Below are 126,751 nucleotides of genomic sequence, written 5' to 3' on the forward strand. Positions count from 1 at the left end.
TAATGTAACAAGAAGCGAAATTTAACTTGCGAAAGGTTTCTATTGGACACATGAGCCAAGGAATGTTATTCTCTTGAATGTTATTCCTCTTCCTTAAAGAAATCATCTCCTCCATTTCTATAACAATGAGAAATCCTCTTACAAAAAGAGAAAGTGCTAAGAAGAAGATGTTTCCTCTTGATTAATCATGCTCTAAGATCATTCCAAATGAAAATTTCCCCTACAAAGACAACCCAATTAACATTACCCACTTCATTATGTTCCAATTAAACAAACATTACATAAAAGGTCCAAAAAAAAAAAAAAAAAACCAAAAAAAAAGAAAATCACAAACCTCAATGCCACCTCATCATCATCATCATCCCCCCGGCAAAAGTTTTCCTTTTCTTTCTTCTCATTTTCCACTGTCTTTTCACTTTCTCTCTCCTCCCACCGCCCTAATTTAATTTTAACTTTCCAAATTATCTCCCCCTCATTTTTCTTCTTTCCATAAACCCTAATCCAAATTCCCCCCATCTTTTCAGGTTCTTTTTGATGATCAGAATTCTTTCCTCCTGATCATCATCACCTCCATTTATCTTGCTCTCTTTGCTTTAATCGATCGCAAAGCATCTCTCTCTTTTGCGCTGAATTGTAGCTGTTAGGAGAGAGAAAGCTAAGAAACTGAAGCGAGTTAGGGTTTAGAAATGGACTCTGATTATGAGATTGTGGATGCTTATGATGGAGATTCTGCTGAAGATTATTTCAGTGGCGGTGATACTGATATGGATGAGGGTGATTCTATTGGCGGCTTCGAAGAGGATGAAGATGATGGTGATAATGCCGGTTATGAGTATGGTTATGCAAGTGATGAAGGCTCCGAGGTTTGATTTTCTTTATGATTCTTGTTTGCTTTTTAAAGGTTTTAGTTTTTAGTACTTTTCGTGTAATGGATTACTTTAAAAGTAGTTGAATTACGATTTTATTGATGTTTATGAATTAGTTTTGAATTAAGATTGTAGTTCGTCATTTGGTTGGAGTGTGTTTTAAGTGAGTTGTTGTCTGGTTATTGGCATTGAGAATTTAGTCTTTGAAATGGATTGGTGTGTGATTCCCGACGTGCTCTTTGATGGTATTAATCGATATATGTTACAGTGGAGGTTTGTATGGCGTGATTTTGCTGCAAATACCATGATTCTTTCGATTGTTTAAGTTTCGTTCTGTAGGTTCTGTTTGTAGAGTGAAATGGGCAGTTTGTGCAGTTTTGCACTTGAATTTTGTGGAGTGATAAATGCAATCTGTGCTCATGATGTGGGGAATCATGTCGTGGATGGTATTTAAAGTGATCGTCAATCTATTACATAAATGCAACTTGCTGAAGATTACTTTCTCTTAATGACTGTCTTTCAATTATCTTAAAGAGGAGCAAGTTAATTGATGACCGTTGCACGTGTGAGCCATATTAATGAATTATTGAGGACATTATAAGTTAATCTGCCAAATTTGGGATGATTGATAGTCGTTGAAAGAAAGAAAAGTACTTGAGTGGATAATGTGACTGGCAGCCTTATGAGGCATTAGCAGCTGGGTGGAAATAAACACATTTCTAACAATATTCATGGAGATATAACCTGAGAAGAAATTTTTAAAAAGACTCCGGACAGGGTGAATTGAGTCTGCTGTTTGCGTGTTTCACTGTAGGCAGACTAGGCACTTGGGTTACCTTTTGATCTCTATGAATCTCAGTCTCTGATGTATGGAATGACGAAAGGGGTTTCATGCTTGGTTATAAGTGCAGCACCCAATGTAACTGTTGTCTTATGGTGATCTGGTGAAGGATTAGCTGTTGCTGTCTTTATCCACAACATAAATCCACAATATTGGATTAGGATTGAAGAGCAACTTGTGCAGGGTCGAGGCATGGATTGAGTTGTTGCCTAAGGGAACACGATTTGCGTAACCATCTAACTAGAGAATTACGTTGATCTGGTACTATGTGTAATTTATGAGTTCTTGCATCTTAACTGGGACAGACATATCACGGTAAAGGGATGTAACATGGTTACTGACCCAACCCTTGCATCAACCACTATCGTTGCTCTCTGTTTTTTTTTTCATTGTACACAAGCTTTTACTACTATTGTATACAAAATCTCATTGGCTTTTTAGCTAGTATTTAGGTCATGCTTATGATGTGGAGTTTCTATGCATAATGTTGGCTATTATTGGTGTATTGCAAAGGTATTTCCTTGACAAGCTGTGTGGATACTACATAATAGTTGTATCCTTGATAGAGAAGGGAAGTAAAGCATATGGAAATCTAATATTTGAGTATTGTGGTCTCTCCCTCCTTGGGACAATAAAGTCGCTCGTTGGATCCTTGTGTGCTATTTAGAAGTTAGTTTAAGAAGAGAAAGGGGATATATAGCTTGTCATTTTAAAACAAAGAATTGACGTGGTTCATAACTTCACCGAATGTTTACTAGTACACTTTTTGTAGATTTTTTTTGTTCCTATAGAAAGATCACGCTTCCTGTGTGGCAGTGTCCCATTATAATCTTTACTTTCACACTTGGTAGGGTACAAAGATTTTAAATAAACGTGTTTATGCTCTAAAACTTGGAAAGTGGGTGGAATAATGGATAGAGGAAAGGAAGAGAAAAAGTTTGGATGGAGAAATATATTGAATTGCTGGGATGGAAAGAGAAAGGGAGAAGTAATATTTAAATTATTGACTTTAATTTAAAAGGATTGAACTATATTTTTGAGACATCCAAAATCTGAAGTCTGTTTATTTCAGGAAGGAGTTCATATTTTGTAGGGTGTCAGGCTGTCAGTTATTTGAGTTCTCATTGTGACAAATTAGTTTCGTGTCTACTCTGTTTGTAGGGATGATGATAAGACGAGTCCAGCTGAAAATCTCAACTCTACAACTCACCCAATCTTTAGCGATCATGGTGATAATTGGTTCTAGGAATGACTTGAAGCTTAAGTTATTCTAATTGGTGTTTGTGTGGTTTTGGCAGATTGGAGGGGGTGGGGTGGAGGTCCCATTTATTGTGTAGAAGTAAGTTGAAAGAAATAAAAAGACTAGAGTTGCTTCCAATAAAAAATAGAAATTGTAAGGTACACAAATCATTTTGGGAATGAAATCATCATTTTAACGGCAGCAAAATCTGAATTCATACAATAGTCAACCTGAATCCCATGTACAATATTCCTTGCATGGCTTTCTCCACAACCACTTACGAAACTATACAAATTGTTTGTCAATATTTGTTAAACTCCTCAAGAAATATTGACAAGAAAATCTGATACTCCCTCCGTCCCAGATTAGTTGTTACACTTACCTTTGCACAAAGTTTTAGGTGATAAGTGGTTGTTTGGTTATCAATTGTTATTTTATTGAAAAAGTAGATGTGATAGGAGTTAGTGGGGTATTTTTTTAATTGAATGTGAGAGGGTGTGGGTCAAAAAAGAATTAGTGGGAAGAGAGAGACAATATAATAATTGTGGGGTCATTCCTAATTTAGAAGTGTAACAACTAATCTGGGACGGACGAAAAAGGAAAGTGTAACAACTAATCTGGGACGGAGGGAGTATCTTGAGGCTTTAAAATCAAATCTACTTGATATCTTTTATGTAGGAAGAGGTTCAAAAGAAAATTAAATAATGTCATTATGTAAAATAGCGTGCAAAGCCGTGGTGGAGTATATAGTTCTGATGAACTGATGAAGTCATAGATATAATAATTTGACCTCTAGTTTTCAGAGGAGTAAACTATTTACCTCAAATAAATATTGGGATGATATGAGCACCTCTATAATTGTAAATAAATTCGCGCGAACCGAGAAACATCTAATTTATTTATAATATTATTAGTATAAATGTGAGTTGAGCATAGAGGGATTGAATGTCAACTATTAGATTCCCGCGATTATCATCAAGAAACACTATTTTATAAACTAAATCAATCAAACATCATGTCTTAAATAATATCATCTATGGAGTACCACTTTGAAGATTCCTAAATATGCTTCATCAAAGTAAGCAAATAAACCTTTTGAAAATGTAGCATTCAGAAACGATAAGGAGAAAATGATTCATAGGATGTCAATAGAAAGGGGAAAAAATTGACATAATAAAATATGTTTTCTAGAAAATTGAATGATCTATATTTTATACAATAACGTCTAGGATATGATTAATTTGTTCTTTTGGCCGTGAGATGTAATGGACCAAATCAAAATGGCTCTTAAAACCTCTTCGCTTCCCTTTCCATGAAATAGAAGATGGTCGTCCCATTGTTGTCCCGTTATCGTTTCCAGGTCAATTGGAAACAACCTCTTCGCTTCCCTTTCCATGAAATAGAAGATGGTCGTCCCATTGTCGTTTCCAGGTCAATTGGAAACAACCTCCCTGCAATTGCAGGGGTAAGGTTGCGTACGTCTGACCCCCCCCCCCCTACCCCGCTTCTTGTGGGAGCCTCTTTGAGGCAATGGGGTAATGATAATGAACATCTAGGATATGTATAGAAAGGAAATAAGGAAAATGAAAGCATTCCCTCCCTTTCTTTTTGTTTTCCCCATATTTGTTAATGGAAATTTCAGAAAGTTTTCCCATTTAGAAGCCAGGTGTAATAAGATTGTTACTGCCAATCCTGTATTGCCCGAGGGCATTTAACACTGCTAGAAATCGGATGTATATGGTAATTGAGGATCTGAGCTTGACAAATTACTGCTTTTTTTGCGCATACAGAGTATTGAGATGATAAACTTATGTACTTTAGATTCTTAGGTAGTAGCAACTAGCAAAAGAATTTAATTGCTACGTCGGTCTGTATAGGTTACTCTTCAATAACTTAGATTATGTTAGTGGTGCCAAATAGCGGTCACCTCTTTTCTGTATTAGCGAAAAGGAAAAAGCTACAGAGTACATGTTAGGTGGTTGTGGGCCCACTTTCAGATAACTTGCTTCCTTGTTAGGCCCGAGTTCGTACAAAAGACTCTTTAGAAAAAAAAATTGTCGTTTATGTTTGTTTTTTGGCGGTTCCTTACAATTTAATCCTCCTTATAAAGCTTTTTTATGAATCTTATTTTGAGCTACATTCCAGAAAACTTATACCGTCTTGAGGGAGTCTGACATCAGACAACGCCAAGAAGAGAGTATTTCACATGTATCCTCTGTGCTATCCATTTCCAGAGTCGCCGCAAGCGTATTGCTTTGTCATTATAAATGGTACAGACTTCTTTGTTCTAGCTTTTTCTTATTTGCTGTTTCTTATCGTGTGAGCTTCTATATTTCTGTGTTTTGCGAATCACATTTCTGTTATGTATGTCCGTGTAATATATTGTTGAGAACTACCTTATGTTGATCTACTGCGATAACTGTATTTCTCTTTTTAGGAATGTTAGTCAGTTGCACGATGAATGGTTTGCCGATGAAGAAAGGGTTCGAAGGTCGGTTGGCCTGCTTAGCAAATCAGTAATTTTGTTCCCAAATGACAGTGAAGTGAGTTCTTCACCTGAAACACTGTGTCATAAATTTTGCATGTGTTTGCTTGTGATGTTCTCTTATCAATTGCGTCCTTTCCGGAATGTGTGATATCTTGGCAGATGACTTGTGGAATCTGTTTCGACTCCTATCCTCGTGACCAGATACATTCAGCTGCTTGTGGTCACCCTTATTGTACAACTTGCTGGAAAGGTTGGCCCCAATTTGGTTTATCCTCATCGATCTTTCTCCAAATAGAAAATAAAATGTTCCCCATAGTATGTTTTGTATTTTTTGTTAATCTTCGGATATGTTGCCTTATTAAGGTGACATGGTAGTTTTCTAATGCATGTTCATTTCCATTGGAGTTAATTACTCACTTTCTTTTTGCGTTAAAACAATAATGGATTAACTATTACAGCCTAATTAATTCTGCATTTTTAGTTAATATCAATTGATTCAAATCTAGGGTCAACAGAGAACAACACCTCTCTGTTATTTCAGGGATAAGGTTGTATTTTTCCGCCCATTGCACCCTGGCCCAGGAGAATCTCTTTGGAGGCATTGGGGTTATCTTTTTTGGTGATTTATCTAATGCTGAGACTTCATTGACTGATCTTTGAAAACTTTGCACTCAGATAACTCTTTCCATTTTGTAGAGTTTGTCAAACTTCTAAGAATTTTAGAAATTGTGGTTTACTGTTCTACTCTAATTAATGGTAAGAATAGATCAACTTCCTGATTTACTGCTGAGCTTACTGTAACGTAACTCAGTGCATAAGCGGTTGCTATACAGAAGTAGCGGTAAATAACTGCAAAGTAGAAAATTGAATTATTGGACTCCTTTGGCAAATTGAAACACCCTGAACTGAAAGTTGGACAATGTGAAACTGATGGAGTTATATTGTATATGTGACAAATCAGCTCCTCTCTCTCGTACGCATGCGTGTGCATGCAAAAATTACTTTTTTTTTGGGTTTCATTTAACATCTGTCGTACATCTAAGCAACATAATTGCTTGTCTGCATGCATCTCTGTTTTTTCCGCTGAAAGTATTGGTATTTAATTGGATCTACATTGCAGGTTATATTACTACAGCTATCAATGATGGTCCAGGATGCTTGTTACTGAGATGTCCCGATCCAGCTTGCTGTGCTGCAGTTGGTCAGGACATGATCCTCAAACTAGCATCAGACGAAGATAGAGAGAAATATTCTCGCTATTTTGTTAGATCTTACATCGTGGACAAGAAAAAGGTGGATTTTCTATATTATATTGAATTGCTGAATTTTTTTCTACGATTCAATCTACTTTAGTGTGGAGACTGAAGTGTTGAGTATTAGGGTTCTGTAATATTTGACCTGTGCCATGCATTATGGTCAAGTATGTTGTTGATGGATGCATTTTTTGAATCTGGTAATATTTTGTGATTTGTTGATATGTTTGCAATTGACTCGTGACTTGACGTGTGACACTTTACAGAAAAAATTGCGGAAGTGGATAAGTTTTGTCCTTGTCTAGTGCGGGTGATCTCTGTTTCCAGTGATTAGGATTATTCAATTTTGTTGACTCTTTTTTCAGCTGTGTTTGCTGCTTCTCCTTGCTGTAAAATTTATTGATTTCCTGTACGGGATACTAATGATTCTCTTGTTACTTGAAGTCATTGCTGTTTGTTTTGAACCGCAATTTTGCTCAGCTTTTGAGCATGGTCATGTCATGTCTGGTGGTGTACATGGTTATATGGTGTTTTATAGTACTCATCCAGGCATGGGCTTGCGATCAATTGGGAAAATGTTCAAAATTTTGACTGGCCTGCTTTTATTCTATGCTTGAAACTTATGTTTAGAAGGAACAGAATATTGCCATCACTTTTGACCTATTTCCAATACATTATACGTAGGGCTGTCAAAAACTGACCCGATCCAACCGATTTCTAACAAAAACCGAAGTGACCCGAGAAAGAAAATTCACACATTCAATCCGCATAAGCATAATGGCCTCGTACAACTACATTATATGATTATACCCGAACCGATTATACCCGACCCGTAACCAACCGATGACCTGATTTGACACCCCTAATTATACGTCTAAGCAGATTTTTTCATTTTTTATTTTAAGTTTCTTTTTATGTTAGTTGTTTTGCAGATATTTGACCTCACCTGAGAATTTTATAGCTGATTTTTAGCCTTACAGTAACCTGAAAACGAGTTAGATCAAATTTTATATATCATGGTATAGCTGTCACAAATATTAGAAGCGTACTATATGTTTATGTTTATGTTTATATATATATATATATATACATATATATATATATATATATATATATATATATATATATATATATATTGGCCATTCAGGCGGCATCAAGTATCATTGATTTTGGTCGTTTACAACTTGCTGAATATCTGTTGCTGCAAGTTTGAAAACCGATGCATCTACTTATGCATAGCGTATTAGCCAATATTTCAAAATTTCGGTGTTCTTTGACTGAACGGCTTCCATTTACCTTTCCTGGAATGTTACGCTTAGTTATTTTCCATTTTATTTTTTGTGGAGATTTTTCTAGTTGTTGGGTCCAGTCTGTCCAGAGCTTATTGATATATGGAGCGTTTGGAGTTAAACAGTTTTTAGGTGACAATCTTTGGGGGCAGGAAACATTTCTGTGGGCTTCTACAAGAGAACGTAAATGATACGATGATGTTTCAAATGTTTTGATGTTCTTTTAAATGCTTTTATCTCCTTTTGCAGATCTCAATGTTTGCATCTGCTCACCACTTCACTGTCTTCATCTAAGTTCATAGTCCAGTAAACCTAGCCGCATTCTGTTGTGGAATACTTTGTGTAGAGAACTACTTGTTGCTTTGAACTTGTAATTTAATTGATTTATGGTGGTGGATTTTGAGCCTTGGATGTATGAATATGATGATTTATCAGTTCCTTGCTTTGTTCTTTCTATCTAATCTCTTATAATTTCTTTTCATTGCCTCCAGACCAAGTGGTGTCCAGCACCAGATTGTGAAAATGCAGTAGAATTTGAACTTGGAAGCAACGTTTATGATGTTACATGCTTATGTTCACATCCATTTTGCTGGAATGTAAGCTTTCAGGATTGATTTATGGCTCTTTTACCTTGTTCCCTCCCTTTTCAAAAGGAAAAATGACCTGTTTATATGGCAAAAAGTTAGTTGTTAATAGCTGTTAAAAATTTGATCTGTCACGGGCAGATAACTGAATGGAAGTACAACCTTCCTGGTACCACCATGCTGGGTTGTTTATTTCATTTTAGATTGAATACGTTCTGTTTCTGTTCAGGCAACTGGTTATGCTTTGAAGCCGGGGGGTGGGGGGATAAGAGGAAAACATCCATTTGTTTGTGTTTGTTACTTACGAAGTATAATTGTGAAATATCTTATTTTAGTATGAGTACGTTGCATCTTTTAAGTATCAATCATATTTGTGATTCATTAATTTTCTTAATTTTTGAAGTATTTCATGATGGAAATTGAGTCGTGTGGCTGTACTGTTTGCAGTGTACAGAAGAAGCTCATCGTCCTGTGGACTGCAGCACTGTGGCTAAGTGGATTTTGAAGAATAGTGCAGAATCTGAAAATATGAACTGGTATGATTCTTTTTTGATGTCACTGGTGTTTGCGGTTCTGACAATGTTCCGGAGTTTTACTTTTTCCCTACATACTTCATTTTTCTTTATTTATTGAAAATGGAGTTCTCAATGGATGACTTTGACCAATGTTAGTAAAAATTATAAAAAGGTGATATTTTGAAAGTATACAACAAAGCCAATCTGTCAGGATCCCACATGAGTATATTTTTTCTTACGTAGTAATCGCAATATATGGTCAAATGTAGTGCGTGTACAGTGTACAAACCCAATTGTTAAAGACCGACCCAAATAGTTTAATTTTATCTTAGCTGACTAATAATGAACAAGATTTAAGGAAAGGGAGGAAAGGTCATACTTATATTCCATCTCCTTCATGTATTAATTTGGTGCTAATCTGCTTCATACTTTCAGGATTCTGGCTAATTCAAAGCCTTGTCCGAAGTGCAAGCGTCCAATAGAGAAGAACCAGGGATGCATGCATATGTCTTGCACCCCACCATGCAAGTTTGAGTTTTGCTGGTAAAGAATAATTTAGTGTTGATATTGTAAACAAAATGCTGAAATGTATCTGTTTTTATATGTTTCTGTATTAAATGTCCTTTTTGTTGTTGAGGATTACCAAACATCAAATTTTTTTTTCTTCTTTTTCTTTCTCTCTCCTTTTCTCATTCTGCAAGGTTTACACTCTGGTTTAAGTGGTTGTTTTCAGTATTTGTTGATTGAACCACATTTCCTTCCAGGCTGTGCCTTGGTGCTTGGTCTGATCACGGTGAAAGGACGGGTGGTTTTTATGCATGTAACCGTTACGAAGCTGGAAAACAAGAGGGATTGGTAACAGAGACCTCTGATATTTGACTGGTATAAGATCATATGTTTATCTTTATGGTACAGATAATAATATTTCCATGTGTCCTTGTTCATTTCTTTAGTATGATGAAGCTGAAAAGAGGAGGGAAATGGCAAAGAATTCTCTTGAGAGATATACACATTATTATGAACGATGGGCAAGCAACCAAACAGTAAGGAAAACTAGCTTCTTTTGGCCGTTTATTTTCTCTGATTCAGTGAATGCTGTAGAATGTCTTCATGTAAAATAAATATCCTCCTGCTGTTTACGTTGTTGGTACTCTAATTTTAGTACTAAATAAGTTCTTTAGCTGAAGTTGTTAGTACTCTAATTTTTGGTGTGTAAAGCATTTATGTTTCTATTTTTTGTTATACTTACTCCGTTTTTTTAAAAAGTGCGACATTTGGACTTTCTCGCATGCCGATACACAAGTATGACCAATATCTTCAATTGTAGTTTAGTAAAAAATTTATAAAAAAATGATACTCTGAAAGTATAAACTGATATGTATCTAACAAGACCCCACATGACCATATTTTTCCCTAGTTGAAAATCACAAAATATCGTCAAACACTGATGTGAATGTAAACATCAAAATGTTGCACTTATAGAAAAACCGAGAAAGTAGTTATGTTTATCAAAACTAAACTTGCTTTTCCTTTGGACCTATTGCATTATGAGTTTTTCATCTTTTGAATACAAAGCAATGGATCTATTGATTTTCTGATCTTGTTATTTCATGTGTTAGATATGATTCCGAGCATATCATTTAATTGGTAGCTGAGGGATAGTTTTGCCCCTTGTGTACCTTGTCACTTTGATTGGTGGGTAAATGGTGAATTTTTGTTTCTCTTTGCAGTCGAGGCAAAAATCTATTGCAGATTTGCACCAAATGCAGACCGTCCATGTAAGTAAGATTCAGTTTTACATTAAAAGTTAATATTGATTATTTTTCACCATATTGTTTTTGGTCTCATCTTAATACATCTTCTTTTAATGTTTCCTTGTCTTGCTGAACTCTTGTAAATTGTAATAGCTAAATGTGATTTTCCTAAAACGGCTCAATATGTATAGCCGAAGTTTAGAATTGCTAGATGTTTCGTACATTGAGCATTATATGGCTGTTGTCATGGTTTGGCATTTGTTGACTTGATATTGTGCCGGAACTGCTTATCTATTCCTGTATTAGTTCAACATCCGACAAATAATCTTACATCTTACCTGCCATGCCTAGTTGCAATTATTGTAAGTATATTTTTATTCATATTCGTGATCTCATTTTCTTATTGATAAGTTTGATTTCTTATTAGAGCTGTATATGGCCGGTTAGAAATTCCCTTGGTAAATGTAATTAATTGTTTTCTTATTTGACTGGTAATAACTCAACATTGAAACTCCTATGCACTTCTGTGTAGCTGTCTCTCTGAATTTATCTTGAGAGGCTTGTTTGTATTGAAGCCAAGAAAATTGTATATCTTTTCTTTCTGTTTGTTGTGTCCTGAGCAAGTGTACGTAATACAGAGGTTTGTGGTATCAGTGTTTTGTTCCCTCGAATCAATGTGCCTTTCCTGTTGTCCGACTTGTCCACCCCTCTATCCTCGCATTCCTTTCTTTTAGATGATCTTCAGCTAGTCATGATAACAAATCGTCTGTATCTGGCACATTGTCTTTGCAAATTGTAGTGAAATGACATCTGTTTTCTGTAATTATTTGCAGTTAGAGAAGTTAAGTGACAAGCTGAAGGAACCTGAGTCACAACTCAAATTTATCATAGAGGCTTGGCAACAGGTGAAATGTGGAATTATTTTCCATTTGATGTGAGATGTTTAATTCGTTAAGAACTCCTGATGGTTTTAGATTTTATGCCATATGGTATTGCTTGTTATGAACTTTGACATCCTTCTGTAAAGAGGGCAGTGTGAAGGGAATGGAGAGCGAAAAGTCACACCTTTATGTAGAGAAAAAATGGAGGAGTATCGGTTATATCACTCCAAACAAATTCTTGGTCGAAGTCTAAGAGGGCCTGTGACATTTTCTTGTTCAAGCCCCATGTCTGTTCCCTCTTCATTTCTTTCTCCCCATTTATCCAGTCTATATGTTTGTCCCATTTGCATATTGTCACATATCCTAGTGAGTAGTGCATGTCTTGCATATTGCTACTTTGGTGAACCCTATCCGCTAGTGCTGTAGTATTGATACATTTCCTTCTCAACGCAAGAATTTGGATTAGTTTGTTTCTTATACTTTGAAGATTCGAAGTTCCATTCCTAGAGGGCGATCCATTTTGCATTCCACTATATTATCTATAATTGGTTAGTTAGGAGTTTATAAATTGGTTTGGTAGCGGGATTTTGTTGCGACACGAAAACCTCCATTAGGAATTCAGGTGTGCACCATGTCTATAAGTTGGCTGTGACTATTGCGGTGCATCTGATATGGAAAGAAAGGAACAACATGATTGATGCATTTGAGCAACTTTTTTCCTATTTTTCTTAAAAATACAATTTTGATTATGCAGATAATTGAGTGTAGGCGAGTGCTGAAATGGACGTATGCATATGGTTATTATTTACCTGAGCATGAAACTGCAAAGAAACAGCTCTTTGAGTATTCTCAAGGTAAAAATCATACCTATAACAATGTGGAGCTGGCTTGACTGCTCCGTCTAATTTCCAACTGTTTGTAGGTGAGGCCGAGGCTGCTCTTGAAAGGCTACACCAATGTGCCGAGAAGGAACTATTAGTTTTCCTTGACGACGGTGTTTTTGATATAAACGTTACACCAGATTTTGGAACATTTCGGCCAAAGTTGGCTCAATTGACCAGGTAACCATCTCGCAGCAGACTCTGGTGTTTTTGGTCTGGAAGGGTTGTCTGATGTGTGATTTATATGAATTGACCAAGTAATAAGTGTCTGTAACTTTGTTAATTTCTTGCCAGATATGATGTTATTAGTTTGAGAACAGAGGAAGAGAGACATTGACGTTTAAGTCTTTTGTGGCAGATAATTTGTCTGTACAGACATTCTTAATGAATCAAACTAGTGAGGTATATAGTGTATACGAGAGATGTATGATGTGGTCACTATTCTAGACTACTATTTTTACCAAAGGGTAGGGTTATCTGGGTTACTTACTTCACCCGGACTCTTATTTCTTGCTATATTGCATGAAACTTTCCCACCATCAAAGAAAGGAAAAGGAAAAAGTAAGAGTGGTTCTGGTTAGTTCCTGAGCCGTAGTTGTGCTTTAAGTTCCTGCATCTGTATTATATGTTTTACCTAATAGCTATTGCCATGCAATTATCTCGGAAATGGAAATTTCTACCGATTAATCTCCAATTTATACAGGGTCACATGTTCATACTTCGAGAATTTGGTGAGAGCATTAGAAAATGGTTTATCAGAAGTTGATTCTCAAGCAGCCTCCAGCACTTCAGTAAAGAATGGAGGAGCGAAAGGAAAAGGGGGGAAAGGGAAAGGTTCTTCACGAACTGGTCGTGCTGTTGCCAGAAATATAGATGATAGTGACCGTTGGAACTGTGATCGGTGTACTTATGCAAATCCCGATTCATCCAGTTTATGTCAGATGTGCCACCATCAACGGTGAAGACTTCTCTCACTGAAGCAATCCTTTGGACTATCATGTTGAAGTTGTTAAGAGAGTTTTGAGAAGGCAGCCCATGTCCCATGGATGTGTAAAGTAGCACTCCCCTTGATTTGTGCATGTATTAAAGAGGCTTGTAAATAATATCTTCTTATTGATAACGCCCATCAGATTATAATGCATCATTGCTATATCTATATCTACATCTATATCTATGTCATATAATCATATGTGTGATGTTAACCGACAAGAGGGGCGTTTCTCTTTCACAGGAAACCTTGCACAATCTTAGGTGAATTCGTGGACTTGTGTCGCATTGATTGGCGTTTTGTTTATGGTTAACGGTATAGGAACTTTTTGTTACGTTTTAACATTTGGTTAGTATGGTTTGCATAATTTTACAGGGCCTTGGATAATGAAATCAACCTAGCATTTCTGTTAGGAGAAATATCAGAACTACCTTCCTTATAACCGTTGGATTTTGTTGAAGTTTTTTAAACATGTGGTTAGTGATTATGATTAGTTTCTTTTGCATGAAATCACCTGTGTACTATGAAATTGTGTTTCTTTCTATTGCTTGTTTATCATCTCTGGGTGAGGTTGTGGTCTACGACAGTATCATGGTCGGCACTCGGCAGAAGGGGTTGTTATGGTTGTTTTTTTGTAAAGAAAATTGGTGGAACAAACTAAATAGAACGACTGAAGTATATTACATGCTTATATGAAGAGTTTTATTTATGTACTTTTGAAAGTAGTGTTCGCCCTAATTAGCATCAATCATGCTTGAAATGAGCCACCCTATAGTTTATCTTGTTTATCTTGGGGCTACCATCAACTTATCGGTCGGTGGTAAGTCTACTTTTTCTTGTTTGTCCTTGTTTTTAACTAGTTTTAGATTGTTGCTTTTGCTTACAATAGATCTCCAGTTTTATTCGTATTTTGATTTATATTTCGGGTTTTTTCGTTCTCTCTTCTTTAATGTTTAAAGTTTTTGTTTCTTTGTTTTGTTTTGGATCGTTGATGGAAATGCAATGTGGTATTGCTGGAGAGGTTTGGTCAAGTTTGATCTTCGTCTACAATCAATTGACTTAAATCGAAAGCCACCCCTAAATTACGATATAAGGTTGAATCGAATAACAATATGGAAGAGCGCATGCAGAACTGTGAAATCTCGTCGAGAACAATCATAGTTTTGCCAATATTAGAGTTCAACATGATGATTTTATATTTTTATATGTAGTTATTTTGTCAATTAGATGTTTTATGACTTTTGAATGTTTTGACCGATCACTAATTTTTTAAGAAAGCATTTTTCTTAAAAATTATACTATGTATATATATATTTTTATTTTAGTTTATTTTTATAACGTTTTGTCTCTTTTTTATTCTTCCTAAATTCTTTCGTGGGGAGAACAAAGATAGAGTGTGTAGTGGTTTTGAGAATCCTTCACTTTCTTGTTGTATACTCCCTCCGTCCCTTAATACTCGCACCGTTTTGACTTTTTGCACTATTCACATAATTTATTTTGATTCTATTTTATTTTTAGTATGTGAAAACAAATGTTAGTATATAATATATTATTGGCTTCATCTTAATATATATTTTCAAAATATTAATATTTTTATAAGTTTTATATTAGTGGTTAAAGTTATGCATTGGCAAGCGTTTTCAGTCAAAACGGTGCGAGTATTAAGGGAAAGAGGGAGTACGACTCTACGAGTACCATACAAAAAGTCAACGCCCATTCTTGAAGAGTTGTAGTAATGCCGTCCTACACTAAACCCAAGGATGTCCCGCCAATTGACATCCAAGAAAGTCGCCGTGATAGGCGCCGGCGCTTCCGGGCTGGTAGCAGCGCGTGATCTTAGAAAGGAAGGACACAATGTAGTGGTGTTCGAGCTGGTGGTCAGTTGGGCGGTGTTTGGGTTTACTCACCGGAGACTGAGTCAGACCCGCTTGGACTCGATCGTTCATTGTAGTCTCTACAGCTCTCTCCGCACTAATCTTCCTAGAGAAGTTATGGGGTTTCGTGATTTCCCCTTTGTCCGTTCTGGTAATTTCTTCATGCTCTTTGTCTTTTTATTTGTTTTCTCATTTAATTTTGAGATTTAAAATGGGGATTTTGATGCTAAACTTTGTTTGCTATGAATGGTAATTCACCTAATGAGTGATTGAGTGCTTATCTAGCTGGCTTTTCCACCTTAATTCTACAATGTTGCAATGATTGATGTTGGCAATGATTGATATTGGCGATGATATTGGTGGAGTAAGATACACCACCTTTGACCTTCCCCTATTGAGTAGAGTTAGTTTTGTTGTTAATCATGTGACTTAGGCTTCCTTTGGTCGATTGGAAAAGAAATTTCAACTTGAGCTCCATTTGGTTTGACGGAAAACACTTGCATTGAAAAATGATGTTCTATTGAAAACATTGTTCAAGGAGCAAAGCAATTGTATACTTCGTATTAGTTTTCTACAAGAAAGATAGAAAAGGAAAATGGAAGTGAAAGGGATAGGATGGATATATGGGAGGAGTGAAAAAGGAAGGTAAGGAGTGGGCGAGGGCGAGTGAGATGTGGCTTCCATTCCTTACAAAAGAAATGGTTTTCCACTCTTGGGAGAACTATTTCCCACCCCTTTACAACTAAACAAAAGAAAATGGGAAAATGTTTCTCGGAAAAAGGTTTTTCACTTAACCAAACACTCTCCATGGGTCTTCCATGGGAAATGCAATTGAAGATTGGAAATAACTAGACAGCAAAAAATATTGGAAATGGAAGAAAGGAGAGTAAGTGGGGAAGGTAAGGAACGGAGAAGAAAATGTGACATTCCTTCCTTACAAAAAGATATGTTTTCTACCCTTAGGAAAACTATTTCTCATCCCTTTACAAACCAAGCGGAGGAAAATGGAATGATTTCATCCCAACTAACAATATGAGCATGTGTGTTGGTGACCAGTTGACCATAAATACAGACCAGATCTATATTTCACTAGGGCTAGTATGTTACCATGACCAAGATCATCGATGGAGTGCATAATATTTCAAGGATATCAGGGCCAACACGGAAGTGTAGTGCTCCTCATGGAGTCAGATTTATAGGTCTCTCTTAACTTTGTTACTACACTCAGTACTCATTAGTAAAGTAGTAACAGGGTGGAACAAATCTGATATTGCAGCTCATCATGCTTTATTGTAGAGCACTTTTCCTTTGGAGGGGATTTACAAGTTGGTGGACATACAGTGAGAAATAAATCAATGAGTGAACAAGCTGTCCTATATGGCACACACACTCACAATAAGGAGTACAGACTTCAGGTCTTCAGCCTAGTCTCATCTATTTAGAGTAATTTTCATTCCGATACAATCACGTGTAGATTTTTTGAAAAATATACCAATGAAATTATCTCAAACTACCTCACATGTACATTTTGTTCAAATTACTATCTGTAATATTCCTTTTAATAACTACCTTAAAATTTCAGAAATTTAAGATTTTGCTGTCTCTGAATTAACCAGATACTTTTTGTACAACTGGCTGGCGAGACTTTGTTTTTATTTAAATGGTTACCTTAGAAGTCCAAAAGCTTAAGTTTGCTACACTTTATTGGTGCAGTTGACAGATTCTGTTAAGTTGTAGCAAAAATTATGTTTGTGATATACAAAGACGCTTCATAATAATGTTTTTTGTCAAAAGTTGTTATTTATTTGAGAAATGGGAAGGTGATTTTGTTTCTGTTGACATATTGTGAAGACTATAATACATGCATATTGTCATTGATTTCTGGGATTGGTCATCTTACTGGTGGAGGTGCTTGCTTTTTCCCTTACAGGCAAAGCTGACAGAGATTCACGAAGGTTTCCAGTTCACCAGGAGGTGCTGAGATATTTTGAGGATTTTTCTTGTGAGTTTGGACTTGATGAATTAATTCGTTACGAGACAGAGGTTAGCTCTGTCAGGTTGGAGACAGATGGAAAGTGGATGGTGAAACGTAGGAGAATTGGTGGAGATGAGGGCAGTGAAGTGGATGAAATTTATGATGCTGTGGTTATCTGCACTGGACGTTACACTGAACCACAACTTGCTGATAATATTCCAGGTAATTTAGACTAGTTGCTATAATTGGTGCCTTTCAAATCTTTGAAATCTTGCTGATAGTGAATTACAGAGTAAAAGTTTAGGCTTTTATTGTTGTGTACTTGCGTTGTCTCTATGGGGTGAAAGATGATAATCATTTAACCCTAAAGCTCGTAACGCTACTTGAGAAGATGTGTCACACACTCACACTACAGTTAACAATCGGACATGAATGTGAAGAAAATAGGCTGAAGAATCATGAAGCAAGAGTGTTGAATATCTGTAATAAAATTGGTTCTGAAAGTTTTTTTCTAAGTCATTAAAATCACGCAGTTATTGTTGCTAGATATCTCATCTTTACAAATTTATCTTTTGTATGATTGATAATATCTTGCAGGCATTGACCTCTGGCCAGGGAGGCAAATTCATAGCCACAATTATCGTATTCCAGAACCCTATCGAGACCAAGTATGGTACTGATTCATTTTTTTGGTTATTCTGTACATTTTTATAGTTTTAGTTGCCTATACGCGTGAAGTGCAGTGTTTATGCATGTGATTTTTCATTTTGGAGTAGTTGTACATTGGAGTTGATTGCTACATTTGTTGATACTGCTATAAACTCCCTTATGTCTATCCTCAGTTTGACTTATGGTGACAAAATATTCAATCAGGGCTTGGTGGTAGAAAGTATTGGTGGTTTCTGCTGTTATTCTGATCAATGAATATCAACTAACCTTGTTAAGTTATACATCAAAAAGAGAAATGCATATCAATTTTTGTTGCTAAATATAAGTGATAAATCAGTGGACAGTCAATACTTTTCTTTAGGGTTACTGATAGTTTTTCAGTGTGGCGGATAATGATTAAATTCTGATAAGAGAATCTTCCAAGTGCGTGACTGTTGATATGAAGTTATTATTGGCTTTTTTGAGTTGTATAATCTTCTTCCTTCTTTTTCCTGTTTCTGTTAGTCTTGGAATAACTAACCTGCTATCTTGAATGCCTTACTGCTTCGTCAGGTTGTAGTTCTGATAGGGGTTGGATCTAGTGCTGTCGATATCAGTAGGGACATTGCTGGATTGGCCAAAGAAGTCCACGTAACAACTAGATCTGTAACAGCAGGAAGAATGACTAGATTTGGAAACCATCCTGTATATGATAACTTGTGGCTCCATCCAATGGTAAACCAACTCAACTCACTTAGAGGAAGGCCAGCTTCTAATGTGAATACTTCTTTGAAAAGTTCTTTGATTGTCCCAGATGCTATGATAAATTGATAAAACCACCTTCTAATGTGAATATTGCAGATAGAAGAAGCCTATCAAGATGGTCGAGTATTGTTTCAAGATGGGAGTGTGGTCCTTCCAGATGTCATTCTCCATTGCACCGGGTATTTCTTAAATTCCTTCACTAACTTTTACTCTTCATACCCATGTCAGACACTTGACACCCTAACAAGGGTATGAAATCTATACTCGACACTTCAACTTTGAACCAGATACCAATTATGTTGAGCCACATTCAATAGAGGGAAAGAGGAGAAAATATTGTGATATTCGCCAGTTTGAATGTGCTTATAAGTTCTTTGAGATCAGGATTTTCACAAAACTAGCAAAGAAAACCTGAAGTGTGTGTAATCTATGTTACTCGGACTCAGATGAAAGAAAACATGATTTTAGTCCAAAATGAAGTGTCCGGTGTCCTTACCCATGTCCGAGGGTTGAGGATCCGACACGGGTACTTGAGGTAAAATGAAGAGTGCAACTGTGCAAGTAACATAGTGTCTAATTATTACATGAAAACCGCATGCAAAAAGTCTGTCAAACTTTGTTAATTGTTAGAATTGTGACAACATGCTTGTGTCTGAATTTTGAAATCTGATGTGTCTGGCAATTGGATATTTAATTACCCGAACCCAAAACTTGTGTCCGTATTTGACTATCCTAGTAACATAGTAGAGGACAGTCCACAAATTTACAATCTAGAGAATCAATCTCTTAAGTCTTGTTAGAATTGAGGAAATAGGAAGAAGAAAGGAAGAAGAAAGCATGGAAGCCATTGTTAGAGCTTGGTAGCTCGTGAGCTTTGAGAGAGAAAACTAAAGACTACATTTTATTAATTGTGTAACTAATTGAGATAGTACAAAGCTAGAGTATTTATACTAAGTAACAAACTAATTACAAGCTAATGTTCTATACTATGTTATATACTCCAATACCCCCCCTCAAACTGGAGATGGTGTAAACATCTTCAGTTTGAAAGCTTCAAATCAGATTCTTTCATTAACTTTGCACCAAGAACTCCTCATGAACAAGCATAGATGTTGGCCACTGCTGTTGCTGTTGTACCAACTGCTCATATCAAACTGCAACGTCCAATATTGCCTTGAAGAAATGAGCCTCAATGGGTCTCATCAAAAGAATGATCACAATGGATCAATGAAAACTGACATCTTTGGGTCACAAAACTGACCTCTTTGGGTCTCAAAACTGACCTCTTTGGGTCTCAAAATTGACCTCTTTGGGTCTCAAAATTGACCTCTTTGGGTCTCAAAATTGATCTGTTGCTGGAAAAATGAACAAATTTGACCTGATTATACAGGTACTGAACTCCAGATCTGTTGCTGGAAAGAAATGTTGAATCGTGCCAACATTCAAAAAAAAAAAAAAAAACCTCAAACCAAATATGGCAACCAAACATGCCAACAGTCAACACAATCAACCTTCATTATCTGCAGAACAACCATTTCGGAGCAAAGTATCCTCCTCCTTTATTTATCCAGTGCACAGCTAAACTATGCTAAACCAGAGTACCCATGCAAGCGACAAGACCTGTAGTCTTAAACCACACACAACACCAAAAAAATGCTTAGAAAGCCTGCAAGCTGAATTTAGGTGTGACACCTTTGATCGTCCCATGACTGCAAAGAAAGACTTTAGCGCCATGATCAGACAAGTTTTAATAGTGGGGACAGCAGCACGAATCCTCGTATCATCAGTAATGTTAGAATTATCAACCAATGGAACATTCAAAACCACACGAACATATACTCCATTCCCCCTTCAAATCTGCCTCTTTTAGTGTTGATACACTTCTATTTACCTTCACCAGTGTCATCATTCTCACTTACATTTCCAGAAAAGAATCCCATTATTCCTGTAACTCTATTTGGTTTAAAATGGTCACCACATCAAGATGTAATGGGTTTGAGAAACCTGAATCCTATTAGCAAGGTGAATCAAACCTTCTCTAGCCACATTCATCAAAGAAGATGAACTCAATTCTCTCGAATCCATCCAAAGATCGAAATGATTTCAACCAAAAATTATTCCGATTCTCACACAAGAACCAGTAACAAGAAAATGCAATTTGAACAAATGAAATCGGGAATTAAACCCTGGCTTTTCCCTAAAACCTTCAAGAAACTTCTTCGGACCAGAGATTATCTCTACAAGGAGTTGGCTAAAAGAACAGGCCAACCAGTAGAAAATGTTCACCAAGAATCATTTCCAGTATGATACCAAGACACTTATAAGCCTGAGTTAACCTATGGCCTAAGAACTACCCAGATCAAACACTAGAATCGCAAATTACAACCACATCTTAGAACAACACCCATGAATTACTCACACCAAGACTTCAATTAGAACATGTAATATAAAACCCAGAAATTCGGCAACATACATCAATCAAACAAATGCAAGAAAAAAAAAAAAAAAAACTCCAATATCAACACTCTGATATTCTCAACATTGCACAGAATTATCAAGAACTTGCCAAACTCACTGATTCAAGATCATCCGAGTCAACACCAATCAGAAACGACCAAACAATCAACCCAAAGCTATCAACCCATAAATCGAAAAATAATTTGGAGTTTTCAAACCTTGAAGAAGACGACGACGGAAGAGCATTTGCAACCAAATAACGAATTAACCTCCGTTCAGACACGCCGAGGAACACGGAAACGCAAATTTCTTCAAGAATCTATCAGCAATACCAGATTCTTGCAAATAATCGAAAATCTTCAAGAACCCTAGAATTGGGGAAAACTCAAGAATCAAAAAATTGTTTAATTCAAGGTTCTAGAGAAGATTTGTGTGCGAATTTAGAAGATATTAGGGCGAATTAAGACCCTAATTCGTCGAATTTTGACCCAATTCGAGCAAAAATTTCGAAGCAGAAAATTTGGAGAAATTTTGACGAATTAGTAATTTGATTCGAACAGAAGTTTAATGCGGACTTGAAGAGCTGCGATCGTTCCCGCTCTGATACCATGTTAGAATTGAGGAAATAGGAAGAAGAAAGGAAGAAGGAAGCATGGAAGCCATTGTTAGAGCTTGGTAGCTCGTGAGCTTTGAGAGAGAAAACTAAAGACTACATTTTATTAATTGTGTAACTAATTGAGATAGTACAAAGCTAGAGTATTTATACTAAGTAACAAACTAATTACAAGCTAATGTTCTATACTATGTTATATACTCCAATAAGTCTTAACTTCTGATGGACTGATACATCATTCGTCAGGTACAAGCGTCATTTCCCTTTTCTTCATACCGGTAATGTCGTGAATGTTGATGATAATCGTGTGGGGCCGCTGTACAAGCATGTGTTTCCTCCTGCATTAGCCCCAGGGATCTCCTTTGTTGGTGTTCCATCTGTTGTAAGAACTTTTCTGGCGTTAATAGTTTCTACCATTTAGGGGAGATTTGATTTTCAATACTAGATAAAACTGTCTTCTCGAATTTCATGTTAGGATGCCACTTTTTTCCTTTCCGAACTTCAAAGTAAGTGGATAGCAGGCGTTTTATCTGGGCGGATATCACTTCCATCTGAAGAACAGATGATGGAAGATGTTGAAGCCTTCTACTCAGAATTAGAAGCTGAGGGAGTTCCAAAGCGCTACACACATAAGATCGATTATTCTAAGGTACTCCCTCCGTATTTTTTTAAGAGATACACTTGCCTTTTCCGGCCGTATTTATTTAAGAGATACACTTGCCATTTTTAGTAACTTATCAACCCCACCATCTAATTAAATAATACATCTAATATACCCTATCACCCACCATCCTATTAAACAAATATTTTCATAAACCCACCCCACCCTCCACCCACCAAAATGACATGGTCCCCACATATTTAATTATTAAAATATCTATCCAACCCCACTTGCTTTATTATTTTATTTCATTCAATTATTCTTCTTAATACCCGTGCCCGACCAAGTGTGTCTCTTAAAAAAATACGGAGGGAGTAAATTTTACTCAATAAGAATAGTTTTCCTTCAATACTTACATTCACGTACAAACTAGCTAAGAAACATTGACAGAAAAATTAATAAAAATAGAAAAGGACTTGTTATACTCTGAAGTTTATACTTAATTAGTTGAGAGCTATGCAAGCAGTAGTGTATCAGCAATTATGAATTATAATGTCTTTCTGAGTGTTCTAAGTTCTAACCTTGTTTTGAATTAGTAAGTACAGAACACTTGACAATGATTTGATTAATGGTTTTGCTTCAAAAGAGCTGTGTCTTGTTTCATAAAAATGTAAATCCCGTTTTGTAATATAATATAAATAAAATAAACAATACATATTAAGAAGATGAATGTAGCTGAGATGCGTATGTTAAGTGGACAATTTGAGTTGAATGTTGGATTTCTACACAGCGAGTATGTGGGCCATATGAATACGAGGATTGGGTTGCTGGAGAATCGGGCTACCCTCTCACAGAAGAATGGAGGAAGAATATGTATAGAAGGACAGGAGTCCGCATGTTTAAACAAACAGAGACTTATCGTGATGAATGGGATGACCAACACTTGGTCTTGGAAGCGCATCAACATTTTATGCAACAAAAGGTCTTGTGTGCAACAGGTGCACATTAATATTAATGTGCACCAAGTTGTCACACGTGTGAACGGAGTAAACAAAACGCGCAGGAAAAAAAGAAAGAAAGAAATAATCACGCAAAGAAAGAAAGAGGAGAGAGAAAACGCTCACAAAAAAAATCGCAGAAAAATCGAAATCGAGAAGGAAGGAAGGAAGAAGGAAGAAGGAAGAAGGAAGGAAGAAGAACGCAATCGAAATCGATCAAAATAGGAGAGAGAAACAACAAAAACGATCGAAAACGAGAAGGAAGAAGGAAGAAGGACATTGAAATCCAAACTGAAGAGAAGGAAGAAGAACGCAATCGAAATCGAGATCGAAATTGTGAAATCAATATCTAATGGAAAACCTAATTAGGAGTGTGATTCAATCCACTCAAAGAATTCAAGTTCCTGTTGAACCAGATATTCAAGATGCAACAATGGAGGACGTTCTCAACAATTGCATCGAAAACAATGCTTTGGCACAGGAACGTGAAGAAGGGGAGACAATGGAAGCTGAAGAACAACATACTATTTCTGATTTTGAAGGTATGAATAATTAATTATATGTTTGAAGTTAAAGTTATGGTTATAAATGTAAAAGTTAGGGATATTCCTGTTAAAGTTAGGTAAATCCGTAAATGTGTTGATTTGGCTGAAGTATTGGTGTTTGAAAAACTTACAGATATCAAAGTTAAAGTTTAGGTATTCAGAGTAAAAGTTAAGTAAGTAAAATGTAAAGTTATAGTTATGCATAAAAGTTATAGTTTATACGTTCAAAGTTAAAGTTATAGTTATGAATGAAAAAGTTAGAGATATTCCTGTAAAAGTTATGTAAATGTGTTGGTTTGGCTGAAAAATAGGTGTTTGAAAAAGTTACAGATATCAAAGTTAAAGTTGAGGTTTTTAGAGTAAAAGTTAAGTATTGAAATGTAAAGTTTAGAATATTTGCTTAGATTTTAAACATGATTTTAATAAAGAATTTACATGGTTTTATGCATAAAAGTTATAGTTTGATGCATAAAAGTTAGCCTTGTTTAAATAGATATAAGGCTTGTTTTAGTAAAAGTTATAGTGTTATCCATAAAAGTTAGACTTATTGTTGTAAAAGTTACAGTTTTATGCGTAAAAATTAGGCTTGTTTTAGTAAAAGTTAGCCTTGTTTTAGTAAAAGTTAAAGTTCTATGCATAGAAGTAAAACTTGTTTTAGTAAATGTTGGCCTTGTTTTAATAAAAGTTATAGTATTATGCGTAAAAGTTAGGGTTTAATAATAAAAATTTTTGCTGATTTTTGGTAATTGCAATAACAGAACCGGATCAAGATATTGTTGGAACACTGATGGGATACACTGCTGAAACAGTGGAGGAACTTCTAGGTTTCTACGAAAAACATGCTAGTGAGGTTGGGTTTTCCATAAGGAAAGGAAACACGAGATTCAAAGTTGGGACAAGAATCGTGCTTGAAAAGACATATGTTTGTTCAGCAGCAGGAGTAACAAACAAAGGAAAGAACAAAAAGAAAAAAGTGCAAACAGTTGTTCCTGTGGTTCCTGTGGTGCCCAAAAAAGAGAGAAAACCAAGGCAAGTTTCGATCACGAGAACTCAATGTAGGGCTTGCTTGAGAGTGAAAATGAATTCTGAAGGCAGATATGAGGTTGTTAATCATGTGATAATGCACAACCATGATTTAACTAGAAGTCAATGGCACTACTTGCATAGATCTGAAAGGCAAATAACGGAAGAGAAGAGGGAGGCAATTGAAACTATGCAAAAATCTGGTAATAGTTACATTTTGATAGTTAAACTTTTATGTTCTGTGTAAAAGTTATTGTTTTGATACTCATCCTTTTGTTACTGCAATCACCTTCTAAGATGAAAAAAGTTGGAAATATAAAAGTCACACTCATCTCAGTTAAAATTAAGCTTTTTAAAGTAAAAGTTAGGTTAGGGTAGAATGAGAACTGTCTTTAACTTTGACAACAATTTCCTTAACTTTAACCTACATAACCACAACTTTAACACAAAAATTAACTATAAGGTGTTAAAGTTAAGTTAATGACAATTAAAGTTTTAGAAGTTAAAGTTAAGCTTTTTAAAGTAAAAGTTAGGTTAGAGTAGAATGAAGACTGTTTTTGACTTTGACAACGATTTCCTTAACTTTAACCTAAATAACAACAACTTTAACAAAGAAAATTAACTATAAGGTGTTAAAGTTAAGTTATTGACAATTAAAGTTTTAAAAGTTAAAGTTAGCCTTTTTGTACTAAAAGTCAGGTCTGAAGAAGTAAAAGTTAAACATTTTGCCGAAACTATTATTTTATTTACATTCTTTTATGCTCAATTGACAGGTCTGTCATCCACGGCTTCCTTTAACTACATGGCAATTGAAGCTGGAGGTGAAGAAAATTTGGGACACTCGAAGAAAGACCATCTAAATTACTGCACGAGGTTAAAAATGAAGCAAATAGAAGGAGGTGATGCACAAGCAGTAACTGACATAATGTATTTAGAGCTTGAAGGTGACCCAAACTTCTTTTTTAGATTTAGATTGGATGAAAAAGGTAAATTGAGGAGTTTGTTTTGGAGGGACTCTATGATGATGGAAGACTATGGAATTTTTGGAGATATAGTGGTTTTTGACACAACGTATAGAACAAACAGGTATAACCTAATTTGTGCTCCAATAGTTGGAATAAACAACCACTGGAACAATTGCATGTTTGGTTGTGCATTCATAGGAGATGAAAAGATTGAGTCGTTTGTGTGGCTTCTACAAACTTTCAAAAAGTCAATGGGGGGAAAAAGTCCAATATCAATCTTTACAGATCAAGATGCAGCAATGAACAATGGCATCAATCAGGTAAAAATCCAAGATTTATCCTTTTCAGAGTCCTTAACTTTAACTTCATATTCCTCAACTTTAAGTTCATAGTCCTTAACTTTAACTTCCAAATCTTTAACTTTAAGTTCAGAATCCTTAACCTTAAATTTAGAAATCTTAACTTTAATTTTAGAATCCTAAAGTTTAAATTTAGAATACTTAACCTTAACTTTAGGATCCTTAACTTTAACTTTAACTTTAAAATTCTTAACTTTAATTTCAATATTCTTAACTTTAACTTCAAAAATCTCAACTTTTAACATTGAGTTGTATATGCAGGTCTTTCCAGATTCAAGACACAGATTATGTGTATGGCATTTGCATCAGAATGCTATTACCAGATTTGGGGCATTGAAACGAGATCCAACTTTTAAGAAGACATTCAACTATTGCTTGTATAAGTGTGTCACAGTAGTTGAATTTGAAACCAATTGGAGATCAATGCTGCAACAATATGAGCTGATAGGGGAAGAGTGGTTTACAAATGTATACGATTTGAGAGAAAAATGGTGCCCTGCGCTAAGCAAAGACTTCTTTTCAGCTGGGATTTTGTCTTCACAACGAAGTGAAAGCACTAATCACGCCATCGGATTTAGAGCAAACAGAACAACCAGTTTAACTGATTTCTATAGATTGTTCAAAGGTACAATACAACGTTGGAGAAGTACAGAAAAGCAAGCTGAATTCTCTTGTAGTAAATCGGTTCCATCCTCGGCTTTACCACTATCTGGATTGTTGAAACATGCATCAGAAGTTTACACGTTGTCACTATTCAGAGACTTTGAGGAGGAATTTGGATATTCAATTGCAACAACAGCAAAATTAATTTGGAAACAAGGTAAATATCAGAATTTAAAGTTAGTCTTTTTACTGTAAAAGTTATGCCTTTTTTTAATAAAAGTTGATAAACTGAAATATAAAGTTTATTAACTTTTAATTCACCAGGGCTAACTTTTATACATATTTTCATAACTTTAAGTAAAAAGTTTAGGTTTTTTGTTTTAAAAGTTAAGATTTTGAAAAAGTTTAGGCATCTGAAGTTAAAGTTTAGAATTCTGAAGTTAAAGTTAGGTTTTTTGTTTTTAAAGTTATGTAACCTGAAAAATTAAGTTTCATAACTTTAAGTACACCAGGCTAACTTTTATATTGATTTTCCTAACTTTAAAACATGGTACTACTAATGCAGAAAATACTGAGTTCTATGTTGTGTCCATTGATGAAGAACCTTGGTCTGCACAGAGAGTAACATACATCCACGAGAGCCAAATAGTATCATGTACGTGTAAAAACTTTGAAGCTTCAGGATGGTTGTGCTACCACTGCATTAGGATATTGCACCTTCATTCGGTTAACCGGATTCCAGAACAGTACATCAAAAAGAGGTGGACAAAATCTGCCAAGTCATCAGTTTGGAACAAATTAGAAAATGAAAAACCAGAAGAGGTGCAGTACACACCTTGGCGCCAAACCATGGCTAGGAAATACTACAACCTTATCTTGAAAAGCCAATCAAATGAGGAGACAAGAACCCTTATGGAGGATGGTTATGCCGCTAGTGTGTCTCTGGTTGATGAACTTCTAGCGTCATTAAATGTTTCAAACACCGACGACGCTTCAACCACAGAAACAAGTGCAACAGCAGCACCTGAAACAAGTGCAACAGCAGCACCTGAAACAAATGCAACAGCAGCATATGAAACAAACTCAGCACCAGCAGGTAAAAGTTAATTGTTTTTTGGTTAAAGTTAAGATATTCCCTGTTAAAGTTAAGTTAGAGATGATGAAAGTCTGTCTTAACTTTAGAATAAATTTCATAACTTTAACATACAGAACTACAACTTTAAACCAAAAAAACTATAATGTGTGAAATAAAAACAGATTGGAACTCACATTTTCTTAAAAAGGAAAATATGTAAAAGTTACAATTTTATAAGTAAAAGTTAGGGTTTTATATGTTAAAGTTTGGGTTTTATAAGTAAAAGTTATGATACAGTATGTTAAATGTTTGTAGGTACTCATGCAACAACAAGTGATACAAGTGTACAACAAGCAACAAGTTCTGAACCTGCAACAAACACAGCAACTGAACCTCCTATGGTGTTGGATCCTGAACGTTGCACAACAAAAGGAAGGAACAAAAGACCACGAGGACCATTTGTCAAAAAGAAGAAGGGAAAAACTGCAGCGCCTCCAACAGCAGACTTTGGAACAATAACTCCAAATTTGAGATTATTTTTATTCTTTTAATGTTTTATATCAAAAATAGAATTTAATTTTTTCTTAAAGTTAAAGTTAAGGTTTATGAAGTTAAAGTTTAACATTCTGAAGTTAAAGTTTACTAGACTTGAGAACTTAGTAAAAGTTTCTTTACATTGAAAGTTTGAATATATACATTAAAATTTAGTGAAGTATAATATTTCTCTGAAGTGTATATATCTTTTAATCTGTCTTTTGTTCAAAAATGTAAAAGTTGGATTTATATATTAAAAGTCAGGCTAGATATAGTAAAAGTTGAGGTATATTTGCTTAACTTTTAGCATTAAATTAACAACTTCTAATATGTTACGTAACTTTTTCTAAACATCGCCAAAACCCATGTTACTTGGACTGACTTGGATACGTGTCCAAGTGTCTAAGATAAATTGTGAATTTTTTTTTCGGATTTAAGTTGAAAATAAAGTTTCAAAGTGCATGGATACTTAACGTACAATGAAGAATTGAAGTTATATACCAAAAACCAATATTATACTTAAAGTTGAGAGTTTTGTACTTAAAGTTACCCTTTTTGTAATAAAAGTTAGATAAACTAATATTAAATTTTCTTAACTATTTCAATAACAGGGCTAACTTTAATTGTGATAATCTTAACTTTAAGCATAGAATCAACAACTTTAAATACATGTTTCAGAATCCTAAACTTTAACTTTAGAACCCTCAACTTTAACTCAATTATCCTAAACTTTAACTTTAGAACCCTCAACTTTAACTCAATTATCCAAAACTTTAACTACAGAATCCTAAACTTTAACTTTAGAACCCTCAACTTTAACTCAATTATCCTAAACTTTAAGCCTAAACTTTAACTTTAGATCCCTCAACTTTAACTCTAAAACCCTAACTTTAACTCTATAATCCTCAACTTTAACTTAATTATCCTAAACTTTAACAGCAGAATCCTAAACTTTAATTTTAGAACCTTCAACTTTAACTCTAAAACCCTAACTTTAACTCTATAATCCTCAACTTTAACTCAATTATCCTCAACTTTAACTCAGAATCCTAAATTTAACTTTGGATTCCTTAACTTTAACTTCAAATGCCTAAACTTTAACTTTAAAATCTAAAACTTTAAGTTCAAAAACATTAATTATAACTTCAGACTCCAAAACTTCAACTTCAGATGCTTAAACTTTAACAACAGAATCCTAAACTTTAACTTAAGAACCCTCAACTTTAACTAAATTATCCTAAACTTTTACAGAAACTGAACATTACCAAAAACCAATATTATTCTTAAAGTTGATCTTAACTATAACAATAACAGGGCTAACTTTAATTATAATATTCTTAACTTTAACCATAGAATCAACAACTTTAAAAATACATGTTTCTATGTTCTACTGAACATCACCAAAAACCAAAATTATATGCCATATATACACAAAAATGGCATTATACTCTAGAGAAATATTTTTGTGAAAATGTAAAAGTTAAGATTATTGTACTTAAAGTTTTGATGAACTTTAAAACTAATATTAAAATTTCATGCTGCAGGTTTCTTTGCCGTCCGTTTGGTAGGAGCTTGCTTCTTCTCTGGTGGTCCTACATTTTCGGGGGCAGATGCATCTGCTACATTCCTTTTAAGACGTTTTCTTGAAGTAAAAGTCTTCAACGGTTGTTTGTTGCCCTCTGCCGCATTATCATTCACATCTGCCACATTGTTATTCATCTCTGCCATATTACCCTCTGGTTTCTCGTTCTCATTGGCATTCTCCTGTGCAATTTTACCCTCTGGTTTCTTGTTCTCATTGGCATTCTCCTCTGCTTTCTTTTCAACTTTCTTCTCCTTTTTGGCAGCTTCTTTCTTCAACTTCCTATCGTCTGCCAATTTTTGCTTCCTCCTGGTTACCACATGTGGATAGACATCTACTCGTTTGGAATTGAAATCAGCAAGTTTATTGAGAACTTCTGCCCGTTTGTCATTCATGTCAGATAACACAAGTGTGGCACATATTTCGGCACGCAGAACAATCCTTTTACTGGGCTGTATTGTTTGAAAAAAAAAAGAATAACATTATCAACATCATTTTAAATTCCAAAATAAATAAGGCTAATAAAAGTTAAGCAAATTGCTGTAAAAGTTAGGAATTTTGACTTAAAAGTTATGATTCGAAAAAATTCTAACCTCTTTCAAATCAGGACAGCTACATTTGATTCCTTCAAATGTCAACATACTAATCATTGTATAAATTCCACAGTCAAGGTCAGAACCTTTTGCAGTCTTCCAATCAAACTCAACCTCCTCCATGGGGTACGTTCCAATATCACCTTCATGATTATTGCCTCTATCATCAAGGAAAGTACCCAGGAGATCACACTGAAAACAATATTAAACACATTTATTGGTTTGTAATAGAAAAAAGAAAGTTGAACCGGTAATTCAACATTCTTAAATTGACTAGAGGTAATTACCAGAACTGTTGAAAAATTTTCCAACTCAATGATTTGAGCTTCATCATACACAAGATTGTCCACGTGTTGCATCGTTTTGGTTTTCAAATACAACACAAATAGGAAAAAGTGGTGTTCTCGAAAAAGTGGTGTTCTCGAAAAAAAGGAACAAAAACCTACAAAAACAAAACATATTGTGATGTTAATAGATACACAAAAACTTAAACTAGTGAAAGTAAACTTTAACTTCAGAATCCTAAACTTTAACTTTGGATACCTTAACTTTAACTTCAAATGCCTAAACTTTAACTTTAAAATCTTAAACTTTAAGTTCAGATACCTTAATTATACCTTCAGACTCCAAAACTTTAATTTCAGGTCTAAACTTTAACAACAGAATGCTAAACTTTAACTTTAGAACCCTCAACTTTAACTCTAAAATCCTCAAATTTAACTCAATTATCATAAACTTTAACTTCAGAAACCTTAACTTTAAATTTAGAATCCTTAACTTTAACTTCAGAAAAATTTAATGTTAGAAGTTGAATTTTAGGATTCTAAACTTAAAGTTAAGGTTTCTGAAGTTAAAGTTAAGGATAATTAAGTTAAAGTTGAGAATTTTAGAACCCTCAACTTTAACTCTAAAATTCTCAACTTTAACTCAATTATGGTAAACTCTAACTTCAGAAACCTTAACTTTAACTTTAGATCCTAAACTTTAACTTCATAAAACTTGACTTTAAATTTAGAATCCTTAATTTAATTTTGAGGTGATGCCAAGTAATAACTGACCAGATCAACACAGGTGATGTCAAAGCCATTGTTGTGAATATCAATCCACTCTTTCCAACAAATTAGAAGTTGATCCATAGCAGCCTCGTTAGTTGAATCTTGCCAAAGAAGTTCCAAAATTTCCTACAAGGGAAAACAAACAAATTAGTACAACACAAACATTTCCTAAAAATACGTTAACTTTTACTAAACTACTACACAATTTAAGAAACTCACACTTTGGCGGACACCAAAACAGAATTTTGAAGGCGGTGAGGCATGCTGCATTTCATTTGCATTTATCATTAATGCCCAACACTCAATAATAGACAAATAGATCTCTTGATCTTCAGCAAGTGACAACATATCCTCTCTTTCAATCATATGTACGGTATCAAACCAGACCAAAGTTTCCCTAAAAAAAAAAAAAGTTAAGATTTATTAAGTTAAAGTTAAACCTTTTGTACTTAAAGTTAGGACAATTAAAACACTTACTCAACCTTCACTACGACAGGATCATCCAGAAGGCAATAATCAGCAACTTCTTGATACAACTCGGGCAAACGTTTCATGTTCCTCTTGTAGAAACGCATGAAATGTCCGACAAGGAATGGTTCAGTGTTAACCTTTCCACATGGAATTCCAATTTTAGGCTTGCCATCAGTGAAAGAAGAGTGTATAATGGAATGATAACCGACAGTAGGCTCGTAAACTTTTAATTCTTTTGGAGCAGTTTCAGCACTTGCAAGAGGTTCAACACTTGGAAGAGGTTCAACAATTGGAAGAGGTACAACCAGCTGCTCAGATAAGCTTGGCTGTACATCAACCTCCAAAGTTGCGCCTGTAGTAGAATAAATGATTCCTTATCATTTAATGTGAAAAGGTTAAAGTTTTTTTAGATATTTCTAAGTTTTGAACATATAGTAAACTGAAATAGAGTAAAGTTGCACCTTGATTGGTCTGCTGAGCTGGATCAGTGGTAGCATCAACAATACGAGGTTCTTCACACTGTACAGCAGTCTTGTTAGCAGTTTCATTGACATTAATTTCATCAAGAACTCCTTGGATCTTTTTATTTGGACTATCATCTTGAGGTATAGCATTAGGTTTTCCATCACAATATATGTTCTCCAAACCTCCTGGCATAGACTGAACTGAAACTACCATCTCAGCCAATTCTTGCATCATGGCATAATACCTTGGATCCAAATCATCATCCGGCAGCGATGGAGATGAACGTCGCCTCAGTGCTGCTACAGCTTCAAGTTGTTTCAAATGAAAATTTGAAACAATTTCCAAGTTCCTCTTCATTCTCAAAAACTCCGCATGCATTTCCTTCAAGATTCGGGAAAAGTTAGACTTTTTGAATTAAAAGTTAGACTTTTGAACTTAAAAGTTAGACTACTGAAACCTAAACTTTAACTTCAGAAACCATAACTTTAAATTTCGAATCCTTAACTTTAACTTTAAAATCCTAAACTTTCAAGTTCAGAATCCTTAACTTTAACTTTAATATCCTAAACTTTAAGTTCAGAATCCTTGAAACAATTTTAGAATTCTAAACTTGAACTTTAGGATCCTTAACATTAACTTCAAAATCCTCAACTTTAACATTAAAGTCCTTAACTTTAAATACATAATCCTTAACTTTAACTTTAGAATCCCTAACTTTAACTTCAAAATCCTCAACTTTAACATCAAAGTCCTTAACTTTAAATACATAATCCATAACTTTAACTTTAGAATCTTTACCTTTAACTTTAGAATCAAATCTCAAAACTAGAATAAAAAATTTAATAAAAGAGAAATAACTATAAAAATGTTGAGAAGAAACTTACATCAGTTGAAATTGATTGAATTGCTGAATTTGACAATTGCCCATCAGGAATGACGAACCGTATATGGTTCTCATCATCGTTCACAGCATCATGCCTACCACAAATCTTGGCAAAACCTTCTTCAAAACCCAACTTTTGACAAACAGGGTAGGTCACTGTATTTAATAAACCACTGCCAAAGCAAGCTGAATCCTTTTCCAAAACAAGCCTTTCATGAATTTTAGTACCAGACCAATGCTTCATCAACGGAAGACTACAACTCTCTGCAATGCCTCTAAATTGAAGGCGATGAAAATAGACAACTTGTAAAACCCATAAACAACCACCAACGTTACCCTGGCAGCCTGAAGTTTTATGCTTCCTAATAGCCCGACAAAGTCTCTCATGGACATATCCATACCAATCAAGATTCTTTATTTCATCTACATCCTCAAGAACTTTAACTAAACCCAAATCAGCAGTCCTATTAGCTATAGGAGCTAAGAAAACAGAGAATGCAAACATCACAAATATTCGCTTGAACATTTCTCCACCTTCCACTAATTCACCCATCTTAATCTCCAACAGACGCAATGGAATGGTTGCATTTTTTTTAACTTTAAAGTAGTCTCTCCACTGATTTTTCAAACCTACATCCTTAGTCCTAGTGCTGCTATCTACAATAGGATTGTCAGAATGTAATGGGAGAAGAAACACATCATGCACATCACATGGACTAAATATGAATTCCTTTCCAGCTTCAATTTTAAACAACCAACTAACAGGATCAAAATGATCAATCAACCAGGGAAATAATGTTGTATCTAACTTAGAAGTTTGCGTAGGTAAAGATAACAACCAACCGAATCCAATTTCTGAAACAGACTTAATTTGATTTGAATTGAATGTTTCTATGACAGCTAACAAAGCAGTTGGTCTACACTGGGTAGTCAAGTTTGAAGTACTGCAACCCCCATCCAAGCTGAAAAAAAGTTAAACAGGTAAAAGTTAGACTTTTAGCAGTTAAAGTTTGGTTATTAACAGTAAAAGTTATGTTTCTGATGATGGAAGAATTTCTTAATATTTACAACAAATACCATAACTTTAACCTACATAAGTACAACTGTAATATTTAAAAGGAAAAAGTTGACTTTTAGCAGGTAAAGTTAGGAGAAAAAAGTCAAAATCCTTAACTTTATACTTAGAAATCTTGTTTGTAAGATTTGACTTTAACATCAAAATCCTCAACTTTAACTTCAAAATCCTTAACTTTAACTTCAAAATCCTCAACTTTAAGTTCAGAATCCTTAAACTTTAAATTTAGAAATCTTAACTTTAACTTTAGAATCCTAAACTTTTAATTTAGAATCCTTAACTTTAATTTCAAAATCATAAACTTTAACTTTAGGTTCCTTAACTTTAACTTTAAAATTTTTAAGTTTAACTTCAAAATTCTCAACTTTGAACTTCAAAAATCTTAACATTAACTACAAAATCCTTAACTTTAACGTCAAAATCCTCAACTTGAAGTCCAGAGTCCTTAAAACTTTAATTTCAAAATCATAAACTTTAACTTTAGGATTCTTAACTTTAACTTTAACTACAAAATTCTTAACTTTAACTACAAAAATCTCAACTTTAACTTCAGAGTCCTTAACTTTATAAAACAACTTTAACACAGAAAAGTTCAAATTGAGAAATAAAACAAATTGTAAAACTCACATCTGGACATCATTTTCAGCATCAACAGGAACATTAGCATCAACCTCAGCCTTAATCCTTGCCTTCTTCCCTTTGATTTTTATTTCAACCAACTCACTCTTAACCATTACTTTCTTCTCCATGACTCCCGGCTTCTTCTTCCCTTTGCCTGTCGGTTTAACCAAGCCAGCATTAACATCCTCGTCCTCGTCCTCGTCCCCGTTCTCATCCTGTTCCCAGTTCTCGTCCTGGTCCTCATCAGTATTAACATCCTCATCATCTTCATAAACAACATCGTCATCATCGTCATCATATTCAATATTTTCTGAATCTGGATATTGAATGTCATCATCTTCTTGTAAAATCTCCTTCACATTAACAGTTTTACTTCTCGGCATGATTCAATGATGTCAAAAATCACTGCAAAAGTTAAACTCCCATTAGATGAAAAATTTGTAAATATAAAAGTAATAGATTTAACTGTTAAAGTTAAGATATTAATAGAAAAGTTAAGTCTTAAATGATTGAAAACTGTCTTAACTTTTATGCCAATTTCCATAACTTTAATATATAAAACTATAACTTTAACACAACAAAGTACAACAGTGAAATAAAACAGACTGAAAGACTCAATTTAGTTGTAGAAAGGTAAAAACGTGAAAGTTAGACTACTACCAATTAAAGTTAAGTTATTCACAGTTAAAGTTAACTCAATTATCCTAAACTTTAAGTCAATTATCCTAAACTTTAACTACAAAACCTCAAATTTAACATTAGAACCCTCAACTTTAACATTAGAACCCTCAACTTTAACTCTAAACCCTCAACTTTAACTCAATTATCCTAAACTTTAACTACAGAATCCTAAACTTTAATTTTAGAACCCTCAACTTTAACTCTAACACCCTAACTTTATCTCTATAATCCTCAACTTTAACATCAGAAATCTTGCAACTTTGATACAGATTCAATGATTCACGTGCTTGCAACTTTGAATACAAAAGTTCTTCACTATTAGGTGAATAACCTTAACTTATTAACAGATTTATAAACTTTGACATTTATATAACATAAATTAAAGCACAAAATTGAAATCGCAGCAAAGGAACAAAATCGCAGCAAAGAAGTTATCTGTGCAAAGGAACAAAATCGCAGCAAAAACAAACGATCGTGAAGAAAAACCTAAATCAAAACACACAAATACAAATTCGAAACAACACAAACAAAACGCGACATAATTGGAAAAATAATTCAAGTAGAACAACTAAAATAATTAAACTTAATTATCAAAATACGAAAAATCAAAGAAAATAGGTAGAAAACTAACCTGGATGAACTGTCGAGGTAAATGTAGCAAAATCGCGAAGAAATTGCAGAAGAAATTGCAAGAAGTTGCGGTTGAAATGCAGAAGAGAGAAATCGCGGTTGAAATCGCGAAGAAATCGCGCTTGAAATCGCAGCAGAAATCGCAGAAGAGGGAGAGAGGAGAGAGAAAAGAGAGAACTGGGAAGATGAATGAAGATCAACTGACTTTCCCAGAAATTGCGTTTCACTTGTTTCACTTCACACGTGGGAATTATTTTGAGTTGCCTAATATGGGCTTGGTGTACATTAATTTATTGTACACCCATTTTAAACAAGATTTTGTGTTTATGCAATATGCTTGTCTGCTCAAGCCAGGCCCGTAATAACAACAAAACTTGCTGTTTGTTTCTTTCATGTAAAAAAAATGCTCCGTACTTCGTTTTAATCTTTTAATTCACAATTGTGTTCTTACTATGGGCCCAAATTGTCGTGAGTACCTTTCTCCTACTATTCCACCACGTCAAAACGGTCTTTTATGCTTTTTATTAAAATAAAATAACATTAGTTTTGTAAAAAATAACATGGAAGATAAAATGACATATTTATAGAAAAATAACATAGGTTTAAAAGTGTTTGTCTCTAAATTTTAAACATTTTATGTTCAACTTTGCGTCAAATTTGGATATTAATGGACTGAAAATCTGATATGTGGTTTAAAAGAGAAAAAAGTTAAAGGTTGAAGAAAAAGAAAATGGACAAAGTAGGGTACTCTCGGATAAAACAAAAATAACGTAAGGTTTATAAAATATACTCCGTAACATAAATCTAAGGAAAATAACATCATGCTATGTTTGGATACCAGAATTTCAAAATCGGGTAACGAATTTTATCAAGTCGGGTTGATTGCGGTTGTTATTGAGTAAATTGGTTTTGGATTGCTATTGGATTTGATGTACGTTCGGTGCAGCTAAAAGTTATCAGATGCCAATCGAGTTACGGGTCTTCTTGGGTTGCTCGATGGTTCGGATCCGGGACTTTAATTCACCAGTTAAATCGAATTTCAAGTCAACAATGTATCGATTTGGGTTGATTTTGGCCTGCCTATTTCTCGGGTATACTCGGTTCGGATGTCAGTCAATTTTTCTGATTGCTTCACTTTTTGACAATCCAGTAATTGCTACCGTTTGAAAATTAAAACACTAATCGTAACGGGTCAGAAATCTCAAAATAAGGTTGAATCTAACGAGTCTGCTTGTCTGGTGGGTCTTAGTTGGGTCGGGTTCACTGATCATGACTATTCATGAGTGATCAGTGGGTCACCAGATCATTGAAAAGGTCAATGCTCCCTCCATTTGTGATTTTGTGTAATAATGTCTTTCCACAAACTATGTTCTCTGTGCACTATTCCTCAAAATGCCCCACCAATCAACAGCCAAGAAAGTCGCCGTGGTAGGTGCCGGCGCAGCCGGATTGGTGGCTGCGCGTGAGCTCAGAAAGGAAGGTCACGATGTAATGGTGTTCGAGCGCGGAACCCAGTTGGGCGGGAGCTGGGTTTACTCGTCTGAGGTCGAGTCTGACCCGCTCGGACTCGACCCAACTCGGAAAATCGTTGAGTCAAGCCTTTATGCTTCTCTCCGAACTAATCTTCCTAGAGAAGTCATGGGTTTTCGTGATTTTCCCTTTGTTCCTTCTGGTAATAATCTTCCCTTTCTTTTAATTTTTTGATACTGATTAGAATTGCTATCTAATTTGATTTGGGTGAAATTTCAATATCATTTTTAGGTTTTTAGTTAAGTATTCTATGTGATTTTGAAATTGGGAATGTGGGTTTTGATGGTAAACTTTGCTTTGTTTTAATTTGGAAGTGTATAACTGTAAATATTAGCTGGGAAAGTTCCCTGTATTTTACAATGGTAGTATTATGATTGTTGAAATTAGAAACTAATTTGGCTGATTCATGTAACTAAAGTCACGTTTGTTGGTGACCATAATAAATATGGAGGGCTGATAGTTCTATGTGCAAAAGTTGATTGGGTTGTTCTAATTAAGGTATAATAATGGTAATTTTGACGGCGAATGAAGGCAAAAAGTATGTATGATTAAGTAAAACGGAGTTGTATGCAATAGCTCTATTCATTTCTTTAATTGGAGACTGTTAACCCAATTCTGAAAGTCGGCAGGAAGAGAAAGGAAATGAATGGAATAGCATTTCTTTTGTTTTGTTTGATAGGGGGTTTAGCTAGAGGAATTGGTTGGAAATCGAAAAGTAATACAGTACTGAGTTATTAGCTTTGTTTTCATCCAAATTTTGGAAAGGAAAGTGAGGGGTTAGTATGTCCAGTCACTTCCTTTTCGTTATTTCCAATTCTTGTACAATAAAATGAAATTATTTGAAGGAATATTACTTTCCTTTCTTTTCCATCTGATTTATCCATGAGGTTGTTAATGTTGTTGTTGCGACTCTAGTCGTCCCTATTATCTTCTCTTTTAATTTCTATCTTAGTACCACTGTTATTCTTAGTACGACTGTTAATTATCGTATTAACAAGATGAAAAAGAATATGAAACTCACCATAGGGATAAGTGGGACTTAAGGTCGTAGAGGGAGTGTATAGCAATACAGTAAGCTACTCGTAGTAATGGGTGAGTACTACATTTAAGCTTCTCTCGTGCTTGATTGAAGGGCACTTTTGTTGTTGGAGAGAAATTACGAATTAGATCATATCTTATATTCTTATCAGAATTAAATCAACTACTCCCTCCGTTTTTTTATGTATCCACTTTCCAAAAAGAAGTGCTTTTTTTATATGTATCCACTTCTATTTTATTCTATTTTTTGCTATCATTTTTTACCATCTTACCCCCTTTCCCCATAACAATTACACCTTTTCATCACCTCTCTCCTACTTTACCCACCATTACCATTAATTTATTACACCTCTCTTACTTTTTCCACCTTTTTCTTACACCCAATTATCACTCATCGAAACAAGAGTGTACACAGAGGGAGTATATCGCAAGGGCTCCAGTCTCAGCCTGAACAATTCAGACCAATTTTCATCCTAGCACCGTCACAGGCTCACAGCTTCACATTTATTGTGTTTCTGTCCAGCTGAAGTTTGATGATATTCATTCCAGCCCTTGCCGATTTTCATATCTGCTGTTTACTTAATAGAGACATTTGGTACCGTTAACTAATATCCCATTTAACTATGGCTAAGTTTATTAACTTTTATGGGAAAAATTGGCACCTTTTATACTCCACAGTTTATCAATGAGATTTTTAGACGTGTGACGTAATGACGTGTGAAACTTGCGTTGCATACATTTGTACGTGCCCTCCAAAATGAGCCTTAGGCGACAGCGCTTTTTGTTACTGTTGACTTATTGTCGAAACTCAGGTGAATTCTGAAAGGATGATAATGTATTGCATGATGGAAAGTAAGAAGACACCATTCTTTCCGGTATATTGTTATCATAAGGTTCTGGGATTGGTTTGGTCGACTAGACTTACTGGTGGGTGCTTAACTGCTTATTTTTTTTCTTTGCAGGAAAACCCGACAGAGATTCACGAAGGTTTCCAGCTCATCAGGAGGTGCTGAGATATTTAGAGGATTTTGCTTGTGAGTTTGGACTGAATGAATTAATCTGTTGCCAGACAGAGGTGACATATGTTGGGTTGGAGACGGATGGAAAGTGGATGGTGAAATCTAGGAGGATTGGTGGAGCTGAGGGCTGCCAAGTGACCGGAACTTATGATGCTGTGGTAGTCTGCAGTGGACATTACACTGAACCACGAGTTGCTGATAATATTCCTGGTAATTTATATGTATTGCATAAGTGGTTCCTTCTAAATTTTTGTTTTGGCTCTAAAACTTCATGGATGGAGGATAGTGCATTACAAATTCAGCCTTTTTATAATTGTGCTGTCTCTTTGGGGTGGGAGGAGATAATCACTTTATTATTTATAATGCTACGAAGTATACAACTTGATGCGCCATACTGTGACCAACTTGAATGTGAATACTGAATAGCATATACGAAATATACTTATCAAACAAACAGTGCTGAAAACCTCTAGAAAACAGAATGGTATGTGAAAGCTTTTTTCTGTACAATAATATCACTAAGTGCCCCATCTTTTTATAATTTGTTGCTTCCATTCTAAACATGGGCGCAACGTCTTGGTTTTCTGTAGAAGCCTGCCATTTGCACATACTCGATCTGCATTGTTTCCCAGGTGTTAGTCTGTGAAATTGTTAATGTGAGGAAATGTCGTATCTTCATATGAAACATGTTGAAGAGAAGTAAATGGTGGCTTTAATCCCATGGGAAACGTAAATGTCCTAATACTATTTGATATCTATTAGTGCGGCTGAGAAAACTCCTTTATGATTATCAATTATTTCATCAGGCACTGGTAGAGTGATAGAAAACACCTTTAAAAGTGATAGAAAACACCTTTAAAATAAGTAATAGTTATTATTAGCTAGCAATAAGCATGTGATAATTGGCCATTAATACTTTCTTATGCTGATAAATGTGTGACTAGCATACAAGCTAGGTCATGTTTTTTATTTATTACTCCGTATTATTATGCCATATAGAACCAAATTGTTATACTAGTATACACGGCTTTTAAAGATTTTTTTTTTTTGTCATGCTCATATGTTGGGGGATGATTCTTGTTAGTTCTTAATAGGTTTTTCATCGTAACCTTTTACAGGCATTGACCTTTGGCCAGGGAGGCAAATTCATAGCCACAATTATCGTACTCCAGGACCCTATCAAGATCAAGTGTGTTTCTGATTCTAACTTTTGGTTCTGTGTTTTAGATTGATTTGTTCATATTCTGAGTTTTAGATTGCATAAAGTGCAGTGTTTATGTGTAAGAGTTCTGAGCAGTTGCATATTGGAGATGCTTGCTGCATCCATTTTATGAACTCCCCCATGTTCTATCCATCAGTTGATTTATGCTGGAAAATGATTAATCTGGTGTGGAAATCTGGTTTGGTGATAAATTGTGTTGGTGGTATGTACTGTTCATTCTGATCGATGAATATCAGCAAAGATTGTTATGTTAGAAATTGAAAAGAAAAATATGCATCGCCAGTTTTATTTCCTAAAACAGATCAAGTCAATATATCGGACTATGAATTTAGAATTAGAAATTGGAGATCTAAAGCGCCTCCCTCAACTTCCAATTTTGAGTACATTGACTTACTCGCCTTGTCCTTTACGATAACTTCCTTGGGTATGACCAAGTTCGAGATCTGAAATTTGTTTCTTCTTTGCTTAATGCCACCAAATTTAACTGGTTTGATATCCAAAGAAAAACAGGAACTTTTTGCTCTCCTTGCGATGAATTTTGTTTTATTTTTTAATTTTATAATCTCCTTTCTGTCGTCTTCCTGCTCCTGTCTGATCTTGCTTTCTTCAATGCTTTCCTGCTTCCATCAGGTTGTAGTTTTGATAGGGCTTTCTGTTAGTGCTCTTGATATCTCTAGGGACATTGCTGTATCAGCCAAAGAAGTCCACATAACAACTAGGTCTGAAGCAGCAGGAAAATTGGGCAAATTTGGAAAGCATCCTATTTATGATAACTTGTGGCTCCATTCAATGGTAAAAATACTCCCCTAGAGGAAGAAGCCGATAGCCATCATGATAAGTTCATTAAAAGCATCATTCATTTGTTTGTCCTTGGTGCTAGGAGAAGTTGACAAGATATTCTTTTACCACGAATAATGCAGATAGAAAAAGCCCATGAAGATGGTAGAGTATCGTTTCAAGATGGGAGTGAAGTCCTTGCAAATGTCATTCTCCATTGCACCGGGTATTTTGAAAATTTCTTCCCTAGAACTTTTTCATTAAGCTACTGAGACTGTAGTAGAGTCGGTGGTAGATAGATGCAGATGAACCTGAACCCATGTACCCTCTATAGGATGTATTAGCAACTGCACGACTTCATCTTATTGAACAAAAGCTGTAGAAAATCAATACCAGAACTTCTTATGGACTGATTTGTCATTTGTCAGGTACAAGCAACATTACCCTTTTCTTCATACCAGTGGTGCTGTGAGCGTTGATGATAATCGTGTGGGGCCGCTGTTCAAGCATGTGTTTCCTCCTGCATTAGCACCAGGTCTCTCCTTCGTTGGTGTCCCTTCATTTGTAAGATATCTCTTGGTGTTATAATTTCTACTTCTATCTAGGGGAGATATGATCTTCAGCACTAGTTATTTGGAGGAATTGACCAAAGTCTCTTCAAATCTCGTGCTAGGTTGTCCCTTTCTTCCTTTTTGAACTTCAAAGTAAGTGGATAACAGGCATATTATCCGGGCGGATATCACTTCCATCTGAAGAAAAGATGATGGAAGACATAGAAGCCTTCTACTCAAAATTGGAAGTTGAGGGAGTTCCAAAGCGCTACACACATCAGATCCATGATATAAAGGTACTTTTTTACATTATAACAAATGATTTCTTGCAATACTTCCGTAATGTACACACGGATGACGGCTTAACTCACAGGCTAAAGTCGTTTCATCTAAAAAATAACCCGAGGTCCACTAACAAGGTAGTCAAGGAAGTTATGATCGAATCCACTGGGAAACAATGTTCTCTAGTCTTTACTACTATCAATCAACGACACTAGATCAATGGTAACCAAAATCGGGGTTCTGTAATTGAACTATGACAAAAATAAACAAGGGAATTATCAATATTAAAAGGTCTAGGGTATCAGTTCAGCACAAATGCAATCCAAGATTGGAACATGAAACAAACAATAATTAATCAGACAATAGTATCTAGGTCGACAAGCTCTCTCGAATTGAAGTTTTCGTTAAAACAACAAAGTAACAACCACTTGCAATTTACTATAATACGTTCTACCTATTTTGTAAGCCTAAACGTTAGATTTATTCCTCTTGATGCATAATCCAACATTGTATAACTCAATCAATCAAGTCTGGCCAAACTAAACTGACATGCAATAGGAATTAGCAAAATCCAACAGTCAACGAATAATCATAAACAACCCCTTGCATTCATGGATCCCTATAGCCCCAAAATTAAACTACTCACGATTAAATAAAACAAAGCAATAACAATTATTTAAAGCATATTGAATAAATAAAGGAATTGAAAAGACAAGAAATTATACCAACGATGTGAAGCACAAATTGAAACGGAAATATTTCTTGAATTAATTAACCAAAGTGACTTAACAAGTTGAGGGAAAATAAAAGTGTTCGGGAAATTAATAACTAGAAAATAAGATAGGTTTTTCTCGTGCCTCTACCTAAAGTACTTATAGGCAAAAGATAAAAGGATAAACTAAAATAAAGAAAATCCGGAAAACGACATAAAATAGTGATCAGGCGATTCTGCCCGAACGGATGTGTGTATGATCTGAATGTTTGTGGAAAAAACTCTGCCTTCAACATCAGGTCCCGCTCTCGCCCGGTCGGTTGGGCTGTGAGCAAACAACAAAAACTGCTCATCTTCAAAACATGATAGCATCTTCGTTTCTTGTCAAAATTTGGCAAGTGATCAGTCGTTGGAAAATTCTTAAGGCTCTATTTGGTTCAAAATTAGTAAAGGAAAGGAAGAAATGAAGGAAAGAGAAAAGAAAAGAAAAGAAGGGAAAGGGAAGAGATTTTATTTCATATGTTTGGTGTAATGGAAGGAAATGAGAGGAAGAGAAAGGAAATAGAATTGACAAATTTTAATTTTCTCTTTCCTCTCAAATTCCTCCAATTCTGGTAGGAAAGGATACTGATTTTTTATTATAAAGGAGGTTTCCTCTCATTTCCCTTCCTTTCTCATCAAATCGTATGTCATTATCTAAACAAACACTGGAACATAATAAAAATCATTTTCTTTCTTTTATTTTCCTCTCAAATCCCCTCAATCAAACAATGTGTAAGTCTAAATTCCAACCCAATTGGAATCACTGCATTTTGGATCAGTAGAAGTTGATTTATGATAAAAAAATAGTGGATTAGAGTCATTTTTCTAATTCTTTCACTATTTGCTTTGCTTCAAAACTCTTCTAGTTCTAACTTAATGTTCAAGTTCTCAAAAGTCCATCATCTCTCATAGTGGTCTAAATGACCAATTACGTCAATGCTACAAATTCAAGGAGCACATTAGTACTAAAAGTTTCCCCGAAGAGTGCAATTAAGACCATTAACTAAGGAGGGATGGGGTAAAACTCTATATAAAACAGACACATCGCTAACAAACTGAGAAATAGGAATAAAAAGGAAAAAAAAACCAAAAATTAAACTAGAAAAGGATTTCAGATCCTCCTAACTATGTGCATCAGCATTAGCAAACAATTGTGCATCAGCATTAGCAAACAATTGTGCATCATAAGCATTATGCTTGAAGCATTTTTTCAGTGGCCAGAATAGGAATAATATGGTAATAGGTAATATTGGTATTGACAATACTAGTTGGACAAGCTATTAGGATAAGCTTGAAGGGGAAGGAAAAGAGTTCATTAGAGATGCGAGTGTGAAGTAAGTCGAAAAAATACCTATGTAAGAGGAGATCAGTGAGACAACAAGGGAAGCAGAAAATTGTTGTGAGAATTATCAAGTTTATTTTGCTTAGTTTTAGCTTGTAGTATGAGAGTGTCCATCCACTCGGAGGTCTGGGATTGTAGCAACCATTTGATGATTAATTGCATCAAATTACAATCAATTAAAACCTTTTCCTCAAATTCTTCTTCCTGATTTCCATATTCCTGATTTTCCAGTCTATAACAAAAATGAGTATCTTAATGACTGGTTCGGCAGTGTATGTGAAATTTGAATTCAGAGAATTGTAATTTTGTGTTGATATTGGAGTAGTTTTAGTCTTGTTACAGCATACTAAAAAAGAGAGTTTACCCCTTGTTTGAGCTTCAAAAATTTAGAAGCTTTCAGTTTGCTTCTAGCTAAAAATGCCATTAAGTGGTCATTTTTCGTATAACTGTTGTTAAGCTCTCTTTTCTCTCTTTCTATGTTCTTCGATGCCAATGTGGATTTTATAAGACACAGAGGTATTGGAGAAGCTGGTGACCTTTTTATGCCCTATTGCAAAAAAGATGATGACATTTTCTGATCTTTTTTCTGATGAGTATGGTTTAACAGTTTAACTGTAAGGAAACAAATTAAGAATTTAGTGGTTGATTTAGAAGTGATAAACAACCACAAATATACTTGGAAGTAGCTAAAGAACTTGGTTGAAATTGACTTCAAAGTTTGATTTTTACACAGAAACTCTTTGTGCCATTTGAGTATGAGGATTGGCTTGCTGCAGAATCAGGCTGCCCTCCCCCTGAGGAGTGGAGGAAGAATATGTTTTATGGCACAATCGTCCGCACACTTAATCAACCAGCGACTTGTCTTGATGAATGGGTCGATGAAGACTTGGTTCTGCAAGCGCATCAAGATTTTATGCAATACTTGTCTGCTGCAGTTGCTGCTTCAGCACTATGATTGTAAACATTGATTCATTGTGAAAAATTATATCTGCCTAGAAGCGAAAAGCACAGAAAAGAGAATTACTGCTGTCACAGACACAGTTGTGTATTGCTGATTTGCTGCAATTGGGGTTGTATTAATAAAATATTATTCACTTTCTTTAACACTGAGATTTTAAACTTAGTTCATTCCTTGAAATGCTGTGTATGTTGCATGATTAGAGTAGAGGCTAGAAAAGAAGTTTCTGGAAAGCATATCAGACAAGGGGAGTCTGTATGGTTGCATAAGATTCAACTTATATGTTGATAGGAATTGAATCTCACCTCTCCGACCGGCGACCGGGCCTAGTTAATTTCTAGTACGTTCCATTTTAGTCAAACTATCGAAAATTGAACTGGTCAATTGCGGTATTGACTTTTACAGAAACAGAAACAGAAACGGACACCTCCAACCGGCTGACGCTTTGAGATGGTGTGTTAGCTTTTACGGAATACTTTTTTGAGTAGCTGTTAGCCAGTTTGTTAAAAATTAATTCCAATTGGTTCAAATGCTGCTGTCTTTGAAAATTGCGACGCTAATTTGTGACGGGTCAGAAATCTCAGAATAAGGTTGAATTTAACGAGCTGAACAGCAGGTGGGTCTTAGACTTAGTTGGGTCGGGTTAACAATTGAATACTCCGTAGTGAACTAGTGATCAGTATCACTGATCAGTGGGTCACCAGATCATTGGAAAAGTCAACAATCCCTCCATTTGTGGTAGTACTCCACTCCATAATGCCTTTCCACAAACGACGTTCTCTGTAGTCTGTACACTATCCCAAAATGTCACACCAATCAACAACCAAGAAAGTCGCCGTGGTAGGAGCCGGCGCAGCCGGTTTGGTGGCGGCGTGTGAGCTTAGAAAGGAAGGTCACCATGTTGTGGTGTTCGAGCGCGGGACCCAATTGGGCGGGAGCTGGGTTTACTCGTCCGAGGTTGAGTCTGACCCGCTCGGACTCGACCCAACTCGGAAAATCGTTGAGTCAAGCCTTTATGCTTCTCTCCGAACTAATCTTCCTAGAGAAGTCATGGGTTTTCGTGATTTTCCATTTGTCCCTTCTGGTAATAATCTTCCCTTTCTTTTCATTTTTAGATACTGTATTAAATTGTCGTCTAATTTGATTTGGTAGAATTGAATTTGGATTTTCAAGATCATTTTTAGGTTTTCGATTAAATACTCTGTGTAATTTTGAAATTGGGAAAGTGGATTTTGATTGGTATACTTTGCTTGGTTTCAAATTGGAAGTGTTAATATTAGATGGGAAAATTCCACTGTATTTTACAATGTTATCTGCTCCTATGATTGTTGAAAGTAGCAACTAATTTGGTTGATTTATTGGCGACCATAATAGATATGGAGGGCTGATAATTCAATATGCAAGTGCTGATTTGGTTGTTCTAATGATTAAGGATTGATGATTTTGACTGTGAATGAAGGCAAGATGTATGTAAAATTATGTAATATGAGCACTTACAATAGCTCTGTTCATATCCAATATTGAAAACCAGGAAGGGGAGAGAAGTTAAGCTGTTAAGTGAAGAGATAGGAAATGAATGGAGTAGCATTTCTTTTGTTTTGCTTGAAACGGGATCTGTAAGCTAGTTATAGAGGGACTAGAAGGAAATGGAAAAAAGTTATGACAAGCTGTTAGTTAGTGAGATCGAGTTAAGCATGTCCAACCACTTCCTTTTCGCTACTATAAGTTTTCGTACAATTAGTGAAACTATGTGAGGGAGTATAACTTCCCTTTCTTTTCCATCTGATTCCTCCATGGGGTGGGGCTGTTAATATTCTTATTGTGACTCTAGTCATCCCTCGATTTTCTCTTTTAATACTATCTTAGTACCACTATTAAGTACTCCGTATTAACAAGGTGAAAAAAAATGAAGCTTGACATTGGAATAAGTAGACTTGTTCTGTATTTCACCAGGCGCAATGTTACCACGATCAATGTCAATAATGGAGAGCATTGTACAGTAAAGTAGTTATGTGTCGGTATTACCGTATTGCACACTTTTTCCTTTGGAGGAGCACTACAAGTTAGGTCATATCTTCTGGTAAATAAGTTGACTGTAGTGCATGCATTCCAGTCTCGCCTTAATAATTTTAGAGCAATGTTCATCCTGGCACCTTAACAGCTTTGCAGTTTGTGTATATGAATCCTGCTGAAGTTTGAGGATTTTAATTCCATTCTGTGACATTTTTCCATTCCCGTTGTTTACCCCTATCCTTAAAAGAAATTTAAGTAAATATTAGTTTGTCAACCTTTATGGGAAAAATTGACACCTTGTATAGTTTATCAATGGAACTATCGGATATGTGACATTTGAAACTTGCATTATGTGCATTTGTACGTGCCCTGCAACCCGAGCCTTAGTGACGGAGCTTTTTGTTTCCGTTGACTTATTGTCGTATCAATTCTGCAGGAACTTAGAATTCTGAAATGAAAATTATGTATTACATGATGAAAAGCAAGAGAACCTTTATTACTTGCATAATGTTATTCATGAGGTTCTGGGACTGGTTATTTGGACTAGACTTATTGGTGGCCTGGTGGGTATTTTTTTCTTTGCAGGAAAAGCCGACAGAGATTCACGAAGGTTTCCAGCTCATCAGGAGGTGCTGAGATATTTGGAGATTTTTCTTGTGAATTTGGACTGAATGAATTAATCTGCTTTCAGACAGAGGTGAGGCATGTTGGGTTGGAGACAGATGGAAAGTGGATGGTGAAATCTAGGAGGATTGGTGGAGCTGAGGGCGGTGATGTGACTGAAACTTACGATGCTGTGGTAGTCTGCAATGGACATTTTACTGAACCACGAGTTGCTGACAGTATTCCTGGTAATGTATATGTACTGCATGGTCTGCATTAATGGTTCATTCTAAATCTTTGTTTCTTATAGTAAATGGGTTTTAGAGCTTCTTGAAAGGAGGAAAATGCTTTACAAATACAGCCTTTATTCTTGGTGTGTTGTTTCTGTGTGGTGGAAGGTAAAATAATCACATAACTATATTGTTTATTATGCTATACGACTTGATATGCCACACTGTGATCCAACTTCGATGTTAAAAACATAGACTGAATAATTATCAAGCAAGCAGTGTTGAATACCTCTAGAAAACAGAATAGGATGATCATATGAAAGCTTTTTTCTAGGGAATAAAATCAATAAGTGTCCCATTTTTTTTAAAGTTGTTGATATCTTTTTTTGTCCATTTCCGATGGAGCCAAAGATTCATTTGTTCTTTTGGTTGTGGGATGTAATGGACTAAATCAAAATGGCTCTTAAATCCTCTTTGCTTCCTTTCCATGAAGTAGAAGATGGTCATCCCATTGTCTTTCCGTTATCGCTTTTGGGTCAATTGGAAACAACCTCTCTGCAATTGCAGGGGTAAGGTTGCGTACACCCGACCCCCCCTTACCCCGCTTCTTGCGGGAGCCTCTTTGAGGCAACGGGGTAATGATAATGATGAATGATGTTGATATCTTTTTGAGAATGGAAGGATCTTCTTGGTTTCCTTTAGGACCCTGCTATTTGAACATATGTACAGATATTTGAAGTACATTGTTTCCCAGGTGTCAATCTGTGAAGTTACTAATATGTGAGCAAAAATATTGCATCTTCAATCTTCATATGAAACGCATTGAAGAGAGGCAGATCGTAGCTTCAATTCAATGGTAAACATTATACTAATGTTCAATAATGCTATTTGATAACTGTGAGAGCTGCTTAGCAAAATCCGTTATGAATATCAATTATTCCACCAGTCACTGGTAGAGTGATAGGCGTCACCTGTGAAATCTGGTAGTTACTGTTAGAGAGCATGTAATAATCGGCCATTAATACTTTCTTATGCTGACAAATTTTTGACTTGCATACAAGCCAAGTCTATTTTTATTTTATTATTATGCCAAATAGAACCAATTGTAAAACTAGTATACACGTCTTTGAAAATTTAATTTTGTGTCATGCTCATGTGTTGGGTAATGATGCTTGTTAGATCTTAGCTTGATAGGTTTCTCATCATAACCTTCTACAGGCATTGACCTTTGGCCAGGGAGGCAAATTCATAGTCACAGTTATCGTATTCCAGGACCCTACAAAAACCAAGTGTGTTTCTGATTCTATATTTGGTTATTCTGTGTTTTAGATTGGTTTGTTCATATTCGGAGTTTTATATTGCTTAGAGTGCAGTGTTTATACGTAGTTTTAAATGGTTGTATATTAGAGATGCTTGCTGCGTTCATTTATATGAAGTCCCCCATGTTCTATCCTTCAGTTCGATTATGCTGGCAAATGATTCATCTTGTGTGGAAATCAGGGTTTGTGATAAAGTTTGTAGGTGGTGTTTGTGTTGCTCATTCTGATAATCTGATCAATGAATATCAACAAAGGTTGTTTTAGAAATTTAAAGAAAAATATGTATCGCCTTCTTTTTCCTAAAAAAGATTAAATCAATCAGTGGACAATCAACAAGTTCCTGTAGGGGAAAATCATGACTGTGCCTAATTCCCCACCCCAAGAAAAAAAAAATAAGAAAGAAAAAAGAAAAGAAAATTTCGCTCTGCTTGTAAGTTTTTTTTTAGAACTTTTCTTTTAATTTATAATGTTCTTTCTTTTTCCTGCTCCTGTTTGTCTAGGAATAACTATCTTGCTTTCTTCAATGCTTTCCTGCTTCCATCAGGTTGTAGTTTTGATAGGGCTTTCTGCTAGTGCTCTTGATATCTCTAAGGACATTGCTGTATCAGCCAAAGAAGTCCACATAACAACTAGGTCTGAAGCAGCAGGGAAATTGTGGAAACTTGGAAAGCATCCTATTTATGATAACTTGTGGCTCCATCCAATGGTAAAAATACTCACCTGGAGGAAGAAACCAATAGCCAGCATAATAGGTTCTCTAAAAGCAGTTATCGTTTTTTGTCCTTGATGCTAAGATAAGCTGACAAAAAATTCTTCTACCATGAATAATGCAGATCGAAAAAGCCCATGAAGATGGTAGAGTATCGTTTCAAGATGGGAGGGAAGTCCTTGCAGATGTCATACTCCATTGCACCGGGTATTTTGAAAATTCCTCCCATATAACCTTTTCGTAAAGCTACAGTGACTGTAGGAGAGTTGGTGGTGGACAGATGCAGATGAATTCAAACCCATGTAACCCCTATGGAATGTACTAGGCTACTAGGATCTGCACAACTTCAGTTCATTGAACAAAAGCTGTAGAAAAGTTATACCAGAACTTCTTATGGACTGATATGTCATTTGTCAGGTACAAGCAACATTTCCCTTTTCTTCATACCAGTGGTGCCGTGAGCGTTGACGATAATCGTGTGGGGCCTCTGTACAAGCATGTGTTTCCTCCTGCATTAGCACCAGGTCTCTCCTTCGTTGGTGTCCCATCGCTTGTAAGATTTCTCCTGGTGTTATTATTTCTATTTCTAGGGGAGTTGATCTTTAGGGTTTAGTTAGCTGGAGGAATTGACCAAAGTCGTTTTAAATCTCGTTCTAGGTTGTCCCTTTCTTCCTTTTTGAAGTTCAAAGTAAGTGGATAGCAGGCGTATTATCTGGGAGGATATCACTTCCATCTGAAGAAAAGATGATGGAAGACACAGAAGCCTTCTACTCAGAATTGGAACTTAAGGGAGTTCCAAAGCGCTATACACATAAGATCCATGATTTTAAGGTGAATTTTACGCTGGATGAATGATTTCATTCAATACTTACATTCACGTACACATAGGCTAACAAATAGAGAAAGGGAAATAAAAAGGAAAGAACAAAAAACAAGAAAATAAAAGTAAAAAGGGATTTCAGATTCTCTACTCTGTGCATCAGCATTCGCAAACAGTTGTGTGTCAGTATTATGTTTGAAACAACTTTTCAGGGGCTGAAGTGGGAATAAATTTAGGTAGACTAGCCCAGGGGGAGGGACACTATTGGTATTCCAACATTAGTGTGTTAGGATTAGCTTGTAGAGGGACGGAAGACAGTTGGTTAGAGGTGAGAGTGGGAAGGAAGTCAGAAAATACCTGTACTGGAGGAGATCAGTTAGTGAGAGAGAAAAGGAAGCTGAAAATTCTTGAGAGAATTGAGAAGTCCTATTTTTCTTTGTTTTAGCTTGTAGTATGGGAGTGTCCAGCCACTCGAAGGTCAGGGAGTAGGTACCATTTGATGATTTTAATTGATTCAAATCACAGAGTATCAATTTTCCGCCAAATTCTCTTGTTCTTCCTCATTTCTTTATTTCTGATTTTCCAGTCTATAATAATTAACAAATATCTTTATAATGACTTGGTCGGCAGTGATTGTGAAATTTGAATTCAGAGGATTCTTGCTGGTTAATATTAGTTGTCAGTCTTGTAAAAGGATACTAAAAAAAGATTTTGCTCTTGTTTGTGCTTCAAAAGTTCAGAAGCTTTCAGTGAGCTTCTAGCTAAGATTTCTGTTTTTCTCTTTTTATATGCTCTAATGCCAATGTGGACATTGTAAGACAGAAAGATGTTTGATTTAATCTTGTGACCTTTTTATGCCGTAATGCAAAACGACGATGGCACTTTTTGATCTGTTTCTGATTAGTAGGGGTTAATGTAAGGAAACAAATTAAGAATTTAGTGCTTGATTTAGGAGAATTGATAGTCAACCATAAATATACCATTGACCAGATAGTTTCTCATGTCTATTTTGTATTATTATCCTTGGGATTTTGGTTAAAATAATAGTTCAAAAACGAGTTAAAAAGCAGCTTTTTAACCAACAATTTTTACCAAAATACAGTTAAGAGTGAAACATTTTGTTCACTTTCAAAGATTGGTCGTTAGTCCCTCACTGAAATGTACTCGACTTGCCGTCATCTTGTAAAAATTCTTATGTGCACCCGTGTGCACCGTGCACCCAAGGGTATTTGTGCCCATTGGCGATTTCTCTCACATTTTCTCCTCACATGATGTGCAGCTTGCACCTTAGATGTGTTGCTCATCCTGTAGTCCGGGGAAGGATAGGAGAATAAGGAATAACTTTGTTTGGAGTAAGGGATTTTGGGAGGGAAAGGAATAGGAAGGATCCATGTTTTCCCTCTATAAGTGATGAACCAAATCCTTCAAGACTAGGAAAAACGAGGAAGTAATATCTCCCCTTGCTTTCCCTCCCTCCCCGTGTTTTGAAACAGACATTGAGTGAAGTACCTACAGAACTTGGTTGAAATTGACTTCAATGTTGGATTTCTACACAGCGGCTCTTTGCTCCATTTGAGTACGAGGATTGGCTTGCTGCAGAATCAGGCTGCCCTCCTACTGAGGAATGGAGGAAGAATATGTTCTATGGGACTGCAGTCCGCTTGTTTAAACAAATAGAAACTTATCGTGATGAATGGGACGATGAAGACTTGATCCTGCAAGCGCATGAAGATTTTATGAAATACTTGTCCGCTGAAGGCAGGGCCGTAGTTTCTGCTGCTTCAGCAGTGTGATAATAAACTTTGTTTCATGGTGAAAAATTATATCCATTGTCTAATACCACTGTTTGAAATAAGCCAAAGCACATAAGAAATAATTACTACTATGACAGTTGTGTTATGCTGCATTGGAGATTGTTCTAGGAGGGTTCATTTTTTGTAATATTATATTATTGTCCATCACTATAAAAATACTGTAAACAATTGCATGGTATTTCATGCCGTTCATCACCAAATAAAATCAAAAGTCAACGCTCCCCGGTCCCTCCATCTTGTTTGTTCACTAACCCAAGGATGTCCCTTCTATTGGCATCCAAGAAAGTAGCCGTGATAGGCGCTGGTGCAGCCGGGTTGTCCGCGGCGCGCGAGCTTAAAAGGGAAGGTCATGGTGTAGTTGTGTTTGAGCGTGGTGGGCAGCTGGGTGGGGTCTGGGTTTACTCGCCGGAGAGTGAGTCAGACCCTCTTGGACTCGACCCAACTCGGAAAATTGTTCATTCCAGCCTTTACGCTTCGCTCCGCATTAATTTTCCTAGAGAGGCTATGGGCTTTCGTGAGTTCCCCTTTGCCCCTTCTGGTAATAATCTTTCCTTTGTTGTCTTTTACTCCATTGTTCAATTACTCTCTCTGTTTCCATTATGTTCCATTCGCTATTGCCCGTTTAACTATATAATTAGTTTAACTGTTTAAATGTGGGAAGAACTGGCATCTTTTAATGTTCTCAATGGGAATCTTGGTTATGTGACATATGAAACTTGTACTGTGTACATTTGTACTTTCCCTACAGACCAGAGCTCTAGGTGGTAGCCTCTTTTGTTGCCGGACTTATTACATGGTGGAAAGTATAGGAAGACAGACTATTATTACAATTTACAAGCATATTGGTATTCACATGGTTTCGAACTAGTTACTTGACGAGATTTATTGGTGATGGTGCAATTGTTCTTTTATTTGCAGGAAAACCCGATAGAGATCCTCGAAGATTTCCAGCTCACCAGGAAGTCCTAAGATATTTGGAGGATTTTGCTGATGAGTTTGGACTGAATGAACTAATCCGTTACCAGACAGAGGTTAGTTATGTTGGGTTGGAGAAAGACGGGAAGTGGATGGTGAAATATAGGAGGATTGATGGAGATGAGGACAGTGAAGTGGATGAAACTTACGATGCTGTGGTTGTCTGCAGCGGGCATTTTACTGAACCGCGACTTGCTGAAGATATTCCTGGTAATTTGTTCCTTTTAAATATTTGGTTTTATATAGGACATGTACGTATGTCTCATGAAAGAAGAATATTGCATAACAAGTTAAGCCTTTCTATTGTAGTGTTTGTCTCTGTGGGGTGGGAGATGATAATCGGCATAGCTCTGTTGTTAATGTTAATAATCATGTAAGCCTGTATGCATGACTTGGTTTTCCAAACTACAATCCATCTTTTATGTGAAAAAGAACTGAAGAATTATCAGACAGGGATGTTGAATAATGAATACCTCTAGAAAACACAACAGTTTCTGAAAGCAATTATCATGTTGCCGTTAAGATGTCTATCTGTCGAGTTACCAATGCGAGAAATACTGCATTTTCATCAAGAAACGCATTGAACAGAGACATACCATGGCCTGAGGCTGTATTCCATGGGCTACATAATACAAATGTTTACACTACTTTAATTAAAGCTAATAGCTATTAGAGTCGTTGAGGAAATTCCTTGATGAATATAAATGGCCAAATAATAACACCTCATTTTGAAACCGAATTGTTGTATTCAGAGATAGATCACCTGATAATCAGTTATGCCTATTTCTTCTGCTGACGATTTTTACCAGCATACAAGCTATTAATAGTTTTATTATGCCAAGATAGAACCAATAGTATATATGCAATGTCTGCAGATATTGATATTGGCCTTATTAGTTGCTAGATGTTTGTATTAGCTGGTTTGACTAGTTGTTTGTGTAAGAGTGTTTGATAAATTAGCTGTTTAATATGTATTACATACTTTGTTGTTGGATAGTTTGTTTCTTAATTTTTTTTTTTTTTTTGGTAAAATAGAATTATATTGAACAAACTCAAGCCTTACCGTTCAACAGAAACAAAGGCGACACAAAATCAAAACAACAAACCTATATGGCACAAAGCCTACTAGTTTGTTTCTTATTAATATTAGACAAATAGTTTATTATGTTAATTATTTTCTCTTTATGTTTTGAATAAACATTGAATAAATAAAACAAAAATATTTAAAAGAAATATTCTTAATTTAAAATTTATAACACTCGTATTTAAATTCTTGATTTGCAAATAGAAAAATATTACTAATTTTACAAGCATGATTGCAATAGTTTTCTAGTGCTTAAAAGTATTAATATACGAAGTAAAGTTTATTACAACAAGAAACGAGTGTAGTAAATGGGGTGAAATGAAGGAGACCGAGTAATGTTTTTAAGAGGGAAATAATACAGGGTGACAAGGTCGGTAGGGGTTGTAATTTTAGGCAATATAAGACAAAGTAGTCATTTTACATTCACTTTCTCAAACCTCTAATTGCAAAAGGCTCTTATGTTAAGCTTTTTCATCAAAAACTCTCTTCCAAACCTCTCATAACTAAACACTTCCAATAAACTTTTTCAAAAGGTCAAACTTGTAATTTACCTCAAAAAGCTCATTTTCCCTCAAACCTCTCGTAACCAAACACCCCTATTATCATGATTAAATGTCCGTTAAATATCTCATTGATCATTACCTTTTATGTGATTTGATTATATCTTGCAGGCATTGACGTTTGGCCAGGGAAGCAAATTCATAGCCACAATTATCGTATTCCAGAACTCTATCAAGATCAAGTATGTCACTGATACTAATTTGGTTATTTTGTATTTTTATGTTGACTAGTGCATATTTCTTCTCCTTATGATGATTTGTTTTTTTGGTTTTCTTGAATTGTTATCCCCTCCTTCTTTCTGATGCTTCTGTTTGTCTAGGAATCCTGCTTTCTTTAATGCTTTACTGCTTCCTCAGGTTGTAGTTTTGATAGGGCTTTCTGCTAGTTCTATCGATATCAGTAGGGACATTGCTGGATTTGCCAAAGAAGTTCACATTGCAACTAGATCTGAAGCAGCCAAATTTGGAAAGCATCCTGGGTATGGTAACTTGTGGCTTCATCCAATGGTAAAACAAACTCACCTAGAAGAAGCAACTGATACCACCATGAAAGTTCATTGATAGAATTGTTTGTCGCCATGCTAGGGTAATTTGATAAGACAATCTTCTAATTGAATAATGCAGATTGAAAAAACACATGAAGATGGTAGAGTATCATTTCAAGATGGGAGTGTGGTTCTTGCTCATGTCATTCTCCATTGTACCGGGTATTTTGAAATTTCTTTCACCAATTTAATTATTCCTGGTGTGTCTGAATATTGAATATCCTAATCCAAGACTCGTACCCTGTGTCTGAGTACATCATAGGAGAGTCAACATTAGATAGATGCCAGTGGGTTTACAACTACATTTTATTGAACTAGACGCCGTAGAAAATTAATACCATTAGTACTTCTGATGAACTGATAAGTCATTGGTCAGGTACAAGCAACAGTTCCCTTTTCTTCATACCAATGGTGCTGTAAGCGTTGATGATAATCGTGTGGGGCCGCTGTACAAGCATGTATTTCCTCCAGCTTTAGCACCAGGACTCTCCTTCGTTGGTGTCCCTGCATTTGTAAGATTACTCCTGGTGTCACAATTTCTACTTGTATCTAGGGGAGATATGATCTTCAGCAGTAGATGGCTTAACCAAGTTTTCTCAAACTTTATGCATGCTAGGTTATCGCGTTCTTCCTTTTCGAACTTCAAAGTAAGTGGATAGCAGGTGTTTTATCTGGTAGGATATCACTTCCATCTGAAGAAAAGATGACGGAAGATGTTGAAGCCTTCTACTCAGAATTAGAAGCTGAGGGAGTTCCAAAGCGCTACACACATAGGATCCATGATATTAAGGTAAATTTTAGTCGATCAAGAAGAACAATGCTGCCCTATTTCCAAACAGACTGTTTAAACATAATTTGGTTGAAACTGACTTCAAACACAGCGGCTTTTTGGACCGTTTGAACACGAGGATTGGCTTGCTGCAGAAACGGGGTGTCCTCCAGCCGAGGAATGGAGGAAGGGTATGTTTTATGGGACAATCCTCCGCGCTTTTAAATCAGAGACTTATCGCGATGTATTGGATGATGATGACCTTGTCCTGCAAGCGCATCAAGATTTTGTGCAATACTTGTCTGCTCAAGGCAGGGACATAATACTCCGTACTACATAAGGTTCGGATTGCATGCTGCTGTCTATAAGCCAAAGCATGGATAAAGAATTGCTACTATGACAATTGTGTATCATTGGAGCTGTATAAACAAAAACTTCTCCGTTTTCTTTAACACACTGCGGTGAGATTCTACTGGGAGAGTTTGATTTGGTATAAAACATTTTCATTCATTGTATGTTATTTGGTACGACAAGTGATGTAAAACAATTTTCTATGAACTCTTTCGATGGTGTAAAACATTTTCCGTTTGAAGGAAAGGAAAATCACTTTTCCTCTTGCCTCCTTCTCTCTACCTATCAATCCTCATTCATCTGCTTCTATTTCCTTTTTTTCCTATGAATTCTTGTGCAAAGAACAAAATAAAGGAAAATTGTTCGAATCAGATCCTTGTTAAGTCATCTAATTTCTGATATGGTTAGATCTATTTCGGTTCAACCCAGTTTCATGTCGGATACGAATCGAGTTTGGATCGGGCCATTCGTACCCATCCAAATTTGCCAGCTAATACATTTACCCCAAAACACAATATATAATCATTCTTAATTTGAAGAGGCAATTTACCAGATACAAGTCCCAACAACCGAATCATTCATTTGAATCATATACTCCACCTATAAATTCCTAAAATTAATCATTCATCTGAATCTATGTAACCAAAACATGTGTGCGGTCCAATTTAGTATAAAACCACATGATTAAACATAAATAATTGACGTGCACACGAATACAGTATTTGCATCCCCACTTGGTCCACCACCCTCACATGTGCTTTTCCCTATCCTCTAATTTAACAAATCCATTGAACTTGATTACACGCACAAAAACAAATTAATAAAACATACATTAATCACGGGATAAATTATTAATAAAATATATATTTGGAGATGTCTGCAGGACAATGGTTCTCCCAAAAATATTCTACTCTAAACGATATAAGCTTTAACAAGGTGATGGGCAACAAAATTACATCATCGATCCCTTTTAACATGCGACAAAGCCACATAATTATAAAACTATTGAATTTTCAAGGTTCATTGAATTTGTTCTTTTTCTTCAATTTGTAATACAATCATGCATTTTCAAAGTTCATTGAATTCACCTTTCTCTCATTTCCATCACTATAAAACTTGTCTTTTTTCTAGTCACAATTTCTCAAACTCAAATACACATATATCTTCCTCTTTTAATTTCTCTCTCTAGAAAATATAGAAAGAAGAAAACTAGAAAATAAATATAATATAAATAATGGCATTAGAAGAAGAAGTATGGTTGTGTATTGCAATCTCAATAATGGTGTTTTGTTATTTGATGTTACAAATGTTGGAGTGTCAATGGAGTTACTCTGTTGCTTTCTTGCTTCATGACTCTTGTAGTTTCCCTCCTTTGTTTTGTCCACCAAAATGGCTTCATTTCTTCTTGCCAGTCGATTTCGCAACAATTGATCGTGACACAAAAGATGTTACCGTGTTATATCGTTGTGATGATAAACGACCAGGGCAGCAGCAGCAGCAACAACAACAACAACATCATGTTGTGAATTTCGCTACGATATAGGGTTTGAGAAGAATTTGACTACAATATAGGTTATTCTTAATTATTTAATTTCCCTTAGAGAAGAAGGGTCATGTTGATATCTAGAATTAGATGTTCCCTTTATTTTATGTTTTTGGATCTGAATTGGAAATTATTTCGATCCCAACTTTCACCTAATGAACCTTAATGAGTATTTTAAACCCGTTACATGTATATTATACTTTAATGTTTCTAAGACTTATTCTCACCTACTTCGGTCAAATTATGCACATTTAAGGCTCATTTGATAATTATAGATCATATTTTGACAAAAATGGGTTATTTCAACTTTCAACTAATGAACAAAATAAGTATTTTAAACTCGTTACATGTTTAATATACTTAAATTTATGTTTCTAATACTCATACTCACCTATTTTGGTCAAGTTATGCACATTTAAGTCTCGTTTGATCATTATAGGTCATATTTTGACTAAAATGACTTATTTCGATCTCAACTTTCAACTAATGAACCAAAATATTACATTTTTATTAGATTTAGTCTTCTAAAACTCATTTTCACCTACTTTGGTCAAATGATAAACATTTAAGGCTTGTTTGTTCATTATACTCCGTAAGTAATTAAGTCATATTTTGACTACAATAGCTTCTTTCGGTCTCAACTTTCAACTAATGAACCTAGATAAGTTATTTGAACCTTTACATGTTTATTAGACTTAGTTTAATGTTTCTAAGACTCATTCTCACCAACTTTGGTCAAGTTAAAAACAGTTAAGGCTCGTTAGATCATTATATGATTTTGACTAAAATGACTTATTTCGTCTCAACTTTCAACTAATGAACCTAAATAAGTACTCCCTCCGTCTCTTTTTGTTTTTTACGTTTGGTATTTTGCACGCGTTTTAACGACTAATTAATGTGCATTGAGATTCTTCTAAGTTTTTCATGTAAACGAGGAAAATTACGTTTATTTATAATGTTTTCACTCTTATCAAAATTCTGATATGGGGAAAATGAGAAAAAGTTAATGTCTTTATGGAAAAGTGTGAGGGATTAAATGACTCAATTGATTTAATTGGTTAATATAATAATTGGGTACAAATTTTGATAGAATATTAAATCATTTATGTGATAATATAAAAGGAAATGTAAAGAACATTTTAAAACACCAAAAAAGGAAACGTAAAAAACAAAAAGAGACGGAGGGAGTAATTTGAACCTTTACATGTTTATTAGACTTAGTTTAATATTTCTAAGACTCATTCTCGCCTACTTTAGTCAAGTTATGGTTATTTAAGGCTCGTTTGATCCAGGACAAGACAGGACAGGAAAACATAAAGTTATCAGGATATTGAATAAATGATGTGCTTTTCTATTTAGAATCCAGTTGAAACAACCTATGTGCCAACGGAAATGAAACCAGCACAGATCTAATCTCTGCTTCCCCCTTCCATAGTAGCCTTGCTAGAGGCCAATACATTGTTGAAGAATTTGAACCCACCTGTATTTTTTTAGTTTACTCAACATGTAAAATACCTGATATAGCAACCAAAAAAACTGCCAGACTGCTCCACAATGCACGGGCAAGTTTAGCAAGACTGACTTGATTAAGAAGGCAATAAACTATAGCAACCTTTGATTTATGTTTGCATGACTTACATCACTATTTATGCCATCATCTAAAACTCATTTAGTACCCTAAACAACCTAGTTATATCTTAAACTTAGCATCTATGAGGAAGTTATCCACATTAACCAGGTAGTAATTTGCCATGCTTATACTATGAAGTAAGTGATGTCTCTAGTGAGGGACCCATAGTTCAAGCCACTCAATAATTTTCTCTTTCTATATAGAAACCTCAAGCTACACAAATTTTGAACCTAAAAAAAGAAGAGGTAAAACGAACTATATACGCAAATGGGGTTACAAGCAGTATACTCTTCACATGCATTTCTAATAGACTGGCCCCGGAGTAAAAAGCATTTCACAATACACATATTATTGTTCTTCTGCTAAAGAAAAAAAATGGACTGTAAGGATATTTTCTCAATCAAGATGATACTCACAGATGCACGTTCCAAGGTAGAGCAGTGTAGATTATTTCCAACTTTCCATGTTTCACAACCTGCTTCTAAAAGTCACAGAAAAGGTAGCTGTGTACAATCACAATATAAAGTCAAAAGCTTCAATGCAGAACCTGAATGAACATGCTAGGAAGCTTTCCATGAACATCTTTCTGAAGGGATGCTGAAGTAAAACCCTTGTCTGTTGTTGAAAAGAAGTTTTAGGTTTGGCAGACTAAAACCTTCACGATACGTGTTTGTGAACTTATGTATTGCTGAAAGGACATGGGCAGATTTAAATGGTCAAAACATGGAAGAAATTCCTCGAGTCACATAAATAAGGTTTTCCATTCAAATAAGGCAGGTAATACCTTCACTAGTATCACAAAATGTCCTCCTTGCAACATCAAGCAGCCCATCAATTCCAGCTTTGACTGCAAAACGTTGTTGTTTTCGAGCAATAAAAGGAACCCTTGCATGGACTACATCCTCATCTATCACTTCTTCTGAAAGAGAATTTTATTTTCAGAAATGGATTATCCAAATAAAATCAAGGGGAGTTCTCTCAGTGTCGGGCAAACATACTATATTGCTGAAAATGCATCAGTAGCTTATGGAAAAATTTATGTCATCTATTTCTAATCAAGGCTTGATTTCTTCTAGAATTGGTTGTTTACAAATAGTTGCAAAAGGTGGATAGGATGTTACAATGAAGTAAACAAGAATACAATATAGAGCATAAAAGAAGTAGATAATCAAAATGATGCTAAGAAGATAGCAGTATAGCACCTCAGATACAAGTAAATAGCAAACTGCATAACACCATTTTCGGTCTTACTTGTCAATGGTAACCCGTGTACTTCAATATCAATGCACATTTGACTCGAAGTTTTTCATTTTATGAGGGGCAATGTATACATAAATTCCATTTTAACATAAAAGAATTTGCAATACCTTTGTTTGACGAGTGCATATTTTTCATTTTCACTTATAGACTTGTAGATGTTTCCAAGAAGAAAGCTTTTTGCATCTTTTAGTACCTGAAGCAGTGAATGATTAACAGAAGTTCAAGTGCACAAGTTACACTATTAATTATTAAAGCATTACAATTTACCGTTCTTCAAGTCTAGATGCTGAAAAAACAACCACAGGTTCTATCTTAAGTATCTCTGAGAAAAGTTTCAACATTTATGATGTTGGTGGCATGTTTAAAATGGATGGTCAGCCAAAAAGTTTGACGTAGTGGGTTGTATGCAAACTGAGGTTCTAATTCAAGGATCCATATCCAAAAAAGAAAAGGCTGACCTCCGGAAGAAATCCTTTGTGGAATACGGGTTAGGTTCAATAGCTGATCAGAAAAACCCTCATGGACTTAAGCAATAATATCTTAACAACTTTTGCTTGACAGAAACGCTGAAAATGTGCAGTCTCAGCAAATTTGAGGAACTATAATCAAAAGATTATAGTAAACGATTACATACACCGTCTTCCCCAGATAACACAACCCGAATTAATAGCCACTTTTCAATCAGGCACTCCACCATTTAATTCTTCACTTCTTCTTTGAGTAAGTCAATGTCAAAAGTGGCTTGCGTAAAAAATGGACGCAAGACCGCAAGTGTTGCTCATTACTGATTAATTTGGTATTAATGTTTGGTTAATATCTCACCCTCTCGGCAATGCTATGAGGATGGGTGGCACAACCCCGTTTCGCCCGAACCCTACAAAGTACTGAATCCTCCAACAGCTTCTCCATTCCATCTCAACCAAGCTACTTGATGTACTCAATTGCCCGCCGTGATCCCCTCTCTGCAATTCTCAAACAAAAACAATCCAATTGTCAAATTTCAACAACTTCAATAACCAATCAGGAATTACCATGAAAAGAACACGAAAAATCCTCAAATGAAAAGCTCGATCTATGAACTGTAAATTATAAACCATCAGAATTTTTTTATGATGACAAAAATGGCTTATTCCGCTCCCAACTTTCAATTAATGAATAAAATAAGTATTTTAAACCCGTTACATGTTTAATATAATTAGTTTTACGTTTCTAAGACTCATACTCACCTACTTTGGTCAAATTATGCAAATTTAAAGCTCGTTTGATCATTATAGGTCATATATTGACTAAAATGACTTATTTCGATCCCAACATTAAACTAATGAACCTAAATAAATATTTTAAACCCTTTTCCATGTTTATTAGACTTATTTTGATGTTTCTAAGACTCATACTCACCTACTTTGGTCAAGTTATGCACATTTAAGGCCCGCTTGATCATTATAGGTTATATTTTAACTAAAATGGCTTATTTCGCTTCCAACTTTTAACTAATGAACCTAAATAAGTATTTTAAACCCTTACATGTTATTATATTTATTTTAATGTTTTTAAAACTCATACTCACCTACTTTGGTCAAGTTATAGACATTTAAGGCTCGTTTGATCATTACAGGTCATCTTTTGACTAAAATAGCTTATTTCGGTCCTAACTTTCAACTAATGAACCAAAATAAGTATTTTAAACCCTTACATCATTACATGTTTATTAGATTTAGTTTAATGTTTCTAAGAATCATTCTCACCTACTTTGGTCAAGTTATGCACATTTAAGACTCGTTTGTTCATTATAGGTCATATTTTGACTAAAATGGCTTGTTTCGTTCCCAACTTTCAACTAATGACCCTAAGTAAGTATTTTAACTCCGTATTTGTTTATTAGACATATTTTTACGTTTCTAAGACTCATTCTCATCTCCATTGGTAAAGTTATACACGTTTAAGACTACGTTTAAGGCTTGTTTGTTCATTATAGGTCATATTTTGACTAAAATGACTTATTTCGCTCCCAACTTTCAACTAATGAACCTAAATAAGTAATTTTCACCCTTACATGTATATTAGACTTAGCTGAATGTATCTAAGACTTGTTCTCACCTACTTTGGTCAAGTTATGCATATTTAAGACTCGTTTGATCATTATAGGTCATATTTTGACTAAAATGACTTATTTTGCTCCCAGTTTTAATAATGAACTTAAATAATAAATCTATTTATGTTTAATATTCTAAGTTTTATGATTTTTAGACTCAATCTCACCTGATTTGGTCTAGTTCTGCACATTTAAGGCTTGTTTGATGATTAAAGGTCATATTTTGACTAAAATGACTTATTTTTGCTCCCAACTTTTAATAATGAACCTAAACAATGAACCTATTTATGTTTAATATTCTTAGTTTTATGATTTTAAGACTCAATCTCACCTAGTTTGGTATAGTTATGCACATTTAAGGCTCATTGGACCGATAATGGTCATATCTTATCTGTAAATGGCAAAAGGATAACAAAACAAGATCAGCAACAAAAGTCGCAAATATGACTCACATCATAAAGTGGTTCTGGTTACCCAAAATCTGTAACCCATAGGCATGTTGAACATAAACAATGACCTCAATATGTTCCTACTAAAGCAAAGATGAAAGATAATGGACAATCTATTAGCACAATACCCTAAAAAGCTAAAACAATAAAAACGTTGAAAAGAATTTGATATTACCTTCACAAAATAACACATCCGACACACAAGTGATAAAAAAAGTGAAGCTGATGCTGAGAACTGAGAAGAGATATGGGGATCAATACGTATTCAACATTTCAATTTGCTCCATAGCAAGTACTTATGTAATGCGGGGCAGCCAAGTGCTTGGCCTTTTTGGCAGGACTAATAGCAATTAGTAGTGTATTTAAAGACAACTATGCACTTACGTCCTACACATTTCCACACAAAACTACTCTGTCTAAGCCTGCTTGTCGACAGAATGCAAAGTACACAACCTTCAAAAACATGTTTTCAACTAGTTCCTGGCTTCCTCAGCATTATGTTTCTGTTCAAAAATTCTACTCCCACAGTCCCTCGCCAACCAACCGTAATCTAAAAGAAAACGTCAATGTGCATCTATCCCATCCAACAGAACAATCATATACCTTATTAGATTCTAGAAGTTCAAGTTTCCACTACCGGTGGAACAATACCCATTGGAACAAATAGATGGTTACTAAACCACCAACAGAAATGAACTCTATGAACCCAACCAATAAACCAGAATTCCTTGGGCAAAGGCACACACCATATCATGGATTAAAGAATAATATAGTTCATTAGTTCTACTACCTTATGGATGCTTCTGCATTTTATCACTCGTAATTTCACATTCAGAGATCGGTATTTTTGACTAAACTACTAATAAATCCAAGGGATTCAAAACTGACAGCGATACAGGACTTTACTAAGATCGCCATTGGACGCATTGATGAATCCAATTTTCCAGAACCAGCATATCAAAAGCAATTTATTGGATATCACTTGATATGCCACGTATGTTGCACAAACACGGAACCAAGGAACTCAAACCATAAACGCAGGGAAACGTGAAATTATGATTTCCAAATAACGAGAAAACTAAACAGTGCAAACTACGTAGTAAAACAATAAATTTACCTAGACATCTTAGTTATTGTCTGTTATTAGCAAAAATACATATGTAACGAAGCCAAGGTATTGGAGTTGGTTTTTGTTTAGTGAAGACTATTAGGAAGAAACAATTATTATCGGACTTAAAATTTTTTGTGAAGGGAGCGACTTGAAATTTATTTTGAGAAAGGATATCCCGACAATTTCTTCAAGTTTCCAATCCAATCAAAAAGTCATGGGAGTTTCCATGCATCAGAGGATTCCACTATATACAAGTTGAGACTAGCTCCATCATTTTTTGCAGCCAATCTACTAATCTGGAATATTGGTGCAATATCAAGCGAATTAAGATGCTGCTTCCATAAATGTTTAGAGTTTTACACTAATTGTGTCACTTATCCTTTACTCTTTGCCATCCATTGTTACACTCCAATATTCCATTCTATCAGGTTCTTCCTCCAACCCAAACTATATTCTTCCACATCAACCAAAAAACCATAATAATATTACACTGATCCGTTCGATTCCCATCCCAATAACTTTACTCCCCCATCCTTCCTCGGGTCTACCATAAAAATCTCCATAAGCTCCATATTTCAGTGATCCTGTATATTCCAACCATTACTAATCGTTTGCTGTCTCATCATGAGGGCAAATGGTGTGTTCTTTTCACCTACAATACACTTATCTCAACTGACTTTAGCTCAGTCTAATCAAATGAGATCAAAATTACAAGAAAAAGAAGAACTAAGGCAAGCAACATGAATGTCATGATGAATTCAAGGTGAAATATAACCAATATGAACTAGAAAGCACAACCACCCACATCGAATTTCCCAAAAAAATCAGTTAAAACCTAACCCAAAATCACCAGATTATCACTAATTGACACATTTTAATCGAATAAACCAGAACTGAGAAACCTTAAAAATGAAATCTACACAAAATAACCAAAAATAAAAGAAAACCTCAATCAGCACTTCAAATTCTCCTAAGAAAATAAAAATTAAAAACTAACCTAATTGCCCACATTACAAAACAAGATTAAACAATATCCCAAATCCGCAAAATTCCAACAATCTAAAACCAAATCAAATTCCAAAAATCCAACAATAGATTTATACGATCGGAAACTGAAATTGAAAAAATCAAATTGAAGATAGATGAGAAGAGATGAACAGGATCACAAACATCGACCCCATACGACCGGAAATTTGTAATTGATTTTGGCTACAAGCCCATAAGATAGCATCAACATCAAATTGGAACAAGTAAATACCTCTGCTAAATCCTCTATTGCTGTTCAACCTTCAGTTCTCTGACTCTACCGTGCCGATTTGAAGCCAAGCCAACAAGATTCACACATCCGCCCTAAATGCCTCCATCCCCGGCGACTGAGAAGTCGAAGCGACACCGTCCTGACCTAGCATTCCGGCTCCGAAACAAGATCCCATAATCTTTATAAATGAAATCAAGCATCGAGGACAATTGGTGGTGTGGCTCGACGGTGAGCTTGTGAGGGAACAAATTTAGGGTTTAGAGTTCTTCCCCTTTTCCCAAATTCTCAAGGCGGCAAAAGAATTCGTGAAATAGCAGCGCCAAACTTCCCGCCTGACAAAATGTCGCGCTGTAAGTGGAGGTGTATGTGGGAACCCACATACACGCTGTGTATGTGTATCATCTTTCTTTATTGAGTGATTATTTTCTTGAAAGTTTACATTAAGTTTCAACCAAATGTTAAAAACATCAGCACTAACAATTCAAAATTGTGACAAGTTTTGTAGAAGAACAAGTAAAGAGGCAGAAACCACAAAGTAACATCAGTGCTAGATACTTCTATATTGAAAAAAAAGTAATTCTCATAAAATAAAAGGACAAAACTAACAAAGGATATGAGAGTTATTTTACCATAATAAGTGGACGAAGGCATCAACTAAACAAATGAGACTTTCTAAGAACATTATATTAAGACTAACTAGAGGAAGTACTGCAAGTGTTTACCCCATCTTTGCAATCACTAGTAAGGTCATTGAAGGTCTCGAGCTGCTTTTTCCCTCTCAAAAACACTTCTGTGTCAACTGATATCCTCATGTACCCATCGAATTCAACAGGAGCCCCATTGTTGAGCTTCGTTGTCTCAGAAGACCACTCACTGTTTTCTTCCCATAGATCCTTGTATTCATCTAGAAAATGGGTTGTGTACTTGTCTTTCAAGGGGTCAAAGAATGACTTGTCAGGCTCGTTTGTACCAATATAGAGGTTTCTTCCTTCTTCAATCTTGTCCTTTAGTGTTGTAAGAAGAGAATCAGGTGAGGTATCCCTGTCAAGATTAGGCCAGAGTTCTTTGTTCAGTGTTTTCTCCCCTCTTACAATATGAACAGAATCATAGTCCCAGTTTAACCTCGATGCAATTGCAGAGACTATGTCCATCAACCTTCTTGACTTCCATAACATGTGCCACGGTCTCTGGATAACAGATTCTGCCTCTCCTTCACACACACGATACCAGTAATTATCCGGCTCAACGGTTCCAAACTTTCTGATGACTAGAGTATCTTTCAGATCCTTGAGTTTCACTGGTGAAACCTTAAAATCTTCCACAAGATGAAGACTCAGTCTATCATTCCTCTGCCACTTATTCCAATCTGTCCAAAATTGGAGTTGGTCCAATACTGAGGCTTCCTCTTTCAAATGCTCAAAATCAAAATAAAATCGAAAATCCTTTCCTTCCTCATTTTGACCCGTCTTTGTGTACATAGATGATAGACAAATGCTCAAGTCCATGATCAATGTACGGTTCAAATACTGAGCTTCACCAAGTGCACACAAGAAACTCCAGAGGTAGTGATTCATGCTCTTACACCGATCTCCACCCCCAGCATAGTACAAGTATTTCCCATTCTTAAATGCGGCTTCTGATTCAACAACAGGAAGACTATCATTAACCATCTCCCCAACAACCGGCAAGGAAGCCACTTCACCTTGTTGGCCTTCTTTCTCAAACACAGCTTGCTTCTTTGGCTTCCTCTTCCTCGCATTAACACCACTGTGGTACTCACCTACATCAGTCACACTCAAAGAACAATTCTCTGCCTTGGAGATCACAAATCTCCGATAATCTTTATAAAGTGAGGCAGTCTTCCCTTCTTTAGGTCTAAACCGCCACGCCATATCACAAGTATTATCATCCAAACCACGGACCGGCTTCCCAAATCGGTAAAAATGGATGTCCTTAAACTTCTCAATAGCAGCTCTCATCATAGTATGGAAAACTTCCGGGTCCTTACAGTCAATAGGTTTACCAACCTCATCCCCACAATCAGAACCCGTACTAGCCGCAATCTCAGCATTATCAGCTACATCAGTGATGTTTATAAAAGTGTTAAAAGCAGTCTGATTCGCCGCCATGAAATCTTCCCCAGTCTTTATGACTGTATTATCTGACTCAAACGTAGCATTCGAGTTCGAGGTAAGGAAGGTGGATATCTTATCAGACGGGTGGAAAAGGGGATCCTCGGGTTCATAAGTCGCAGCAATAATGGTGAAAATCAAAACCCCAACAACAAAGATACTGAAACACACATTTCCAATCATAGCTAGAGCATGTTGGCCCAAGTTTTCCGGCCGCAAACTCCCAGCCCTCAAAAGGGGAGAACGACCCAACATGTTTCCAATCACAACTTCAACTAAAAATCCTAAATTTCACTGATAACTAGAAAACCAAATTCACAGAAAAATCAGCTAGAAAATCTGCCACTAGAAAATTCTTCTTGATGTGGCTGGATGACTTGGAATCCCTCTTGTCGTGGTGTCTGCCACTAGAAAATCTTGTTTCCTTCCAGGTACAGGAGTTGAAAAAAATTTATCTGTGAAAATAGCCATATTAGAAAAACAGAATAAGAATTTAATTGTATGTCCCAAAATCCAAAGATATAAATGAGCCTCAATAACAAACAGCATTTTCAGCATAACAAATTAACAACACCATTGTGGTCGTCAAACCAAAGCCATATTCAGAGACTCAATCCCTTTGCGACAAAATGGCTACGGGTTATAAAAATGTTTATATACCCCACTTGATAATAACAGATTTTGGTATGATTTAAATAGTAATAGTTGCATCATGCATTGACAGGTTACTAGTCTTACTACCACTTCATATAAATGTTCTTTTTTTTAAAAGAGAAAAGTATTATAGTAACACCTTTGAAAAGGATTACAAATATAAGAGAACAAGTTCTCCTTTAAAGACAAATTACAGATTAAACCATTTCCTTTGAACCTCCCAAACTGAGTAATCCTTGAAAGTCCCACCCGCACATAATGCCACCAAAAAGGGCGACACTGTCCCACATCAAATCAGAAGACAAAGAACCATCTGAAAGGACTCCACAGTAAAAATCTGATTTTTCAGCTAAGCTATTAAGCAACAAATCTGATTTTTCAGTAAGCTATGACCATAGATAAAAAATGCGGTATCAGTCATGGTCACGGAGTCTCGGTAACGGAAATGATGCGTTAGTCGCGGACCGTGTCACAGTTGTCGCGTAGGAATTTGAAATTTGAAAAAACAGCCCCATGTCAGCCCCACTCACTACCTACCCTAGTCCCCCTCCCTAAACCGTATACGTGACATAATTAAATGAATTCCTTTGTCTACCTTCTCTCTCCTCTCTTGTTTTAAATCTGAAACTGGAGTTCTCTACTCTATTTCAATGGAGTTTCTCCATTTCCTTCCTTTTTCTCTATCTTTTTGTCGAAAACATGGGGAATTCGGCTGAAAACCGAGTAGATGTGAGGTTAATAACGTTTAATGCGGACAACATTCGTTCAGATCGGTTGAACCGGCCGAGATCTCGCAGTCTTTAAAAACACCTTTACAACTCGGGATACTCGTATCGCCAGCCTCCAAAACCTAGTTAACTCGGGCGATACGACTTAACTGGGGCGAGTTTTTACACCATGGCTATGACGCAATCCCACTTGTTTTTTGCTAATTAGATCTGGAAAGTTGATTTCTAGTTGGCTGAAGGTAAGAGTTGTAAGCTACTTCCTCTGTTCTTATTTACATGACACAATTGGGTTTTTGACACTATTCACACAAGCTCGTTTGACTTCATTTTGTGATTTATGCATAAGAAAAAATATAGTCATGTGGGGTCTTATTAGATTCGTCTCAATAAATATTTTTTAAATATCAACTTTTTATAATTTTTTCTTATCCGTAATGGAAGATATTAATGTTTGAAATTGTGCATTGACAAACGCGCCTAAATAATTGTGTCATTAAAAAAGAACAGAAGAAGTATATTGATAGCTGCATTTACCCATTGGATCACTTAAAATAGGACAATATGGAATTTAAATGTCCGATGAGTATAGTGTCATTGTTTGCACATACGGACATACCAAAGTAGTCATTGATGAAGTGTCACATATTATGTAGCTACTTATACACGTATCGTAGTTTGAGTTATATCGTATTTTTATCTTTATACCGACATAGGGATAAAGAAAGGACGCAGAGGTTACACCATATGCCACTATCTTAAAAATCCATCTTTGTTATGATCACTGACAGAAGATCCTAGTGAATGATGTCAGGTGTAATTAGTTTCCAATGGCTAATATATGTTGTCACTGTTCCACTTATACTTTCTTTAGCATGTAATTTTGTTTTGGTGGTGTTAAGGAAAACTCAAATTCATTTAAAAAATTTACTCCATTTAAAAGAACATGTACTTTGAATCAAACTATCAATAAACTCAAATATAAGAGGGATTACTTGTCTAGAGTGCTTTTAAAAAGTAACAAAACTAGTCCTCTCATTTTGTTGAAAACCAAACTAGTTAAACCCAAGCAATCTATGGTTCATATGATGTTCACAGTTTTCCATATTGTTTCAGAAAGCAATTTTGGAGTGTATTCATGAGTTGTATACGAATTACACCTTTTGGTTCATGTTGTTTGTAGATTTAGAGTATGTAGTTTGTGTTTTTTGTGTGAACTGTCAAGATGATATGTCCACCAAGAATAAATAAGGACATCTCTCATAGCAAACAATTGCTGCAGATACATTATCTGCTCACTAATGAACATAATGATATAACAATTATTCTCATTTCCTTTGGACAACAGGAGTATGTCCACAAAGCGGATAGACTCTCAATGAAAGATTGGATTATTCACTGGATACTGAAAACCGCATACTCCCGAAACTTCTAAATTCCCAACTACAACAAAAAGTTGACCTCAGTTATGGTCAACATGCCATCATAAACTGGCCACTTAGCTCAAGCACAATACCCCCAACCCCCAACCCCACACCACACCCCACCCAAATGGCGGAGAAGGACACCAAAAGTAGTTGGAAGAAGTCTTTGTAATAAAAACTGTCCATTTCATAAATTATGCTACCCAGTCTTTGATAACATCTAACCTACATTTAGACCTACAGGTTCAATGGTCAAAGTCCCTGAATACTAATCTCCAACATCACGACTTACAAAAAATGAGGTCTTCAGCAGCTTCTAAAATTGTTCACTACAAATAATATCTATGTTACTTCGACACTTTGGTTGACAGAGGCAGGGCCGGTTTTGGGGCGGCGCAGGGTGAGCGACGAAACAGGGCCCCCAAATTTTAAAATCGTACATAGTGTAAATAGTATGTTTATTGTACACAAAAACTGAGTTGGAGCATTGGTTAAGGCAATCTGACTATACACTAGAGGTCCCGGGTTCGATTCCAACCCAGCGAAATTATCTTTTGTCTCACTTTGTCAAGTGACAGCTGTACTTTCTTTTTTTAATTAATTTTTTTTCGGGAAAGTTCAGTGCATCTTATTTCGGAGATTACAATGCAACAAATTAATTCCTTCCGTTGTCGTTCCTGGTTCCCAAACAAAATCCTTCAAATCTTGTTAATCAAATCCTTCAAAATCCTTCTTCAGTTCTTCCCCAAATTGAAATCTCTTTTTTTTTCGGAAATTACCATCCTTCAATTACGGGAACGAGAAATTGACTGTGTCTCTGGGAAACAAAAATTCATCCATTCCTCCCCAAATTTCGTTCATATCCTTCAACTGACTCTCATCTTTATCAAATCTCAACGGAAAAATCAATAAATCATGTTGAAATTGATAATCAACCCGTTATTTCTCACCCTAATTTTCCTATATATGCACTGCTACGGAGTACAAAATCATTCACATCAACATCATCCTTTAATTTCTGGTAAGTTTTGATACTCTCATTCATTGTATTTTCAATTTAATTTTTCCAATTATTTTAATCAAATTATTCGATTTTGATTTGCGAAATCATTGGATTTTGATTTGCGATAATAAAATTTTAATTAACTGTTCGATTGTTTAAATTTTTGATTTTTTTGGTATAGAGGTAGATAAATGGATTATGCTTAGAGATCCCGGAAATCAACGAGTCGATCAACAATCAAACATATAGTCATACCTCAGACGATTAATCTGATTGTTGCACATCAACCCTTGCCTTTCTGAGTTTCTGGTGATATTTTTCCTTTCTCCCATCTTATTTATTTAATGTTTATATTTTTATTTTGTATTTAAGATGGTTCGAAATTATCCATCCGGACATGAAAAACGCACTAAAAAAAGGAAAGAAGAACAATTAGAAATTTCTCAAAGAGGTGCTTTAGATAAGTATTTTTTAAAGAAGCCCCAATCAAGTGAACACGTTGTTAATTCTGATTTGCTAGACTCAAATAATGTTAATAGTGAGAATGCTGAAAATGTTGTTAATGAGAATGGTGTTAATGACAATGTTGATAATGAGAATGTTGAACAAGAAGCTGTGAATGATGACACTAATAGGGTGAATTCGAATAATTTAGATGATTCTGCACAAGACGTAGAACAAAATTCAGAAAATATTAATCAAAATGTTGAAGAAAATGAGTCTGTTTTTGTTGATATATATGATCCAAGGATATGGGAAGCTCTTGATCATAAATCAATTGACATTTTGGCAGTCAATGGTCCTAAAAGAGACTTAACCATAATGAAAGGCCCTAAAGACAAATTGTCTAGGAGATTCTCTTCTATTTTATATACTAGATATTTGCCCAATGGTGAAACTTGTGATAGAGATTGGCTTGTTTATTCAAAAGAACTTGACAAAGTATTTTGTTTTTGTTGTAAAATTTTCAAAAAGGGTATCGGAAAAGGTAATTTAGTTAATGAAGGCTATAATGATTGGTCACATGTTTGTGTTAGACTTAAAGAACATGAAACAAGTGTTGATCATGTTTTGAATATGACAATTTGGTGTGAACTAAGACATAGATTGCAAAATAATGAAACAATTGACAAAGTTGCTCAAGAGCAATTTGGGAAAGAAAAGGAGCATTGGAAAAATTTAATCGTTAGAATTATTGCCATTGTGAAGTATCTTGGTAAAAATAACCTCGCATTTCGTGGAACAAACGAAAGGTTATATGAAAGTAGCAATGGGAATTTTTTAGGTTTGATTGAAATGTTGGCTGAGTTTGATCCTGTGATTATTGAGCATGTTCATCGTATCAATAGTGGAAAGATTCATCATCATTATCTTAGTCATGATATCCAAAATGAGTTGATACTCCTACTTGCTTCTAAAATCAGAAATGCTATTATCAAGAAAGTAAAAGAAGCAAAATATTTTTCTGTGATGTTGGACTGTACACCTGATGCTAGCCATCAAGAGCAAATGACTTTAATTTTGAGGTGTGTTGATGAATGTTCAAATTCTTATAAAGTTCAAGAATTTTTTATTGAGTTCTTACAAGTTAATGATACAACTGGTCTAGGACTTTTTCAAGTGTTAGAAAATGTGTTGAAAGCTCACGATCTTGAAATAGATAATGTTAGGGGTCAAGGATATGATAATGGGTCTAACATGAAAGGTAAACATCAAGGTGTACAAAAGAGACTCTTGGATATAAATCCTAGAGCTTTCTATAGTCCATGTGGTTGTCATAGTCTTAACTTAGTTTTGTGTGACATTGCAAATGCTTCATCAAAAGCAAGAGACTTTTTCGGAATAGTCCAACGCATTTATACCATATTTGCTAATTCTACAAAGAGATGGCATATTTTAAAAGAAAATGTGAAAGGTTTAACTCTTAAATCATTATCTGCCACTCGATGGGAAAGTCGTGTTGAAAGTATTAAAGCAATAAGATTTCAAGTTGCTGATATATGTGAAGCATTATATGAAGTAGCTGATGTAGGTGATGCTGAAAATGACCACAAACTACAAAGTGAAGCTAGATCTTTAGCAAAAAATGAGCTTAGTAGTTTTGAATTTTTGCTTGCTACAATCATTTGGTATGAAATTTTGTGTGCTGTGAACTTTGTAAGCAAACATTTACAGTCACAAGACATTTTAATTGATACTGCCATAAGTGAGATAAAAGGGTTGATTTCCTTTTTCAAAAAATACAGAGATAATGGTTTTTCAAATGCCATGGATACTGCAAAAAAGTTAGCTATTGAACTTGGAATTGACCCAGTATTTCCTCAAAGGCGTATAATACGTAGAAAACGACAATTTGATGAAATTGATGGTGAAGAAACATCATTATCTCCTGAGGAATCATTTAGAATTGAGTACTTTATATACATTGTGGATCAAGCTATTGCATCCTTGGAAAAAAGGTTTGAACAATATGAATCGTATGAGAATATCTTTGGTTTTTTGTTCAATTCTGATAAGTTGCAGTCAATGGATGACATTAAACTCAAATCTTGTTGTTATCATTTTGAAGGTGCTCTTAAGAAAGGTGAGGTATCTGATATTAGTGGAAATGATTTATTTGTTGAGTTAAAATTATTTAGAGAGCTTATACCCAAAGAGAAAATGGGAGCGATCGATTTATTAAATTTTTTAAAACGATTTAATTGCTTCCCAAATGTGTCTATTGCATACAGGATCCTATTAACTATTCCCGTTACTGTTGCTTCTGCAGAACGAAGCTTTTCGAAGTTGAAGTTGTTGAAGTCGTATTTAAGGACAACTATGTCGCAAGAAAGACTAAATGGGCTCGCTTTAATGGCTATTGAATCTGATCTTTTGGACGAAGTCAATGTCGAGTCTGTTATTGATGATTTTGCTACAAAACATGCAAGGAGGGCTACACTTTTTAAGTGATTTCATTAATGTTTTTTGGGTTATTTTTATCATTTCAACAAATTTATGTAAGGATGGTTTTTCGTTTGATAAAAATCGAATTTTTTTAATTAAAGTAATGAATTAAGGGCCCCATTTTGAGAAATTGCACAGGGCCCCATTGTTATACCGTAATTATAGCCCCGGCACTGGACAGAGGGTGTCAGTGTCGGAGGATCCGACACTTCGACACGACATGACACCCAAATATATAGTGGCCTTGTATGAAATTTATTACATTTAGAGTGTCGGATCCTCCGATCCCTTGTCGGACACGACACCCCAATATCTGAGCAACATAGAATAATATGTATGAGATGATTGAAGATTTGAAGTGCTTTCAGAAATAACTTTTGTTCATACAAATGCAAATCATAAATGAAGCACTTATGATGATTTCTGTCCTACGGTCCTACCCATCTAACAATATCAGCTAGGTGTTTCTACTACTTCGTAACTTCATCAAATTACACAACAAAATTGATTGCGATAATATTCATAGATTATCAAGCAGAAGAAAAAGACCTGGTTCCTAAAGCCAATCAAGAATTCATCCTGCTGTTAACATCTAGGGCGGATCCAGGAATTATAAAATGGGGTCCAAAATTTAATACAACTTCATTAGACAAAATATTTAAAAGCTACCTACTAATTTCAATAAACAAAATCATAAATTTGTTCATAAGATACAATTTCACAAGTTAAAATTTTTATTGGGCCAATTTCACAAGTTAATTTTTTTTTATCACCATTAGTCCACTCAAATCATCAGGCAACAAAATTATCACCACTAAAATATATTAATCAAGGTTCTTTAATATTTCCAACAAATATATTACAAATAAAATCAACTAATCAAGCATTCAATTAAGTTCAACCATTCAATAATCCATACACTACAAATTAATTATATTCTATGATTGAAATTACAATCACCCAAAATTTAATTTACAAAAAAAAAAAAAAAAAAAACCTAATTAAGATAAACAATATAAATTGATTAATTGAAAATTAAGAGCTAAGAGAATAAGAGAATAGGAAGACAATACCTTACTCGACGGAGACCGGACTACCGGAGGCGGAGCGGCGACCGGTGGCAGAGCGAGTAGACAGGCAGCAGCAGCACTGCGCGGCTGCGCCACTGCAGCAGTACGAGCAGGCGGAGAGTGGAGACGCGGAGTACGGAGACCGGGAGCAGCCGTCTAGCCGAGTCAAGTGACGAGTAGGCCACTAGGCCGGCAGTAGGCAATCAGAAGCAGACAAGCAGGACATTAGAGAAACTGAGAATGAGATCAAAGACGTTGCATTCTTGGAATTGTGATTTGTGAGGGTGAGAGATGGAGGAAGTCACATAGCCTTCCCGAGTTAATCTCATTGGTTAGAAAAAATTTCCAATCAAATGACATTTTTCGTAAATAATTGCTGATTTTATTATGAAAATGCCATTAAATGTGGGGTTAAAGTACTGTGACATATCATCAAATGTGGACCACATGTATGGTCATTATTGTATTTTCATAACACGTAAACAACTATATAATATACCGTTAACAACTCACAATATACAATAAGCTTCTACTAATTAACAATCTACAACTATAAACAGCAACTTTTCGGTAGGACCGCCTTACAGGCGCGTGTAGGAAAGACCGCCTGTAAAACCACGCGCGCGTGGCTTCACGCGCGATATAAATCGAAATTTTTTCTCTCTCCTCTCATTTTCTGCAAACTCGCTTCTTCACCTTCTCTCCTCTCAAAACTCTCTCTGTAACCCTAAACCCTAACTGCAGATCACGAATCTCATCTCCTCCTCCGCCACCGAATCTACAGACCCTAACCCTAGTTTTTCTCCTCCGTCGATTTCCATGGAGTCCTCACCGTCGTTTTCGCATGATAACTTTAACAACTCCGCCGCACCGTCCACCAATTTAGGGAGTTTTTCAACCTTCTACGGCGGAGACAACCTCCATGAATACCATCCTCCTCCAGAATTTCTTCCTCCACCTCGATTTTGTACAGTTCAACGACTTCGTTCTCCAAGATTTCTTCCTCCACCTCGATTTTCTACAGTAAGGATTTCGATCTCAACGATTTCCGCCTCCACCTGCAACGCCTAGATTTGCTACTGATAATCGATATTTTCCTCCTCCTACATTTGCTGCTCCTTCTAGATTTGGGGCTCCTTCTAGATTTGCTGCTCCTGATGGATTTAATTCCACTGTTAACTTTCAATCACCTGCTCCTCCTAGATTTGAAGCTCCGGAACCAATGAATTTGTTACTTGAATATCAAACAGGAAATACTGCAACAACAGAAACAACGTCAGACACAACTTCTGGAAAAACATCAGAAACGATGTCAGACACAACGTCTGGAAGCAACACATCAAGTAATAAACTAAACACAATGGGCAAATAAACTAAATACTTTCATATGTTAACTAATTTTAGTTTTCTTTAACTAATTTTATGAATTTTGTAACTAATTGTGTAACACCCCGACAATTCTCTCTTTTCTAAAATAATCTTTTAATATAAAACGTAGAGAATTATCAAGGCATTATCGCCCGTGTGAAAACGTAACGGCTTATTCAGAATTTTGCAGCGGAAAACATAAAACTAACTTTAGGTTTATAAATAATCGATTACAGATTTAGTCCCCAAAAATCATCCAACGAAAATAAGGAAATATAAATAGTACGACAAGTTTAAAGTCCCAATTAACAAACCCAAGTTAACTTAGCAAATCAAAACTAAATACAAGCTCTCTATTCCCGATCCCAATGATGCAACATCTTCAAACCTGCGGATGGACAATGCTTATTGATCCTTAGAGACTGCTCACCAAAGATTGGGTCATCACAGGATCAATAAGGCATAGCCATGATCAACATGCACAAGCAAAAGCACGTAATCAGCAAAGCTGAGTACTACATACTAAAACAATAATAATCCTAACATGATACTGTTGAACGAACACACCTAACATGGTACTAATAAAACACGAGTAAGGGTAGAGAAAACATGTTAATTTGACGACAACACTTTACTAGGCTAGGCTACACTGGACTAGACTTTTACAACAATAACATTATTTTAATTGAAATAGTCAATGGACCGAGTTGCTACTAGAAACTTCTTCTTCATCACTAAGGAAGACGAGGTACGGGCGCGACTCCGTAAACCCCAATGACCTGCGATATCGAGGGACTTTTAAATAAAAATAGAACCGGTGATCAATCCGGCCCCAGAAAAAGTCATAGGCTACCCATGACCCCAACTCCTGATTGTCCGTCACTTTAGACGTGCACAGTCTAAAGCTATTGCTACTCATTTTCACTTTACATGACTTAACTTTTAATACTTGGTTATGACTCATCAAACATAAATATTATATTCAACAAGTAAACGCAACTTCATTTATCTTTGAATTAAACAAGTGATCACAGAATGTCACACAAGACTTATTCCAATTAATTCAACCTTTCCTTTAATACTGATCAACCCCTCTATATGGGTATAAGGTTTCAACTTACTAAACAAGGTCCTCGGCCCTTATAAAGTAGTGAAAAGCTAAAAGGGAACAATGAACAATCGATCTAAATCAATATATATAATAATCTAATGTTCCCAACCAACATGTTCGCATCAATCATCCATACCAACATGATATAATTTTCATAACGAAATATATATGCTTAACATGTCCATCCAACAATATTAACACATGCACTTTCAACATAACCTAGTTTATCAACAATTTCAACATAACCAAGTTCCTCAATCGTTTCAACATAATGAAGTTCATCAATCATTTCAATATGGTTTCAACAAATCACACACATTCCAAGCACACAGGTATGTACGTACCTTGTGTAAACAACTAATAGGCCACTTTAACACTTTCAAAAGTCGCCAAAAGAGAATTCTCCGCCTAAAACAACCAACAAATATTCCCAATCAACTTCTAATCACTCACAACAATAACAAAGCATTCTAAATACATCCTAAACATATTTAGAACATTCCCTAACATTAAAACTTGAACATTTGATTTCCTAGCATCATAATTATTGAAATAATTATTGAAATTCGTTGAAAACTCTTTGCAAACATTATACTTTAAAATTTTCAGCAATAAAACTTGTTTACAAACTTCACCAAGACCAATTAACGTTCTTAGAACGTTGAAACAATCAATTTCAAAATCCCTAATCATCCCACTATGATTTCCAACCATTAAAGACTTAAAATTCGAGCTTCAAAATAATTAAAATCGTTATTTCAATGCATTTATATAATCTGAAAATTAAATTTATTACTTAAACAAAATATATAAATCCGAAAATTCTAATTTAATTATAAAAAATTCTAAATTCAATACAATTAAAACATAACTTAAATTGGTAACAAAAAAAATTAGAATATTTAATTAAATTACTTAGAGTATAAGAAACAACCAAAAGGAGAGGAAAGAAGAAGGCAGGGCGGCGACGCACGGCGCGGCAGCGACGGACTGAGCACGGAGCACGGCTGGCCGGTGGCGCAGCGGTGGTTACTTGCGGCTGCGAATGACTTGTGCGTGCAGAATAGGGCAAACGAAGAGGAGGGCTTCGAGAGAGTGAGGGGAAACAAGAGGAGCGTTGGCTGGTGTCGGTTGGTCGGCGGCGGCGACGCGGTAGTGCAGCACTGGTGGTCGTCGCGGCCGGTTTTGCTGGTGGTTATGGCTGCGCTAATCAAGAGTGAAGGGGAGAGATAACACGAAAAGATAAAGGAAGAACAAGAGGAGGAGAAGGTTACCGGCGGTACAGAAACAGAGAGGGACGACGGAGGAGAGGAGTGCCGACGGTGGTGGCGGCTGGGCAGCCGCAGCAATGGAGGTAGGGTATGGGTTCTTGTGTTTACGTGAAAGTGAAGGAGGAGGGGAGGTTTGCTTTTTCTCTTTTTTTTTTTGGTTTCACGTGAATTAGGAAAAGGGGGGAGTATTGTGTTGGGTTTATTGGTTTGGGCTTTGCCCAATTGGGCTAGGAGTAGGATTTAGGTTGATGAATCCAACATGGTTGGGATTGTTTTCTAATTTCAATCGAACGTGATTTCAAAATCCGAATTCCGTTTTAACGTAAAATTCAAAATTAAATTTTGATTTCAGAAATCATTAAAATATTCAAAATGTAATAAAATCATTATATTTTAATTACATTTGCATTTCTAAAATCCGCAAATTATATTTAAATATATTAATATACGTTAAAATATATAAACAAAATGTATAAAATTACGGGGGATTACAATCTACCCCTCTTAAAAGAAGTTTCGTCCCGAAACTTGACACGAAAATTCACATATCTTTCCAAACTTTTCAACTTATTCTTATTGTAGAAGTACTTTGTGCCACTCTTGTGCACTCTTTTGCCAACTAAGAGTTACTTGTAATACCCAAGAACACATTTTCTTATGCGGAGAATCTTTTTACTTGCATCAACTTGTAAAGGTTGCTAAAAATAAGAATAAAATGCATAAAAATACCATAAAATAGGTAAAAAGCGCGAATCTCTATCGCATTCTACCCCCTTAAAGAAAACGAGTTACGCCCTCGTAACTCACCTCAGGGAATAACTTTGGATATTTCTATTTCAGTGAGTCATGTCCCCAATGCTATATTTCCACAAAGACCGTAGCAAGTGGGATTTCTACACTTCTTTCCACACAATGCCTCAATAGGTGCTAACTTAAAGCTCACATAGTAGCTATTGTTGCAAGAAATTCAATCGAATCTAGATTGTCTTCCCAGTTACACTTAAAGTCAATAACACAGGCTCTCAACATATTTTCCGTTAGTAATCTCAGTTTGTCCATCGCTCGCAGGGTGGAAAGCAGTACTCATTTTCAATGTCGTCCCCAAGATTCACTAGACCTTTTTGCCATAGTTTCAGACTTTTATGGTAAGGATCTCAAATGTTGCCCCATAAAGATAATGTCTCCAAATCATTCAAAGTGAACACAATAACAGCTAACTCTAGGTCATGGGTAGGGTAATTGATTTCATAAGGTTTCAATTGTCGCGACGACAGGTGCGGAGGTCAAACGCTCTTTTAAAATCTAGAAAGCTTTCTCACATTTCTCACTCCACTTGAATTTCTATTCCTCTTTCAAAAAGTTGGTCAATGGTTTTGCTCTCTTCGAAAAGTCTTTATCAACCTCCTATAATAGTCATCTAGGCTTAGAAAACTTCAAATATCGGGCACGTTCTTTGGAGTAGGTCACTCACTCACAGCTTGAATCTTAGCAGGATCTACAGAAACTCCTTCTGTTCAACTTTTCCTTGTTACCGAACCTCATTACGCTTTTCATGGGTGTATAACTTTTGGGCTTAACTCTTAGCTCTTGCACCAATTCATGCATTCCCATCTTTTCAAGACAACAATTGATTTCAAACGATCCTGGACCACCCAAATCTTCTCTTAAATTTATTCCCTTTCGTAACGTAGTTTTCAAACAATTCAATCCTTCACTTTTCCGTCGGTGTCACTTATACACACATAACTTCAAGATTTGTATACTTCATTTAATAAAACTAGATTCTTTCTTAGCGTCTCCAAATAATCCTCAAGTGTTTGTCATGCTCTTTCTCATTCCTTGAATAAATCAGGATATCATCAATAACATAATAACGAACTTAATTTGGAATTCGTAGAAAATCTTATTCCACAAATCCATACTATGGCAGGTGCATTGGTTAACCCAAAAGGCATTTCTCTAAACCCATAATGACAATACGAATCTTAATGAGGTCTTAGGCCCTTATCATCTATTCTCAATTGGTGGTACTTCAAACACAAATCAGTCTTCGAGAACACACTCGCCCAATTCAATTAATCCAACATGTCATCTATCCTAGGCGAATGGTACTTGTTCTTGATGGTGTTTAGTTCCCTAAATTCGATGCATAATTCCATACTCTTATCTTTCTCCTTAATAAACAACACAGGAGCTCCCCACGGTGATGCACTAGGCCTAATATATTCCTTGACCAAACAACTCTTGCAATTGTGTCCTAATTAGCTCATTTCAGGAGGTGTCATGCTGTACGGTGTTTCAGATATAGATGTCGTTTCAGGATTTAACTCTATAGTGAACTCAAATGCTTTAGCTGGTGACATACTCGCAATTCCACTCGGAAACACATCAATGAATTCATTGACACTGGGAACATCCTCGATCTTCACTCCAACTTATTTACTCCCAACTAGCACACTACAGAGAAATAGCTCACACTTCCTATTCATCAATTTCCTCACTTGCATTACAGAAATCACTAAAGGTTCTTGGACTTCTCAAAACATCCACATGAGGTCAACCTTCCCATAGGGTTCCTTCAACTTACTTTCGGAATTTCACAATCTACCTTAGCCTTGTAAAAACTTAGCCAATCCATTCCCAGAATTACATCTAGGTTTCCCATTAAACTCTATCAAGTCAGAAAGAAAACGCAATTTTTTTTTTCTTCAAAGGAAAGATCTTAAATAACTTGGTACACCTTAAGGTTACACCAGTAGGTATACTAACAGGTAAATCAATCACCTCAAAATCTACTAACTTCAGACTCTTAATACGAGATGACGAAACAAAAGAATAAGTCACCACGAATTTAAATAATGCTTGACTTGCGCGGAGTTAATAGAAAAGTACCAGAATCCATATCGGCAGATCGTTCATCCTCATTCTGATTCATCATGTACAACTTTCCTGGAGCCTTATTCGGGTTGTTGTTATCGTTTGCAGGCTTATTATAGTTCTCTTGATTGTTTTGTGCCCCTCCAGGCTTTGAATTTTGACCTCCAGACTGGTTAAACCTCACTTGGTTTCCACCTCCATTATTATTTTGTTCCTTTCTGTGCTTAGTGAAGCACTCATACTCCCTATGCCCCCTTCTCTGACAATAGTTGCAGGTCACTAATTCTCCTTTGCAGTTCTTACCAGGGTGATTGTTACTGCACATTTTGCAATGATGCACTCTCTTAGATTGGTTCGAGTTGTTGTGGTTCCCCTGATTGTTTCCTCCTTGGAAATTTCCATTTCCATTCCCATTTCCGTTTCTATTCCTTTTAAAGTTTTCTTGGTTACCCCCAGTATTAAAATCTTTTCTCTTTTCCCCAATTACCACAGTTTTCTTGTCCCTTCTAGACTGCAGACCATAAATATGAGCAGCTCTCCCATACACTATGTCCAAGGATGTAAAGGTTTCTCCACCTAATCCCAATTGAATTTCATCAGTCAGCCATTGCTCAAACCTTTGAGCCTTTAGCTCCTCAGTAGCTACCACCTCAGGTGCAAACCTCGATAAAGCTATAAACTTGCTATAGTATTCAGCAATAGTCATATTCCCCATCCTAAGGTTGATAAACTCCTGCGCTTTCTGCTTTCTCATAAAAGGAGGATAAAACTTCCCCCTTAAGGCAACTATGAATGAATCCCAATTGAATCCCTCAACAGCACTTAGTCTATTTCCATTTTCTTTCCACCACAAATCGGCTTCATCTTTTAGATATAGGACAGCTTGACTTACTCTCATACTCCTAGGACAACTCACTGCTTCAAACAGTTTCTCAAACTCCCCAATCCAATTTTCTAAGAAGGTAGGGTCTGATTGCCCCTTGAAGTATGGTGGTTTAACCCTAGCAAGTCTTTCAAACATTTCCCCTGCAGAATTGGGGCGCTCGGTTCTTTCCCGAGTCAGCTTTTCCGCCAAGAGGCGAATAGCAAGGGCTAGATCATTGTTGTAGGTCATTCTAGAACGAGACCCGAAATTAATATACTTTATCTTAGGTTCTAAACACCACTTACACGTCATTCTATATCAAACAATATTTGATTTGACCATAGAGATCGCCTCAATAAACAATAGGAATGAGAAAACTCGTAGAGGGATGTTGATTCGAGCATCACGTAAAATATAAAATCATTTACGAAGAGACAATAATCGTTTACGAAGGTGCAACAAACATTGCAAAATAATCCTCCTTGATCATTCATGAACGAGATCCACATAAAGGATATTCAATTGAGAAGAGATGTATAAAATTCAATAACCACGAATAATATACAAAAACAATTAATTAATCCCCTTCGCGTTCCCAAACTAAATCATTGACCACTTGGATAATTAACTACTTAACTTTAATTCTTCAAAAGAAACATTTATTCCTCAAAATAAACTTCTATTCCTCGAAATAAACTTCTATTCCTCAAAATAAACTTTTATTCCTCAAAAGAATGTTAATAACAATTTCCAAACCACAATGACGTACTTGTCCCCAAAATGAAATAAAAGCGCTATGCAATAAATTTAAACTACCGTTTGGCGACTTATCCCACATTATTCCCAACATGAATAAATAATGAAACAATCTTAGAGGGAACATTATGGGTCTTGTACTTTGATTCCTTATAGCTTCCTAGAGTACAGATCTCGTATTAAATTCATCATCTTCCTCAATATTAAAATAATAAGATTGTTTTCTTGTCCTTGTGGATTTTCGCAGTCTTTAAAACCGAGGGTCATCCTCCTTTGGCTCAGTATCACTATCAGGCCTTAACACAACATTATAAGTATCAACTCTGGTATGCCCTCTAGCACGGTTCAAACTCACGAAGGGTTTCCTCATCACTATCAGGCTCTCCTGTTCTTAATATATGACGCGTAGTGCGTTCAAAGCTGGTGTAACTATTAATGTCAGACTCATAATCCATTTCGTTCCCATAATCACTTAGTACAATTGGGTTCCTCTTGAATCCTAGAAACATAGTCGCATCCAAACACTACTTCCTTCACAAAAATATAAGTGGTCTCTACATCGATCTTCTTGAGGGATCCTATGTTGGTGTACTTGGAAAGAAACATTTTATACATGAAATAAACAATTTCAGGTCTCACTAACGATTTTTTTTTTTTAACAAATCATAAACAAGGTCCAATAACACAATAAGTTCGGTGGAAGCAAACAATTCTTTACGCACATTTAAATATAACATTTAAACAATTAGCACACGCACATACATAACAATTAATTTCTTATGCTAGCATTGACTAGCTACTAATGCACATATAATTCTATCTTATATGCCCTTCTTATACTACCCATCTCTCATATACTAAAGCATTAGAATCATTTATATAACGAAATAAAAGAGCGAAAATATAATAAAATTATAACGTAGGGTAATAACATAAATAAAAATATAACATAAATAAAATGAAATAAGTTAAGAAAATGCGTAGCGAATAAATTCGAGAATAAAGTTATTAATTCGGAAAGATTTATATTTCCTAATTAACGAATTCTAACCCTTGAAACAACTTAAAAATATTTGAACTCCTTTTTTTTAAAAAAATGTATTCATATTATTTTTATTTATTTGTTTGAATAATAATTAATAAGAAAAATAAAAATGTCGAAAGTATCACTTTAACTTGGAAAAATAATTTGATTTCGAACGTAAATAAGGAATATCGTATACTTTCAAACAAGGTAAAAGGAAATCGGCCCCCCAAAAAAAAGTACCAATTTTTGAACACTATAATACGTAGAATCTCGATTTTTTTAAGAAATTTATTTTAAATAACTAGATAGTTAGGCGCCTAAAAATTTATTAAAGTAAAACCTTAGCTTCTAGATACCACTTTGTAACACCCCGACAATTCTCTCTTTTCTAAAATAATCTTTTAATATAAAACGTAGAGAATTATCAAGGCATTATCGCCCGTGTGAAAACGTAACGGCTTATTCAGAATTTTGCAGCGGAAAACATAAAACTAACTTTAGGTTTATAAATAATCGATTACAGATTTAGTCCCCAAAAATCATCCAACGAAAATAAGGAAATATAAATAGTACGACAAGTTTAAAGTCCCAATTAACAAACCCAAGTTAACTTAGCAAATCAAAACTAAATACAAGCTCTCTATTCCCGATCCCAATGATGCAACATCTTCAAACCTACGGATGGACAATGCTTATTGATCCTTAGAGACTGCTCACCAAAGATTGGGTCATCACAGGATCAATAAGGCATAGCCATGATCAACATGCACAAGCAAAAGCACGTAATCAGCAAAGCTGAGTACTACATACTAAAACAATAATAATCCTAACATGATACTGTTGAACGAACACACCTAACATGGTACTAATAAAACACGAGTAAGGGTAGAGAAAACATGTTAATTTGACGACAACACTTTACTAGGCTAGGCTACACTGGACTAGACTTTTACAACAATAACATTATTTTAATTGAAATAGTCAATGGACCGAGTTGCTACTAGAAACTTCTTCTTCATCACTAAGGAAGACGAGGTACGGGCGCGACTCCGTAAACCCCAATGACCTGCGATATCGAGGGACTTTTAAATAAAAATAGAACCGGTGATCAATCCGGCCCCAGAAAAAGTCATAGGCTACCCATGACCCCAACTCCTGATTGTCCGTCACTTTAGACGTGCACAGTCTAAAGCTATTGCTACTCATTTTCACTTTACATGACTTAACTTTTAATACTTGGTTATGACTCATCAAACATAAATATTATATTCAACAAGTAAACGCAACTTCATTTATCTTTGAATTAAACAAGTGATCACAGAATGTCACACAAGACTTATTCCAATTAATTCAACCTTTCCTTTAATACTGATCAACCCCTCTATATGGGTATAAGGTTTCAACTTACTAAACAAGGTCCTCGGCCCTTATAAAGTAGTGAAAAGCTAAAAGGGAACAATGAACAATCGATCTAAATCAATATATATAATAATCTAATGTTCCCAACCAACATGTTCGCATCAATCATCCATACCAACATGATATAATTTTCATAACGAAATATATATGCTTAACATGTCCATCCAACAATATTAAACATGCACTTTCAACATAACCTAGTTTATCAACAATTTCAACATAACCAAGTTCCTCAATCGTTTCAACATAATGAAGTTCATCAATCATTTCAATATGGTTTCAACAAATCACACACATTCCAAGCACACAGGTATGTACGTACCTTGTGTAAACAACTAATAGGCCACTTTAACACTTTCAAAAGTCGCCAAAAGAGAATTCTCCGCCTAAAACAACCAACAAATATTCCCAATCAACTTCTAATCACTCACAACAATAACAAAGCATTCTAAATACATCCTAAACATATTTAGAACATTCCCTAACATTAAAACTTGAACATTTGATTTCCTAGCATCATAATTATTGAAATAATTATTGAAATTCGTTGAAAACTCTTTGCAAACATTATACTTTAAAATTTTCAGCAATAAAACTTGTTTACAAACTTCACCAAGACCAATTAACGTTCTTAGAACGTTGAAACAATCAATTTCAAAATCCCTAATCATCCCACTATGATTTCCAACCATTAAAGACTTAAAATTCGAGCTTCAAAATAATTAAAATCGTTATTTCAATGCATTTATATAATCTGAAAATTAAATTTATTACTTAAACAAAATATATAAATCCGAAAATTCTAATTTAATTATAAAAAATTCTAAATTCAATACAATTAAAACATAACTTAAATTGGTAACAAAAAAAATTAGAATATTTAATTAAATTACTTAGAGTATAAGAAACAACCAAAAGGAGAGGAAAGAAGAAGGCAGGGCGGCGACGCACGGCGCGGCAGCGACGGACTGAGCACGGAGCACGGCTGGCCGGTGGCGCAGCGGTGGTTACTTGCGGCTGCGAATGACTTGTGCGTGCAGAATAGGGCAAACGAAGAGGAGGGCTTCGAGAGAGTGAGGGGAAACAAGAGGAGCGTTGGCTGGTGTCGGTTGGTCGGCGGCGGCGACGCGGTAGTGCAGCACTGGTGGTCGTCGCGGCCGGTTTTGCTGGTGGTTATGGCTGCGCTAATCAAGAGTGAAGGGGAGAGATAACACGAAAAGATAAAGGAAGAACAAGAGGAGGAGAAGGTTACCGGCGGTACAGAAACAGAGAGGGACGACGGAGGAGAGGAGTGTCGACGGTGGTGGCGGCTGGGCAGCCGCAGCAATGGAGGTAGGGTATGGGTTCTTGTGTTTACGTGAAAGTGAAGGAGGAGGGGAGGTTTGCTTTTTCTCTTTTTTTTTTTGGTTTCACGTGAATTAGGAAAAGGGGGGAGTATTGTGTTGGGTTTATTGGTTTGGGCTTTGCCCAATTGGGCTAGGAGTAGGATTTAGGTTGATGAATCCAACATGGTTGGGATTGTTTTCTAATTTCAATCGAACGTGATTTCAAAATCCGAATTCCGTTTTAACGTAAAATTCAAAATTAAATTTTGATTTCAGAAATCATTAAAATATTCAAAATGTAATAAAATCATTATATTTTAATTACATTTGCATTTCTAAAATCCGCAAATTATATTTAAATATATTAATATACGTTAAAATATATAAACAAAATGTATAAAATTACGGGGGATTACAAATTGCTCCTAAACTGATTAAACAATTTAAAAAATTTGTAACTAATTTTAATGAAAACTTTAACTAAACATTTGAATTTTGTAACTAATTATGTTTTTTCTTTAACTAAATAACTGAAATTTTTAACTAGTTAACCGGTTAAAACTAATTGCATTTTTTTGGTAACTAATGTCTTTAATATTTTAACTAATTACATTAACTGTTTAACTTTTTAAGTAAGTATACCACTTAACTTGGGCAAATTAAAATAATTTTAACTATCTCATTTCAGTTGTTAACTAATTCTAATGAAAACTTTAACTAAACATTTGAATTTTGTAACTAATTATGTTTTTTCTTTAACTAAATAAGTGAAATTTTAAACTAGTTAACTGATTAAAAGTTTTTGCGTTATTTTTTTAACTAATTTCTTTAAGATTTTAACTAATTTCTATTGATTCTTAACTAATTTGTTTTTTATTTTACAGGTTTAAAAACTAAATTTGATAACTTAACAGAGGATGAAATAAGAGGATCATTGACTGGATATGAAGCACAAACCCTTGATGAAATATTTTCTCTTTATCAAAGACATTCAGTGTTGATCGGATTTTCAGTGAGGAAAACTACAACAAGGAGAGTTCCAAAAACTGGAGAGCTCAAGGAACAATACTTTTGTTGTTCAAAGCAAGGAAAAAGAAGAGAAGAAAAATCAAAGAACAACGAGGAATTACCTTTACCATGTGAAAGCAAACCAAAAAAAGAGTCAAAACAAACAAGAAAACAAGATATTACTAGAACGGGATGCAATGCGCAGATAAGAGTGAAGTTGAACTGTAGTGGAATGTTTGAAATTAAGCATCATGTTATTGAACACAATCATGATTTAGCAAGATTGTCACTGCAACACTTTCATAGGTACAAATAATTAAACCAAACACTTTCACTAATTCGTTTAATTTCCTAACTAATCTGTTTAAAACGTGAACTATTTATATATTTTCATTAACTATTTGCTCTACAGGTCAGAAAGAAAAATTGATGAAGATAAGGCACAAGTAATTGAAGGGCTTGCTTTATCAGGAATACAACCAGCAGATTCATACAGATATATGTGTAATGAATCCGGTGACCCGAAAGTGCTTGGCCACACATTAATTGACCACATGAATTTTTCAAGTAGATTGAAGATGAAAACAATAGAAGGAAAAGATTCACAAGCAGTGGTGAATATGTTAATTCGCAGAGGAGAAGAAGAACCGGATTTTTTTTATCGTGTTAAGTTGAATGAGAAAAATCAAGTTATAGGCATATATTTGAGAGATGGAATGATGAAAGAAGATTATGATATATATGGAGACGTGTGTGTGTTTGACACGACCTTCAGAACAAACAAATACAACTTAGTTTGTGCACCGTTTGTAGGCGTCAACAACCACTGGAGTAATGTGATGTTTGGATGTGCCTTTATTGCTGATGAAAAAACAGACACTTTTGTGTGGCTATTGGAAGTATTTCTAGAGTCTATGGGAGAAAAAGCACCATTAACTATCTTCACTGATCAAGATCAGGCAATGGCAAATGCTATTGAACAAGTAAGAATACCTTAACTAATTTGTTAATATTGTTAACTAATTGCTTCTTTTTGTTCACTAATCACTTACAAATCTTCACTAATTAATAGACACTCTTCTCTGATGTCTTCAGTAGTTTACTAAAAAGTTAAAATCATTAACTAATTCATATTAATACTTAACTAATACTATTCTGTGAATATAATAGGTATTTCCTCATACTAGACATAGATTATGCTTATGGCACCTACAAAAAATTGTTGTGTCAAGGTTTGGAGATTTAAAGGCTGACACGACATTCAAGGACACTTTTAAAAAGTGTTTATATGGCTGCTTCAATGAAGAACAATTTGAAACAACATGGTTTGAAATGATTCAAACGTATGGGCTTCAAAATCACGAATGGTTTACAAATTTGTACACCATAAAGGAAAAGTGGTGTACAGCTTTAAACAAAGATTTTTTTTCAGCTGGTATTTTGTCTTCACAAAGGTTAGTTACCAACTGAAATAATTGATATAAATATTTAACTAATTGGTATAAATATTTAACTAAGTATTTCGATTTTTTAACTAATGTCTTGCAATGCTTAACTAATTGGTGGAGTTGTTTATCTAATTGTGTTTTGTTTAACTATTTGATTGGTTTATTTAACTATTTGGTTTTAAAATGTAACTATTTCAGCATATTTATTAACTAATTGAATATTTTTCTTTTAAAAAGGAGTGAGAGCACAAACAATGCCATTGGATTTAAAGGGAACAAATCAACTACCCTAACAGAATTCTTCCATATATTTGGGGCAACAGTAGATCGGTGGAGGTATCAAGAAGATCAGAATGAGTTTAAATGCGGAAATTCAATGCCTAAATCAGATTTTCCAATGGTTGGAATGATTAAACACGCGGCAAGTGTTTATACGCTCACCTTGTTTCGAGATTTTGAAAAAGAATTCAAGTATGCAATGGGTTGCATATCAACTATTCATCACATGGAGGACAGTTTCATTGGTTATAAAGTACAACACGAATCATGGCCAGACCACACTGCAAAACATGTAGCATTTGATCCATCAACCAATTCAATTGCTTGCAATTGTAGAAATTTTGAAGAATCAGGTTAGCTAATTCTGTTGACTAAATCTTTTAAAAAGTTAACTAATCGTATTCAATTCTTAACTAATTGATTCCTGTACTTAACTAAATAGTGTCAGTTTTTAACTAATTGATTTCAGTTCTTAACTAATTGTTTGAAAAACTTAACTAATTGTATTCATTTTTTAACTAATTCATTTCAGAAAGTTCTTAGATTTCAGTTTAATTTTCTTGCATTATGATCAAATATTGCTCCTATTACAACATGCAGGATGGCTATGTTTTCATGCAATTCGAGTTCTACATGTACATTCTATAATCAATATCCCAGAGAAATATATTTGCAAAAGATGGACAAAGTTTGCAAAAAGTGAAGTATGGAAGAGAGTGGAACAAAGAGAAGATAATGGTATTGAAAAAAGAAAAATCACTCCATGGCGTTACGAGATGGCAAGAAATTTTTACAATTTGGTTCTTAAATGTCAGGACAGTGACGAGGCAAAAAAGGTTTTTAACTAAATGAAGGTTAACTATTACATACAAATTTAATACTAATTTCTATTAGAGTTTAACTATTTTTTTTAATTTTTTACTATTAGGTTCTGAGAGCTGCTTATGCAAGTGCTAGTGACAACATAAATAAAGTGCTAGAAGCAGAAAAGGCAGCAAAAAAAGATGCAGCTCAAAAAGAAGCAGAGGATGTGGCACCTACTTCATCATCATCATCATCATCAAATGCACTTCTAGAATATCCTGGTCAATTTCCACAAATAACAGTTCAGAATCCACCACAAATAAAGACAAAAGGAAGAAGTAAAAGAAAAAAGGGACACTTTGAGGTCAGAGAATCATCAACAGCAGCTAAAGAATTCGGAACATTTCCAACAAAACCACAACTATTTTAAAGATTTGTGTAATTAATTGAATATGAACAGGAATTAGTCAAAGAAAGTGATTGTGTAGTGAAACTATCAGACAAAATATTCAAAGAGAAAACACAAATATTTATACTTGATTTTTAATACTACTTCAATTTTTACTTCACATTATTTATTTATCTTGCAATTGTTTAACTAATTGCTTTGATTATTTAACTAAGCAGCTCAATTTATGAACTAAAGGCTTCCATTTCTTAACTAATTGGATTGCAATACTTGATTTAACCAAGTGTTCCATTTTTTTAACTAATGTCTTGCATTGTTTAACTAATTGGTTGAGTTGTTTGACTAATTGGTTCATTAGTGTAACTAAGTGGTTGGTTTGCTTAACTATTTTGTTCTAATGAACTGCACTAACTAGTTGGATTACTTAACTATTTGTATCAGAGACTTTACTAACTAGTTGGATTACTTAACTAATTGGATTACATTGTTTAACTAGATTACATTGATTAACTAATTGTTTCAATGACATCACGAACTAGTTGGATTACTTAACTAATTGTTTCAGAGATTTAACTAAATGTGCAACTAACAGTACCACATGTTAATTTGTTAGAAAAAAGAACCACTATCAACTAAAACCACTATCACCTAAAATGTTTGGCAAATTTCACAACTAGACCAACTCCTAAGTTGATTCACTCGTCAACTTTATGTCTTTTCATGCTCGGTTCTTCAGTTCCTGATGTGGGGGCTGTTGTTGCAGTCTTGGCTCCACGCCTTGTCATGGCATATGTTTTAAGTGGTTCAGAAACATCTTCTTTGGCATTCTCTGCTGCTGCTGCCTTCTGTGCCTTCTTCAAAGCAATAGTTTGTAGTCTCTTCTGCACAGCAGCAGCCTTCTTCTGTTTCAGTTGTTCTTGCAACTGGGCAGTAGCCTCTTCTTCTTGTTTACGCCTCTTTTCGTCTTCTTCTTTCTTCTTCTTCTGTTCTTCAATCTTCTTCAGTTGACGATCATGGATAGCGGGGGCAATACCAGCTTTCACGGAGTTGAATCCTTCAATTTCCTTGAGCACATCTTGTTGAATTTGGTTCAAATCAGACAGAACTAAGGCACTACAAACCTTAGCTCTGCATTGAATTCTGCTTGAACGCTGAAAAAAAAAAGAAAAACAGACTAATTAGTAATTGAGTTTCACAGTTAACTAATTTCTATAATATTTAACTAATTGTATTTCACAGTTAACTAATTGCCATATATACTTAACTAATTGTATTTCACAGTTAACTAATTGTCATGTGTACTTAACTAACTAACCAGTCTAACTAATTGCTTAACTAATTGAATTTCACAGTTAACTAATTGGTATAAATATTTAACTAATTGTATTTCACAGTTAACTAATTTCCATATCTACTTAACTAATTGGATTTCACAGTTAACTTATTGCCATGTATACTTAACTAATTGCCATTTATACTTAACTAATTTCCATATGTACTTAACTAATTCCCATATGTACTTAACTAATTGATTTCAGTTCTTAACTAATTGGTTGAATACTAAAATAAAATAAAATAATGTTTAACCAATAAATCTAAACAATTAACTAATTCTTTTAAAAACACTTAAAAATATTGAAAACACTTAACTAAAAGAGAATTACCTTGGAGAGATCACAAGTCATCTCCTCTCCGTCAAAAAAGTGCATTGCCATCAACAGAAAAACCCCACAATCTACATGATTAGGGGTTTTTGATCTTCCAGGGAAATCAAGATATGTCATTTCGAAATCTAAAAGCTCGGAAGCTGATGGATGATCAATTTCCATCAAGTAATTGTAGAACGCTTCAATCATAAAGGACATTATTGTCCTGTATATAGACAACACCTTCTTCGTAGAAATGACGTTGTCAACATATACAAGAGTTTTACTGTTGAAGTTGACAATTAGAAGAGAAAAGTGCTCCCCATAATGAATAGGCAAGTAAAACTGCAAAAAAATGAAGAAAAACAGAATCAGAAAAACCATAACTAAAAGACATAAAATTTTAACTAATTAATACAATGTCTTAACTATAACCTATAAATTCATAACTATTAAGAATACAAACTTACCATGGAAACAGTTTTAAGATCCCATCGGTGGTCATTGATGTCCTCCACCCAATGTTTCCAACTACTTAAAAGCTCTTCAGAAATTTGTTGTTCAGAGTCCATTGACTTCTCATTCGAAACAAGATCTTTTAGCTTGATCTAAAAAATAATAAAATAAATTTATTTAATAAATAGAGAAAAAACATAGTAACAAATTTTGGTGTAATGAATAATAACAAAGAAATAATCGTACCGTATACTCAGTTCCGAAATAGAAGTTACACCCTTGATAATTCAGCTCAAATTGCTTTCTATTTAATAGAATGGCCCAAGACTCGACAATATTGGATAAGATTTTCCTATCAGGGAGCAAACTTTGCATCTCTTCTCTTGTTATCTTATGAACCAAACCATAAACAAAAAGTTCAGCCCTGTTACACAATCATTAATTTATGTTAGTGTTTAAATAATTGATGTAATTTTTAACTAATAGGTTCTTGTGCTTCACAATTTAGTTAAGTTGCATATTTTTTAAGGCTTAACTAAATGACATGATTAGTTAACTAATACATGATATTCTCTAACTAATTGGTAAAAATTCTAAACTAATGACTATAAAATCCTAATTGATAACTAAAAATTCATAACTAATTTATGTTAACTATTTACTAAAAACTCATTACTAATTGATACACATTCTTAACTAAAACTATAAAATGAATAACTAATTCAGAAACACAACTTACTTTTGATCAATAAAATCATCTTCATGAAAACAGAAGTCCATTTTTAAGGCTTAACTAAATGATATGATTTGTTAACTAGTATATGATATTGTCTAACTATTTTGTGAAAATTCTAAACTAATGACTATAAAATCCTAATTAATTACTAAAAAATTCATAACTAATTTATTTTAACTATTTACTAAAAACTAATTACTAATTGATACAAATTCTTAACTAAAACTATGAAATGAATAAGTAAATACAGAAACACAACTTACTTTGGATCAACACACTCATCTTCAAGAAAACAGAAGTCCAGAACCTCTTTTTCAAGCTTTGCCTCTTGGGAGAGAGTCTTAGGGTACCTAAGCATGAATGCAGATACACAGAAAACTTCTTCATCAGGTGAACCAAGTGCTATGCTGCAACAAAGATTATCATTTTCTGGTTGACGACCACCAGATGTATCACTCGTTGAAGGAACAGAACCAGAAGCAGCATCATTCTTTTTATCTGCACCGCTACCATCACCAACAGAACCAAAAGCAGGAGCGTTCTTTTCACCTGCACCACTACCAACACCGGCAGCACCAGAAGCAGCACCATTCTTTTCAGCCTCATCATTACCGGCACCGACAGAACCAGAAGCAACACCAACACCATTCTTTTCACCTGCATCATTACCAGCACCGGCAAGACCAGAAGCAACACCATTCTTTTCAGATGCATCATTACCAGCACCGGCAGCACAACTGTTATTTTTCTTCAGATCTTCAGCATATGCAACAATGGAGTCTATAATCTCCAAAAATATCGGATCTCCATAACCAGGACTATCTGACAATTGTTGTCTTCCCTTCTTTAACGTACTGATATGCTGCTGATGAAAATTTTAAACAATGTATAAATCCCGGCAATACTTTTTCAATGCTACTTCCAACTCCTTCACAAAAAATGAAAAAAATTAGCTAAAACTAATAATAGTATCAAACAATGTATAACTATTTAATTTAATAACTTAACTAATACAAGACACCATGTAACTAATTTCTTGAATTACTTAACTAATATGTGTGACTGAGAAATAATAAAATTGTTAACTAATTGCCTTAGTAGATTAACTAATTGGTATCAGTTCATCACTAATAAGTAGGATTCCTTAACTAAACCAAATAAAAATAAAATTGAAAAAAATAAACTGACTTACATCATCGCAGCTCTTTTCAATATCATCATTTGTCTGAAAACCTTCAGGAATAGCAAACTCAATCATCTTACTTCCCGATGCAGAATGAGGTATCCCCGACAAATCACCAAGAGACTTTGACAAAGGATAGCTCGTTAAATCAACAGCAGCTAGCCCAAAACCCATTTTCACCTCAGCAGCTACACGTTCAGATACTTCATCAGGAGACCAATGTTGCACAAGCGGAATCTCCTTGGGCGGACTTACACCACGGAATAAAGCTCTTTGAAGATATATAATCTCCAAAAATTGTAAACAACCGCCAACTCTAGTATTAGTAATTTTTTCGTTCCACCTACATACAGCCAACCCCAAATGGTCAAGCACGTACTTGCACCAATTTTGTTTCGCAATTTTTGAAACATCCTCTACTGCCTTAAGAAGCTTAATGTCTACCAAACGGTTAGACGTGGGAGCCAAGAAAACACCTGTCAAACCAATCAGTTCATCACAAAAACAAATCAGTGAAGCAATTGAATAAATTAGTTAAGCATGCAGTTCAATTAGTCACACTGAGACAGTAAGTAGTTGAACAATCAGTTCACTTAGTTAAAAACAGGAATTAGTGAAGCATTTCAAGCATTTAGTTAAAAAAATCAAATAATTAGTTAAATTTTCATTACAATTAGTTAAGATGTGAAATAAAAATACTGAAAATTTTTCGAAACAATAAATCACTGAGAATATAAGTAGTTAAGTATTAAAAGAAACTAGTTAAAGAATAGAAGGAATTAGTGAAGCATTTTAACCAATTAGTTAAGGTAGAATAAATAATTAATTACAAAAATGGATTACCTAAAGCGTAAATCACAAACGCACGCTTGAATTCATCTCCGTACTCGTTAGTATTTGCAAGATAAATCTCCACCTCAGACAAAGCAGCAGATTGCACATTGTCTTTTTTGTTATATTTTCTAAACCACCTCTGGATCATTTCAAACGTTCCATCTCCCTCAACCCTCTTCCTGGGTGTTTCTTCAACATCAACACCTTTCACCAAGGGCAGCCTAAACACGTCATACACATCATAATCATATAGCTGCACACCATATTTCCGGCCTTCCCCAAACTGCAGCATATGACCAACACTGTTAAATTTCTCAAGAATCCAGCAAATAAGCTTCTTGTTAATATCAGGAAGACGAATAGACAGCAGGCCACCAAATCCAATTTCAGTTATGGCCTTGACTTGTTTGTCTTTCTCCTTGATGATAGATAGCATATTAATGAGAGCTTCTGGTCTACAGATGGGTGTAAAATCCCTAGAAAAGAACAAAAGAACTTAAAACAAAGAACCAATAATGTAATAATTGGAACATAAGAGATATGACTAAATTAATAGGAAAACTACACTATTAGTTTCAGTCCATAACTAAATACATTGGATGTTTAACTAATTACTTGTACAATGACACTAATTGATGTCAAATCTTAACTAATTGGTTTCACAACTTAAAAAATTCAAATGAAAGTTTAGCTAGTTGAATTTACTGTTGAACTAATAGGTTTCAATCAATGACTAATTAAACTAAATGTATAACTAATAGGTCTCAGTCAATGAATAAAAAGAGGATAAAATTTATACCTATCCAACTCAATTGTTTTACCATCAGGCTCTACATACTCCAACTTCACTTTTTGTGTTTTCTTTGTCCCTTTTCTGGACGGAACAGCCTCATACCCTACATCAGCAGCAACTTCTTGTTCTGTTTCACTAAATCAGGATCTGCATTCTTAATATGAGGATCATCCTCAGATGTCTTCGCTGCATTTTTTGTTCTAGCCATTTTGATACCTGAAAAAAATACACAACGTAAGTCAACAAATCAAAATTCAAAAAACAAATCACTGAAAACTAGAAAGTTTGTAACTATTTAGTGTGTATAGATAACTAATGTATGTAAATGTGTAACTAATATGGTAAAATATGAAACTAATTCGTCTGTATAGATAACTAATTGGTTATAACTAATTTATGAAAACACATAACTATTTGAGTTGAATAGTTAACTAATAGGTTAAAATATGTAACTAACATGTTAAAATACATAACTGAAACATACATGTTGTTAAGATATTCTTAATTGTGATTATTAATAAAAAAAAAAACTAAAACTACTGATACCTTAACTAAACAACCAAAATTCTAAACTAAAACAACAAAAATTCAAAAGCATAGCAAAAAATAAATGGGAAAAAGCATTTTCAAGCAGTTCCAAAAGAAAAACACATAAAAATAATGAATCTGACAACCTGAAATTCAAATAAAAAGTACGAAAAATGAAGTTCTAACAATAATAGCACAAAAAAGAGAACAATCGCGCAGTTGTAGAAGAAGAATCGGAAAACGTAAGCACAAATCTCAGAAAATCACAACAAATACATGAAAATCTTAAAAAATCGACGAAAACCCTAACATAAACGGAAAATCAAGAAGAATCATATAATCGATGAAAAATAGCAAAAATGAAGAACAAAAAATGCACAAAAACGCAACGACATTAAAGTAAAACCTAAAAATCACAGTAAAACCCTAAAATGAACACAAACCCTAACAATATACATGCATACCAAAATGTAGATTAAAAGCAAAATAAAACGAGTATACAGACTAAATTAAACTAGAAAAAGAGAAGAAAATCCAAAAACAACAAAAATTGAAAGTTAAATTGAAGGAAACACTTACAAAATCGAAGAGACAAAGAACAATAACGGAGCTTGAGCCAATTTCGGAAGAATAAATAGCAGAATTGAACCAAAAACGACCAGAAGTGAAGCGTGATTTGGAAGAAAAACGATCGGCGCGAAAAGATGAAGAAGAACCGTCACTTTCTCTCTCTTAAATGAGAACAGTGTGATTTGAAAATGAAACGAAAATGAAAATGAGGAAATAGATCAGGAAACCAATGTTTTTATAGGATCCGAATATTTTCGACCCGCGAGAATTTGGGCTGTATTTGACCCGCGAACAGAACCCAGTATAAGGTGGTCTCACAGGAAAGACCGCCTTATACAAAAGTTTGTAAACTATAAATATACAATCAATCACTTACTAATAAACAATATTGTATTTTAGTAATTCATCAGCAATCATAAAATATACGGTCAACGACAAGTGGTATACAATCAACACCGAGTAATATGCTGTCAATAACTACAAATATACAGTCAACACTTAACATTATACCATATATAGTTTTCGGGCAAAATATTTACAAAAATGTCATTTGGTTGGAAATTTTTTCCAATCAGTGAGATTAACTCGGAATTTCTCGAAGTCACAAGCCACTTGAGGTTTAGAAACCCTCATGAGACATGGGTTTCCAATTTACTGTTTTTCTTTAAAAAAAATTAATAAAAAATCATTGTTGCTGTTGGAAAGTTCAAGCACGTGATTTGGGGGGGAATTGGAATTGTCTTTGTCCCCTTTCCATGTTTTTGTAAGTTTGTTGGTACATGATCGTCTTATTACACGTACTATTTTTATTTTTTTTGAATTAATATTACACGTACTAATTTAATTTAATATAATATAAAAAAAGTGTATTAAATTATTAATTGATGGGTGATAAATTGATAATGATGTATTACTAGAGCACTTTATTGTGCTTACTATGAAGTACGTTTTATTATTAGGTGAACTGTTTTATTTGGTCACGTTTTGCAATACCTTACTTCAATCCTTAATATATTTAATTAACCACAAAAGAAAAATAAAATGAAGTACAATGTATCTTTAGTGTTGGGTTGTATTTAAGAAGTTAAAAATGTAAACATTAAATTACACGGAGTATATGTTATACATCAATGGAAACATTAACTTATACGGAGTACTTCGTATGTACTAGTATGAAGTAATGAGGTTTAAATATACTCCCTCTGTCCCTTAATACTCGCACCGTTTTGACTTTTTGCACTATTCACATAATTCACTTTGACCTTATTTTATTTATAGTATATGAAAACAAATATTAGTATATAATATATTGTTGGCTTCATCTTAATACATATTTTCAAAATATTAATATTTTATAAGTTTTTATAATATGTAATTAAAGTCATTGATGGTCAAAGAAGTGAATTGGCAAGCGTGTCCAGTCAAAACGGTGCGAGTATTAAGGGACGGAGGGAGTATACACCAATAAATGCCTTATTTTAGCATGCATACCTAAATCAAATAAATTCCAACTTATGAAATACGTACACTAAATACTTATTTACAGCCCTAAGATTTATACATATCATTAAAAAAAATACATTGAGAAAATTTTAACAAAAACCAACGTACGTAATCTCATTTTTCAAAAAGATATCACGAAAGATAGGCAAAATGCATAATGTTAATAGTATAAAAAGTCAAAACGGCCGGAAACACAAATTTTTATTTAAGGTCGATGTACAATAAATTTTGTAAGGCATAGTTAAAATTAACTTAAAATGCTTAAAAGTTATTCCGACCCGATACAATGTAACCATGCAACCCTTTAAAATATTTATCCATCAATTTATTTACATGATATGTAAAAATATACAAAGTTAGATAAAAATTAATCCAATATATAATAAATTTATTATACACCTGATGCTTGCAAAACCTTTTGTAAAAAAAAGAGAGGTTTCGGAGTAATAAGAAAAGGTGAAAGATGAGTTGATGAAATAATGCATGATTAACCAAAGAGAGGATATGTATTAAAATAGGTTAAAAATGATGTAAAATTAAAGGACAAACAAATATTTTTGATTTTTTGTTAGACAAAGTCACAAAAGGATGAGTATGTGACAACTATCAAAACAAGAAAATCAATGATAGAACACCTAGCTAACTAACTAACAACGTGCAAGCAATGATTCCTAATTACACAAAAATAACTAAATCCAAACAACCCCCTAGTAATTAGGTACGTTGCCTTACAATTGCATATACATATCACCAACCATTTATTATAATTACATAAAATTAATCCCTATGATTTCTCCTCCCTTTTTTTTCTTTTTTTCATTTTCCTCTAAAATTAAACCATCCCATTTTCTCTTCTTTTTCCTTAATAATTTCCACCAAAGAAAAGAAAAGAGCTTATAGGACAAAAAAAAAGTCAAGGAACGTAACCCTCCCTCTAGGTCCCTAGAGATGGGAGGTTGCATTTCAACGTTTCCCCCCAACGGATCGCGAAACCTAAGAAGAAAGATTAGGGCTAGGACGAATGGCCGTTCAAGGCGATCACGGGGAGTATCGGAGGAGTACACCACCACGGCGGGGAGGAAATCGACAAACAACTCGAGGTTGATTAACGTGTTATCGAACCCTACGGTGGGGGACAACATTAAACAAAAGTACACCTTTGGGAAGGAGTTGGGAAGGGGTGAGTTTGGTGTTACCTACCAATGTACGGAGGTGGCGACCGGGGAAAACTACGCTTGCAAAACTATATCAAAGAGCAAGCTTAGAACCGAGGTTGATATCGAGGATGTTAAGAGGGAAGTTGAGATAATGAGACATTTTCCTAAACACCCTAATATTGTTGCCTTTAAAGAAGCTTATGAAGATAAAGAAGCCGTTTATTTGGTTATGGAATTATGTCAAGGTGGTGAACTTTTTGATAGGATTGTTTCTAGGGGACATTATTGTGAGAGGGCTGCTTCTCAAGTTGTTAGGACCATTTTGCAAGTCGTTAAGGTAACTACTTATTATTGCATTTCTTTTATATATTAAACTAGTTTTTATTTTTATTTTTTAATTTAAATAAATGTAAATACTTCCTCCGTTTTTTATAATTGCACCATCTTGGTTTTAGCACTATTCTCTTATTCTTATATAGTTATTTTTTGTGATTTATATGTAAGGAAAAATATACTCATGTGGGATCTTGTTAGATTCGTCTCGAAATATACTTTCAAATTATCAAATTTTTATAATTTTTTAAAATGTATAATGAGAGATACTAGTAGTTAAAATAGTGCATTGGCAAGCGTGAAATCCCAGATGGTGCAATTAAAAAAAATGGAGGAAGTATGTAATTGATTAGGCTGCATGTTAATAAAATATATGCATAATTTCTATTATTTTTTATTTTGAAATTAAAATTTCCAAATTGTATTTGAATTGTTTGTTATTGCATGTAGGTTTGCCATGCACATGGAGTCATACACCGGGATCTCAAGCCTGAGAATTTCTTGTTTGCTAACAAAAATGAGAATGCTGCCCTTAAAGCCATTGATTTTGGGCTCTCCATATTTTTCGAGCCAGGTAATTTTATATTTATGCATGCATGATAATTTTAAGCATGATAATATATCGCAATTCGGATTATACACCTGGGTGTACAATGATTACCATACACCCCAATGAACATTAATTGAGCATCTAATGAACATGAAGAAAATAATAAGAAAAATAAACCTGAAATTATTTACATAATTTAAATATCTTTTCATGTAGGCTCCGTTTGGTAGGGCGTAAAACGTTTTCATGGAAAACGATTTTTCCCTCTTCAATCATTTTACGTTGTTTGGTTGGGTAAGGGATGGAAAATAATTTTCCATAATTCCCTAAAAGGTGAAAAACCCTTTTCCATTTGAAATGGAGGGAAACCACTTTTCCTTCTTTCCTCCTTACCTCCCTCTCCTTTCTTCCCCTCAATCTTCACCATCTTCTCCCATTTTCCTTTAAGGTACCAAACAAAGGAAAACTAGTTTGGAATTGTGTTTTCCCTTGAAAAATGTTTTCCATGGAAAATCATTTTCCAATAAAAACGTTTTACGCCTTACCAAACGGAGCCATAGTGTATGAGCTGCGTCATTCGACAAATTTTCTACTAGTGTATACATGAATTTTATATATTATTGGATTTTTCTAACTTTGTACGAATAACTAAGCTAAAATGGTGAATGGTTTAGGTCAACGGTTCAACGAAATAGTGGGAAGTCCATATTACATGGCACCTGAAGTTCTAAGAAGGAACTATGGACCTGAGATCGATGTTTGGAGTGCTGGTGTTATCCTTTACATATTACTTTGTGGTGTCCCCCCTTTTTGGGCAGGTGAATTTTCACGTAGTAAATAATCATGTTGATAGTATATTTAGATTCAGTAACGTAACAACTAATTTTAGACAGAGGAAGTAGAATTATAAACGAGGACGAGTATATATGCGGACTGATACGGGTTCAACTTTTGCATACATGTAGAGACCGAAGAAGGAATAGCACAAGCAATTGTAAGAGGAGTTATAGATTTTGAAAGAGATCCATGGCCAAGAGTTTCTCCATTAGCAAAGGATCTTGTAAAGCATATGCTTGATCAAAATCCTTATAGTCGAATGACTGTCGACGAAGTCCTAGGTAAGCCTTGCTTGTTAAAATCAGTCTGAACTAGTAACGTGACAACTGAATCTAGACAAAGGTAGTAGTTGTGTCGTGTCCGTCGTCCATTGGATTATAAAACTTCTACAATGTTTTAAGAACTACTCCCTTAATCAAATTTACTATATAAAGCTTTTGATGGTTTTTTCTCCACCTATTGGAATGCAGAACACCCTTGGATGAAAAATGCCAATAACAATGCCGATGTTCCATTAGGCCAAAATGTGAGAACAAGGATCAAGCAATTCTCCCTGATGAACAAGTTCAAGAAGAAAGTTTTGAGAGTAACTACCTAAAAACCTAGCTTATATTTCTTTTTTGTTAATCCTTTCTTTGCAAATTGTTGCCATGATACACTAAGATTCAACCCTGTGTCGCTTCGATTGGTTACAAAAAAATCGTAATGCCTACATACATGCATACATTTATTTACAAACATGAAATATGAACTATATATTTCCGAATGCAGGTGGTTGCGGACACTTTGCCAGATGAACAAATCGAAAAGCTAAGAAAAACGTTCAATATGATGGACACTGATAAGAACGGGAGTTTAAGCTTTGAAGAGCTTAAACAAGGGCTTGTTAAGCTTGGACATGTTCTTCCTGATTCTGATGTTCAAATGATCCTAGAGGCTGTAAGTTTTTCGTCTATATTATTATCGGTTATCAAACAGGCCGTCAAGTCTTATTGTATCGGTTCTCCTCTCTAATTAATGTGACATTGTAGGCGGACGTGGACGGGAATGGAACCTTAGATTGTGGAGAATTCCTAACACTATCAATCCACCTTCAAAAAATGGGTGATGATGAACATCTTCTACGTGCATTCAAGTACTTTGACAAAGACCAAAGTGGCTACATTGAGTTTGAAGAGTTAAAATTGGAATTCTTTTCGGACGTTGATGCGACTGATGGCACCAAAAACGAGCAAGTTATACGCGACATTCTTTTCGATGCAGACTTGAACAAGGTAATAGATCGACTCTTCGAGTAGGGTGTAAACAAGCCGAGTCGAGTTCGAGCTTAAGCTTGGGTTGAAAAATCTAACAGTTACAAAAAATGCAGGACGGCCGAATCGACTACAACGAGTTTAAGACAATGATGCACTCTGGAATGGATTGGAAGATGTGTTCTCGTCAATACTCAAAGGCTATGTTTAACAAATTGAGCACCAAGTTGTTCAACCATTCGGGGCTGTTAAAATGACTTTTAAATCCTTTTTTGTTTGTTATTTTTTGAGGATCCGCAATATTGTATTTTTGTCCTGCTCTGCTCTGCTCTTCTTCTACCATATACAGGTACATAAACAAAGAGGGATACAAGTATATACGATAAACAAAGAGGGATACAAGTATATACGAAGTATATATATACTCGTAACAAATTAGAGATAATTAATGACGCGTGGATTCAGTAATACGTTCAGAAGACGGTCATCCAATAGCCACTCCCAGAAAGAAAGAACAAAACCTGTATAAATTGCTCAAACTCTAACAATGCAAAATGAAATAAAAGCATAACAATAGTAATTCAGATACAAGGGTATTAACAACTAATGATTATGTGCCATAAATAACGATGTTAATATTGCTATTAGCCTGTTGCAAAAAAGTTAACTGAAAACCGCGCTTTTGTGAGAGGATTGAGTAGGGAATGCAAAGTACTCTAGCCATACGCCTATGCATTTTCAATGGAATGCAGGGAAAACAAAGAAATTCACGGCGTTTTTCTACAGACTGCTGAACTAACAGTTCTTCACTAGACACTGCTACTCTGTCCAATCTATGTTCCTGTTAACAGATAAAGATATAATAACCCTGCCTTTTCATAATATGATGCTAGAACTGGTCATAGGCCGCCAGGCTGACCATACAAAATTCGGGTCAAATATGTCCATAGCTAAAGAAGATTACTAGTACATTCAGGACAGCTGCCTATTGAGTGAAATTGAGTGAATAGGACTACAGCGGGACGGAGCCAAGCAGACCAGCCCCAAATTCTGATCAGGGTCCAGGGGGGTGATAATACTGCATAAGTGCATATAATCATACATCTTACTGGGGATAGTCTCATTGTTCCGACCAACATTTCAAACAAAAAAAAACCCCTTTTTTGAGTTGAATTTGTTCATGATGAATGCATAAGTAATGGCATCATGCAACTAAAATTACGAAGAACAAATAGGGTATCAAGTTGATAAGCAACATCAATGATAAACAAGACGAGTAAGAAATACCTGGTTGTGAGTCAGAAGTTGCACAGCACAAGTTCTGCTCCAACTGCCAGAGGTAAACGCCTCAATAACTGATGAGTGAATGCACATGAACACATCCTTGGCAGAATTAATATTTTCCAGCAAATGGTTATAACTCGTGGCTACACACTGACAGAGAGATTGAGAGAGATCAAAACAAATACCCCTAATATATGCACATTGAGGTCTTGGCCAATATGCCAAATTGCTCGTGGCTACACAAATGATGTGCAGATTTATACACAAGGATATCTACAACTAAGCTTTTCAGTAATACACGATCAGATCTAATGTTAAATCCTTTCTGCAGACTCTGCTTTGCAAGTAGTCTTGTAATGCCCCGTTTGGTTACACCTGCTACAGCGAACAACATGCTTCTCCCGATTAATATCGTCGGTGCAGATTCGCTTTTTCTCGGGCCTACCTGGAGGGCGACGGAACTTGGGTGGTCGGACCACTTGTATGTCCTCATTTACCAGAGACTCGCCAGACCTTTTCAACTCAATTTTCCCGGGGATAGGGTGCAACTTGGGCAAATATGTCTCCCTGTAACTCTCAACAGTAAAATATTTTACTGTCAAGGCATATGGATCTTTTTTGCAAGAAAGAAGTGCTGCTACTGCATGGGAACACGGGATTTGATATAGTTGCCAATATCGACATGAACAACAATGAGTTCCAATGTTTACAATATCTGATCGTTCAGCTGATATGACCTCAAATTCAAACTCGTCAGACTGAAGGACTTGGTAAGAGGATGTCAACTTAATGGCTTCTTCAATCCGTTTTTCAGCAAAAGGAGCTAAAACTGATGTCCACGACTTACTCTTAGAATGTCGCTCCTCAAACATGGTTGTCAGTTTGTTGTAAATCTTCTCAATCACCTGAATAACAGGCAATTCACATGCTTCAGTAATCCATATATTGAATTCCTCAACATTTGAGGAAAAATGACCATATCTTATCCCTTGAAAATATAAAAGTGCCCAACTATGAGGAGGAAACTCTTGCAACCACTTGGCTGCTTCAGATGATATGTCCTCAATTTCTGCCATTTTTTCTTTGAAAGAAACTACAGTTGTTGCAGAAGCAGCTTGCCACAGAGCATGCACTAGTCTGGAGTCGTTAAACTCCTTGCCAATACTGTCAGTCAAGTGACGCATGCAAACAGCATGAAATGAACTAGGGAACTTTGTTTTTAAAGCATCTGCTATACCCTTTGATCCATCTGACAAAAACGCAAACTGTGGAATACACTGAGTATTCATCTCTAGAGCTTTATGCAACTCTGACAAGAACCATATCCAACTCTCGTCATTCTCCATATCAACAACAGCGAAAGCAAGGGGGAATAACCCCCCATCTGCGTCAAAAGAAGTTGCTACCAATAGGGTCCCAAGATACTTGTTCTTAAGCTGTAACCCACCAAGCCCTATCACGGGTAAGCAACCGTTCAGGAACCCATAAATGGATGCATAAAAAAAAACAAAGAGACGTTGAAACCGATCATCTGCACAATCAGTATAAACCTCTGCAACAGTTCCGGGATTTGATTTCTTTATTTGATCACAAAAGGAAGGAAGAAGGAAATATCCCTCTTCAGAAGAACCGTAAATTGCTGCAAGGCCCCGTTCCCTAGCACGCCAAGCCTGCTTGTAAGGTATTGTTATCCCATATTGTTTTTGAATATCATGTGATATATCTTTTGGCTTGTAATTTATATTATCCCGCAGTCGCTCCTCTATGAAACTCACGATCCAATCAACAGAAGCCTGATTATGCGCATTCTGAGCATTGCAGCCACACGTATGTGTAGGTTCCAAACTACGTACAGTGAATATGGGAGAATTAGAAATCTTAACAGCACGGATACGCCATGGACAGTCTCCAAATGAACATTTTGCAATATAACGGATTAAATCACTTTTTACTACACGCAGTTCAAAGTGTTGTGCAATAGCAGCTTCTTTAATTGCATTTCGGAAAGCCTTGACATCAGGAAACTCCTGACCAATGGAAAACTTGTGTTCCTCCATAGATCCTTAAGATATACCCTCGTCACAATGACAATGCTACAATAGGCGCGCAAGAAAATCACCATTTAGAGAAACTAATGTTAAAGCAGCTCCCACAATCCATTACTGAATTACCATTAAGACCTTCAACAAGAAACTGGAAAAAAGAGATTCAGCATAATAAAGACTTTAAATAAGCAACCAGCCTACAGCACTAATCTCTATCATTATCATTACCCCATTGCCTCAAAGAGGCTCCCGCAAGAAGCGGGGTAAGGGGGGGTCGGACGTACGCAACCTTACCCCTGCATTTGCAGAGAGGTTGTTTCCAATTGACCCAAAAGCGATAACGGGACAACAACGGGACTACCATCTTCTACTTCATGGAAAGGAAGCGAAGAGGTATTAAGAGCCATTTTGATTTAGTCCATACATCCCACAGCCAAAAGAACAAATGAATCTTTGGCTCCATCGGAAATGGACAGCACTAATCTCTAAACAAAATAAATCAAAATATGATATAATCCTTATAAATTACACGACTAACTGGAAATTACCCACAAAAAGTTGCAGGAGTCAAATACCAAGCCAAAACTTTGGAGTTGTCCTTGAACAAAATGAATCACAGCCTTGTTTGATCCTTGGTGATTTGACGCATTATTGCGAGTTACAAACATGATAAATAACCCAGGGGAGGCATTAACATAATTATTATATTCAGAAACTTGATTTTAACCCAAATTCCTCAGGATCCAAATAGAATTGCAGTTTGTTATGATGGAATCACCAAAGTGGTCCTAACTCCCAAGTCAGAGTAACATACTAACATTAGTTCATGAGTTTGGTAACACCCTAAACAAAAATTGAATATTCGAACTTGCTCGCATCAATGTCTTAATGAATTAAGTCAACTGTCTAAACACTAAACACCAACTTCTTAAGTTCTTTTGAAAGAGTGTATAGTTCCTATAGAAGTCCAAGGCTCCTCTACACCAAATTGTACCCCTCCTTGCACTCACTTTTTTGGCAACCTTCGAATCACACTTCCATTTTGGCAACCTTCGATCACCAAAATTCAGGCAGCTCCTAAACACAAAGAATCACAATAACACATGATCCTCAGAGAATGTAACCACTGTTATGGCCAATAAGGCTAACAGAAAATAAACGGTTAATGACTTTAAAAAGGCAGACTGGCTATGTAACTTAGACGACTTATGTCAGCCCGACTTCCCTGAATCCAGTCCTCAAGGACCCAAATACAAAATGGATAATAAATCATTCAAATTAGAACAATAAGATAAGTAATTTTAGAAGATTCATCCCCAAGTCAAAATTACCATAATTGACTAACATGCTAATCAAACTTGTTCACAAATAATCAACTTCATCTCCATTTTCAGGCATCGAATAATTTGTTCAACCAATACTTCCTCAAACACATTTAATTTAAGCTCAATGGTCAAGACCTAAAATTGGGTAAGCCTTAAACATAATTTACAACCGATTTAGATAATGTTTGGTATAGAGTTTTTAAGTAAAGGAAATGGAATCAATTAACTATTTTTATTACCCAATGTTTGGTACGAGAGGAGAGGAGTGGTAACTCAATCCACTAAGTGTAACCATTAGTCCATTACCATCATTTGTTACCAATCCACTAAGGCTCCGTTTGGTAGGGCGTAAAACGTTTTCATTGTAAAATGATTTTCCATGGAAAACATTTTTCAAGGGAAAACACAATTCCAAACTAGTTTTCCTTTGTTTGGTAACTTAAAGGAAAATGGGAGAAAATGGTGAAGATTGAGGGGAAGAAAGGAGAGGGAGGTAAGGAGGAAATAAGGAAAAGTGGTTTCCCTCCCTTTCAAATGGAAAAGGGTTTTCCACCTTTGAGTGAGTCATGGAAAATTGTTTTACATCCCTTATCCAACCAAACAACGTAAAATGATTGAAAAGGGGAAAATCGTTTTCCATGAAAACGTTTTACGCCCTACCAAACGGAGCCTAAGTGTAACCATTAGTCCATTACCATCATTTGTTACCTCTCCCAAGTCCCAACCTTGTGGTAACAACATTGTTACCCTCTTTGATCCCTTTGTTACAAGTGATTTCTTTCCCACCGTACCAAACAACTAATATTGTAGTAGCTAACACTTTTCCTTTCCATTTTCCTAAGTTTATACCAAACATGTCCTAGAGTTCCAACCTAAGTTTAAACACCCACATCCTAATTTCATACCGAAATTGCAGGTGAAAATTCAATCTTTTTGGTCCGAACTCAAAATGGGTATCCTCCAATTTCAATTATAAGCACCCTAACATGCCAATTAGCAGCAGAATAACAATTCTTAACTCCTCGAAAATAATAATTCGTTCATTTCTGTAATTATAATTAAATATTGGAGGGGGGGGGCGAATGGGTAAACTTTCTAAAAATAATAGATGCCCAGTTTGATTGAAGATCCTAGTTATGTTATTCTTGGAACAATTTTATGAAAAGATAATATGATTTATTTCGCAGAATTAAGGCAAGAAGAGAGGGAAAAGGCGAACCTTGAAAGTTGGAACTGTTGAAGTCGCAGGTGGGAAGAGCTACGGTTGCTCGTTTAGATGAGGCCGCCGTAATAGAGTGACATCCAATATTTACCAATTCCATATTTATTTAAAGATATACTTGTCTTTTCCGGCCGGATTTATTTAAGAGATACATTACCATTTTTAGTAACTTATCATCCCACCATCTAATTAAATAATAAATCTAATTTAACTTATGATCCACCATCCTATTAAACAAATAATTTTAGAAACCCACCTCACCTCCACTCTACAAAATAACATGGTCCCCACTTGTTTACTTATTAAAATATCTACCAAACCCCACTTGCTTTATTAATTTATTTCATTCAATTCTTTTTCTTAATACTCGTGCCCGACCAAGTGTATCTCTTAAATAAATGCGGAGGGAGTAATAGCTAAAGCTGTCAAAAACTGACCCGACTCGAGAAATCGATCTAAATTGACCTGTATACGTAAAGACCCGGATCCGACCTAGGACCAGAAATGTTGTTAAAACAGAAATCCGTAATCCGACCGTATCCAACCCCTTAAACTGACAACCGATTTTGGACCCATTAATGCATGACCCGGCCCGAACCCAACAAGATTATACCCAATAACAGAACTGACCTGACCAGACAATGACACAAACCCGATTCAGCGCCTGACCCTATGTTAACCCAAAACCGATTATAACCCGATGAAACCTATTATTGACCCACCCGTGACAACCCCTTACCTGATTTTAACCGACTTGTCATAGACCTAACCAGATAGTAACTTAAATCAAGTTAATATTAATTTTTATAATTACCTAATCTAGAACAATTGAAATGTGTTAAACCAAATTGAACCTAAGTTTAATATTATTATTTAAATAAGCAAACGATAATATAACTAACCGATTTCCGGCTATAATGTTAGAAGAAATCGAAATTTTCAAAATGTACCTTATTTTCACAATATTTTCATTTTATCGTCCACATAAGCAAAAAATTGTTCTAGTATTTTTTGATGAGTCATCAATAGGGCTGTCAAAAACTGACCCGATCCAACCGATTTCTGACAAAAACCGAAGTGACCCGAAAAACAAAATTCTACATTCAATCCGCATAAGCACCGATGACCCGATTTGACACCCCTCGTCATCACAAAATCTCAATTCAGTTAGCGGTTACTTAAGGTAAACCGCTAATTAAATTGGCAATTTTATTATAAACCATTAATTCAATATAGTAAGTTTTTTTTTTGTTCAGCTTGCTAAGGTGGAGGGGGTCCTTCCTAGAAGGTTTGTCTCCCCTTAGTTTGGCTTAGTTTGTAATAGTTGTTGATTACTCCCTTCGTCCCGGAATACTCGCAACGGTTTGACTGGACACACTTGCCAATGCACAACTTTGACCATCAATATCTTCAATTATATATTATAAAAACTTATAAAATATTAATATTTTGATAATATATTAAGATGAAGTCAAACTTCGAGATGGTTGTCTGTTGGTCCAACTGCCAAAAACTGACCCAACTGTCAAAACCTTGGTCGATTTCTCTAGTCGGGTCAGTTTTTGACAGCTAGATCAAAAAAGTAATAGCTATTACGCTAGATCACAACTGTCATATTTTTCTGTTGGTCCAACTGTCAAAAACTGACCCAGTTGCTGGTTGCCATGGGTTTTGTTGGTTGTCTGTTGCTGGTTGCCTGTTCTTGTTGGTTGTCTGTTGCTGGTTGCCTGTGCTGGTTGTTTGTTGTTGTTGGTTGTCTGTTGCTGGCCATGGGTTTTGTTGTTGTGATGTGGTCCGTCAAGTGATGATCAATTTAATTTTGATACAATATCGTTTAAGTGGTCCATTTGCATGAATCGGGCCATATTCGAGGAATCAATACTTTGTCTATATGCTTTGTATTGTTATGCTCATATGTGCCCTATCCTATGATGTTTATTGAGGGTGTGAGGATATTATTATGTAAGCTGTTGAGTTTTTCTCAACATAATGGTATTACCAGCCAACTCAAAATGCCCGTGTACCCTTTAAAAAAACAAAGCATTCATTCATACTTTCACATTCATATTTACAAACTATCTTGCATATTTTCAAAAAATTCAATGCATTAACAAAATAACTGACTAGCATTTACACCCTCCAAATGAAAAAGTTGTTAAACTTAAGTAATCTTGAATTTGTCGCCCCCAAAAAATTGCAGTTGCTATTTCTCTTTTGCTCTCCAAATGTAATTGTATTCTATTTCTGCTCTCAAAATCAAACTTCTTTTTTTTCTAAATTTCTCTTTTGCTCTCAAAATGTAATTGTATTCTATTTCTGCTCTCAAAATCAAACTTCTTGTTTTTCTCAGACTTCTTAGACATATTGTTTTCAATATTGTGCTCTTGGCTAATATTGACTTCAATATGTCCTTCACTTAGGAACTGCTGAGCTTGAACCCTTGTTTCTGTTGGTACATGAAGTAGTCCCATTCTGTCTAGCTTTCTCTTTCCTTTGTGAGGGTTCTTGTAATTGTTTCTCCCCTTAACTTGAAGTATTTCAAGCATACAATATTGCAAATGCAGGCATGTGTAGTTCAACGATTTTGGGTCATAAATATTGTATGCATGTTCAACCGATTGTATCAGCTCGCCCACTGGTTTTGGAAATTCTTTGTATTGAATGGATTGTATAGCTCTGAAAAAACCTAAATCAAGAACATTCATACCGGGGATTTGAGCTGGCTGATTAATCAGCCTGATGTTGAAACCATCCTTAGTAGCAGCTTGTTTAAACACTGCATCCTCTGCATCAATATGGGGTTTAGCATTATCTTCCTGTATCCATATTTCCTTGCATGCTCCTAATGGCCACTTTGACTTGATTGCTGGAAGCATTTCATCTATAAGCATTGATCTGATGATAGGTTTGGTGATTGAGTTTAGAGCTTTTGTCTCGATTGTGCATGCACATCTGTTTTTTGAGTTGTTTTTTAGCTGCTACTTGTTATGTAAATGCAAAAATGCCAAGTTTTCCATCCCAAAGTACTTCCCCATCACTTGTAATATGTGTTCTAGCTACACCCGAGCTAAACATTACTTTAGCCATGAATGTTTTGCTTTGTGTTGCTCTGTATGGGTCATCCTCCCACGGAAAAAGGTAGAATCTTTGCGTCTTATCACTCATGTAAAACCATTTTTCATCAATATTGCACCATGTTATATATCGCACTAAACTTAGGAAGTTCGTTAACCATTCCCGGAACAATACTATCCATGATGTATTGTACTCTTCTCACTTTGTGGTGATGCTTAAGTGAAGATTTAATACTATTGGTGTGTGCTCTAAGTATTCCAGCCTTAAGTAACCTATACACTGTGGAATGTCCCAAGTTTAATGCTTCAGCTAACCCTCTAATTGATGTTCTTTTTTCAATTGGTATTGCACCAGTAACAGATGGGTCAAAGTCTATTTTTTTCCTCCCTCGCTTCCTTTTTTTACTTGTTACATCAATGATTCTCTTTTTCCCAATTTTTTTTCGTGCATTAGTCCAAATCCTACCAATAGTTGACCTATGTACTTTGAATTTAATTGCTAAATTTTTGAATGCATATTTTGACACATATTTCCCACCTAATTAAATCCTTCTCCCTTGTTGTTCTAAGATAAGTATTTGAACTATTTCTTGTCGATCTAGGTCAGTAAATTCAAAGGTTTTTTTCCCGTTTTTTTGTTGACATGACATTAACTTCTTCATCTAATTCTATGACTATGGTAATTGGATTTGCATTAATTTCTACATAATTTTCTGCATTATTTGCTAAATCAGTTTCATCATCACTATCAGATTCAGATTCAAAAGAGAAGATTATCTCAAATTCCTCAAATCCTTCCTCCAATTTCCTGACTTTGTTCCAGATTGTAAATTTCTTCCAAATCTTCAAATTCTATCTTGTCTACTGTGTTAGTCTGTGCTATGAAGATAACAAAACAGAAGCCTACGTGTTGTGTGCTCGTGTGTGATGTGAGTTTGCAAATGTTAAAGCTCCTAGTGTGTTTTTGTTGTGAAAATTTAACTTTGTAATTTTAGGAGTGAAATCAAACATTTTGTAAATTTATGAGAGAAAATTAGACTTTTTTTTCTGAAATTTCACAACTCTTTTATAATGAAGGTGGGTTTGTAAATTTTCCACCAAAAGGTAAATTTTCAGATTTTTGTTTTAGTTTGGTGGGGTTTTGAAATTCTGAATATATTTGTAATCTAAGGTAAGTTTCCAGCCTTTTTTTGGTGGGAAAACTTACTTTTCCAATGAAATGCCACTTTCTTACTTTACATGAATAGTTACATCAAATAGTAACATCAGTCATCCACTTGCATCTTCACTTTATAATTTTGGTTTAAACAACTAAACATATGGGCAATAAAGTAATTTTACACCTATTTTTCCACTCCAAAAAATCTGGCAAAAAAAGGTGATGGTGCAATAAATCCGTAACGGGGAAGTATGCAAATTACTTGCTACCAACAACTTCGTGCAAAATGTTTCGTAAACATTTATATAGAATTCGTAAGCCGTTTTAGGGAATTTCGTAAACAAAATTGTAGATGATGTTGTAGTTATTTTCGGTCAATTTTGAATTTTTTTTGAAATGTGGATTTTCACAAGTTTCACAAATTGTTTGGAAAAAATACTAAAAATACAAAATCCAACCAAGACATTAAAAGTCATGAGTGTACCAAGAGACTTAATTTTTTTTACAATTCAACCCTCTATGGGGAACCACTTAGAGCTCATGATTATTACCCCTTGATTTTGTACATTGAATACTTCGAAAAATTGAACATACAAAACAATTTAATGTCTGTTTGGTAAAACAAAAATGACTTGGATAAGACATCAGACTTGAAATAACAAAATAGAGATCCGGGTTCAACAACAAAACCCTTATTCGGATCAACTAAGGTATATGTGAATTCAATACAATATTTTTTTTTCGTGCAACAATCCTAGCATGATTCTAGTTAGGCGGGTTGAACATGTTTGATTCATAATATTGAACTAGAAATTTGGTTTTCACTTGAATTAATTCTTGCGACAAATTAGATGATACCCGAATCCATCTTGAGTCCTATGCACTAGCACATGAAGTTGAAAAGAAGACAGCATGTCAATCCACCTTTGAGCGCTTCGTGAAACGGGAGTTAAAACAAGACTTTCAAGTTTAGCGTAAGCATATGTAGAGTATGATCAAGATGATGTGTACTGTTTTCTTATGGCGGATTTTCTTTCCTGGAAATACCATAAAAAATGAAAACTCTAATCCTTACCGTAAGGAAGACTAGAGCTGCTTACCAATTGAGCAAAGAATCCAGGTACATTTTTCAAAATGTAGACAATATCATCTTACAATAACGTAAACGAGACTAACTTATTTCAAATGGAAAGTTAAGAATCAGAATTTACAAAATAAACATTCACTGGTTTTCCGACTTGCAAAACTTACAACAACAATAGGTAATTAGGAGTAGCAACATTAATTTATGGGAACCTAAGTTCAGTTGTCCGGGCATTATCTTATTTGTGGTGATGATACTTTTGTAGGTCTTGAATTTAGCATGATAAGATGATGTACATAAGCATAACGTAACCATACGTCACAGTGGCATATAAGACATATAATATAAATTATACAACACCTAGAGGGACTATGTGTAACCTAAATGAATTGAAATTGCAAGAATTGAAAGAAAATGATTAAAAGAAAAGCATGTTAACCATACATAAACGAAATTGAAAGGGTTTTGGAAAAATTGAGTTTTAAAAACACGGTTGCTATACGCAACCTTCAATTACTTTGGCGCACCCCTGTAAAAAACCAGAAATACCCTTTTTAATTCTTTGGTTTCTGTATGAAATAGTTAACTATATTTTGTTCAATCTGTATGAAATAGTTAACTCTATTTTGTTCAATCTGTACGAAATGGTTAGTTCCATTATATTCAATCTATACGAAATAGCTAATTCTGTTTTGTTCAATCTGTACAAAATGGAAGTGTATATTTCATATAAGTTACATGAAGTGACTCGAAAAAAACAGAAAAAACGGATATTATCTCAATTCCAAGGTCTTCCAAGTCAAAATAAATCGTCCATGTCAATCCAAATACGTATTCTAATTTTATCATGTACACGTTACACTAAAAAAATTCAAGTTTACGTGAACAAAAATAATAGGGGAAAAGGTTGAGAGAAAACAATAAAAGTGGGGATTAGGTTTTTTTTCCAGAATGAAACAAATGAAAGAAAAAAGGGTTGCGTCAAGTAAAATCATGCTGCATTTAGCAACCCCTTTTAAAAACTTGGATTTCAAAGAATCAAGAACGTTCAAGTATGACATCTTGTTCTGGAAAGCTTCGAAAACTTTTATAAATCTAACTTAATTTAAGTCAGATTTCTCAACTTAAAGTATCATCGATTTCGTAAAACTATGGAATTGATTTTTGAAATTGAACTTGCAAAATTCGGAGACTTGTCATTAAAAGAGATGATATTTCAAGTGTGAAAATCCTTACTTTTATGCTCGAACATTGAAAAATTCTAGCTTTAAATAGAGGTTGCTCTCTTTTAAACATCATTGAGTGTTAAATTTTTATATTTATTATGAAACTTGAAAGTTCATGAGTTCTAGCTAGTTTGAACATCTTTGAAATTTTGCACATCTTCAAACATCCTTGAAATTTTGCACATCTTCAAACATTTTTGAAATTTTAGAAAACTTGGATTTTGAAATCGAAATTTGATGATGATTTTTGTAAAAGAAGGTTTTCAAGAGTGAAATAGCTTAAGTTAATCATGAATTTTGAAAAGGGTTTTTGAAAATCAAGACATTGAAATTGCAAAAAAGGGTATGGAAGATCATTTGGAGGAAAAAATTCATGTATGATATTCCTCCATACCCTTAAATATGCGTGTTCCTAGTTCATGTTAGTTATGAACTCATCATAAACAATATTTGGAATAGAATAGAGTACGTAAGGAATTGAAATTACTTGAAATTAAAGAATAGGTACGAGATAGAATTGGAGATTATAGCTCTCGGAAATTACCTGAAATTAAAGAAAGGTACAAGATAGAATTTGAGATAATTTTTGCGACTTGAAAATAACATTAGGAAAAGGTGTTTCCGGGTTTGATTTTTCGGAAATGGCTGCTCGAGATTGCCTTTTTGCTCAGTTTTGGTGGCTCGGTGCTCAGGATGCTCAGTTTTATAGGTCGACACCCAATTTGTCAAGTTGATATAGGATTTTTAGTGGAAATGTGGGTCGCAGTTGATTGTTGCACTTGGATTTTGGATATTGTACTGGATTATTGAAATTGTGTTTGGAATTGGAAATTTGAACAGATGTCCGCGATTGGGAAAAATACTTGGCAATTGGATTATTGGAATTTTGAATTGGAGTTAGAAATTGAAGTTTGGACTTGGAATTAGGGTTTTGGAAATAGAACTTTGTCCTTAGCAAATTGGTTCTTCCTGTAATCCCCCGTAAATTTATAAATTTTATTAATATATTTTAACGTATATTATTTATTTTTAAATAAGAATTTATGAATTTTGAAAATAAATATATAATTAACATATATTTATTTATTACATTTTAATATTTTTAACGATTTACGAAATCGAAAATGATTTTAGAATTTTAAGTTAAAACGAATTCGAATTACGAAATCCCGTTCGATTGAAATTAGAAAGCAATCATAACCATTCTGGATTCAACAACCCAAATTCTACTCCTAGCCCAATTGAGTAAAGCCCCAACCAAAAACCCAAAAAGAACCCAAACCCCCACCCAAAACTGATTCACATAAAAAGGAAATCAAAGCCTCCTCTCCCTCCTTCAACCTCACGTACAGCAAACAAGCAACCCTCCTCACTGCCGTTTCTCTCTCCTCCCTTCACGTCCGCCGCTTCTGCCAGCCGCCACAGCCATCGGCGAGACGCCGGTAACCCCTTTCTCCTTCTTTTTCTCTTTTCGTTCTTGATTTTTCGTTGTTCTCGCCATTAACTCCTCCCACAAGCATCCACCGCAAGTTGTCGCCGCCGCCACCACCAGCCGGCACGTCACTCACTCACCGTCGCCGGTAACTTATCTCTTTCCTCTCCTCCTTTTCTTTCTCTTTCGTCTGCGTTCCTCCCTTTGATTAATCGCAGTTATTCTTTGTCAGCCACCACCGCGAGCACCGTGAGCCGTAACCAACTCCACCCTTGCTCACAGTTGTCGCCACCCTCGTATCAACCTGCCGCCGTGACTCGGTTCGCCGGCCACCCATCCCTCCTCTTTAATCAGTTATTTTCTTAAACCCTAAGTAACTAATTATTTTAATTAATTATAGTTTTTAATTTAAATTATGTTCTTGATATTAAATTTATAATTTTTATGGCTTGAATTTGATTTTCAGATTTGGTGTTGCTAATTATAAACGAATTATTTTCAGTCTTGGTTGATTAAAATATAAGTTAGGGCTTAATCATGTTTTATTAATTCAAATTATGTTTTCTTGAATTAAAGTTATGGTTTTTGTGATTTAAATTATAAATTTAAGATTATACGAATTATATAATAAAGTTATTAATTTTCAGATTATCTAATTACATTGAAATATTGGTTTTTGATCGTTTAAAGTATGAAATTCAAGGTTTTTATGATTGTAAATCATGGTAGGTTGAGTATGGATTATTAAATTTATTGTTTTGATGTACTAGGAACGTAGATTGACCTTGGTGAAGTTTTTAAATGATATATTGCTGAAAATTTAAAGTACGATGTTTGCAAAAAGTTTTCAACGAATTTCAGTCACTAGTTCAATAATTATGATGCTAGGAAATCAAATGTTTAAGTTTTGATATTGGGGAAGGTTCTAAATATGTTTAGGATGCAATTAGAACGCTTATGATGGTTGCCAATGATTAGAAATTGATTGGGATTATTTGTTGGTTGTTTTAGGCGGAGAATTCTCTTTAGGCGACTTTTGAAAGTGTTAAAGTGGCCTATCAGTTTGTTTACACAAGGTACGTACATACCTGTGTGCTTGAAATGTGTGTGATTTGTTGAAACTATGTTGAAATTGTTGATGAACTTGGTTATGTTGAAATTGTTGATGAACTTGGTTATGTTGAAAGTGCATGTTTAATATTGTTGGATGGTCATGTTAAGCATATATATATTTCGTTATGAGAATTATAACATGTTAGTAGATGATTGATGCGAACATGTTGGTTGGGAACATTAGATTTTTATATATATTGATTCAGATCGATTGATCGATTCGTTGTTCCCTTTTAGCTTTTCACTACTTTATGAGGGCCGAGACTGTTGACACCTTATACCCATATAGAGGGGTTGATCAGTATTAATGGAAAGGTTGAATTTAATTGGAATTAGTCTTGATTGATACCTTTGTGATCACTTTACTTAATTCCAAGATAAAAATAATTGTGAACAATTGTTGATTGTATGACTTATGTGATTGTTGAGTCATAACAGAGTTTTAATATATAAATCATGTAAAGTGAAACTGAATAGCATTAGCTTTAGACTGTGCACGTCTCAAGTGACGGACAAACAGGAGTTGAGGTTCATGGTGGTAGCCCATGGCCTTTTCTGGGACCGGATTGATCACCGTGTTCTATTTTTATTCAAAAGTCCCTCGATATCGCAGGTCATTGGGGTTTACGGAGTCGCGCCCGTACCTCGTCTTCCTTAGTGAAGAAGTTTCTAGCTGGAAAACTCGGTCCATTGACTATCTCAATTAAAATAATGTTATTGTTATAAAAGTCTAGTCCAGTCTAGCCTAGTCTAGTCAAGTGTGGTCGTCAAATTAACATGTTTTGTCTGCCCTTACTCGTGTTTTAATAGTATCATGTTAGGGTTGTTCGTTCAATAGTATCATGCTAGGATTATTATTGTTTCAGTATGTAGTACTCAGCTTTGCTGATTACGTGCTTTGTTTGTGTGTGTTGATAATGGCTATGCCTTATTGATCCTGTGATGACCCATCTTTGGTGAGCAGTCTCTAAGGATCAATAAGCGTTGCCCATCTACAGGTTTGAAGATGATGCATCATTGGGATCGGGATTAGAGAGCTTGTATTTAGTTTTGTTTTGCCAAGTGACTTGGTTTGTTAATTTGGACTTTAAACTTGTCGTACTATTTATATTTTCTTATTTTCGTTGGTTGGTTTTTGGGATTAATCCTGTAATCGATTATTTATAAACCTAAAGTTAGTTTTATGTTTTCCGCTGCAAAATTCTAAATAAGCTGTTAAGTTTTCACACGGGCGATAATGCCTTGATAATTCTCTACGTTTTATATTAAAAGGTTATTTTAGAAAAGAGAGAAGTGTCGGGGTGTTACACTTCCGCTCAGAGTTGCCCACACTAAAAAGAGACCGGTGATAGCGTCATCGAGCTCGTAGGGAGAGACATAGGTTTACTGTCTACAAATACTTTTAGGTTTTATCCAACAGCGTGCTCTGTATTGAAAAATGAGCTCAATAAGTACATAGTAGTTACATGAACTTTTACTAATTAGATTTTACGTCTACACATATTTTATGAATGAATATGTGCAATAAATATTTATCATATCTGGTAATTAATGATACTTAATTTGGGATAGAAAAATATGAAGTGGTTATTACAACAGAAAGTTTCCACACCATTTCAGCAATTTTGGTTATCCAAATTGATGGGATTTGATTATGATATTGAATATAAGTCTAGCAAGGAAAATCTGGTAGTTGATGCTCTTTCAAGGGTGGCTGGAGCATCTATTCTTTGTTTGGCTATCTCCTTGGTCCAATCTGATTTGACTGCATTAATCAAGGCTAGTTATGTTTTGGATGATGCTTTGTTGGATGTGTTACACAAGCTACAAGCTGGTGAAGTGGTGGAAAATTACACTTTGCAAGATGAGTTGTTGAGGAGAAAAGGGAAACTGATTATAGGACCTGATTTAGTTTTAAAAACTAAAATCATTACTTGGTTGCATTCCTCTCCTGGGAGTGGGAATTCAGGCAGGGAATTAACTATTAAAAGGGTGTAGAGTTTATTCTACTGGAAGGGATTAACTACTGATGTGAGAAAATTTGTAAGGCAATGCAGTCAATGCCAATCTGCAAAGTATGATGCTGCTGCAAGCCCTGGATTATTACAACCACTCCCAATTCCTGAAGTTATCTGGTTTGATGTGTCTATGGACTTCATAACAGGGCTACCTAAATCTGCAGGCAAGGATGTGATCTTTGTTGTTGTGGACAGACTTAGCAAATACAGCCATTTTATGGCACTTTCACACCCTTTTACTGCAATACAAGTGGCTCAGGCTTACCTTGATCATGTATTCAAATTACATGGCTGGCCAAGGAGTATTGTAAGTGATAGAGATCCAATCTTTCTTAACCAATTCTGGAAGGGTCTGTTCAGCTTACATGGTACTGAATTCAAGTTGTCATCATCTTATCATCCTGAGACTGATGGACAAACTGAGGTTGTAAATAGGTGTCTTGAGACTTACCTAAGATGCATGTGTAGTGACCAACCAAAAGACTGGTTTTCTTGGTTGCCTTTGGCTGAGTGGTGGTATAACACTCATTTTCATTCAGCCACTCAAATCACCCCATATGAATTGGTATATGGTCAACCACCCCCTTTGCATTACCTTCCTGGTGATTCAGTAGTGGATGAGGTGGATAGGAGTCTTCAGAGAAGGGAGGACATGGTTAATTTAGTTAATTTCATTTACAAAGGGCTCAGGTCAGGATGAAACAACAAACTGATAAACACATGTCAGACAGAACCTTTGATGTTGGTGATTGGGTGTGGCTCAAACTTCAGCCTTACAGGCAATCTACTGTACAGGCAAGACACAATCAGAAGCTTTCACCTAAGTACTATGGTCCATTCCAGGTGGATGCCCTTATTGGTAAGGTTGCTTATAAGTTAAAGCTTCCTACTTCAGCAAAAATCCACAATGTTTTTCATGTCTCCCAGTTAAAAAGGTTTCATGGCACCTTACCTCTGGCTACTCATATCCCTCACTGGTTACAGGGTAAACATTCTACTGATGTTCCTATGCCTACTGCTGTTCTTGATAAATGTGTTGTTAAGTTTCAAAATCAGGCCCATGTCCAGATTTTGGTACAATGGGAAGGCACATCCCCACATGATGTCACTTGGGAGGTGGCTGATGTTTTTGAATCCAAATATCCCAACTTTGTGTTGCCTTAAAACTTGAGGACAAGTTTGTTAAGGAGGGAGGATTGTTAGGGGAAGGATTATGATCAAAGTCAATTTCATTGACTTTTATCTTTGTTGACTTTCAGCTTTGTGACTTTCTGTTATTTCTATTATAACAGATTTATTGTAATTCAGTTAGTTGTTAGACTAATCTGTAAGAGTGCAGTACTGATCTTCTTGTATTATAAATACTCGAATTGTAATTACAAGGAATCATCAATAATACAATCTATTTCCTAAATCTCAATCTATCTCTTCCTATTTCGCTCTCTCTTTCTTCTGATAATCTGATCTTCTTCTCTTCTTCCTTCTGAGTTCTTCTCAAATTACTTCTGAAATCTTCTTCTTTCTTTCTGATTGACTCACTCAAATTGCAGTGACTCTTTGTCCTGCAACATTGGTATCTGTATTCAAATAATATTCTTACGATATACTAAATTATATTGGAGGTTGGATATTAACAAACTATTAGGGGTCATTTGGTTCGCATGGGGTAAACAGATCAACAAAGGGAAAGCGGAAGAAAGAAAAATAAAACTCTTTAATGTAAGGGTAACATGGTTGTTCTAAATCTCCTTCTTTTCTCACCATTACTCGACCATATTGATAGGGGGCCGCACACCTATACAAACATAATACCTAACTTGTGCAATTAACTTGTAATAGGGAAAGTATGGTCGAATTCACAGAGAATGCATGACTCATATAACTAACTCGACAATTAATCTAATTGCTAAGGAAAAATAGTTTTGTGATTGATTAAGAACTAATTCTATCAACGATAAATAAAGAATGATCCAATTTCAAAAAAAGAAAGATAAATAAGGAATGAGACTTAGAAACAATTGGTTAAAGGTCTAGGTATATGAGACTTCTCACTAGCATGCATTGGATGAACTACTTACCCTACAACAACAAAAATACAATGAAATGCTTAAGAGAATAGATGCACCATATTCAACATCGGAGGCCCTCTCCCGAGCGAAATCACATACTTTCTCTACATTACTATAACTAGACCTACATCAAGCAAGGTAAAAGACTTTAAGCATAACATCCTAACATTCAACTAATTAATTACTACCACCTATTTTCATGGGGTAGTTCAAAGTCTAACTAGAAATTCCTAATTAGCATAAGCATGAAAATTAACTATGTGAGGGGGATTAAGGGAACCATTAGTTTACACCAAAACATATTCGGGATCATCTGAACTCCTAGAAAAATTGACTACTCACACATGATGGAATCGGGTACTAACATGACTTCTACAACCAAACAAATGTTCAACATGGGAAAATTCTATTAATAGAAGGATAGAGAAAATCAAGAGGAGTAAACCCCAATTTAAAATTTAGATGAGTAACCACAATAAATGCAGAATTGAAGTCTAATAAATAGCATTCAACAACAACAACATGTAAAGATTAATTAATTAAGAGGGTTGAGAATTTATAAAGAATATTTAATAGCTACAATAATGCTTCCCCGCCATTAATAGAGAACTTGAATCCTTCATGTAAGGCTTTAATTTCAACGCCCCTACCCCGCGAGGTCTTGTCCTCATAGGATTTCCTTTTGAGGGACAATTTGACTAAGAGAATTTAGGGTTTGACTTGTATGCGAAATGGGTCAACGATTGGGCCAAAGTAGAGAGTTGCCAATGGACTTTTATTGGAGATCCATAAACCTTTATGTGGAATTCGAATGAGACGTTTAGGGACAAATCTCTTAAGGACATATCCACATAAAGGCCCCTATCAAATTTCTAGAGAACTTGACTCTGAAATGGACGTGAACCAAAGATGGATACCGGGACAAGGTTATGGGCAGTGGCGGACCCAGGAATTTGATAATGGTAGGGCACTAATGCGCTATCTATGTGTTAACCACATATTTTTTTTGAAGTAAGAAATATCTTAATAACCGTAACAAAAATGGTATGTACAAAGGTGAATACCAAAAAACAACAAAGAAGAAAAAAATTGTTGTTTTCTTTTTTCAAATGAAATTCAAACTAATTATTACATCTTAATTTTTATTTAAAATCTTCCTCTTAATTTTCAAGTTTAAATACCCTCTTATTCTTTCTCCCTAAACCTCTTGTTCTTGAGCCCATCAATAACATTTCCATCAAATTCATATTTATCCTAAATCAAATTTGGTATTGGAAGCTTGGAGCATATGAAATCATACAAATTCTAAGTCACTATCATTCTATCGATTGCATCTTTTATTAATCTTAATTTCTTGAATTTGGAACTGATTTTCCAAAATAAAATTAATACCGTTTTTTGTTTTCGTGATTTTTCGAAATTGAAGTCCAAATTATAATACATAATTGCACAAAAAATATTCAAATGCTTAACTAGGAACTTTGACCGTTGATGGTGTTGTCGGTGGCCGAATCGTACAGGAATCTAGCCGCCAGGTAATTCCGTGAATCCGTGATGGTGAGAGGCCGCTTCCGATTCTCGTCAGCGTGTCGTGCTGCCGCCGCTGCCGCTTAGATCTAACTCCCAATTCTCAAATCACCAACCCTAATTTTCTAAACAGAGAAGAAGAGAAGGTGATTGAATGATTTTGGTTCCGTCGCGGTGGTGCACCGGGTCCGATGAGAGGACAAAGGAGTCTATGGAGGCAAGGAGCAGATAAGGGATTAGCTATGGTGAGAGGAGAGATAAAATATCTTTCAAGTTGGAAGGGGAAGGATGGAAGATGCGTGATTTTGGGCGAAATACACTGATTTCTTTTTTTTAAATAATGGGTATGCACGTGCATAGCCAGGTTAGTAGCTAGGTCCGCCACTAGTTATGGGTCAATATTGTATCGACCCACCCACTTTCGATCTCTACTCCGATTTTCGCAATTATTGGGAAATGAAACAACTATGTCTACAAACATTAATTATGATCCTTAATTAAAGAACTAAGTTGGTTCATTTAATCATGTAACTAATTATGGTGATCACTTTGATTTAGAATTCAATTAACAACCTAAGAACCAATTATAATTAT

General features: G+C 35.1%; 12 protein-coding genes across 19 annotated transcripts; 7 read left to right on the plus strand and 5 right to left on the minus strand.

Annotated features, from left to right (window-relative positions):
- Positions 1-386: 386 nt before the first annotated feature.
- LOC110779460 (probable E3 ubiquitin-protein ligase ARI7) lies at positions 387-13,754 on the plus strand. The gene is made up of 15 exons (XM_056838902.1): positions 387-863; positions 5,093-5,217; positions 5,385-5,490; positions 5,595-5,685; positions 6,556-6,728; positions 8,469-8,573; positions 9,009-9,097; positions 9,512-9,619; positions 9,841-9,931; positions 10,030-10,119; positions 10,807-10,854; positions 11,664-11,735; positions 12,466-12,565; positions 12,634-12,772; positions 13,296-13,754. Exons 1-15 carry the CDS (start codon positions 687-689, stop codon positions 13,552-13,554), a joined length of 1,773 nt encoding a protein of 590 aa, XP_056694880.1. The 5' UTR covers positions 387-686; the 3' UTR covers positions 13,555-13,754.
- A 1,509-nt stretch (positions 13,755-15,263) lies between these two features.
- On the plus strand, positions 15,264-28,811 carry LOC110779459 (uncharacterized). The gene is given in 12 exon segments (XM_056838903.1): positions 15,264-15,449; positions 15,452-15,518; positions 15,520-15,605; positions 17,385-17,651; positions 18,027-18,097; positions 18,651-18,812; positions 18,939-19,021; positions 22,159-22,294; positions 22,388-22,561; positions 26,665-27,223; positions 27,572-28,102; positions 28,397-28,811. Coding segments are annotated over 12 exon segments (2,481 nt in total). The 5' UTR covers positions 15,264-15,340; the 3' UTR covers positions 28,633-28,811.
- Positions 28,812-32,318: 3,507 nt separating this feature from the next.
- LOC110789082 (uncharacterized) lies at positions 32,319-36,720 on the minus strand. Its single transcript, XM_056838851.1, has 5 exons — positions 36,673-36,720; positions 35,367-35,765; positions 33,666-34,626; positions 32,778-33,162; positions 32,319-32,668 (listed from the first exon to the last, which is right to left on the minus strand). Exons 2-5 carry the CDS (start codon positions 35,741-35,743, stop codon positions 32,319-32,321), a joined length of 2,073 nt encoding a protein of 690 aa, XP_056694829.1. The 5' UTR covers positions 35,744-35,765; positions 36,673-36,720.
- Positions 36,721-38,004: 1,284 nt separating this feature from the next.
- LOC110789092 (flavin-containing monooxygenase FMO GS-OX-like 4) lies at positions 38,005-46,290 on the plus strand. Its single transcript, XM_021993740.2, has 8 exons — positions 38,005-38,343; positions 40,202-40,468; positions 41,377-41,447; positions 42,111-42,272; positions 42,401-42,483; positions 42,686-42,821; positions 42,931-43,104; positions 45,920-46,290. Exons 1-8 carry the CDS (start codon positions 38,064-38,066, stop codon positions 46,139-46,141), a joined length of 1,395 nt encoding a protein of 464 aa, XP_021849432.1. The 5' UTR covers positions 38,005-38,063; the 3' UTR covers positions 46,142-46,290.
- A 468-nt stretch (positions 46,291-46,758) lies between these two features.
- On the plus strand, positions 46,759-58,203 carry LOC110789095 (flavin-containing monooxygenase FMO GS-OX5-like). The gene is given in 16 exon segments (XM_021993743.2): positions 46,759-47,228; positions 48,743-48,799; positions 48,802-49,008; positions 50,209-50,279; positions 50,854-51,015; positions 51,143-51,225; positions 51,436-51,571; positions 51,676-51,849; positions 53,935-54,190; positions 54,571-54,837; positions 56,383-56,453; positions 56,629-56,778; positions 56,896-56,978; positions 57,193-57,328; positions 57,433-57,606; positions 57,698-58,203. Coding segments are annotated over 16 exon segments (2,535 nt in total). The 5' UTR covers positions 46,759-46,948; the 3' UTR covers positions 57,926-58,203.
- Positions 58,204-61,277: 3,074 nt separating this feature from the next.
- Positions 61,278-77,569, minus strand: LOC110789093 (uncharacterized). Of its 5 annotated transcripts, none has more exons than XR_008930013.1 (8): positions 77,237-77,568; positions 68,002-69,866; positions 67,280-67,611; positions 64,793-64,852; positions 63,192-63,331; positions 62,477-62,562; positions 61,894-62,028; positions 61,278-61,797 (listed from the first exon to the last, which is right to left on the minus strand). XR_008930013.1 is itself a non-coding variant. In XM_021993741.2 (2 exons), the coding sequence occupies exon 2, from the start codon at positions 69,664-69,666 to the stop codon at positions 67,972-67,974; it is 1,695 nt and encodes a 564-aa protein (XP_021849433.1). In that variant the 5' UTR covers positions 69,667-69,866; positions 77,237-77,569; the 3' UTR covers positions 67,816-67,971. The 5 variants fall into 5 exon arrangements, 1 of the variants encoding a protein (XP_021849433.1); XR_008930015.1 differs by lacking the exon at positions 64,793-64,852 and adding an exon at positions 64,914-64,990; XR_008930014.1 differs by lacking the exon at positions 64,793-64,852 and adding an exon at positions 64,914-64,993.
- Positions 72,832-76,293, plus strand: LOC110789083 (uncharacterized). The gene has a single exon (XM_056838910.1). It carries the CDS (start codon positions 73,590-73,592, stop codon positions 76,167-76,169), a length of 2,580 nt encoding a protein of 859 aa, XP_056694888.1. The 5' UTR covers positions 72,832-73,589; the 3' UTR covers positions 76,170-76,293.
- A 586-nt stretch (positions 77,570-78,155) lies between the features above and the next one.
- LOC110789084 (protein FAR-RED IMPAIRED RESPONSE 1-like) lies at positions 78,156-93,221 on the plus strand. The gene is made up of 8 exons (XM_056838852.1): positions 78,156-78,256; positions 78,359-78,576; positions 90,137-90,248; positions 90,673-91,243; positions 91,431-91,714; positions 91,946-92,340; positions 92,588-92,823; positions 92,916-93,221. The coding sequence occupies exons 1-8, from the start codon at positions 78,156-78,158 to the stop codon at positions 93,219-93,221; spliced, it is 2,223 nt and encodes a 740-aa protein (XP_056694830.1).
- A 1,172-nt stretch (positions 93,222-94,393) lies between these two features.
- LOC110789085 (uncharacterized) lies at positions 94,394-96,752 on the minus strand. Its single transcript, XM_056838853.1, has 5 exons — positions 96,735-96,752; positions 96,302-96,687; positions 95,549-95,726; positions 95,317-95,454; positions 94,394-95,191 (listed from the first exon to the last, which is right to left on the minus strand). The coding sequence occupies exons 1-5, from the start codon at positions 96,750-96,752 to the stop codon at positions 94,850-94,852; spliced, it is 1,062 nt and encodes a 353-aa protein (XP_056694831.1). The 3' UTR covers positions 94,394-94,849.
- A 98-nt stretch (positions 96,753-96,850) lies between these two features.
- LOC130469508 (uncharacterized) lies at positions 96,851-100,451 on the minus strand. Its single transcript, XM_056838854.1, has 5 exons — positions 100,373-100,451; positions 98,855-98,975; positions 98,065-98,531; positions 97,231-97,697; positions 96,851-96,966 (listed from the first exon to the last, which is right to left on the minus strand). Exons 1-5 carry the CDS (start codon positions 100,449-100,451, stop codon positions 96,916-96,918), a joined length of 1,185 nt encoding a protein of 394 aa, XP_056694832.1. The 3' UTR covers positions 96,851-96,915.
- A 1,816-nt stretch (positions 100,452-102,267) lies between these two features.
- LOC110789075 (calcium-dependent protein kinase 24) lies at positions 102,268-105,905 on the plus strand. The gene is made up of 8 exons (XM_021993724.2): positions 102,268-102,943; positions 103,390-103,513; positions 104,164-104,307; positions 104,455-104,607; positions 104,797-104,912; positions 105,098-105,265; positions 105,358-105,600; positions 105,696-105,905. Exons 1-8 carry the CDS (start codon positions 102,398-102,400, stop codon positions 105,834-105,836), a joined length of 1,635 nt encoding a protein of 544 aa, XP_021849416.1. The 5' UTR covers positions 102,268-102,397; the 3' UTR covers positions 105,837-105,905.
- A 1,120-nt stretch (positions 105,906-107,025) lies between these two features.
- LOC110789096 (uncharacterized) lies at positions 107,026-111,578 on the minus strand. 4 transcript variants are annotated; one of them, XM_056838922.1, is made up of 3 exons: positions 111,453-111,530; positions 109,457-109,985; positions 107,026-108,956 (listed from the first exon to the last, which is right to left on the minus strand). In XM_056838922.1, the coding sequence occupies exon 3, from the start codon at positions 108,918-108,920 to the stop codon at positions 107,178-107,180; it is 1,743 nt and encodes a 580-aa protein (XP_056694900.1). In that variant the 5' UTR covers positions 108,921-108,956; positions 109,457-109,985; positions 111,453-111,530; the 3' UTR covers positions 107,026-107,177. The 4 variants fall into 4 exon arrangements, with proteins under 4 accessions (XP_056694900.1, XP_021849438.1, XP_021849437.1 ...); XM_021993746.2 differs by lacking the exon at positions 109,457-109,985 and having other exon boundaries at positions 111,453-111,578; XM_021993745.2 differs by lacking the exon at positions 109,457-109,985 and having other exon boundaries at positions 107,026-109,056; positions 111,453-111,533.
- Between the last annotated feature and the right edge of the window lie 15,173 nt (positions 111,579-126,751).

This window comes from Spinacia oleracea, chromosome 3 (assembly GCF_020520425.1).
Source record: "Spinacia oleracea cultivar Varoflay chromosome 3, BTI_SOV_V1, whole genome shotgun sequence".
Taxonomy (NCBI): domain Eukaryota; kingdom Viridiplantae; phylum Streptophyta; class Magnoliopsida; order Caryophyllales; family Amaranthaceae; genus Spinacia; species Spinacia oleracea.

Bases quoted from the DNA above. Each gene is read 5' to 3' on its own strand.
- LOC110779460 (XM_056838902.1), top strand. From the start codon at position 687: ATGGACTCTGATTATGAGATTGTGGATGCTTATGATGGAGATTCTGCT. The intron at 864-5,092 runs GTTTGATTTTCT...GCTACATTCCAG, and splicing joins CAAGTGATGAAGGCTCCGAG to AAAACTTATACCGTCTTGAG. The intron at 12,773-13,295 runs GTAACCATCTCG...CAATTTATACAG, and splicing joins AAGTTGGCTCAATTGACCAG to GGTCACATGTTCATACTTCG.
- LOC110789082 (XM_056838851.1), bottom strand. From the start codon at position 35,743: ATGCCGAGAAGTAAAACTGTTAATGTGAAGGAGATTTTACAAGAAGAT. The intron at 33,163-33,665 runs GTAAGTTTCTTC...CGAATCTTGAAG, and splicing joins TTCAATCAATTTCAACTGAT to GAAATGCATGCGGAGTTTTT. The intron at 32,669-32,777 runs GTGCAACTTTAC...ATTCTACTACAG, and splicing joins AGCTCAGCAGACCAATCAAG to GCGCAACTTTGGAGGTTGAT.
- LOC110789092 (XM_021993740.2), top strand. From the start codon at position 38,064: ATGCCCCACCAATCAACAGCCAAGAAAGTCGCCGTGGTAGGTGCCGGC. The intron at 41,448-42,110 runs GTGTGTTTCTGA...TGCTTCCATCAG, and splicing joins CAGGACCCTATCAAGATCAA to GTTGTAGTTTTGATAGGGCT. The intron at 42,273-42,400 runs GTAAAAATACTC...CGAATAATGCAG, and splicing joins ACTTGTGGCTCCATTCAATG to ATAGAAAAAGCCCATGAAGA.
- LOC110789093 (XM_021993741.2), bottom strand. From the start codon at position 69,666: ATGTTGGGTCGTTCTCCCCTTTTGAGGGCTGGGAGTTTGCGGCCGGAA.
- LOC110789083 (XM_056838910.1), top strand. From the start codon at position 73,590: ATGGTTCGAAATTATCCATCCGGACATGAAAAACGCACTAAAAAAAGG.
- LOC110789084 (XM_056838852.1), top strand. From the start codon at position 78,156: ATGAATACCATCCTCCTCCAGAATTTCTTCCTCCACCTCGATTTTGTA. The intron at 78,257-78,358 runs GTAAGGATTTCG...TGCTCCTTCTAG, and splicing joins CTCCACCTCGATTTTCTACA to ATTTGGGGCTCCTTCTAGAT. The intron at 92,824-92,915 runs GTTTTTAACTAA...TTTTACTATTAG, and splicing joins ACAGTGACGAGGCAAAAAAG to GTTCTGAGAGCTGCTTATGC.
- LOC110789085 (XM_056838853.1), bottom strand. The intron at 95,727-96,301 runs GTAAGTTGTGTT...ATTGTGTAACAG, and splicing joins GATGAGTGTGTTGATCCAAA to GGCTGAACTTTTTGTTTATG. The intron at 95,455-95,548 runs GTACGATTATTT...ATTATTTTTTAG, and splicing joins ATTTCGGAACTGAGTATACG to ATCAAGCTAAAAGATCTTGT.
- LOC130469508 (XM_056838854.1), bottom strand. From the start codon at position 100,451: ATGTTAAGTGTTGACTGTATATTTGTAGTTATTGACAGCATATTACTC. The intron at 97,698-98,064 runs GTAATCCATTTT...TTGGTTTGACAG, and splicing joins GTTTGTGATTTACGCTTTAG to GTGTTTTCTTGGCTCCCACG. The intron at 96,967-97,230 runs GTAAGTCAGTTT...TTTTTTGTGAAG, and splicing joins TTGAAAAGAGCTGCGATGAT to GAGTTGGAAGTAGCATTGAA.
- LOC110789075 (XM_021993724.2), top strand. From the start codon at position 102,398: ATGGGAGGTTGCATTTCAACGTTTCCCCCCAACGGATCGCGAAACCTA. The intron at 104,913-105,097 runs GTAACTACCTAA...TTCCGAATGCAG, and splicing joins TCAAGAAGAAAGTTTTGAGA to GTGGTTGCGGACACTTTGCC. The intron at 105,266-105,357 runs GTAAGTTTTTCG...GTGACATTGTAG, and splicing joins TTCAAATGATCCTAGAGGCT to GCGGACGTGGACGGGAATGG.
- LOC110789096 (XM_021993746.2), bottom strand. From the start codon at position 108,920: ATGGAGGAACACAAGTTTTCCATTGGTCAGGAGTTTCCTGATGTCAAG.